The sequence below is a fragment of the Meriones unguiculatus genome, chromosome 8 (assembly GCF_030254825.1).
Source record: "Meriones unguiculatus strain TT.TT164.6M chromosome 8, Bangor_MerUng_6.1, whole genome shotgun sequence".
NCBI classification, from domain to species: domain Eukaryota; kingdom Metazoa; phylum Chordata; class Mammalia; order Rodentia; family Muridae; genus Meriones; species Meriones unguiculatus.
The window spans coordinates 70,337,616-70,462,907 of record NC_083356.1 but is presented as its reverse complement, the minus strand read 5'-3'; the positions used below and the strand labels follow the sequence as shown (position 1 = coordinate 70,462,907).

At 53.8% G+C, this 125,292-nt stretch overlaps 1 protein-coding gene and 1 long non-coding RNA gene across 4 annotated transcripts; one reads left to right on the top strand and one right to left on the bottom strand.

Annotated features, from left to right (window-relative positions):
* Positions 1-27,493: 27,493 nt before the first annotated feature.
* Positions 27,494-36,739, top strand: LOC132655858 (uncharacterized). Of its 2 annotated transcripts, none has more exons than XR_009593759.1 (3): positions 27,494-28,083; positions 31,423-35,576; positions 36,611-36,739. It is a non-coding gene; the product is annotated as an uncharacterized LOC132655858 (long non-coding RNA). The 2 variants fall into 2 exon arrangements; XR_009593758.1 differs by having other exon boundaries at positions 31,317-35,576.
* Positions 36,528-124,095, bottom strand: Rxra (retinoid X receptor alpha). 2 transcript variants are annotated; one of them, XM_021638115.2, is made up of 10 exons: positions 123,817-124,095; positions 61,830-62,095; positions 58,281-58,431; positions 57,537-57,716; positions 50,700-50,869; positions 47,189-47,318; positions 45,124-45,256; positions 43,300-43,391; positions 41,753-41,858; positions 36,528-40,005 (listed from the first exon to the last, which is right to left on the bottom strand). In XM_021638115.2, the coding sequence occupies exons 1-10, from the start codon at positions 123,842-123,844 to the stop codon at positions 39,858-39,860; spliced, it is 1,404 nt and encodes a 467-aa protein (XP_021493790.1). In that variant the 5' UTR covers positions 123,845-124,095; the 3' UTR covers positions 36,528-39,857. The 2 variants fall into 2 exon arrangements, with proteins under 2 accessions (XP_021493790.1, XP_060245739.1); XM_060389756.1 differs by lacking the exons at positions 61,830-62,095; positions 123,817-124,095 and adding an exon at positions 59,008-59,028.
* Between the last annotated feature and the right edge of the window lie 1,197 nt (positions 124,096-125,292).

Sequence of the window (125,292 nt, the reverse complement as noted above, 5' to 3'; positions counted from 1 at the left end):
TGACTGCCCTTCCCTGGAGGACAGCTGTTATGATTTTGCCCAACACTTCTATTTGTATTAAGAAGTTTCTGTCCTGGGAAGCCCCTCAGCCCAGGGCTGGGGAGGGCAGCGGTCACCCTCGCAAAGACAGTGCAGCTGCACAGAGGTTGCCAGACTGGGGGCTGCTGTGACCTGTGGCCTTTTTTCCACCCTCCCACTGCAGTCACACAGCACCTCCCCGAAGTGCTGCAGACAGCTGCGCCCTTCTGCTCTGAGCTCTGTAGTGATGAGTCAGCCAGCTGGGCCTCCCACAGGCGAGGCTGGCCAGTGAGAGTACACATGCCACGTCCTCATCTCCAGCCTGAGGCTGCCTGAGGACCACCCCATCATTCAAAGATGGCCTCCACAATGGGGCCCAGGACCCAGCCACAGCAAGGGGCAAATAAGCTCCTGAGAGGCCAAGTCAGGGCCTGAGAGGCAAGAAAGAGGCAGACTGGGTCCCAGAGCACTTAGTCCACCCTCGCTAGGGGCTCGCCACAGACAAGCCCCCATGGAAGAGCTGACCGTTGGCTATATGGGTGAGCCAGCCTTACTCCGAGGCAGCCCGTGAATAACCCCTGGCTGCAGCTGACCTACTCAAAGCCGCTCAGAGCAGCCTACTCACCACATGTTCATGGTGGGACACACAGCTTGCCCAGAGGGACGGCATTCACCAGACCCTTTGTCTGCCCCGACCCAAGGCTCAGCCCTCCACCGTCCCTGTGGATTCTGGCTACAGAGGACCATGGCTTCTCCTACTGAGCATGTCATACCAGAAGGAAGAAGAGGCCCAGCTGGTGTCCTGTGTAAGGAGGATGAAGGTCTACCCTGTGCTAAGGGCCATTGGTGTGTGCTAGCTCCGTGGTGGCTTTTACGTGTCCATTTTTAAATAAACAAATTCAACCCTTTTGCCCTGCCCTCTCCTTTCTTCCTCTCTTGTCCCTCCACCCACCACGGCCAGGTCTATTCTGCTGGCTGTGTTCCGTGTGGACTCTTCCAGAAGCCTCTGGCTGTGCTCTCCCTCACAGCCACAATAAAAACCAATAAAGAAAAAGGGATTGAATTTTTTACATTTTTTGTTTACTTTATTTAGTTGGAGGAAAAGGGCGTGTGTCACAGCACACATGTGGAAACCAGATAGCAACTAGCTGTAATCTGTTCTCCTTCCATCATGTGGGTCCTGGGTATTGAACTCACGTTGTCAGGCTTGCCAGTGAGAGCCTTTATGTACTAAATCACCTCTCCAGCACCTATAGCAACTTAAAAACCTTGCTCAGCCTGAGGCCTTGGCAGAAGCTTGAGTTCCCAAAGTCTTCCTGGGTAGTGCCTACAGGACCCTCTGGGGGGGGGGGGAGACACTGGATAAGACTATTAGAACTCGGGGTGTGGGACAGCCTTAACCTCAATACTGCCCCAGCTCAGTGAGATGAGAAGCAGGCATGCCTCCCTTCCAAGGAGCCCTGGGGTTCTCTCTCTAGATTCTTTCCTGCACACTTGGGAAAAGCAGAGGCAGGAGGGTTCAGGTACGAGACAACCTTCCTTCATCCGACTCTGGAATCTCTGGCACCAAATTCTCACCCTGCCCTGTCAGCCCTTGGTAGGGGAATGATTGCTCCAACGTATGGCTGAGGAGAAGGCTTATTGTGGCTGTGAGGGAGAGCACAGCCAGAGGCATCTGGAAGAGTCCATATGGAACACGGCCAGCAGAAGAATAGACCTGGCCATGGGGGATGGAGGGACAAGAGAGGAAGAAAGGAGAGCGTGGGACAAAATGATTGAATTATAGAGGAAAGAAAAGTTCGGGGGAAGGAAAGGAAGCTCAGGGGCTGGAGAGGTTTAGGGGTGGGAATGAGAAGTGCAGAGAGGAGCTAGAGCTGCTTTGATATGTGAATAGCTGCTCAGTTAGCCCTTTGTCCCATGTTTCTTTGAGACCTAACAGTAGGGAAAGTGGAGAGACAGGATGTTTAATTTCTATTAGATAAAACTCTTAAATGGCTTTTAGCAAGCCTTGTCTAATGCCCCCGAAGAATTCCCAGAATTCACAAGCCAAGTTGTCCCTCAGGACCCGGGGGCAGGATAAGCAGAGTGACGGAGGAAAGTGGGGGTCATGGGCTGTCTCTATATATCTGATTTGAATAGCTGTCTCCATTCTATTCTATTCAGTTTCTGACTGTAAGTGTACCTACATCACATACAATATCAAAGGAGGAGCTAGAGAGACTGCTCAGACATTGAAGTGCTTGCCACACAAGAATCAGGAACTGAGGCCAGGTCTCCACCACCCACACCGAGGGAAAGGCACAGTCACCTGGGCGCTGGGGAGGCAGAAATAGGCGGATCCCTGGATTTGATGGCCAGCCAGCCCAGCCAGAACAGCAAACCTCACATCCATTGAGAGAGAGCCTGTCTCAAAAAAAAAAATAATAATAATAAGGTGGTAGGCTGGAGAGATGCGCCAGCAGTTAAGGGCACATGCTTTCTTTGAAGAGGCCCAGAGTTCAGTTCCCGGAAGTCACATCAGGTAGCTCAGAACTGCTGCAACTCCAGATCTGGGACTCTGGTGCCCTCTTCTGGCGTCTACAGGCATCAGCATGCGTGTGCACACATACCCACGCAAATATACACATAAATAAAAATAAAATAAAATTTGACAGATAAGGTGGAGAGTGATAAAGATTGACTGATGACCTACACATGCATGCACACACACACACACACACACACACACACACACCATGCACATATAAGCGCATCTGTACACACATAGTGTGCACATATACATAGAACACATACAAAGAGAGTAAAAATTCCCCACTGCTATTAAGCATGAGATTTTCTGCTGCTTGCTACTTCCTTGGGCCCTCTGGGTTTGGTCAGTTCTCCAGGTCTGTTGTTTGTCATTACTGTCACACACCTGTTCCCTTTGATTCATGAGGTCTCACAGAGTTCCACGTTGACAACGGAAGTGCCCTGCACGATGCTGCCATGACCTAGGGGCCTGCATGACCCCGCTCTTCATCACCCAGAGCCTGCAGGCCAGGGGGATGATTTAAAGGCTCCTTAAGACTTTGGCCAAATTGTCAGGAATGGTGGCATACACCTGTGATCCCAGCACTCAGGGAGGCAGAGGCGGGCAGATTGTCATGAGTCTGATGCCAGCCTGGTCTACAAAGCCAGTCCATGACAGCCAAGGCTACACAGAGAAAACCCTGTCTCGAAAAGCAAAAAAAAAAGACTTTAGCCAAAACCTCAAAACGAGATCAAATATCCAGCATTTGAAACTGATTATACAAGCTAGGGTTCATGTAAACAATGGCATATTGCTAAACCAGGGTGAGAGTTCAGTTCTAACACCCACTCCTGTAGGGACATGCAAGCATGTGTGCGTGCGTGCCTGCATCTCTTCCTCCAGAAAGGCCTTCTTGATCCTAGGTATGGTCTGCTCTGTGACCTGGCCATACGGCCCAGAACCCCATGGTGAACATTCTTTACAATGGGCATGTGTGTGCTGAGTTCTGGGTCCCTGGGCATTGCACAACTCTCCCCTTTCTCTTGGGTTTTGCTTGCTTTTTTCTTTCCCTCACCCCTTGTGCTTGTAGCGCACATTTGCCCAGGAGGGAGTGAGAGTGGATCCCCGAAGGCCTGGGCCACAAATAAAGAGGCAGGAATAGAATCCAGCCTTTGCTGATCTGGTCCCTCTGATGACTTCCTTCCCAAGTATGGTGAGCAGCAACGCGGCTCTGCTGTGCGTGTGCCTCTGGAACACCACGTCAACACAGGAATTCTGCTCCGGATCCCAGGTGCCCTGCTTATCAGAAGAGACTGTACAGACCCCTGGAAAGTGCCTTTATCCTGACTCAGAGCCCATGCACCCTGGGGGTGCTGGGCGGCTGTGGTTGACTCTGCTCCAATAGCAAATGCCTGGCAGGGTGTCAGCCAACTTCAAGTTAAAGCAAAGGAAATTCTCCAGAAGAAGCTAGCTCACTGGCTGCTCGGGCTTCAGCGGGGGGCCTGCTCTCACTGAGCCGGGGTTCCCCCTTATCAACCAGCCCTCACAGGAAGGACAGCAGGAAGTGGTTCGGATTAGAGCCAGACCTTCTGTGACACCCATAGCCTTGGCCCTTTCTCACAACTCAGAACTCACAGAAGTTTATACAAGTTGACTCTCAACTGGAACCTTCCACAGGCTTTCTGTGCTCATTTTACCCAAGTGGGAGAGCCCAGAGGGCCAAGTTAGTGGAGGAATTGACTTTATTGTCACAGAGGAGGTGTTCCGGAGTGTCTGTGTGTCACTGTGACCAAAATACATAACAAAAAAAAAATTAAGGGAGGAAATATTTATTTTGGCTCCTTTTTTCAAAGAGTTTGGTTCCTGCTTGCTTGGCTCCACAGACTTGGGCAGAGAATCGTGGTGGTGGGATTGTGGGAAGACTGCACTTCTTGGCAGGAAACAAAAGGCAGCCAAAGAGGAAGAGAAAGTGGTAAGACAAAGCCAGGATGGGCAAAGCACTTTCTGCGCAAACTTAAGGACCTGGATTCAGAGTCTCAGAAACATACCACCCTGCACGTGCCCGATCACGTCAGAGCCCCAGAACCTCTGAAAAACCATCAGGCTTGGCAGCCCACCTGTCCTCTCAGGCTCAGGGAGCAGAGACAAGGAGAGTGGGCTAGCCAGGAGCTGAATGGATGAACGCCAATTTCACTGAGAAAGTCTGCCTACATAAACAAACTAAAGAGCAATCAAGGGAGATACCTGATATCAAACTATAGCCCCAAGGCACACCCTGCAGGCACCTACTGTTGGCTGTAATTCCTTCCTGAAGAGATGTAAGTAACATCTATCCAACTACTTAAGGTTGCAACAACCAACTGAGATAGAGCCCACCAAAGTTTACTCTGATAAACGAGTGAGTTTATTGAGCTGAGTCCCATAACATAGGTGAAGGGTTACTTACTGAATATGGGCGCTCTTCTCACAGAAAGCTGTATTGAAAAGCCTTTACTCAGAAGGGATGAGGGCTTTCCCACAGCCACAGAGATGGAGACTCCTTCTTCTACCCTCTCCAGCTTATATGCTCTAGCCCCTCCCAAAGACCATGCACAATTAGGGCAGGATTGCATACAACGGATGGTGTGGAGTGGCTGGCTGCTCAGGTGAGGATCCTGCGACCCTCTGGACCCTCTGAGGGGGGAGTATAAAGAAAGCCAACAAGCCCAGTCGGGATGATCTCTTTCAAGAGGGCACAGCTAAACACTCAAAGATGGCGGTTGCTTGGCTTGGTCCTCCAACACCTGTACAATACCTAAAGAGGGGGGTGGAACAGACACTCATATCATCAAGGGAAGAAGACGGGTCAATCTCCAAAGTTTCCCACACCCTCTCATCCTGCACTGGGATGAGAGAAAAGACGTGGGAGTCTCAGAATACAGATCACCTGACCATGAGGACAGCACGCGGCAAACGAGACAAGCAGCTCACATCTCCTGGAGAAGTGATGCCAGCCTGAGGTTCCAGGAGCCAAGCTTGTGGTGGTGGTAGTCAGTCTGTGCTGTGGCCACTGGAGGACATAGCTGACTGACAGGGAGAATTTTCAGACCCTGGGTCTGACCAAAGGACAGGAGACAGAAATGTGGATCATTTCCAGATCAAAGTATTTCTGTGAGGCATTAGTGCCTTGTATATTCTCTTCAGAAAGGACTTGGGGAAGCCCTGTGGGTGGAGTCTGAAGACAGAGAGAGCCAGGTTCAAAGCAATAGGTGGAAGGAAAAGGACCTATGAAGGGTCTCTTCCTGGGCGCTGTGTGAGGCTAGGGTCATAGAGAAGAGGGAACCGCAACTGAGAGAATGTCTCCACTAGGTTGTCCTAAAGGCAAGTCTGGAGGCATTTTCTTGATTAATGATTGATTTGGGAGGGCCCAGCCCACTGTGGGTGGTCCTATTCCTGGGCAAATAATCTTGGCTATATAAAAAACAAACTGAGCAAGCATCTCAGAGCAAGCAAACTGAGCAGCATCCTCCATAGCCTCTGCTTCATTCCTACCTCAATGGGCACCTGTGATGATGTGAAAGTGTAAGGCAAACAAACCCTTTCCTTGCTAAGTTGTTTGTGGTATTTATTACAACAACAGAGAGAAAACTAGTGGAAAAATAGCTACATCTAAGACTACTCCTGCTTCCCACCCCACTCACAAAGGGGAGGTCCCCAAGGGGGAAAAGAGCCTGTGAGGACCCGCGTGCCTGTTTCCGATCTGGCTTTGATTCTGCGTCAGATGAGACAGACCCACATCTCCCTGGAACACTGGGAGGATGGTAAACACTATTTAATAACACTACTCGAATCACTGCTCTTTTTAGTGTTGTGTTCTTTATATTCCTGTGAGCACTCTCTTCTCCTGAAATAAACAGCAGCGTTGGGGATATGGCCACTGGACTCCACAGTTGGCAACTCTTTGACACCTGTGCTTCCCTGGCTGACTGAACAAAAATTACCAGGTATCATGAGAAAATTCACAGCTTCAGCCCCTGTTCCTGGAGGGGAAACCTCAGCCAAGATAGATTACTCTCCCTTTGTGTGTATTTCTTTGTAGGACACTAAGATTATTCTTTTCCAACAGGTGGAAGACACTCTAATGTTAGCGCTCCATGTGTTGTAGCAATAGGTGCTATAAAAGGCTTCCCTCCAGTGCTCTTTTCCTGACCACCTGCAGTAGTTTGGGCTGAGCTGCTAACATGAAGAAAGCAGCAGGGAGCAGATCAGCAGTAGTGATGGAGCTGAGCAGTCAATCGGCCTACCCACGAAAGCAGCAAGGCAGCCAGCTACCTTAGAGCCAAAGAAGTAGCTGAACTGCTTGAGCAAGATCAGGGCAGGAAGAAGAAAAAAGCACAAGTTGAGACGTGCATTGTAAGATAGGGAAAGAAAGGTGAAGAGCCAGAGAAAAGAAATGTCATACCCTGGTGACTAGAAAATTGCCCAGTGTTCCAAAGATCCTCCAGAGACCAGTCAAGTCTTCAGAGCAGAGTACCCCAGACACCCAGACCAAGAACTACCACACTGCCTGCTGTTGAGGCTAAGGAATCCCTATTTCCTAGACCTGTATAAGAGCTGTTTGCTGGCCCAGTTTGGGTTCTGGCACTCTTTTTGGAAAATGAAGCTAAGAGTTTGGATGCCCAAGGCCTGCATGAGAGCTGCCCTAACACTAGAGGGCACCACCTGCCACTGCTCCCACCTGCCTCCTGCCACCTTCACAACTGTCAAACACAGAGATGCAAAGACTCCCAAAGACTAACACTTGAAGAGCTTCTCCCTGCCCACCCACAGTGTCTACCAGGGTGGAGGAAGAGGACCCCAGGTGGCTGACTAGTGACAACTTTATCCATCCAGTGGAGGAAGCAGCAGCATAGCAGAATGGAGCCACCATCTCAGGCTCCGAGCCTTGGAGATGCTCCACCATCCATAGACTCCTGGAATATGAGGCAGAGCCCTGATTGGCATGTTTGAACACAATGCAGAGAGGGGGCCGGGAGATGGCCACGTTCAAAAGAGACATCAGGTTCAGCTTGCAACACGCCCTCTGCAGAGCAGGAGAGGGGACCAGAGACATTGCCTACTAGTGCTTGTGACCCCAAAGCAGTGCTCACTACTACTGCAACCAATTGGAAAGGAGAGCTAGGAATGGGGTAGAACTCTCCCCACTTTAGAGATGGCAGTTGAACTCCAAGAGCTTGGGGACACCAATAGGCCATGATTTGGGGCCACATTTCATCCTTTGTAACCCTGTTCCAACTATATAGATTGTCTACAGTGAGCACACCTGCTTCTGTAGACAATCTGCTCTTCTGATGAGATGGCAGGTGGGTGACCATGATGGAGTCTCCCACAAGATGCTAGAGGCAACTTGGCCTCAGCAACCTGGTCTTACTCCAGAGAAGAGCCCTCTGAGGTGATCTTTACACTGACACTCAGACTCAGCACCTCCCTCCACACTTGTCCCGGGCCACCCAAGCTTGCAGATGCCACCAGCCCTCCCCTATCCACCCTGCCTCACGGAAAGGCCAGGCGTGGCATCTGACTTTGGTAGTGTCAGTTCCGCCTGAAAGGGGCTGGAAGATGCGGTGTCCGGTGGGCCATTCCCTCACTGTGGTGCTCTCCCTGTCTGTCCAGTAAGAGCGAGAGCTGTCTGAGGTCTTGCCCAGCCTCAGAAATCTTATGATTTCATGAGCTATGGTCATTATCCCTGGATAAACTCTATGGCTCCCACTGCTGTGGACCAAGAAGTGAGTTTCAAAACCAAGAAGCCCCATGGAGACGTGATGCACACACCCACAGCACCAGCCAGCCAGGCCTGGCACGATGCTGTGACTGCCTGGCCTTACATGGAAAATCCACGTCTGAAGGCCTCCTCTCATCATCTGGGATGCATTAGGCTCTGGCCCTGGGTCTGGGCAGGATATAATGAAGTCCAAGGCCAGGGAGTTTATTCTTGAAGTGATGATAAGTCTCCCAGCTTTGAGGAGCAAAGCCCTGGCCGCCATGGGAGATCTCTATCACTGAGACCAAACACGCCTGTGGCCACCCCACCCCAGGACCAGCAGTACTTCAGCAAGGCAACAGAGTGTGAGGGCTGAGCACCATGGATCTGCAGCTGAACAGAGCTGGAATCAGTGTCTGCCTCTCGCCTCTGTACCCCTGGCTCGCTCCTAACAGCCCAGAAGTAGCTCAGCTCATAGCTGTCTTTTCCCTTATTGCTCGCTGCCCCCAAAGCCTAGGATGGACTTTTTTCCTGGACTTGACTCAGCCCCTGCCACAGGAAGGCCAGAAGAGACAAGCAGCCAATACTTCAGAAGCATCTTTGGTCCATCAAGGAAACTTACAGAGGGTAAATATCCCAGCTTCCTCTGTCCTTGGGTGGGACCCCCAGGGAGCATTTGAATCACCATTATAATGTCCCTATGGCTGGGCCCTGGGTGTCTTCCATCCTCCTTCTATAGCCCCAAACTATGCACACTTGCCTTCACTCCCTCAGAGCCTGCTGGGTGGGAACTTAGTTTAAATTAGTCATACCACTGCCGCCGCTTTCTTCCTACTGAGCCAGAGAAGCATGGGGAACGGCATGCCCAGAGCTACCGGAAATACATTCCTTGGAAACCGTGAAAACCAGCTGTGTCTGGTGGCACAGCCTGTGACCCAGCTACTGGAGAGACTGAAGCAGGATGATCTCAAGTTCAAGACCTGTCAGGGCTACAGAGTGAGTTCAAGGCCAGCCTGGGCAACTTTACTCAAAGAGTAAAAGGAGGGCTAATGATGTTGCTTATTGGTGGTGTGCTTGTCTAGAAGGTGCAAGACCCTGGGTTTGACCCTTAACAGAGAGGGGAAAGGAGAAAGGAAAAGGGAGAGGGCAAAAAGAAAACAGGTGAGATAAAGAGATTAAGAGATAAAGAGAAAGGGATTCTAAGTTTATTTCACACATCACATAGAAACTGACCAGATATGGTCCTCATACAGTTTGCTGGCCCCTTCTGTCCTGTACAAACCCAAAGTCTGGGTGGCTTAAGAAGTCTACTTTGGGTCATGACAAAACCAGTGCACCCAGAGGTGTGGTACGGGACCCCGGGACAGGCTCAGGGCCTTACCAACCATCTCCTCTGTGGGTCTTCTAAAGGCACCCTAAGCATCTGCACCCACCCGGCTGTGGGGAAGTTGATAGTGGGCATTTAAGAGTGGAAGCACAGTGTCATGTGCACCTCTGCCCTGGTCCATGCAGTGGTCTCCATTTATACAAGGAGGTTTGGGGGAGGTTGTCAGTGCTGGTTCCCTGTGGTGACTTGATGGGCAGGCACTCCTGTCCTCTGTAAGGAGTCTGTTGCATTATTCTGGCAGCCCTGATAAGCCAGACTCACCCACCTATCTTTAATAAACCAATTAAAATGGTGAAAAGAAGAAAAGGGAGATTTATTCAATGTAGCCACATTGGGAAAGGCGGGAAATGTAATTAAGTGATACACACCAAGTCGGTCTTTGGGGCCCTGGCGTGTGGTTTAGGTTTAAATAGAGGACCAGAGTTGTACATAGCTAGACATTTCCAAAGTGTGGCCCTACTCATCACTGGCACACCATTGTCTCAGCTCCAGTCCCTCCAGCAAGGTGGTCTGACAAGATACAAATCTCTTTCCAGGAGACTTAGTCCTCTGACTTCTACCTTCTTTTTTTTTTTTTTCTCCCCAAGGATGTGTCAAAGTGTCAAAAATCTTCTTTCTTTCTTTCTTTCTTTCTTTCTTTCTTTATTTATTTATTTATTTATTTATTTATTTATTTCTCTTTCTTTCTTTCTTTTTTCTTTCTTTCTTTCTTTTTTCTTTCTTCTTCTTTTTTGGTTTTTCAAAACAGGGTTTCTCTGTGTAGTCCTGGCTGTCTAAGCTCACTTTGTAGACCAGGCTGGCCTTAAACTCATAGAGATCCATCTGTCTCTACCTCCCTGAGTGCTGGGCATGCACCACCTTGCCCGGCAAGTGTCAATTTCTTATTGACCATTATTTCCATAGTCTGATAGGAAAAGAGGGAGACGTGTCTCTTTAGACCATACTCATTCTTGCTAGGATGGCCGAAGTGGGGGACAGATTAGAGGGACTATTTCCTCATCAGAGATCAGCTCCTGTGGTTGTGCCCCATCGGCTTTCCCTGGCTTGAGAACCCAGGACTTATTGTGGTCAATCTGAAGATCATGAGACAAGCAGTGTCCCTTCTGGGTTCCTCCGTGATTCTGCACATTAGTTGGACTCATGTGTGTCTGTCCATATGTAAAGCTCTCCTCTTAATGCTGTTGGTATCTATGAACACATCCGCCTTCCTGTGAGTACACAGCTGGGTTCTAAGTGTGGGCTGTCTGGAATATCATTCTGCAGACACATTTGTGCACAGCCCATGGCATGAGTGGCTTTCCCTGGGAGAAGACTGCCTGACAGCAGCAGGTAGCACATTCAGTCCTAACAGCCGACCCTAGATGATGTATCTTGGCCATCTTACATCTCACATCCCGCTCAGAGTGCGCAACATACAAAGCTGGCTTGTACCACGGCATGAATGCTCCCCACATCCCAGGTTGTAGTGTCGTCCACCTCATGTTCATCACCCCTGGATCCCACTTGGATTAGTCACTGTTCTAGGTGCTGGGATGAAGTACCTGTCCTAGTTTGCTTTCTGTTGTAGTGATCAAAACCAACTCAGGGAGAAAAGCCAGAGTAGGAACTGAAGCAGAAAACATGGAGGGGTGCTGCTTTCTGGCTTGCTGCCTATGGCGTGCTCAGTTGGCTTTCTTATACCACCCAGGACCTCTTGCCCTGGCACCACCACAGTGCTGGGCTCTCCTACATATTTACCCAGAATTATTAATCAAGAAAATGGCTCATAGGTTTTGCCGAGAGGCAAACTAGCGGGGACAGATTTTTCCGTTGACGTTTCCTCTTCCCAGATGACTCTAGCTTGCGTCAAGTTAGGGTGGTGACAGGTGGCGAAAACACAGCAGCACAAAACCTAACAAAAGCAGCTTAAGGAAGGAAGGTGCTGTTGGCTCACGATTGGAGGGCACATGGTTCATCGCGATGGTGAAAACCTGACTGTATTATCCTGAAACAGCCAATTATATCACATCATAGTGTAAGAAATTAAAAAATAGGGGCTAGAAAGATGGCATGGTGTTTAAGACCACCTGTTGTTCTTCCTGAGGACCCATTTGGTCCCCAGAATCTACAAGGGCGGCTCACAACTGTCTACACGTTCAATTCCGAGAATTTGACATCCTTCCTCTTCTGACCTCCGTAGGCAACTGCACCCCTCTCTCTCACTCCCTCCCTCTCTCTCTCTCTTTCTTTCTCTCTCTCTCTCTCTCTCACACACACACACACACACAAATAAATCAATAAATCAATCAATAAATAAATAGTGGTGATTTTCAAAAGCTCTTTTGAAATCCAGCTACAAATAGACTAACCACAACCCAAGACAAACTACGCTGTCTACCCCACACACACACAAACTAAAAGTTCAGATGTGAAATTACTAACGCCAAGCTTGCTTAAAGACCTGCAGACATGACAATGTCACACACCTGACAAGCTTTAAAATAAAGAGAATGTAAGACATAGATGTAAGCTGAGCTGGGTGGCACATGCCTATAATCTCAGCACTCAGGGAGGTAGAGGCAGGCAGATCTCTGTGAGTTCGAGGACAGCCTGGTCTGCAAAGGGAGTCCAGGACAGCCAAAGAAGGCTACACAGAAAAATCCTGTCTCAAAAAAACAAAGAAGGAGGGGGAGGAGGAATGGGGACTAAAGGAGAAAGAGGAAGAGGAGGAAGAGGAACAGAAAGAAGAGAAAAAAATATAAAGGAACCCATGTATGGTCTTTGGCTTCTGTTTTGTTTAGGTTAGTGTTTCTATTTTATGTGTATGGGATTTTCCTGCATGTATTTCTGGGCCCTACTTGCATGCCTGGGGTCCAAAAGGCCAGAAGAAGGTGTTGGATCCCTTGGAGCTGAAGTTACATGTGCTTGTGAGCTGCCATGTAGGTTCTGGGAATTGAACTGCTGAACCACCTCTCCAGCACCTGCCTATGGTCTTCGTTAAGAAACAGGCAAACATGAGCGACATAGGAAAAGATAAAAGCAGGTGACATGTAAGATTGTGCTCTCCCGATCAGTCAGCTAGTGAGGATGAGGAGGAAGGACCTGCAGCCAGGGTTACAAAACTGTCAGTGCCTTCCATTAAAAGTCATAAAACAAGCTGCCGAGCTTCCACTGCCCTGAGTGGAAGCTCTAGAGCTCCTATGGTAGAAAGGGAGTCTTTGTTTCTCACAGTGAAGAGGCAGAAGGAGATGAATACTGCTGCCTAGCTCACCATCTCCATTTTTTGGAGTCCAGGACTCCAGCACTGAATGGTGCACTCCAGAGTGAGGATAGGGCTTCCCATCTCAACTCATGATCCCTCACAGACACACTCTTGGCGATTCTAGGTCTAGTCAGGTTAACAGTCAGTATTAACCCTCACACCACCTGGAGATGAAGCCCGGGAGAGCTCTGGCCGACCTGCTAGGAGTCAACCAAAGTGAAGTTCTGCCTGGACCAGACCAAGCTGGGCCAGCACAGTCCCATGCATCCCTGGGGAATGTAAGATTTCCCTACACCTCTCCAACACCCAGGCTCTAATGTTCCACTCAACCTCACACAAGGAAAAGCCCCCAGGGCAACAAGCAAGTGGGAGCGGCAGTTCTCCCTGCTTTCTGGCAGAGGTCACAGGGGCATGGTCTTCGTGCCTCTCTGCCAACGATGTCCAGCCTGAGGGCTACAGGCCAAGTGACCTTTACTCCCTCTACCCTCTCTCTGGGCCCCAGTATTTCCCCCATGAGAGGAAAACATGCACCTTTAGAATCCCAAAATGTCTCATTTGGTCCTCAGTGAGTCTCTTTAAGGTGTGGACATCAGAGAGCGTATAGGTAGAGGCTCCCAGGACCAAACCCAACACTTAGAGGTCACATTAGCTAGATCCAGGAACAGTCCAGGATCCAGAGCCAGATCTGGTCAGGAGCTCTTGGGCCCTCATAAGGAGGGGGTTTGTTCCCCAGAGCCCTCGGGGTGATGTGACTGCCCATCATAAGGCAGAAGTAGATTGCCAGCTCCCAGGACCCTGGAGAGTCCCTTTGCTAAGATTTACCTGCTGCCACCTCCTGCCCAAAACTAAGGCTAAGTCACACCATGGCTGGTGAAAAAGAGGTAGCTGAACTCCAAAGCAGTGGAGTTAACAACACAACAGGGATGATGGGCAATGGAGAGCCCACTTGGGGTGAAGCTGCAATGTGCTGGTCCTAAGACTGTTCAGGCTGATATGACATATGGCTTTCCTAGGCCACAGGATTTGTGCCTGTTCAGAAAAGCATCCAAGTCCCTTGGCAGAACAACCTGAGGCCTCCTGGCCTTGCAGGAGTGCCACCTGCAGCAATGGGTGCATGGCTGAGCAAAACCACTCTGCAGAATGAGAACTTGGCTAGGGGACGCCAGGCACCAGGGTCAGATACCTCTTGCCACAGTCCCTCACAGTGTGTAGTACCCCCTTGTTCCTGCATGGAGGCGGGGTGAACAGGTCAAGGGATAAAGTAGCTGCATGAGTGCATGCTCACCCCTCCGCCCTACTGAAGCCCACTCCCAGGTTAAGTGGGGGACCACTCTCTGACGGACACATTCCCTCCATGCTGGAGTACTGTGTGGCTGAGCTTGTCTTCAGGAAGAGTTGAAAGCAGGCAGCAAGCATTCTCTGGGTCCACCTAGGGGAGGCCTTGAGTGGCACTGCAGAAAAGTGGTCACTAACCCTGGTATGCTGAGCCTTATAGGAGGATCTGGGCCCCATCTGCTCCCCCAACTTCTTTCAGCAAAGCTCAGGGAAGAGCCCCAAGCTCCCCAGACCTTATCCCAGGGCCCCACCTTCAATTTCCCTTAAGTTCTGTCTCCAAGGACCATGTTTCACCTCCCTGGAAAGGAGCCTGCAGAACTGCATTCAAAGCATTTTTTAAATGCACGTAGCAACCGTCATAAAACCTACACACAGCTAATTTGGTCTGCCTGGTTTATGTATTTCCTAAATAAATCTTCACAGAGAGCTAGAATTTTTTCCCCATTCTTAAGTGAGCTCGAGAGCACATTTACCAGGGCGGAGTGAGTCAAACAGTGCCAGAGGGCGGAGGGGCTAGAGAGACACAGAGCGAGAACATGTGTCTGCCTCCAAAAGGAGGGACCGGCCCAAAGCTTGAGCTATTTCATCAGCTGCTCCTGCCCCAGATTCTGGGCTCTGGGACACCCAGACCACGCCAGGGCGCGGTGGTTCTTCAGGGCCCAGCCAAGAAAGCTGCCCGAGCCACCTTCCCCCAGCCGCATCAGAGACATCCAGGCCACAGCTAGCCCCTTGGTGGCCAGGCTGGCAAGGACAGCCTATCTCAGGGTGACACCCGAGAAGGGAGCATGGGTAGCAGTGAGATGTGGGGAGCTGTCCTTATTCATACCTCCCCCTTCAAGAAGGCCATGAGCATAGGTCCTCTGCCTGGCACCATGCTCTGCCTGTGGGCTGAGGTTTGGAATGTCATAAAGGGGACCAGGGTGGACAGGACAGTAGCCACCACCACTTGAACATCTAACACAAGAAAGGCATGAGATCCCCTCTACATGCAGGGAAAGTGGAGCACGAAGGGAAGAGGACTCATTCCCCCGAGGCTGGGAGCCAGGCCTTTGTGTGTCATCCACCAAGGTCTGTGCCCTGCCTTCACCCCAGTCAGTCATCTCCAGACCATGTTGCTCAGGGCAGACAACCAGGCGTTCAGAGAACCCCCCTGCCCAGCCCTGCTCTTGACAGGGTGGGCCAAGTACTCTGACCATGGATGTTCTCTCAAGTCACCTCAGCTTCAACCCACACACAGGCTGGTTTTGTGCGTAGCAGAGTAGGCAAACTGCCTGGTAAGGCTGGAGTCCTTGGAAGACCAAGGGAAAAGATGGGATGGGGTAGACCCTCTGCCGAGCCACCTCCCACCAGTGTTGGCTATTTACGGAGCCATGGCCTCTGCAGGAGCTGCCCAGAAAGAGGAAAATTCACCTGGGAGAAGGCTCCTTCCAGACATGTGGCAGCCCTTCACCTTCTGCCCACTGCAGGCCTAAGTGAATGGGGCAAGACCCCCTTTGTCTAACCTATCACTCGACTTTCCTTCCTGTCATTCTGGATGCCTGCCCCTGCTCCTGAAATGGAAGATGGGTGAGCTTGTGGGGACAAAGGGGCCCTTTGGGCCCCTGACTCATGAGAACATGCTGTCCTCAAAGAGGAGAGTTTCTTTCTGTGGCATCAGTGCAGTTGGGCTTGGCCACAATGGACAAGCCCATCAGGCACAAGATAAGGCCAGGAGGCCTCCTGGAACACGCTGGTCTGCCGCAGGATGTGGCACTAACCTTCATCCATGTCTTGTTTAAATCATAAGGAAAATACACCTAAACAGCTGTCCTCCTGGTAGCACTCCTTCCAAGCTCAATAAATGCTTATCCTCCCCGTCAGTGGTGGCCTGGCTTTCCTGAATCACTGTCTCCTTTAACCCTGCACCCCTTTTTCCTCCAGTTAAAACTAGCTAAGATTGGGCTTGCATCCCATTCAAAGGCTAAGCAAGGTAGGAGGAGCATGAATTGGAAGCTAGCCTGAGATACAAAGTGGGTTCCTGACTTCTGCCTGGGAGTTCACGCTTTTTATCTCTATAATCAGGGTGAGTGCCATCTCAACCCATACAATGTTTTTCAGGGGGAAGGTGGGGACCCGGTGGCATGAAAATGAAGGGTATTGGTGGGGTATCATCAGAGAAGAACTCACCCAAGGTGAACCTGTGGGCAAAGGTGGAAATATGGAGCCAATGGAGGGTCTATCTTCCTGAGGCCAGTACAAGGGTCCAGGCCAAAGTAATACAGCTCCACCAAGGACCCTGACACCTTGGATCTTCCTCCTGCCTCCGGGCCTGTGAGTGCCAAGACAGTAGCCTAGAAGCTCATGGCTGCCAAGTGTCAGGGTAGAGCATCCTTCTGGCTGTGCATCCTCTCAGCTCAGAAGGACTGATTCAGCAGGCTAAAGGTCTCAGTGGGGACAAATGAACCTGCCAAAGCTCCTCCAGGGAGATCCCAGCAGGGAGAGAGGGAGAGATCTCCAGACTTCCTTCTGGACAACCTCAAGGACAGACTCAGGGGCCCTTCCCAGTGAGGCCACTTCTTCAGCCTCCCAGTTCCGCTGCCAGGAATGCGGAAGTACTAAATGTAATGGCTGATCTTCATCATCAACCTAGCTGGATTTAGAATCACCCTGGAAATCCATTTCCAGGTGTGTCTAAGCGGTGTTCCCAGGTTAGCTGAAGACGCACACTAGGGGTGGCCAGCATTACCCCACAGGCTGGAGTCCTGGACTGAATTAAAAGGTGAACGTGGCTGAGCATGGTAGCGCACACCTGTAATCCCAGCACTCGTGGAGGCAGAGGCAGGCAGATCTCCGTGAGTTCAAGGCAACCTGGTCTACAATGCGAGTCCAGGACAGCCAAGGCTGCACAGAGAAACCCTGTCTCAAAAAAAAAAAAAAAAAAAAAAAACAAAAACAAAAAAAAAAAACAAAAAGGAGAAAGTGAGCTGAGCACCAGCATCCACCTCCCTCCGCTTCCTGACTGCTGATGCCATCTGACGAACCTGCCTCCTGCCACAGAGACTTCTCTGCTGCGCTAGACCATGTGCCTTCAAGCCGTCAATCAAAATAAGCCCTTCCTTCCTTGAATTTGCCTTTATCAAGTATTTTGTCTCATCAGTGAGACAACATGGCCTTCAATAAACAGCTCTGCATGGCACAGAACATGTCTCTGCCCTGTCTGGCTTCCCTGCAGCCGTTGGCAGCCTTGCACCTTACAGGGAGATACACTCTGGGGAGCAAATGACAGAGACCAGGAGGCCCTCAAGGGACAGTGCGACGTCTGCCTGGCATCTCCCACCCCACGGGATCTGCAGATGCCTACCTGGCTGGGAGTGCAAAAAGCTGTGGTTTGAATGTGAAATGCTTCTTATAGGTTCATGTGTTTGAACTCTTGGCCCTCAACTGTGGGCTCTGTTTGTAAGGCTGGGAAGCTTCTAGGAGGCAGAGCCTCCCTGGAGGAAACTGGAGGTGGGCCTTTGGAGTTCGTAGCCTGGGAGCACTTCCTGTCTGCTCCCTGCTTTCTGACAGCAGATGCAGTGTGACCTGCTGCCTCGTGTTCCTTCCACCATTTCTTCCCTACCTTGATGCACTGTGTCCTCTCAAATCATGAGCTGAAGCAGATCCTTCCTCCTGTTAACAGCTTTGGTCATGGGTTTGTTATCCTGACAAGGAAAGTAACTAAGACACCCGGCCAGTGGCAACCCATGGAGTCTAAGGAAGTGTCCTCTGCAGCCCTGAGGACAGTGAGGACCTCCAGTGGCCACCTTAGGACAGGCCATCTCTCCCACAGGCTCAATTGTCACCCTGGCCTGCTTGTTCATTGCCCAGAATAAATACAAGCATGATGGCTGCATTCGAGAGAATGGCGCAAGCACCCGGTATCCTACGGATGTGAATTCACACCTCCACCACCCTGCCTATCCCTCATGACTGACTCTCACCCAGAGTGAGAATATAGGCCCCTGTGGCTCTAGGAGAAAATGCACAGTGAGCCTGTCCTGGTGCTCCAGTCCACAGCCACCTGCTCCATACTCCATGGCTCCCACAGGACAGAGCGTGCAGGCCAGGGCATCAATGTGGACACTGTCGGGACAGGCTTATTGGAAAAGTTGTGCATGTGCCTCCAGCTGACATGAGAAGGAACATGGATTGCCCTGTGTCTTTGGCACATTGCCCTGTGTCTGTGCCTCACTGCTCAGCCTCCTGACTGCCCTGCCAGCTTACTTGTGCTGCCTACACAGTGGCTTCCCTGGCTGGAACAATGGAGAGAGAGGTCCATGGACCCACAGACCCCACCAGGCAGCACCAAGATGAAACAATTGTGCAACCAGAGCCCTTTGGACTCCGGGCACACAGCACTCCCAGATAAAAGTGTCACTCAGTTCTAGATATAACAGACATGAGGTTGGACCTCCTCACCAGGGAGACTGATCAGCAGCGGCAGCAGCCCGTGAGACTGCATCAGCCAATAGGAGGTCATTTGATGGGGGAAGGTAGGGGCACCTGGAAAGCCACAACTCTGAGGCCAAGGAGGGCATAGTGCTGCCTCCTCCGTGTCCATTTAGAACCTCCATGACCAGTTTCCCATCTGACTGGAAGGTTTCCCTGTTCCCCACACAGCCTCTGAAGAGAAACTTGAAAGCTAGAGTCCTTACCCAAGCACCCTCTTCCTATGCCACTGTTGATGCAGCCTGACTCCAGGGGCCATGGCATATCTCAGCCAAGAAGAAAGGGGAAGAAAGAACACAGAATAAGCATGAGACTCAGGGCCTATGCGTACATGGTGGGCATCAATCACTTTTGAAATGGGCCTGAAAACTCCCTACCATGACCCTGACACAGTTCACATACTTAACTAGGGAAGTCTAGACTTCAGGCCACTCTTGTTTATAAGACAAAGGGCAAACAGGAGCTGGGGAACAGAGGGCAGGACCGGGTCCCCACAGCTGAGACTCTGGCTGCAGCTGCTGGGTGTGCTGAGTCCCAGAGCCGCAGGTACATGATTCCCGAGGCTGCAGATGATGATCTGGGAGCAGCAGTTAGTGGATGGAGGCCCACAGGAAGCCATGTGGCTAACCCCAGACACCTCACCCCAAACAAGTTCCACGCAGAACCCCACGGCACACAGGGGACTCACAGGGGCTCAGATCTAGCCTAGCTCATTCCCCAGGGACAGCCAAGCAGAAGAGAACCCAGGAGACCACACACATCCCCCAGGCTGAGAGCTGGGCATAAGCATAACCCTGGGACACTGCCAGCCACACAGCTTCCCAGGCCATGCACAGGAGAATGGGCACAGAGTAGCAGGTAAATACAGGGGCAGCTGGAGCCCTGTCCTGTGAGCTTCTTTGGCCCCTAGGTGCTGTTTAGAACATCTGTGTGGAGAGGCCCAAGCATAGGAGGACCTGCCCAGTTTCCATGCTCGGGACCGCCTTCTCTGTGTTCTTGGTGATATTGCCTTGGATTCAGGGCCTGCATATTAACATTTTGCTGGGTTCCCCAAATTCTTCAGTGGATCCAGAACCAGCATCTCTCCTGCCTATCTGAGAAGTAGAGGAGGGCCCTGTTGCCAGGGGGTGGGGGTCAGGAAGAGACAAAACCAATGCTTCCAAGCCCTGGGAAGATGGTAGAGGCCTCATAAAGAGGGGCAGAAGACAGGACAGGCTTACAACGGACCCCAGACCCCTTTGGGGGCCTCTTCTTCTTTTTCCTCTCCCTCCCCATTCCCCTAGACCCTCACCTTCCCCCCACAAAAGCCAGTACTGGGCCTAAAGCCCATGGAAAATAGCCCCACACATTTTCTGAGATGTTTTAAACATTGTTTTGGCAACACTGCCTCTGTTCCATAGCCCAAGACATCCTGACATAAAAAAGCCTGACCGAGAGTCTTGGTCCCCAGCCTGTAGGCCGGCCAGTAGCCAGGCCCTCACCTCACCTCCTATCTAGCCAGTTCCCCCAACTGCCACCCACTCAGCACCTCCCAGACTCATTCTCTCCAAGATGCAGGACACAGGGGCAGACAAGCGAATGTATCACTCCTACCAGTGGCTTTAGGATCTTCCACAGCTGCTTGGCACTGTCACATCATGCCCAGTTTGATGACTTCACTCTCTGATGTCGTGAGTCAGGAGAAGGCCCAATCTAGTTGGTAGAGAGTATTCAGGGTGCTGAGCAGAATTAAGTCCAGAGAGAATTCAACAGGGTCAAGTAGTGGTCAGCTGGAGATGGCCTGACCCCACCCCCAGCAAGCAGGTCAGACTTGGTGGAAGCAGCACCAACCTGGCACCCAGAACCCATGTCACCTTTGCTCTTGTTCCTTTGTGTTAACCTATGCTGAGAAGGTATTGTCACCTCATTTCACAGATTAGAAGCTGAGACTTGGGAGGGGTCTAGATAGAGCTGAGATTCCATGTCATTGGTATTACATCAGGAGGGACCTTGTAGGCAATCTAAGCATCTAATAGATAGGCAAATAAAGGTGGGCACAGCCTCAGCCTGCGGGGGTTTGGGCCTGTAATAAGCATGGGCAGCCTGTCCTCAAATCCTGATGGGAAACTTGTTTTATTCCCTGTAGCCTCATCTGCCCCATACATAGTGAGAATATAAAACATTAGCTTCGCTTTCTGGTCCAGGACCCAAAATACAAACAGTAGCATGTTCTGAAAATGAGATAGTGACTATAAAGGATTTGGGTGAGCAGGAATATGTCAGACTGACTGGCTAGAGGTACATATATACAGCTAAGGAAGCCCCATCTGAGCAGGAAATGACACAGCCTGAGGACAGGCTATGGCCACTCTCATCCTCACTCTAAGCAGTGGTCTGTCCCTGCAGCCTGGCCTGGGGAGGAGAGTATAGTGACCAGAAGGGAAACAGGAACATTGCTGCCATCATTGCTACTTGCAGTTCTACTGACTTCCAGGAAGGTGAGCGATCTCAGGCGGCCAGCACATCCCACCTCCTCACTGGCAGAGGAGCTCCTGGAAGAGATCACAGGGTGTCTTGAAGTCCAAGCTGAGCCTTCTTGTCTTTCTTTAAGGTTTTTGTTTGTTTCTTTCTTTTTTTGTTTGTTTTGTTTTTATCTCAGTGTAAAGAAGCCTTAAGGAGCTGGTGTGTGCATCCCTGCCATGGAGAGGTCAGGAGCAGGGACTTGTAGCCTTCACTAACACAGATCCTTATGGAGGCTGTGGCCTGGGTGATCAGGCCCTGCCTTGTGTCACTGTGCCACCTCTGTGGCCTCCTGCCAATGGGCGCTCTGTTGACTTGTGTATTTGTGGTTAAGTTGCTATATACCTTGCTCCAGCAAAATTGATATCTCAGCTCTTTCAAACAATCATCTGCAGGCAGAAAAAAAAAAAAAGATGCAGCATAGAGTCATCTTGACTGTATGAGGGGACAGGAGTAACGAGACAGAAGTGGCAGTGGGGCCCATCAGCTCCTCAGAACCCACAGTCTCTGGTGGTAAGCTCTCAGGGAGGAGCCCTGCCCTGCTCCCTCCCCATGGCGATCTCCAAGGACACAGCCTGGCTGCTGGAATTATAAGGCCACACTGCCCATGTACTTGGCGGATATCTTTCTGATACCATATAGCTTCTGGCATCCATGGCAACTTCTGTCACCCTGCTCAGGAGGCTGAGGATACTCAGCCACATTTGGGACACACATCCCTCTGGTTGGGTATTTCTTCCAAGCCACAACATGTCCTGCAAAGGCCCTTCAGCCCCCACCTAGCTCTATTGCCCTGGATAGAAGGCACACAGGGAAGCCTGGGCTTTAAGCCAACTCAAACACACCTGGCTCTTCCTGCCTAAGAGGGGATTCGGGCATTCATTACATGGGCCATGGCCATAAAGGCCACCTTGGAGTATGCCACTGCTGTGGCCTTGCTGAGCTTAAGAAGACAATCTGAGGGGTCAGGTGACCAGAAGAACCCTTTGGGGTGACAGTGTAGGACTTTTGAGCCAGAAAGGTTAGTACTGCATTGTGTGCATGTCAACTGTTCCATGAAGCTGTGGGGAGCCCCAGCCACATGGTGGCCACTTTGGAAGTATCCTGGTTGACCTTGAGATGATGCAGCCTGGTGACATCTGCAGCCTCTAGAAAGTCAGAAGCCAGGCCCACCTGCCAACCACACCATTCTTGAAGCCTGGGGTATGGAGGAGACCACTGCAAAAGGGTAGAGTAAAGCAACAGAACCCTTTGGGACTCTGAGAGGGTACCATGTATAGGATGAGTACTGGAACATTCTGGAAGGATTGAATACAAAGCTGCAGAAAGGCTGGCTTTTAAGAACTCAGTTCTAGAAGGTCCTTACACACACACACACACACACACACACACACACTCAGGTACATACTCAAACATGGGACATCTGGCATCCTTGCTCTTAAGGACCAAGATTAGGCCCCAGCTCTAGGTCCAGACTTGATTCTGAACCATGCCTCACTTTCTGGAGTATGTCCTCAAAAATGAGGTCAGCAGTGAGCCCCAAACCACTGCCAGAGACCCGAAGTGATGGTCATGACTGTGAGGTCCACAGTGCACAGAGGGGCAGAACCACACTCAGTGTGTGGTGCCGCACACAGGGCTGAAGGGAGGATGTCCTGCCCGTCTTAGCAGGACACACGTCAGACCCTGTGGTCCACCTGCTGAATTCGGCAGAACCTTGCAAAGAAGGAAGCTGGGCCTGGCAGGAACATCGTGGGTGGGCTTCCCGGAGGAAGGCAGACCTACTCTTAAACTTTTCCTCTCTCTCTTGTAGTCATGGCTGCCATCGGTACCCGAAGCCTGGAGCAGCCTCTTAACCCATTATCCCCTGACAGCCTTAGGAGTCACAAGAGGGTGGGCATGTCTCTCAGCCCTCCTGCTGATTCCTGGTCCTTGCAGGCCCCTGCCTCAGGCTCAGTATCACCCAAAGGGCATCAGCAGGGCTAGGGAAACATGGTTGGCTCCCAGCACATGATGGAGGCTCTCACTGACCATTCGGAGCCCCAGCAGACAACTGGTGGGAACACAAGACAGATAGGTGCCTCCCACAACAACTGGGGAAAGGACTTCACTGGGAAATTTTTCAGACAGGCTGCTCCCCTTGTCCAGGAGTGGCATCAGGCAGTAGACTGATACCAGCCTCAGGAGAGCAAGTGCAACTGCCTAAGGCCTACGAGCCCTCCCTCTCCTTGAGCAGGTCACAAGAGACACCTTTAGTCAGGCTAATCCTTTTGTATGCCTGTCTAATACGGCCACTGTGCTGCCTGCTCCATCAGACAGGGACCAGAACAGAGGCTCCGAGGAGAAGCCCTTCTGAGGCAAGGGCCTAAGTCCAGCTGTCTGCCACCCAGCTGGTGCTCTGGCTTCAACTCAGGCTGACTGAAAGTCCAACAGAGGTGGTCAGCCCCACTAATGGTGACCAGCAGCGTAGCTCAACATCAGGGCCCCCAAAGGCCGTGGGAGGGGTCAAGAGCTCAGGAGCCCACAGCTATTTCCACAGGAAAAAAAAATTCCTTCAGGCCTCCCAAAGGCTCGCATCCCAGCTGTGACTCAGGGGCCTCTGCTGCCAGATGGCTTCTTGTCAGACTGCTTGGGCCCTGGCTCCTGTCACAGCCAGGGCTGCTCCAAGCAGGGCCCTAAGGTCAGCTCCATAGCCCCTAGGACTTAGGCCCCTCATCCTGGTAGAAGCAGCAGTCAGAGGGGACCAGACAGTTTAAGCCCAGTGACAAATGACATGACCACAGAAACTCCAGCTTCCCATGTATAAAAAGCACCATTGAGCTGTGGAGTGTCTCATAGGACCCTAAAAACTCAGTGCGGTTTGCTCAGTGCGGCTCTAGGGCCTGAGCCCTGCAGGGCTGGTCCCTGGGCGTGGCCCTCCTCCCACACTCTGTTGCTCTGTACAGTGGGCACCTCTATCAGATTTAATTTTAGGCCATGTTTTGGAGACCAAGGTGGGTAAGATACCAGATGAGGCTGTTGGTCAGACCTATGTCTGTACCATGCACTGACATGGCAGCATCTGTGTCTCACACATATTCACGAGAGGCAGGCCTTTCCACCCTGATGGAGCCTGGCTGCAGTGGTGGAAGTTGAGCAGGCCTGCAAGGGAGGCTGTGGACCGCTCCTGGAGGGCTGGCCCCTGTCGGGTGTGCCAGCGCACCTGGGAGCCCCTGGAATCTTAGTAATGTCTTCTCATACAATGAGGACCACATGGACAAGGCACCTAGCTCAGAACTGTTCTGGGTCAGGAGGGACAGAGGATGGTACACAGTCCTCCCCATACTACACAGGGGACAAGATCTGAGGACACCATGAGAGGTCCTATAAAACAGCAGAACAACCCTGAACTGTGCTGGAACTGGAGGACACCAAAAGAAGGACACCCTTGGCAGGCCCTGGGGATGGTGGAAGGATGACAGAGCTTGCTGGGGAAAAAAAAAAAAAAAAAGCCGGAATGCCTCTATCCCTGGAACTAGCAGTGCGAGCATGGGGTTGAACCAATGCGCTCAGCCTCCTGTCACACAGAAGGCGTGGATGAGAGAACCCAGTTAGGTCCCTAGAGAGAGACCCTGGAGTCTCCACTTCCGGGGAAACCCGTCAGCCATCCCACCCCAAGCAAGGCTAGGAGAGAGCTTGGGATGTATTTCATGTTGTGTGTCACCAAACCATGGCGAGCTTCATATTTTCCCACTGACGTCAGCGGCGCGGTCTAAAGCGGCTGCAAGAGCCTTAGCAGCATAATTGCAGCTGTCTCCGCAAAGCGGAGTCAGATGGTTTTTCCGACCCGCAGCCCCCGCTCCTCCCCCAGGCCTCCTCTCCTTTTTATTATGTTCCTTGGGCCCCGTCCAGATGTTCCCTGCAACAACAACCCTCCAAAAATTTACAAAAAGGGAGCGAGAGCGCGCCGCTTCCTGCCGGCTAGGGTGGAAGTGGCGACGTGGCAGGGTGGGGGCAGCCACGTCTGCAGGCCTAGCGGGGGAGCGGCCACGGTCTAAGAATCAGGCACATCTGACACCCTTTAAAGGCCGGGTCTTCTCCACTCTGTGTCTTGGTTCCAGAGGACGTGGCCTTGGGCCTCAGGATTCGCAGACAGCCTCTGACCCAGATGGGACAGCTCTGGCCAGGCTGTGGCTGAGCAGAGACTGGGGCACTGTGGTCAAGAGCAGGCCCCAGGTTTAGACTGAGCTGGCACCATGCTAGCAGCGTGTGTAGATGGGGTCTCTGTGCTAGAGCTTTGGAGGTGGTGGCTAGAGCTTTAACTAAGATCAATCTTTATTCCTGAGCTGGCAGCTGGGATCACCTCAGCTGGACTAGAGCACCTGGAGGCAGATGCAGCCGCTATCCAGGTGCAAGAGCAGAGCAGAGAAGGTGAACTCTACAGCTCTGGAGACAATCATCACCTGTTGCTTCAAGGCAGGCAAGGGCCACACGGGACCACACAGGGCCACACATGACCACACATGGCCACACGGGGCCACACGGGGCCACACAGGGGCTGGCATTCCATACAGAAGAGCTGGCTATCCCAAAGGCTCAGGGCTGGACTTAGAAATGCTAGACCACAGGCACTTTGGGAGAGCTGTTCACAGTGCCACATATTTTATTCCAACATTCCTGGATGCCAATGAGACCTTCCTTGGAGCCAGTCTCTACTGCCCCCCCAAAACAGTGAGCCCCAGTGCTGCCCTAGGAAACCCCAGACCTACCTAGTACAGACTGGAAAGATATAGCTGAGACCAGAGGAGGGATCAGCAAACTGTCAGAGGGTTGACACCTGTAACGCAGGGCCTATGAAACACAGGCTATGACAGAATGGCCCCGTGACACCTCCCTGTCTCTGGTCTTCCCAACCAGTTACTGAAATGCTCAGAGCCTGGGGTCTCTGAGATCACCTCAAACCCAAGGATATGCCGAGGGCCTTGGACGGTTCCCATAATGCTTGGGACTTGCTTAGGGACAGGACGCATGCTAGCTCAGGGCCCAGGAGAGCCCAGCCTGCACTCTCACAGGTTCCCCTCCAGAGAAGGCATGCTGACCGTACTGCCTCCTGAATGTGTGAGCAAGCCAGGTCAGCCTACACAGCCCCATGCCAGCGTTTTTATTGGGAATGGGCAGTGCTGACAAGTCTGACCACCATGCAGAGAACTGTAGTCTCAGCCCTTCTGAGATCGAGTGACAGCATGGCTTGAGGCCCCACCATAAATCACACTGTCAGCATGGACCACTGGGTGACCTGAGACCGCCAGGCAAACACAGACACTCTAGCTGGCCAGACTCTCCAAGTGGGTTGAGGTCAGAGGTCACCTACCAGGGGTTGGGTCAGAGCCATGCCTGTGGGGACTGTGCAGGGTGTGGCTAAACCAAGCCTGTCAAGTTAACCCTTGATTAGATAGTCTCCATGACCCCAGGGCAAGGTGGGCAGGGAGGCCATCAGCTCAGCTCCTATGAGCCCTGTGGGGTCAGCAGGAGAGGAAGATGTTGAAGCCTGGAGGAAAATTGAAGTGGTGTAGGAGGAAGGTGGGGTTGCCATGATCGAGGCCACGGCATGCCCAGGGCCCAGGACCACCTATGAAAGAACCTAGATCCAACTGATCTCCCCCCGCCCCCAAGCCTCTGGAGCAAGAGGTCTGGCCCCTCCTCAGAAGGAGCCTAATCTCTTCCCTTACTTACGGTGGACTCTGGACTAGAGTATTAGTGTTACCACCACTATTATTAGTGGGGTCTCACTTGTTCCCTCCCAGGACCCCCCAGGTGGATGAAGATGGACCATCTCAGCCCTGGAAGGGGACAGGCACTGTTTTTTCCAGCTGAGGGAGTCCTGTTATAGATGAGGGCTGTATTAGGGACAGACACCGCCTGCTTCCTGCTGCTGAGCCAGCCCCACAAGAAGAGTGCATTGAAGCAGCAGCAAGACTTCAGTTAGACCTGAGGAAGACTGCCTGAGCAGAAGCCAGTGGTCAAGCCTGCTTATAGACAGGTTCCAGGAATTCCCTCTGTGTATGAACCACATGGGAGAAGGTTCTGGAAGCTTCCCAAGTATAACACAACCTTGCCAACCTCAGAAAGTCCTTAGGAAACAGTAGTTGGACCAGGTGACTTAACCAGTGACCCAGTCAGAAGAGCCCACACCCCTTCCAACACACAGAAAGTAAAGGCTGGATCTGCCTCCCACCAGGTCGGGCAACTGGCTCTGCCTGGTATCTAGGGCGCCACCTGCAGGAGAAAGAATGAATTTCTGTTCCACCCAGATGGCAGCGGCATGGGCAGAGCCAGGCAGGCAGCAGCCAGGAGACATGCTTAAACAGGGACTCCGGGCTCCATGGTCCGCAGTGTGGGTGTGGAACTGTGGCAGAAGACTGCACTTCGTGATTCTTTCGCAGCACCTGGTGGGAAGGTCGATGAACACACCCGATTCCTTCAGGATGTCGGTGATCTTCTGGAGACCTAACCAGAAATGACATTGAAGGTCTCCTTTTCCCTGCTCTGTACTTGAAGAAGCCTATTCATCCTTCAGTGCCAAGCTCAAGTGCCACCTCATAGGAAGACTTACCCATCTCCTTGCCCTCTGGTAGGATCGTGTCACTATGATGGCCCACTCAGCCTGTAGCTACTGCAAGCACGCAGCGTGTGAGAGCCTCCAGACCCTCGTCACACAACAGAGAACTTGAGCTGCAGCAACGGAGATGTGCTTGCCTTGAGAACTTGAGCTGCAGCAACGGAGATGTGCTGCCGTGGCAAAGTATACGCCAGGTCTTGAGGACTTGGTACCAAAATGTGAGTTAAAATGCCCTGTTTATGACTTATATTGATTGCTCGTGGAAATGGAATCTGCTTCGCATATTGAGGTAAGTAAAAGATGAACTTCATTTCAACGGGTTTTAATGTGGCTAGCAGGAAGTTTTCAGTTTTCAATAGCATATTCGGTTCACGTGAGTTTCCTGCTGAACAAAAAACTGCATTCTCCTGGAATCACACGCATGTCCTGGCCAATGGCATTTGCTGAGTGAACGGATGGATGGGCGGGTGAGCAGATGGAGAATGGATGAGTGGATGGGTGATAGTGGTGGAGATGTGACTGGATGGGTTGGGTCACTGGAATGTGGATGGGTGGGAAGCTAGACAGATAGATGGATCGGTAGGTAAGTGGGCACATGGGTGGGTGGATAGATGGACAGGTGAGTAGGTGTATGCACCAGTGAGTAGGTGGGCAGATGGAGATATGGATGGTGGGTAAATGGATGACTATATGGGCAAGCAGTGCCTGGAGCCAAATGTCTCCCGTTGCTAACTGCAGGGCAACTACGCCCCGGCCAAGCCCATAGAACCATAGGCACTCTTCTCTGGGTCTGCACTCAACCCAGTCATCCGATCCCCCACTGACACCCTGGGGGCCCGGGACAGCAAGGGGCTGTCAAGGTTTGCAAGCACACTTCCAGTCTTGCTGAAGGACTGGTGCTCTAGGACACAGGGATAATGCCATCCTGCTCTGCACCCCTGCCTCTCCCACCCTCCAGCCCCCTGCGCACCACCAAGGGGCAAGTAAGGGCTCTGCTGTCCTCCAAGGCCATTCCCAGGCAGGGCTTTGGCCCCCTGCCTCTGGGGCAGCATAGGTGAACTCAGCTGGGCCTGAAAACGGGAGGGGATGGGAGTGGTTGCTAGGAGACATGGGGCTGTGATTGACCGGCACTTAGTGAAGTGATGCTGCCCTCTGGTGGTAGATATGGGTGCTGACAGCTGGTACACAGGCCTCAGGGACCTCCCTTGTTCCCAGGTGTACTGAAAACACAGCTCACAAGGGACTCTGTGGGACAGAAGTTGAATAAAATAGGGTTGTGGTGATTCTAGCCCCTAGTGACATCAAGTGAAAAAATCTGGTTGCAAGATATAAAGAGTTTGTGAAGTCCCTCTTCCATTCAAAATTATTTCATTCAGTGCAATAATCAAAGCCGGCTTCAGTCCAGCTTGAAGTAAAAGGCAGCATAGCCTGCTGTTGACTCCAAGAATTGCACCCCAGCTTGACAGGCAGTTAAAACTCTGGAGACAGAAGAGCCAGTCTCTGCCAGGGAGAAGGCAGAAGAGAAATGGTAGAGTTTCTAGAGGATCCTCAGGGGACTGATGTGACCACGGAGCCAGGGAGGTGGCAGAGTCAGATCTGACTCCTGGAATGCGTAGGCTATGCCGCTGGCAGCTAAGCTCATGTCCACATTCAGCCCTCCACAGTCCTGAAGCTGCAGCACGGGCAGTCCTCCGGCATTCACCTCCATGACCAGGCTGGTCCTTTCCCACTGACTTCCCCACCCAGGGCTTGGCAGATCACAGTCCTCCAATACAGAGTGACCCTCAAGCCTCCACCTGCTCAGCGCAAGCCCCTTTAGCCTCGGAGGGCCACCTTGACTCCCCTCCATCCTGTGCTGGAGTGTCCCGCGCCATGACACCTCTGGCCCCTTGCCACGGCACTGCTGTTCTCAACACCGTTGAGTTGTAAGAGGCTCTGTGTGTGCCAATCATGTACACAGAAAGGACGGAGTGGTCAGGTGATGGGATGGCCCTTGCGGCCACCGTAAGCCAGAAACCACTTTATAAAGCAGCTGGTGTCCTGAGCAAAAGTCATTTAGACCCTAACCTGAGAAGTGGGGAGCAGAGCAGAAGAGAAAGGAGAGGAGGTATGGGCTATCTCAGGAAACCTACTCTTCTCTCACCACACCACAGAATGCATGCTCTTTTCTCTCACCCGCCTCTTTCCCTCTTGGATAGGAACAAAGCCACGGGTGCTTTTAGAAAAGCCATGTCCTTATTTATAATAGCTAGGGTATAACACAGAAGGTCTTCAATCAGCAGGCTGTTCTTCATAAGGAAATATGCAGGCAGCAATTTCTCTAGAACTAACCATGTAGACCAGGCTAGCCTCAAGCCCACAGAGATCCATCTGCCTGCCTCTGTCTCCGAGTGCTGGGATTAAAAATGCGTGCCACCACACCTGGCCTGGCATGTGCCCTAGTTCCTGGTGGCTCCAACGGGGCATGCAGTAGGTGTTGTATAATGACCACACCCCATAATACATTTTTAAACTTTAGAATGGTTTTACGTTTGCTGAAGAGTTGCAGACAACAGAGACTCTGCCTGTGCATAGTGTCCATTTCCCTTCCCTTCCCCATCTCTCCATCCCCCCTTCCTTCTCTCTTTCTCCTCCCTTCATTCCTCCTATCCCTCTTCTCCCTGAGACTCCCTCAGTCTCTCCCTTCTCTTCCATCTTTATCACTCCTCTTAATTGAGATCAAGTCATTGTGTTACGTTTTGGCACCCTGTCTCCTTGGGCTTCTCAAGACCTCTCTGTTGATGACTTTAAGGTGACTGCAATGCCCCACTGGGATTCATCTGGGTCAATTTCTGCCGTGCCTCTGCATGCCGGAAGCATGTGTTTCCTTTCTGATGTACAGGTGCCTGTGCTGAGGGAGCCTTGGATTTTTTTTTTTTTTTTTGCTTATTTATTTGTTTGTTTTAAGAAAGGGTATTGGTATATATAGCTCAGACTAGTCTCAAAATGGTGATGCTCCTGCCTCAGCCTCCCGAGTGCTGGAATTACAGGAGTATTCTACCATGCCCAGCTTGTACTTGGCCTTTTGAGCAATGCTGGATCTCTTCAGACTTCCAGGACTCTTAGAGATAGACTTCCACGAGCCGTTGGATGGAACGTTTTGGCTTCTATATAAAGTAAAGCCCCCAAAGCCTCATGCATTGAAGGTGTGGTCTTCAGCTAGTGACAGTACCAAGCAGTGACTGGATCTTGAGGCCACTAACTGTGAATGATTAACCCACTAGATGGACAGTCAGGAGCTGCTGGATGGCTGGTGCAAGTAGTTCCCATGGGACCTGAGTTGAAGGATGTGGCTTATATGGACTCTCCCTCTCTCCATCTCTGATTCCCAGCTGCTGTGAGATATGCAGCTCTTTACACAGCATGTTCTGCCTCACCCACCCCCACCCCTGTGATGAGCCCAGAAACAGCACAACCAATGGACCATGATCCCAAGTGTCAAAAAGTGAATGAAAGTTAATCTTTTCTACTTGTTTCCCTCAGGTATTGATCAAGTGAGAAAGGCTACTATCCAGGCAATGGTGGATGTGACATTACAGAGAGTGTGGCCCTTGGTGACAATGTCACTTTTCTCCCCCCTGCCCACCAGGCTCCTCCAGGGAAGTCACCGTACTGGGCCCACACTCAGGCGTGAACGGAAGCTTCCACTCTGTATCTGCTGAGGGCGGCAAAGTTTGTTTGGAATTTCCCTTCCTCTTCCCCACTCTTTGTTTATTTATTCAGTCTTTTGTTTACTGAGCTCAGCCTTGTGGATTTCAAACTTTTAGCTGCAATCCAATCACTGCATCATCCCAGCATGGCCTTGTTGACTTTCACTGCTCAGCCTCCCTGCCTGCTTAGCCATCTCTCTTGCCCTTCAGAGAGGGGTTCTACTCCTACGACACAGGCTAACCATGCCATTCCCCACCCTCCACTCTCTGAGTTCCTGACCTCCTGAGTACAGCACCTCTCATGGTGCTAGAAAGCTCTGAGGTGCTGACAAGTGTCCCCTGACCCTGGATAGCCCAGAATAACTTCACTACCCTACAAAAGCCACCTGGTTTCACCAACTCTGACTTCCTCCCTGCAGAATACCAAGCACACGAATGCAGTTACCCAACGGAGGCTTCTTGTTGATCTTTCTGTGGTGTGACACATTTAGGCCACTTCCATGTGTGTCCAGGCTAGCAGCCCTACCCCCAACCCATTTCTTGTTAAGCAGCATGCTGTGGTGTAGAGGTGTCATCAAGGGACATCTTGGTCATTCTAGCTTGGAGTGATTAGGGGAAAGGTGTTATCAATGCTGAGAGTTTCTGGTGGGTGTAAGTTTTCATTCCTGTGAGGTGCCTGCCTTGGATAGTGACTGCTGGGCCTTCTTCAGTCTTTCACAACCTGCTTGCCAATGGCCGCCCTCAGGTGCGCAGCAAGTGGGACTATGGGAAGCCTCTAGCTGCAGCAGCCCCTTTTTTTTCTGAACCCTCAAGTGCATCTTGGGAATCTAGAGTGTGTAACACACACACACACACACACACACACACACACACACGCTGGCTCCCGCAACTATGCTCCTCACCCACCCTGAGGCTTCTGCCCTCTTTCTCTGTGTTTGGCTGTCTAAGCAGAGCCAGTCTTGGGCTTCAGGGCCTAACTGTGTAGCTCCTTCTCCACAGTTGTGAGGTCCTCCAAGACCTGCTCCCATCCATCCCATCCAGAGTGTTGGCCTGGAAGTGAAGGCCTACTCAGCTGGCCCAGAGTAGGGTCCTTTGCTCCTGGACAATTTCTATCCTGATCTCTGGGTTAACCACCCTTGGAAGGTCATTACCCTACTCTTTGGCAAGGCCTCATTCTGTGTAGCTCTCTTAAGTCTTCAGGACACATTAACCACGGCAGTCCTGACACCACGGTGTGGGAGGCTGAAGCCAAGGAAATAACACTGTCTTCCAGGAGATGGGCTTGAGCCCCAGGCCTGTCTCCCTGTCCCTCACACTAGGGACTAGGGTACCACTGCCCCCAAGACAAGCTGGGCCACACAGTGATAGCTGCTGACAGCAGGAAGATAGAAGATGATGCTCCAGCCGGCTGCCCCAAAGGACAAAGTTCCCTCGTCTTTCAGTACCTGGGACGTTGGAGCTGGCTCACAGCAGCGGTCACACCATTGAAGGGTGACAGGGCCAAGAGGAAAGAAACCCAGAGTCTCAGGGATTGAGGCCTACGGTGCCTGATCTGTCCTGGAGGGACAGAGTAAAGCCCCATCAGGACAGGACCTAGGCCTAAGCAATGACAGATGGGTAGATGGAAATATGGATGGACAGATGGAAGGATGAATGGTTGAGTAAACAGAGGAGAGTAGAAAAATAGATGGTGGGTGAATGGTTGGCTAAACAAAAAAATGATGTGCTGCAGGAAGAATGCAAAAAATGGATGAAAGAAGGATGAGAGGGAAGGAGAAGGGGAGGGAAAAGGAAGTGCAAGATAGAGTGAGGATAGAAGGAAGGGAAGAGGTTGGAGGAAAGGGAGAGGAAGTAGGGGGAGAGAGGGAAAGAGAGAGGGAAGGAGGAACAAAAGGGGAAGGCGGGAGGGACACAGTGATGGATAGACCAGCATGAAGGACCCCGGGAGCCGTCCTTTCTGCTGTTGCTTCCTTTGGCAGCTGTCACCTTGCTCTCTGCCCCTGACCTGAGCCTCTTTCAGGGTCCCTTGTCCTTCCTGAGGCTAGACTTCTGTGGAAGGATGAGGGCCAACAGAGGACTGCCCTAGCTTCTAATGCATCTTGAAGTTAGTACAGAGACCACACAGAAGCCGAGACAAGACCCTACTCCTCTCAGAGGTGACCCTCTCTCCAGACCAACAGCTCTCCAGAGGGGAGCTATCAAAGTCTCCACAGTTCCCAAGCTTTCCCTTACTTGCCCTCCTCAGGCAGGCCTGATCTATCCTTGGATCTCCACGACTCGCTGTCCACCTTTGAGGGTGTCACAGTGCCTCATCTTATTGACCCTTCTTCCAGTAAGCAAGGGAAATGGTGCCTTTTCCTGGGACCTGGACCCATAGACCCAATCTTCTTCAAAGTGGATCTCAAGGCTGGCATCTGAGTCCAAACTCCTGCTCCAGTGCCAGCGTCAGAGCCTCATTATACTAGCGGAAGGGCAAGTGGCACCTAAAGGCTACATTCCAAGTGACTAGGATCCTTGTTACCAGGGCCCGAGGCATGGGGACCCTGTCCTTATCAGAGATGAGGAAACAGACCCAACTTTGGCCCTGCTGCCAATCAGGCACTAGTGATATGATGAGCCTATCTTTGCACACAGCCCACTCCCCAGAGTGCTGGTGAACATTCCAGAGGCTACAATCCTGCCAAACCCTACCCTTGTCAGCATGGTGAACTGTCTGCCTTGGGACTGGCCAGCACTTGGAGTGTTCTAACATTGGGGAGGGCCAGGGAGGGGGGTAGAGTGTATTGCAGAGCTCAAGGCCTTAGGAGGGACCAGAAGGGCCTGGAGGGAATCAGCCTTGTCCAAATATGTCCAGCAGGGGGCAGTGCCACCTCACATTTGGAAATTGCCTATGACTGGGTCAATCCTGGGCCACCCAGCATATCCTCCACAGCCTCAGGCTTCTAATCCACATTGGCACAGCCCTCCAGGCAGCCTCTTACCCCCAGGGCTCTGCAAGGACTGGCAAGCTGGGCCTTCAGCTATGAAGCTTCCCCTGGCATTTCTCTGGGCCCCTGCATCAGATGACCAACTAGTTCTTCACTTCAGCCAGACAGCACTCCCCTCTGTGAATCCCCAGACTCCCTCACTGCTCTGACCTCTACCTACCCAACTTTCCTGACACACTTAAACACTGCATGGCACCACTGTCCTCAGGCCTGGAGACAGGGCTAGCCCCATTTGCTCCCAGATGTACCCGCAACCACCACCACCACACACACCCTTTTTACCATTGCTTGCTCATGGGAGGGTCTGTTCTTTCCTGTCCCTCAGCTCCTAGTACCAGCCATAGGACCCAAGGCGGGAGGGATTGGGGGCTTGGTGGTAGTCCAAGCAAACATCATGTGTCCCCAGACCTGAGGCCCTGCCCCCACCCTAGCCTCTCGGGTTACACAGGCCTAGAGGCTGGCTCAGCCTGCCACTGCCTGATTCTGCTGCTGATAAACTTATCAAGCCCGGCATCTCTGGTCCAGAGGGACTGCCCTGCGCAGGCATTGCCATGGCAACTAGAGGCAGCAAGGCAGCCTTCGACCAGGTTGCCAAGAGATGGCGGCAGGCAGCCTGGGTGTGCTCGCTTAGCGCAGCGTTCTGCAGCGCTGCCCTGGAGGGCTCGGTCCCACATACCACCCCGGGGAGCCCTGAGCCAGCCCGGCCCCACCTGGACTCACCTGCCGAAGTCCCCTCTCATCCCACGAGCCGTGGGTCACTAAAAACCAGCATGAAGGACCCCAGGAGCCGTCCTTTCTGCTGTTGCTTCCTTTGGCAGCTGTCACCTTGCTCTCTGCCCCTGACCTGAGCCTCTTTCAGGGTCCCTTGTCCTTCCTGAGGCTAGACTTCTGTGGAAGGATGAGGGCCAACAGAGGACTGCCCTAGCTTCTAATGCATCTTGAAGTTAGTACAGAGACCACACAGAAGCCGAGACAAGACCGTACTCCTCTCAGAGGTGACCCTCTCTCCAGACCAAGGAACCAACCAGCAGGATCCTTGAGCACAAGAATTTATCAGAGGACCAGCGTGGGCTAGCAGAGTTCCTGCAATCACCTAGAGGCATCAGGTAGGCAGCTCAGTTATCCAGGGACCCTCCAGGGGCCCCACCTCTGAACTGCCAAAAGTTCACTTTCTAACCTGGGAAAGACCTGGCTCAGGACAAAATCCCTCTTAGTGAAAAGAGGAAACTGCACCTTGCAAGGTCTCATGAACTAGGGACATGGGGAAGGCTATTTCAGACACCACCAGTTTGTTTTTTTGTTTGTTTGGGAGGGAGGCTGTTTTTGTTTGTTTGTTTGTTTGTTTTCTTTTTGTGTGTCTGAGGAAGTGGGAATGGTACTATGAAGGTCTTGAGCCCCAACACACTGGGCCCAGCTTCCCACTGCCCTCTGCAGCCAAGGGGGCGGTATATAGGGCTCTGCAGCTACACGCGCAGGAAAGCACATGGGATGGTGTGCCTCGAAGGGCGTGGCTCTGTGGGCTGCCAGCCAGCTGCTGCAGACAGGGGCCCGACATCACAAGGCCCTGCTCCCACCTATACACTGGTACCCAGTGCCTCTCAGGAGTGAACATATCTGGGTGGAGAGGCAGGAGATGACAGGGCAGTGTCACCAAACCTGGGGTCGGATGCAGCCCAACCTGTAGACAGCACGGAGACAAAGGGCATTTATCACGAGATGGCACAGATGGGGCACTGGTGACCTGTAATTAATCGGGCGGTTGGATGACACCACATATCTGGGCCCCTCTGTGTGAACCTCCTGCCCACTGCAGCCAGCACAGAAGTAGAAGCTGGGTGCAGGAAGGCCAGGGCTGGGGCAGGTAGCAACGCATGGATTGGAGAGTGGCTCTGACAGGCCCCAGGGGAGAGCATCACAGCAGAGCAGACTTGGAAGAGGGAAGCCCACCCAGAGGCGGAGGCAGGAAGCTGGGGCCTGGAGCTGACCACAGGGCCTCCCATTCCCATTGCCCCGCATGTCTGGAACTCCCAAGACAGGACTCCCCCACACAGGACAGATGAGAACCGAATGGAGATATATTTTCGAAACGTTCATATTTGTCTCTCCTCTCACGTTTTTGTTTCTTTTCTACAATCCTGAGACTGCTGTTCATCAACCCCCAGCGGCTGCGCCACAATGTCCCAGAGAGCAGTTACGCAGGGAAGTCATTTCACAGTCAGACGAGCTGCAGCGAGGCTGGCAGGCAGGCACCGAGGACAGAGCAAGGTTGTTCAAATCACCAAGAAGGGGAAGGAAACCCTGCTGGCGGCGGCCCTCCCTCCCACCAGAAGGAAGTGTCTGTCTGTGCTGTTCTCACGAGTCTTCAGCCTCCCCGGAAAGGCCTCCTCTGCTCAGCGGCATCAGGGTGTGCCAACGCTTCTTGACACTCAAAACAGAAACAAAACAGGTCCCCCCCCCGCCATGCCATCCAGTTTACATGAGGGATAAAATTACATTTGTACAAAAATAGATTCATTTACCCTTCCCGGTGCGTTAAACATTCCTCTATCTTTACTCCCTGCGGCCTCGGCATCCTCCCCACAGCGGCCGCGCATCCCAGCTAAGGCATGGCTAGAGATCAGGGCACTCCAGCCCTGCAGCATCTGAAAATAGATGCATCTCCTGCCTCCAGAGTCACCAGAGCCCGACTTCCCCACAGAAGGGATCTCAGGTCCTTGCTCACAAGAAGCAAATATACAGGAAAATGGGAAAGTCTTGATTAAAAAGAACACAGAACATCGGTAACTGTGCCGCATCTCCCGTCGCTGGTGTGCAGCCTCTGCGCAGCGTCTGTCCAGCACATGCATGTTCACACCACACACTCGTGTACGGGGACCAGATGGTACGCCCCCGATCTGTGACGGGGACGGCAGATGATTAGCCATGGTTGCCTGCTTTGGCCAGGTCCCCTGGGATCCCACACGAGGAAGCTTGGGTGTCCCTTGGCACTGTCACCAAGCTGCCCAGTATCCTTGGGGATGCTGTAATTTGGAAAACTTGGGGTGTGGGACCAAATTCCCCCAGTGACTGTTGTTTCAGGGTGACACGGGCCAGCAGCTGCCACGGGCCCTGTGGTCATCTTCACTTCTCAGCCACAGGAGAGCCCCAAATGAATCTCCAAGCAGGGAGGTGACAGAGATGAAGAATATGGCCCAGAAGCAGCAATTGTGGAAGTCATATGACCATTGGTGGCAGCTGTTATCCAACCAGGCTAAGGTGGGTGTGTGCGCAGGATGGCTAATGAGCTGGTGTTAGTGCTATCTTTAGAAAATTAAAGATTGTCCCACCAAAATAATAATAGCAATAATAATTACAATCACCTTAATTGAGCCAGATTGGTAACAGGACTGAAGGTCTGGTTAAACAACGCCCAATTCTCTCCTTAGTGACACCATGCCCACACTTCCATTGAGAACAATGGTGACAATGAGGCTAAAGGGACAGGAAGCTCACCAGGGAATCTACAGTGACAAGCAGTGGCAGGTAAGGCTATGTGTATGTGGGCCAGTGGGGCTAGGGGCCAAGGCCCCAGTGCCTGCCAGCCAGCCAAGCCCAGACATGGCAGCATTCCAGACGGTCAGCCCCAGGACTTTCTCTGCTGGAGCCGCCGATGGTCCTCAGCAGCTCAGAGGACCACAGAGCACAGCGTGAAACAGGGCCAGCATGAACAGTGGGAGCAGAGGTCTGCAGAAGGCACAGTGCTGGGTATGGACTGGGGAATCTGCTGCTCTGCCTGGCGCTACCAGCCCAAGGGATAGACAGATTTTCTAGGAAAGCCTGGGAGGAGCAGACAGACGGTCCTGGGAACTGTGGGGCTAACCAACCACATCTCCCATGCCACCACATGGAGAGAAGGAGCACAGGGAAGATGTTTCTGGAATCTTCTATAGGTGCCTCAGCTAGCTACGGTTTAGAACTTTGAAAAGGTGGAAAATAAATGTGCCCTTCCCCACAAAGCCCAGGAAACAGGCTCCTCCCATCCACTACCTCCAGGCCCAGTGCCCTAGGTGGTCCTTGAGGTCCATGAGGGCCTTTCTCCCCTACCGCTGTGCATCAGTGGGAGAAGTTGGGGAGGCAGTATGGCCATACCCACTAAGGCACCTGCTCCTGACAAACCTGGGCCCCTGGGTCTGAGACTAGATCATAGGACCCAGGAAGGCCCTACAGTGCAAACAAGATTGCTCAACTGGAGAGCCACACACACTCAGAGCTACACAAGACAGGGCTGAAGCCCAAGTCCATAGCCTGCCACCCGAGCGGGTGTGACAGAGCCCTTGGGGAAGATTCTGGACATACACTGTCCACAGACAACACCATACCAAGGGGAGTCCCAGAAAGGCCCGTCAGCATTCCTAACAGAAGCGACCAGTCCAAGAAGGGGCCCGTGCTAGAGTCCCACACAAAGCCTGGAGAGTTAGCCACACCAGGACACAGTCACCTGTCACATCTGCATGGTTCATCCCCAGGTCCCGCAGGACCCCTGTTCAGAATCCAGACAACAGCTCCCCTCCCTTCCCTGAGCCTCAGGATGTCCAGTGTCCTACAAGAGGCCAGCAAAAGGACAGCCCATGTGCTTCCCACAGGAAACCCCATTCTACATGAGCCAGGGGCAGCCCTCCAGGATGATCCTAGGTGCCATCTTGCAGACCACAAAATAAGATTTGGGATAGGGAAAAGCCAGGCCACTACCATCAGCTAACCCTGGGTTGGTGAGACATACAGTTGGGAACAATGACACAAAAAGGAACTGAGGGACATGACAGAGGACCTCTAGCCCACACAGCCTTGAGGTGGTCCCAGAATCCTGCACAGTGGCTGGGGTGATATCTCAGGGTATCTTTGGAAACAGGTTTTACAGGTTAGCTATGCCCCAGGAGGATAAGACCTGCCCCTACCTGTTCCCTCTTGACTCCGGGTGGATTCCCACCCTAGCTGGGTAACCAGGACTCTGAACAGGCAAAGATGGGGCGCTCCAAACAGAGGTGCCACACAGGCATGTCGAGAACCAGCGACAGCAAACAGCAACCAGAAAAGCCCTTCTCCTAGCTCTTGCAGCTTCAGGTGCTGAAGACCCCATGAAGTACCCCAAGCCCCTCAGGGTGACAGCAGTGTAGCCTAAGAGCTGATGTGGGGAAGGAGGCTGGCTGGGTCTCACACCAGCTCTTGCCGTGGCCCTGGGCCGGAGGCAAGCAGTAATAAAGATGACGAGGGTGGTAACGCATCTTTTGGGACCAAGGGTCACTGAACCCCAAAGATCCACATGGGCCATCAGAAAGGGCAGGGACAGGGCTGGAGCTGAGCAGCTGCGTCAAGGCAGGGCGCGGGACTGGCGCATGGGTGGCAGGGGCCTAGGTGGCTTGATGTGGGGCCTCCAGCATCTCCATGAGGAAGGTGTCGATGGGCGTGTCCCCGATGAGCTTGAAGAAGAACAGGTGCTCCAGGCACTTGAGCCCAATGGAACGCAGCGCAGGCAGGCGAAGCAGCAGCTTGGCGAACCTGCGGGATAGTAGAGAATAAGCACAGGCAAGGGGGCAGGCGGTGTTCTCCTCTGTACCTGTGACCTGCAACTTCCCTGGAGACCAGCTGAGTCCAGCAGCCTGGGGCCTGCATCTGGATTGCAGAGGAAGCTGCCTAAGCTGATCCTTCAAGGAGGAGGCATGAGAACTTAAAAGGAGAGACGAAAGAACACAGAGGTTGAGTGTGGGATAGGGAGAGGTACATCAAGATCCACGAGGCCCTGGTATGAAAGGAAGAACCAATGAAGACTCCTGTTGGCCAGGACAAGCCCAACAGGGTTTGGGAGAGAGGTTACAAGTGTGGGCTTGCTCCATGGGTGATGGGGAGGCACTACAAAAATCTGAGCAGGTAAGAGCATGAACGTGTTTTTGCATCAGAGAGGCCTCTGCAAGAGCAGCTGTCCCTCTAGCAGGAGTGGGGCATGTCCTGGGAAGAGGCAACAGAAAGCTCTGTGTGCAGCCTCATGGGTAGTAATAGGCACGGTACTCAGTGGGTGCCTGAAAAGCCACAGCAGGGTGGAGACCCCTCCCGGAGGTGGGGCCAGACTGAGCTGGGGAATTCTGAGCTCCAGCAGGAATGCCAGCCTCCCATAAGTAATCCCAGTATGCTATGCAGATCCCTCCCCAGAGCGGGCTCTGCTGGGTTACTAGGCACTGTGGAGGCTCTTGAGTTCCTCTACCTCTGGAGTGTTTCCTGGGTAAGACTGATAGGCATGGGAAAGGAGTCTAACAGCTCAAGAGATGGACATCCAGGCCAATTAGCTACGGCAGACAAGAGAGGACAGTGTGGTGTGGGGACAGGACCTGGGGTCCCACGTGTGACCTCTGTGTCTGCTTGGGGCCTCCCTATACACTGGAGGGGGCTCTGGGCCTCATTAATTATTAACAATGTCCTTCATTTCTAGGGAGGAAGCCGTGTGGCTGGCTGCCCTGCAGTCTTCAGTTTAAAGGCACAAGCGTAGCTTGGAGGCTGGAGAGGCGCCAGAGAACAGGCTGTTTTCTGCTGAGCTGGCGAGATGGGCTAAAGGCAGGAAGCCAGGAAAAACAAGCCTCTGCCACCCTCCTGTCCTCCTCCGGGAAGTTTCACTTTAAACCAAACCAGATGAGGGCTAAACAGCAGTGTGGACAGTTAACTATGTGTGTGCCAGGCAGCAAGATGGGTCGGTGTGCCTGTCTGCCCAGTCTCCCAGGCCCCCTTCACCCCAGGCTGCAGACTGGGAGACTGCAAGGGAAGAAGTAGAAATGAACTTCAGGAATTCCTAATGCGTGGTTTCTCCCGGACACCTACAGCGTGCCTAACACTACAAGCTATGCGCCCGGCACTGCGGACCTGCACACACAGTCCTCCCTAGGCCTGTACACAAAATGTGCTCTCCAGCTTCAGCCATCTACTCTGCACAGCTGTAAAGCACCTACACTGTGCTGGTATCTCCAGGCCACTTAACAGGTGACGAACAGAAGGATTCACACTCCTGAACAAAGGCAAGCACCTACTGTGCACCGGAAACTGGATCAATTCTCTCAGTTGGGTACAGAGGAAGGCAGGTTGTCTGTCCTCAGAGCCCATGAGCCTGAGAGCTGCCTCGTTCCTGTCAGAGCCTACAAAGCTTCCCAGGCTGGTCTTGAGGAGGACAGTGTGTCTTGTGGCACACAAAGGGCTTCAGAGAGGTGCTGCTGAGCCCAGCAGCCGAGGCAGGGGGCTGTCTGGGAATGGAGGTGCAGCTCACCTGCCGGGCTGCTCCGGATACTTGTGTTTGCAGTATGCCTCTAGCGATGCGTATACCTTCTCCCTCAGCGCCTCCACCTCAGCAGGGTTTGAGAGACCCTTGGAGTCTGTATAGAGAAGTAACCTCAGGTCAGAGCCCCCAGGCTGTATCCTAGCCACATGCACACACAGCAGAGAATGTATACGCTACACAGCTAGACATGGCTGCCCTGCTGACCCAAAGCTCTCAGACCAGGGGGATGGGTGCTCTAGAGTCATGCCTCCGCTCTACCTCTTGAAAGTCAAGAGACCCTGAATCAGTACCTTGACTTTGAGGGAGTTAGTTTCCCCATTTTTCTCCACCTGGCCATAAGAGATAACCAATGCTTTCACTGACCTTGAGCCCCATCCCCAATGACAGGAAGAGAGCTGCAAGCCCCTCCCTGAGGATCTTCTCACCATGAGCAGAGGCCCCAGAAGCCCTTCGTCAGAGACTAGACATTGGTTACAATCCAGTCTGCAGAAATGCTACAGCACCATCAGGGCACAGTATCCCAGTGTGAATACTGAGGGTGGCCTGGGTCTAGGGGATCCTTAGAATACATCAGACTCCTTTAACTGACCTGGTTCCTGACAGTGCCTCCTTCCCACACAGCCTCAGGCCCAGGCCTCCCTGGTCGCCATGCCTCCAGCCAGGCCACTCAGACCTAACCTGGGATCTATCAGCTTGGCTCAGGAATTCTGGTGAGCTATCAGGGTGGAGGATTGTGCTCCTGTCCCTCCTTATCTTCTACACACCATGGACAGGGCTGGTGAGCTCCACTGGCCAAGCCTCCAACCCACCCACATACAACCCCCTCCCCAGCAGCAAGGATGAACTTTCAAACACAAAAGCCCACACACACCTTGTGGTACCAAGAGTCCCAGGCTCAGCAGCATCCTAGGGCCTAGTCAGAGCTGCCCACAACCCGTGGGCCATTCACTGAATCCCCAAACCTCTTCCCAGCAAGGATCCCACAGTCTCAGCAGCACTATGCTTCCATCACCATATGGAGTGGACACCGGTGGCATCTGCCACTAACCCAGAGCTGTGAGTACAGGCCTGGTCCACTCCTCACACTACAGCCTCCCATGTATAGCACCACACAGAAGACACTGTCTCTGCCTTTGTGACAACAATGGCTTGGAGGCCCCAAACATTGCCTCTCCAGAGCCACAGAAGGGACATGGCTATCCTCAGGAGGCTGTTCCGCCCTAAGCCCATGCACCCTTGAAGTCACTGTCAGGACACCTAACAGGATGGACTGAGCACCAGGCCCACACTGGGAGCTCACTGTGAAAGATGTGGACAGTAGAGTCCATGAGGCTCAGCTGGAGTCCACTAATGCCAAGTGCATACTCTGGCTGAACAGAGTGCCACTTGAGCCTCTCCAGTAAGTCTTCAGACAAGGGAGGCACAAGATTAATGTCTTTGTGATGGGGACACTGGCCCTGAAGCTCAAAGCATGAGGCAGAGCAGCTGGGAAGATGCAAGTGCCCTCGACCACATGGGAGGCAAGAGGGCCATACCAGGGTTGAAGAGGACAATGGCACGCAGGCAGCCCAGCTCCGTCTTGTCCATCTGCATGTCACGCATCTTAGACACCAGCTCCGTTAGCACCCTGAAGGAAAAAGCAGGCGCCAGGGTCCATGTTAGACATGTCCTTACCAGGGCCCCACCAAGGAAGATACATTGGGCTCTTGTGACGCACAGAGTAAATGGAGAGTAGCCGGATGCACTGGGCCAGGCCAGGGCCATAGGAAGGAACGAGCCCACAGTCCTTTGAAGGATGGGGTCCTCCACACCCCCAAGGCTATCTGGGAACCAGGGCCCAGAGGAAGAACCCCAAGACTGCTGAGCCAAGGAGAGTTGAGTGGCCAGTCATGGTTGCCCTCCATTCCCTTAGCTCCAGGTTAGACTTTCCCTGGGACAAAGCCTCTTAGTGGGAGTCCTATTTCATCTCTAGGTATCACAGAGCCTCCTCAGCAAGATAGGGACCCCTCCCAGGGGCCCTCAAGTGTCCTTAGCCCACTCAACACATGTGGAGTCTGGAAGAATATAGGCCCCAGCTGAGCTCTGACCTCAGCAGCAAGGAGCCCTGGGTCAGACTTCATTGTCTACTCGCTTTGACGGTGAGGGTAAGCTTGGAGTCTCAAAACAAATAAGCATAAGCCCCCAGTACCATTATACTGTCACTTCATTACTAGCTGGGCATGTGTGCCTAGGACTGTATTTCCCCAAACCAGACCCCAGAGGGCTAAGACCCAATTCCTTCCCCCGTGGAGTGGCCCCACACATAAGCTTGTCAAAGGCTTGTAGTGCCTGGCAGCGAGTCCAGGTTAGCATTTGCCCCATACTCACATACCTTTCTGTACTGATACAACCTGTCTGTGTGTTCTAGCTGGCCTTCCCTGAGAAGAGCTCAGTCTGTGCACTGTCCTCACTGTCCCAGAGTGCTGGTGGGTGGCTCTGCTCACCTCCAACTTCAGGAGCTCGGGGACTCACCTGCCCCGCCCCTACCTCGCTTCCTCCTATGAGTCTGCCCATTCTTGCTCTGCCCTATGCCCTCTGCATTTTCCCCAGTCTCTCGGCTTGAGCTGGCAGCAACTGACATCTAGGTCCCCAGAACACTGAGGTCTGGCATGGGCCCTCAGCTTGTACACAGGGCTGGCTATCCAGACAGGCAGGAGCGTAACTGGGTGGGGCCAGGTGACCCTTGGATGTGGCTGCACTCCAGCCAGCCGGCTCCTTTGAGCATGTCTCTAAGATGTGTGCAGAGGCATGCATCCAGGTTCACCGGGGGTGTAGGAGCAGCACTTCAAAAACACCAGTCATACAGTGAGTGATAGGTCAGGTCACAGGTCACCCTGGGGCTGCAACACTGTTTATGGCTGAGATGTGCCAAATGTTGACACTTGGAAAACCACACCAGTGGCATAATCTGTTTATATGATACTCGGGGATACTCAGATCACAAAGAAGGAAGGCTGCCTGTGGCCTCAACTCCCCTGACACTGGGCTCCACAGGCAGCAGTCTCCACATGTCTGGCCTGCATTTTCCACATTAATGTCTTTCCTAAGCAGAGGCTGTGTCCAGTAGGGTAGGAGGAGACTAAGGGGCCTGTCCCACACCTGTCAAAGATAGGCCCCATTCTAATGTATTTATTAAAGATGGCCCAACTACTGATGATGGTGCCCACCCCCCCTGCTTGCTGAACATAATTTACAGTTAGCCTAACAGTCAAAGACAGTCCCCAATTCACCTACCCATCAAAGACGATGCCACACCACTCATGTGATAATGATGGCATCCATTCCACCTACCTATCAAAGATGGTCCCTACCCTACCCACCTGTCAAAGATGGCGCCCACCCCAGCACTGTGAGCACTGTTCCGGTGTACATGCAGGCCAGTGGCAAGAAGGATCCCGTCTTTCACAGCTATGGAGCGGTGGGAGAAGGAGGCAATGAGCAGCTCGTTCCAGCCTGGGGGAGGGGAGGGCATATGGTCACTCTGCTGTTTCTATATCCTCCACCACTGTCCCTTCCCCTCACCCTCAGCCAGACCTCCAGAAGGAGCATGTTCCAGACTCATCTCTTTCCACACTCAAGTCAGGGATCCCAAAGTGGAACCCCAGAAGTACCTCTTCCTTCTACCAAGTACACGGGCAATGTGCCGGCCCTGAGAAGTCCCTGTAACAAACGCAGAACATAAAAGCTTTCTGTACACAGAGAGGGCATCTGCCTCTGAGCAGCCAGGAGTGCTTCCGATGACTCTCCCTGGGATGGCTATGAGAGGACTGCCACAGTCTGGGCCATGTGGAATGCAACATGAGTTGAGTGTTGAGAAGAAAAGCCACCTTGGAGCCACAGGTCCAATGCCATGCATCCTGGGCCCCAGGACCACACCAACCAGAACTGTTGTGCAAGCATTAAAAACGGGCCTAGAAGCTGGGCAGAGTGGTACACACCTGTAATCCCAGCACTCAGGGAGACAGAGGCAGGTAGATCTCTGTGGGTTCAAGGCCAGCCTAGCTTATAAAATGAGTCCAGAACAGCCAAGGCTACACAGAGAAACCCTGTCTCAAAAACAAACAAACAAACAAATAAGGGCCTGGGAGAGGAAGATAAGAGAGGACTCTACACAGACAGCCAGGGGTCCCTTGACAGGGCGGCACATGAGCCTTGTAACCATTCCGGAAACTGGCTGTGTCCTGAGATGCCAGGCCCCGCGGTTTCTATACCATGACTGCAAGCCTACTAACACATTTTACAGGGGGAAAATGGAAGCAGTCAGCACTTGAGAGGCAGGGCCTCCTACCACAGGTTCAACTAACTTGGATCCTAAAGATCATTCCCAGAAACGTGACCTCAGGGACCCCACATGGGTATGTGGAGCCAAGCCTGCCTCACCTCATATCTGAGCCCCACACTGACCAGGTCACCAACTAGAGCTGTCCCTTCTGCATGGGTTGTCATGCCTGTGGCAAGGGCTTATTGGAACACCTGCACTGAACAGTTGGTCCAAGGCTAGAAGGTCAGGTGGCTTTGCTCTTTCCACAGCCATTGCAGTAAAGACCTGGACAGCTGTGTCCCTGCTGGACAGAGTGCTTCCCAGAGCCTCAGAGAAGCCTGGGTTCACACAGTGGGCCGCATGCCTCATTCCAACAAGGCACAAGCCCACCTAGCCAGGGGCAGCATACACGGCAGGATCCATCTTGCTCATCTCAGCAATCCAAGCCCACCAAGAGGTCTTTTCAAAGGGAAAGCAGGAAGGTTGTGGCTTGTGTGAGCCTCACCCCAACCAAGTATCTTCCAAAACATTCCATGATATACAGGGATCCACCTCTGCTCATTTTATCTAGGGAGGTGGGCTGAGGCTGAGGAGAGCCATTGTGCAAACAGAAAACTGAAGCAGTAAGGGTGCTCAGCCCCTCAAAACCGTGTGGTCCCCAGGGCCCTTCGCAGGTGCGAGAGACTGTCAATGGTCACCACAGCTCTGCAGTGAGCAAGAGCCTTAGATGTCACACCCAACATATTTGCCCCACAGGTAGGAGCCTGAGCTAAGGCTCCCAATCTTAGCACCCCTACTGGTGACCTGGTGGAATCTGAGCACCAATTAGCACTGCCCAGTTAACAAACAAGGACTAGAGCAGCCTGCAGCGCTAGCCCCATCCCCAGTTTCAAGGCTACACTCCTACCCCGTAGTTCCCTTCACTGAGTATGAGGGGACTTATGCTCTTATGGTCCAGGAACTTCTAAGATGACAAGGCTACAGAGGTTACACAGAGCTGGTGTGATGAGACCCTTAACAGACACTTTCTTAGCTGGAAGGGAAAGCAGCCCTAGACAGTAGGGATGATGCCCACCCCACCACTCGCAGCTCCCACCCCAGCTGCACTTGGCCTGGCTACTCACCCGCCCGAAGCAGGATGACCTGGTCATCCAGGGGCAGCTCAGAGAAGTGCGGGATCCTCTTGGCCCACTCCACAAGAGTGAAGAGCTGCTTGTCTGCTGCCTGACAGATGTTGGTGACGGGGTCATTTGGCTAGAGTGAAGGAAGGACACTGATCAAGCCTCACAGTTCTTGTATCCCAACAGAACCACCTCACCCCACACAGAACACCTAGGGGACAGAGTACATCCCATCCCCTGGCATCTGAGACCTGGCACAGTGAAAGGACTCTGAGATCTATAATAGTGCCAGGGATGGGGATGGCCCCAGCTTATTGGAGATGGTCTAATGCCAGGAGCCACCAGAGGAAGCAGAAGCCTCAGAGTCAGAAGGGCTATATCAAGAAAAGCAGATTAGGGGACATGGCTGACCTAAAGCTGGCAGGAGTCCCAAGCCAGGGGTCTCGGGACACCTCCAAATGCAGGAAAGGCAGGAAGAATCAGAGCTGCCAATGACCTGAGTGGGCCCACCAACAGTACAGTGTCACATAGCACAAAAGCTGAAGAAAACAGAATCTGTACCGTAGAAACCACTGGCAATTTGTTGGAGCAGCCCATCAGGTCTTCCCCACCCCTGAGAGACATGTGCTGAAGAGGAACAGGTCTGGAAAGAGGGTTGTGTAATAGACAGGTGAGGGAGCTGAGGTAGGGCCAGACCCCTTCTCTAAAAGGTAACAGTAGCTCACCGAGGAGAGAAGTCCTATCAAACATACAAGCTTGAGGCTGGTCCATGCTTGGTCCAGAGTCCAAGGTGCAGGTAGAGGTGACATGGATTAGAAGCCTTCCAGAAAGTTCTGCTCAGAAGAAGAGCACCCAGTCCTTCTTATAGGTGAGGGGGCTCAGGTTCACCTTACAGTAGGCAGGGAAGCCCATTCTAGTGCCTGGCAGGTGGGTCAGGGTCATGGCACTCTGATCTCAGAGTGTGATGGTTAACAGTACCTAAGAATAGGATACAGGACTCCTGGCTTTGAAAGCAGAAGAGACTGAGCTTCGGGTAAAGCGAGAATTGCTGGCTTTGAAGGGCTTCAGCTGACAGAAGCCATCTGCTCAGTGGTGACATCCAGTCTAAACACCCAGCCCCATGTGAAGGGCCTGTGAAGGGCTCAGTGAAAGGCAGTGACAAATCAGCTTCACACCACTGGCCTGGCAGACTGGCTGCAGGGGCAGCCTAGAGCTACAAGGGCAGGTGATGTCAGCAGAACATCCCCAGGACAGAATCAAAAGGGATGGGTGACCTCTCCCAGTCACATGACCCTCAGCAAACCTCAGGAGCCACTAGAGCCCCAGCACGATAGATACTAGAGGCTGCTTAGCACTCAGGCTGTCTGCAACCCAGCTCTGCCTCTCAGCCACAGGGGGCTAGTCCATGGGTGCTGTCCTTGCCTGCCATCTGCCAGGGAGCAGCCCCAAGTAAAAGGCAGTGATTGTAGGGCCCTAAGTCAGCTGTAAGAATACTCAGACCAGTAGATATGAGGCCCACACTTGGGCTCTGTGACCTATGCCTTGCCCCAGGAAACAGCTTTCCCTCTGGCCACCTTCTTGAATCCTAGACTGCCAGGATGCCACTATGGTTGGGAAAAATTGCTCACAAAGTTATTCCTGGGCTGACTGTGGCACACACACCATCTGTCAGGACTGGACACGAGGCTGGAGCAGAGAACCGGAGAAGGAAGGAGGCAGAGGCCACACAGTGTGAGGACCCATCCTAGCAGGCACTAATTGGAGGGCTGTCTGGAAGGGAGGGGCTGGCCAGGCTCTTGCTCTATCCTGTTTCATCCTACACTGTGTAGCTTCACTCCTCTGAGTTGCTCCGAAGTAGACATTTAATGAGCTGCCAGGGATGTGTGATCACAAGACCACCCAGGCAGGGCCAGAGGAGCCAGCAGCGCATCCGGGAGGCTAGGTGCTACCTGTCCAGCCTCCTTAGCTTGCTTCTGAGGGAAAACCCAGCAGGTCCATGTGTGGATTGGATCAAGGCTGGTCACAGGAGGCTGGAAGGACACTGACCTTTCACTGTGTAGCTCTGAAGACCTAAATCCTCACGGAAGGACAGCAAAGGCAAGAAAACCCTAGTCACACTTTGCAGCCCAGGCAACCACCTCTCAAATCCACAAGGGCAGAGTCCTGATGCTGCTCTCCCCTCCCTTCTAGGACTGTTGAGAGAGCTTGGGGGACAGGACCCCACGTGGAGCACTGGGCAGGTTTGAGTGAGCAAGGTTTTTTGGGAGGTATCATAACACAGCCAGGATTGGGTCTCCCAAAGACTACCTATAAGACCCTATGCCTTGTCTCCAGTAAGGCAGCTCTGGCCCTTAGACACAGGAGAGCTGGGTAATGGGGGTGGGGATAGGATAGTGACTGTGCCATGGGTCCTCACAAATAGGCAGGAGGGCATCTCCACTCACAGACTACAGAGGGAAAGAGACACCTGAGCCCCTGGAACAGAAGGAAAAGAACCTGTACTCTGTGTCCATCACAGCCACAGGCTGTCACTAGGGCCCTAAGAAGCAAGAGAAGACTAGTATAAGCCTGACTCAAAGAGAGAAACTGATTTGGCCTTCTTTGAAGTCTACCTGGACTGGGTCCAGTCCTGAGGCCCACACAGAGGTCTAGATGGCGTCTGGACATCATGAAAAAACATACATGAGGCAGACATTTCTGGGCCATGAGCTTGAGACAGCATAAGGTCTGTGGGTTTGTGCAAGGTCCTGTTCTTGGATTTTTCACAAGAAAATGTCCCAATCTGGGACATGCCTGCAGCCACCTCCTCTTTGGGGCCTTGGGCAAATGGAGTCTCCCACCCAAACAAGCCCACCTTGGCCAATGGCACCTGAAGCGATGGTGTGGGCAGAGCAGGGAGGGCCAGGGGGAAGAGTTCATATGAGAGTCCAGAAACAGAAAGATCCAAAACCAAGACCCCGCAGGCAGCCAGAAAGAGAGCTAGCGGTAGGAACTGTGGCCAGCTGTCTAGGCCATTCCGACAGGTGGCCATCTCAAAGGGGACCACTCACAAGCACCTTCCCTGTCAGCTCCTCCACCTTCTCCTAGCTGTGGATGGGACAGGGCGGCTCTAGAAAGTCACCCTGTAGCCACACACTGGCGAGAGCACCAGCCTGGAGCCTAGTAGCTGCTGCATGGCGTTCTACCCAGGCTCAGCTCCTCACAGCTTCTTTGAAGGATTCCCTTACTCTGAGATTAAGCCTCACCATGCACATGAGCCAAGACCCCACGGTGACAGCTAGGCCTGGCCTTGACCCTGCTGAGTATTTGGAAGGGGCAGACAAAGCAAGACCAGCAGGAGGGTCAGCATATCCCAGGCAGAGTAAGGCATTCACAGGGCCACCCAACTGCACAGAGGTCCCATTGTCGGAACAAGAGGCCACAGCGGCCAGAAGGCTCTGGTACATTGGTTCAAGCAGGAGGGGAAATGAGTAACCAGGGGAAAACTGAGGCAGGTCAACATCTCGAGACTCACTGAGCTGGGGTTCAGCCCCATGTTTGCCTCCACATATGTCTCAGTCTTGGGCTCAACAGCAAGCTCGGCTTCCAGAATCTTCTCTACAGGCATGTCCTCATTGGCACTGCTGGTGGACTCCACCTCGTTCTCATTCCGGTCCTTGCCTCGCTGCCGCTCTTCCTGCACAGCTATAAACAGGAGACAGTCACCTGGGCTAGCCAGGCCCACAGTTTCTAGAACTTCCCGCACATGTTCAGGGCCAGGCTAGCTCCTAGCCAGTGCACCCATGACCCCGGAGTCCCCTCCAAGGCCAGCTGAGGGAGGCACACTCAGAGACCAGCCTCATACCAGCCTACACCCGACCACTGGGTGGCTGTACACCCCAAGCAAACTCCGCTAGTATTTACCCCAGAGCCTATCTGAGGTCAAGGCAGGTGACCCTTCCTGGAGCGGAAGGGTCACAGAAATACTGATGTGGCTTTTCAAGGCTTTGGTGCTCTGAGGATGTGGGGAAACCCAAGAAGGCTTCCTGGAAGAATATGAATGGCCCTGAAGGAGGAAGCAAAATGAGGAAACTAACTCAGCAGAAGAAACAATGTGTAAAAATGCCCACAGGAATGCAGGGCACAGTCCTGACTGGGAACAGGGAGTGATGACAGTGATAAACAGGGGACTGCTGAAGTGATAGGCCAGAGCAAGGGACAATCAGACAGAGACGTGCTGTGCGCGCGTGAGGGCACACGTCCACTGTTCCCAAGCTCCCCACGCTCGGCTCTGCCGACGGGAGAAGCACCCCAGCCTCACACAGCCCACACAGCTCTGCCCCTTTCCCCATGACGCCGCAGGCCTTGGGACTGTCCACCAGGCTTCACACTGACCACACACCAGACAACAGCTTCCAGACAGCGGTGGGCAGCCCGGCTCACGGGGATGGTTGGCGGCGGCGTGGAAGGAAAAAACTACAGTGGCATGGGTGGACAGACTCCAACAGCTGCCCGGCCTGCAACAGCTCTGGAGAGCAGGTCCAGTGAAGGGCCTCCAGCAGGAGCAACAGAACATGCCTTTCCTCCTGCCCACCTCTGAGAGCGCCTGTGAACCTCCACGCTGCTCCCACCACTGTGCAGGCACCAATGGAGTCCTAACCCTTCCTCCATTCAGTGCTCCTGCAGTAGGCTTGGAGGAAGAGGCCTGGGCTGTATCTCCAGAACAGGGCACTAGCACAGGGCCTTTCTGAGGGCCCAAGGTGTGGCCCATGAGACCTTTCTGGGGCTGCCATCTCAGGACCTTGGTCAGAGCTCATTCAACCCTAGTTTCTGGGTTCCCGGGTTCCCTGGGTTCCCGGATGGCAGAGCACAGCCAGCAGCATCCGCAGCAGGAGCAGGCTCTCAGCAGTGGTTTTTTGTTTTTGTTTTTGTTTTTTTTTTAATCCCTTGGCTACTGCTCCCTGCTGGGCCCACCAACCCCATTCAGGTGTTCAGGTGAGGTTCAGAGTGAACACAGCTCTCCCGTGTTGGGGCTATGCTCCCCAAGACTCGACGGCCTGGCTGTAGCAGACTTTCTACCTGTGAACGAGCCAAGGATGGGAGGCTGCTCTGACGCCTGCAGAGCATACCAGCTGGGCTGAGGAGCTGGGCAGAGGCTGGTGTTTTGCAAGCTTGGCTCTTTTGGAAAATCTGACAGCAGGTCAGAGCTGGTGTAGGGTTGAATGCTATGGGCAGATGGCACCCAGCCTACAGGGGCTGCAGGAAGGCTGCCAGGCTCCATCCCTCCCCAGCTGGGCTTCTACGGGCCTTCCACGTGGCTGCCAGCGCATCTGGGTTAGGGTCACTCCACAAGTCACAGAGGACCCTGGCACAGGGCCTGGAGAAATCACCCCACCAATACCAAACAGCCCCAATGGCAGGCATCTGAACAGACCAATCGCAGCCAGAGCCAGGCAGTCCATATCCCAAAGCCAGATGACAGAACTCTTCAGCCCCAGGCTAGGACAATGTCAACTCAACAAGCTCACCTTCCCAGGTGGGAAAAACAGACTGAGAGAGCAAGTGCCACAGCAAACTATGGGCTCTGGAATGATCTACCTTGGGCAGCTGAGGTGCTTTGGGCAACCCCTTTAGCATCTCTGTACCCCCACTTCCTGTAAAATGTCAATGCAGAGCCTGCCTTCCAGAGGACCCTGAAGGAAGCACCTGAGCAGGCCAGCCCCACCCTGCTGGCCCAGTTTCACTCCCCATAAGGGACTTCCTTGCTCTCAGAGACAGCCCTGGGATGTGGGAAGCCCAGAGGAAGGCAACCCAGAGAGCAGGCTCTCACAGCAGCCAGTTATCCCTGAGAGCTTGGCCCCGGGTGGGTGAGGGGCTCCTCACACCTGCCTCCCATGCGGGGGCAGCTGAGAATTAATTAGCAAATGTTTTGTGAAGCACTTTGAAGCCTCCAAGGGCCCCAGCAGCTCAGGGCAGCATCGTTATAAATATTATCGTTTTATTTATAGACAGCGGAGGGGGCAGAGGGAGCGGGGGATTTATGTTTTGCCAGCTCAATCACCTTTTAGACGCACTCATGTTTGACTTATGCTCCACTGGCGCCGGGAAGCCTCGGGCGGGAGGCGTCTGTAAATACAGAGCCTCGTTATCCTTCCAAGCCCGCGCAGGCCTTGCGGGGGAGGTGGCTGCCTCAGAGACTGAGGTTCCCTCTGCCTGCCGGTGGTGCCTGCAGCTTGCGGTTAGTCCTCAGAGATGCAGCTGCAGGCTGAGCAGATGACCCTCCTCCAGAACACCTGGATCCCCATTTAGGACACAGTCAAACCAGAGTGTCTGCGGATTGCTCAGCCACCGGGCCCAAGCAGACCTGAGGGGCCTTAAGCGGATAGGGTGTTGGGGTACAAGGGTATCCCAGAGCTTAATTCCTCCCCTGTTTGGGGCTCTGTCTGCTAGAAACTGGCAGACAAACTCTGCTCCTCATAATCCCAGATCTGAGCACTGAGATAGGCAGGCCCAGATTCTACCAACTGGCCTTCCTCATACCCAGGCAGTGACAGTCCAGAGTGGTAGCTTCTTCTCTGAGGCCACACAGTACATCAAGGTCCTTGCAGCTCAAAGGGATGCCCTTCCCCCCCTCCCCCGACTCAAGGAAAAGTCTGGGACAATTTACAAGAAGAGTGAAGACATGGACATGCAAACATGCACAAACACAGATTCAGCACAAAAATACACCGTGGACGCAATGCTCCAAGCCCACGACCAGATGGGCTTGAGCTATGTTCTCTGTTCCACCAACAGGGGCCTTTGCTGAAGCCCCACAGTTCAGATGGGGACACTAGGCCCAGAGAGGCAAAGTCATAAACCTAGAGAAGCAACTAAGCCAGGGCCATTTCCCTACAGCGGAAATGGTGGGCTCATCCTTGTCTGCGCACATGCGTGTGCACACTCACAGAAGAAACTGCCGTTTCCGCACCCTCGTGCTCCAGAGCCAGAGGACAGGGTGCAGGAAGCTGAGAGAGTCAGGAAGGAAATGCAAAGAGGCCTCAGGGGAAGGGAGCTGAGGCCGGGGTGTGCGGTGTGCAGCCTCCTCAGCCTGCAGAGCGTCGCACCTGCAGGCCCCCAGCCCTCCCACCACCTGCCCTAGCCAACAGGCCCAGGCTCAGCCTGCGAAGGGCACTGCCCACCCCCAGCTGGAGAATGCTGCCAAACAAGTCCCTGTGGCTGCTTGCACATGCAGGCCCCTGCTATTGCCCAACACAGATGCTATCAGCCTGCAGCATCCTTCATCAGCCTGAAGCCAGCGTGCCTCTTCCAGGGCAGGGCTTCTCCACAGAAAGACATAGCCTTCTTGTGGTCAGCTCCTTCCTCACAGCACCTCCACACTACCCTCAGTTCCCAGGGCTATGTGAGATCAAGCCTGGAAGACAGATCATGAGATCCAGGCTCCAAGACTCCTGACTGCTACCCGCCAGGGCTGGTTACTTCAGGGCCTAAACTAGAGCAGGAGCCAATGGTACACGTCCTGAATTCTCTGAGCCAAAGGCCCTAGGTTGGAGCCTGGCCTCACAGCTTCTCTAAAGGCTGTCAGAATATCCAACTCATGTAGCCAAAAGCCCCACCCACTACCCACAGAACTCTCCTTCTAGTGGTTCGCCCAGGGAAGCAGCAGGAATCAAATATGAATTCATTCTGGGGACTGGTCCAGACCCCAGGGTGGGGTGGGAGCCATGTCCAATACCTAAGTGCAGGCAGAAGTGGGGACCGGCCCTTGGGAATCCTCCCAGAGATACTGAAGGGCAAGCTCCCAGGCTGCTCAAGAGTGAAGCTGTGGACTAGGGGCCACAGGCACTGAAAAATGTGGCAGGTCTCAGGTGGGCAAGCGAAAGTCCCCTCCCCCAGCCAAGGCCCAGCCCTCGGGTGGCAGTGCCTACCAGGCCTGAGGGCCCCACAACCATCTTACGGCTGCCACACACATACCCTGTACAGCCCAGGGAGCCAAGCTGCATGGCTGCTGTGTCTGGGGTAAGAGAGGGCTTCACAGGGCTCATACTGAACACTTCTGGCTCAGAAATCCAGCTGGGACAAAGGCATGGGGCGGGGGTGGGGTGCATCTCTCCACAGGAATGGGTAAAGCCTTTCTCAGAGGCCAAAACGCTATCACAGCGTGGCCCAAGGAACAGAGCAGGCAAATGGACAGTCTGGAGTTCTCTTCTCTGCACCACACTTCCTCTTCTGTACAGGGTGGGTAGCATTAGGCACATGCATGGGGAGGGTGAGCATTTTATGTGAAAGGACTGGACATGGGGTGCTCAGTGCTCCACCCACAGGAAGTGTATGGTAAGACCTAGACTGATGACTGCAGCACCTCCACCTCAAGACTGTACCATTCCATTGGGACTAGAGGGAGGACATCATCTACAATGCCCATACCTCTCAAAGTCCAGGTAGCACCCATGGGGCACGGGAAGAAAGGGTCACATGAGCTAGAGGGTCCCTCTCTGGGGTCAGAACTGTAGTGACCACCACATGCCTGTTGGTAGCCATGGCTTTCAGACACTACTCTTCAGCTGGCACACAGTGCCAGGTGTTCAGTTTCCAGGTGTTAGCTGGGACATAGCCCTGCACAGAGTTATGCTCACCACCCAAGTCTGGCTCAGGTACGAGCTACCATGCTCTTCCTGACCAAAGCCAGGACCTACCTGTTTATCTGATGGTCACTTTCAGGGTACAGGAGCTCATGCCTAGAGCCCATTAACAGTACCCATCACCAGGAACAATAGCACAGAGAAGACGTGGGCTCAGGGCTGAGCTCTGCTCCTGAGAGGTTCACACAGCCCCCATTCCACCTCCTGGCGAGAGCCCACCCAGGTGTACCCACTCAAGCACCTGTTTTCTAGAGGATGTGCCCCGTTGAGCACTTATTCCCAATAAGTGCTCCCTGGGGGCATATGGTAGCCCAAAGACAGGCTACCTTGGCAGCGCACTCCCAGCAGGATGTGCCAACTGGGTACACACATGCACATTCCAGCCCCACAGCACACAGTTCTGTGTCTGCTGCCCCACCACCAGCACTGGGAATGAGGACCAGGCTGCTGGAATCCCTACACCCCAGCTGACCTCACAACATGAAAGAATCCCATAGGAGCACAGGACTTCTCATGAACAGGACCAGAATGTACCAAAAGAGGTCAACGTGAAGAGAAAAGCAAACCCCAAAACTGGCCCTACTCAGGCTGGTCCTGGACAGCGGCAATTGAAGAGCTAGCTGGTGGGAATGTGGAAGGATACACAATAGTCATTGTACAACCCAGACAGAGAGAGCTAGGGGGACAGTGCTGGAGACAAAGCAGTAGTCCCTGCCTCTGAGAGTGCCCAGCCCTGTGAGGCCTGGGCCCAGACTGATGGAAGAACCTCAACCAGGCACCCATACAGACAAACACACACACCTAACTAGAGAGCTGCTGTTCCACACGCAAGGCCAGGAGGAAACAACGTAGCTGGGGATCCTAAGGGTCTAGCCACAAAATGTACATCTAGGACCCCTGGGGAGTCGCCTGGACTGTAACATTGCCTCCCTACCCCCCCCACACACACACGTTGCTGATAAACCAGGCTCAGAGGACCTGTGGGTCAATAGTGAGCCTGCCAGGGATGAAACCAGAAGTAGCCTCAAGAAGAAGGGGGCCCAAGAGAAATCTCACATCAACAGGCTCTGGGGATATTTTGGTGGTCTCTAGAGGTCCCTCCCTCAAATGTGCGTGTGCTTCACATCATGGGCCCCCCCTTACCATCTCCTCACTGGGAAGCCAGAGACCATGTGGGCACCACCCCCTCTCCTGCCCACCTTCCTCACTCCCATTTCTACCCTGGCCTCCTTTGCTGTGCTCTGGGCCTGATGCTAGGTCTCTAAGAACAATCTCTCCCAGCCTTGTGCTGGCTCCACCCTGCCATACCTCAATAGGGGACAGATTCCTCAGCTCTTGTCTTTGGGGTCAAGCTGCCTGTGGGACAGACCTAGCCTGTCTTATCTATCCTAAAATCCCACGAGCTAGCCACACAGGAAGCCCCTCTGTAAAAATCTGGTTGGGGAAAGGGCTGGTATGATGCAGTCCTTCAACAGGCAAGCTGTACAGACAGCAGTCTTAATTAGCAGAGGCCAGGGGCTCCGTGGAGCACTGAAGGGAGGGAGCACCCTGTCACTGGATGTGTACAAAGGAACCTACCAGGCCATACCACATTCTGGCATAGTGCAAAAGTCAGGCCTGAACTCTGTGCTCAAATCCCTCCATACTACGAATGCGGAGGAAGGCGACAATGGAGGCCTCCTGGGTCTGATGAGAAGAGTATGCTGGGCAGGAGGGTGTTCGAAGCCTACCTTCCCGCTTCATGCCCATGGCCAGGCACTTCTGGTATCGGCAGTACTGACACCGGTTCCGCTGCCTCTTGTCGATCAGGCAGTCCTTGTTGTCACGGCAGGTGTAGGTCAGGTCTTTGCGTACTGTCCTCTTGAAAAAGCCCTTGCAGCCCTCACAACTGTATACCCCATAGTGTTTGCCTGCAAGGGTGGAGATAGAGGGATGGGTGAACTGTATTGATAAGACCCTCACCCGTGTCTGTGTCATGCTACAGGCCAGGGCTCTGCCTTCCGGTTTCCGAACCCGTCTGGGTTCAGGCTGAACCCTGCCTGGCCCTCCCTTGCTCATCAGTGAACAGGTCCACCTCTCTCTATATGCTGGGGCTGTGGGTCACCACCGCTGAGGACCAGCATCACCAACAGTGGTGCTGTTTTACTCTCTGTGCCCGAGCTATTATTGTGCCCTGGAAAAGCATGTGTACTGTTCAGGGTTCTCAGGCTCCTGGGGCTCAGCAGCACAATACAGGGTCCCTTCGACAGGCTTGGCCCAGAGAGGAGGACAGTTGTCACTGCACCTCAGCATCCATCCTGCACCTTCTCCTGGCATGCCTCTAGGCCACCCTTCCCATCCTCGTGACTGCCTTACCTGAGGATAAAGCGAGGCCCCTGGTTTATTCTACAGGGCCCAGGAGGTAACCCCAGCTTCCCGCATCCCTGCATCCAACCCAGTGGAAAAAACAAGGGAGACCCACCAGGCAGTCCTACCTGAGGAGCGGTCCCCACAGATAGCACAGATGTGCTTGGTGAAGGACGCCATATTTCCTGAGGGATGGGCAGGAACTTTGAGGACGCCATTGAGGCCCAGCGGGGGTTTGATATCCTCACTGCTACTCACGGGGTTCATGGGTGAGTTGAGCTGCAAGGGGATGAGTAGGGGTGGGTTAGCCAGGGCAGACTGGTAATGGGCACCAATGAGTGCTGGGCTTCCTGCAAGGAAAAACTCCACTCTCCAGAGCCTTACTGGAGCCACATAGCTAAGGCTAGCAGGACCACAGTCTTTAGAGATGGCTCCAGCTCTATGTCCAGCCCTCAGAGTACCCATCCCAACAGTCTGAGGCCACTGCAAAGTACCAAAGACCTCACAAAGCCAGGAATCTCATGCCCCTCAGTACACACAGGAGGCCCACTCACATTCCACCACCCACCTAGGAGCTACCACTGTCACTAACACTTGCCATGTGCCCTAAACACATGAGAACACAGGTACTCTGAACTCCCCACGGAGGCCCAGGCTCAGGGAGGCAGGGGCCACGCTCCTCCGGAGTCACACATCTCCCCACCCCCCTACATGACAGTGGTATCTGGAACAGGACAAGAGGGCAGAGCAAGTAGACTGCCCAGACATCAAGCAGTAGGGCCAATATGGCCATCTTGGCACAACCCTTGCCTCTCCCCGCCCGCTGGCCGCCAGGGGCAAGCGTGGGAAACTCACCCTGTCACCCAGGCAACAGCTGCAGCGTCGCAATGACACAGCAGTTTTGGTTCCGCAGCAGCCTCCAGCCCAGCTCTGCAGTAAGCACAGGGCCTAGAAGCGCTTCCCTCTGCCTGCCTATCTGCCAGGGCGCCGGAGCCCAGCTGGGTAGTTCCCCCACTTCTGAAAATCCCTGACAAAGGCAGAAAACCAGCTGCACAGCTGCACTGCCCTTCCATAGCCTCTGCTGCCCCCTGCAAGGGGAACCTCACCTCCTTCCTCAGGGCCTCCTGCTCCTTCCCCCACCTCTCTCACGGGACAGGAAAAGCACAGAGGCACCAGAAGCCTTTTGTTAGGGGACCTAGAATTCAGAATGGTTCTGCAGCCAGGGTTGTGAGCTAGGCAGTAAAGAATTGCAAGGATGCCTCATTCTGGCTGGTTTAGGTGGGCTGCTGGGAAGCCTGGAGGCCCATGTAGAGCCCTGAGGGTGTGTCAGGTGTGGGGGGTTGCCAGGGTATGGAAGGTCTTGGTAGCAGGCAGGACAGCTCACTGCAGAAGAAAGCAGTCCATATGCTTGCAAACTGGTCAGAAGGCCTATGTGGGAATCCGGGGGCAGCAGGGAGACACTGATGGCTTTTGCTGGCAAGACTGCACAGACCTCCACTCTACTCACTCTATGGCAAGCCTAACCTTAAAGGTTCCTGGAGGTCTTAGCGCTGGACAGCATAAACAGCTCGGGGCGGGGGAGGGGGTAGCAGTGAAACCCTGATGTCAGGACAGAGCAAAGGCAGGGCTGGAGCACCCAGAGACACCCATAAGGTTCCTCGGGGCTCTACTAGTGGGAAATCTTGGATTCCCAAGGCTTGGAGGATACTTTTTTTGAACTTCCCAGATCTGAGCTGATGGACCAGGGCAGTCTCTGTCTTCCCCTTCATCAACATCCTCCATGGGCCATAGGCCCCAACCTCCTGAGATTCTGTGCTCCCTAGCCATCTCTCATGAGACTCAGGGCTGGACAGCCCTCTGCTGGAGCCTGAAGCCTCCCTGGGTGGGAGCCATCCCATTTCCCCTTTCATATCCTTGGCATTTATTTCAGTTCCGCCTCATTAGTGCCCCACCTGGGCCACCGCCTACCTCTCAGGCATCCCCTCTTCCCACCCCCTACCTCATCCTGTCCTCCCAGGCCAGGCCAGCCCTCAACTAGCCCTACTTGAATGGGATATCCAGAGCAGATCTTGGGCCTCCATCTCAGGCTCTGCATGCTCCCCATAGCTTCATTCCCCATCTGTCTGGGGTCAGAGGCCTCAATGCCTCCCTCACTAGCTCCACATTTGGGCACTCAGAAAGTGCCCAATTGTAAATTACCCAGGGAAGCCAGCATGGCCAGATAGGCAGGTTTGTGAAGTTATAGGGAACATCCCCTTGGGCCCTGTCCTAGTAGAGCCCCAAGATCAAATGAGACACAAATGAAGCTAAAGCACCAGGTGACTATGGCCAGATATAGCTATATCCAGACCCAGCAAGGAACCTCATAGAGCTGAGAGCCAAGAGGTATCAACACTAAAGCCAGGGAACTGCAGAGATCAGGTCTTCATCTATCCTCTCTGAATACCACGGCATTCATAGTAAGAACAGCTATGAGAAAAACAACAGGGCAAAGCTAAAGGAGGCGACCAGGTGATCAGGCCTGCTTCATGGCAGCAGCACCTCTGCTTCTGGAAAGCAAAGTGAGGAGTGGGGACAAAGGAACAGACTGTTCGTGAGCAGGAACCCCAGCTCTTCTATGCACACAGGTGCTTATGCTAGCGTGCATGCTTACACACACACACACTAGGGCAAAGAGGTTTAGATGGGATCAGTGTAGACAAAGCAGCCAGATTGTCTGGAAGAAAGGCTTAACAGGCTTCCTGGTGAGGCAGTGAGTGGTCTCTACACACCCCCGCACCAGGAAGGGCCACAGGAGATGGCGTGGTGCAGGGCACAAGGCCTTGGGAATCTAAGGGGCAAATAGATACTGTTAGCCCTGCGGTTCCAGGTGTGCCAAGTGGCACAGCAAAGCTATTAGGGGTGGAAGGATGGACAGAACCCGAACGGAGAAACTCAGAGCAGAGAGAGAATCCCTGACCTGTTTCAGGAAAGACAGAAGGCACCCCTAGAGTGGCTCTCCTGATGCAGAGCTTCACACACACAAGGACAAAAACCCAAGTAGAAACTCACCAAGACCTTCAGGAAGATAGGAGCAGAGCACAGCTCCAGGAGGTATCCTACAGGTATTCAGGGCCTTGAGAGGACGAGGAGGCTGAGCAAAGACTCCAGAGTGCCCACAGCAGCACAAGGGCCCTGACTGGCCCACAAAGAAGGAAGTCAAGCCTTGCAGATGGCCAATATCCACAGGGCCACAGAGAGCCAGAGCCCAGGCATGGGCTGCTACCAGGGGCCTCTGAACAACCCAGGGACATGCATCCCTGGGCCAGGACGTGCTTTCCCGGAAGGCCTAGGGACTGAGCCCAGTGGCCTGGCAAGAGGGACCTATGAGGCCTAAGGAATCCCTGGAAGATGGGTTCAAGCCTGAGGAAGCAGATACGTCAGAGTTCCATAGTCACAGTCACAGGCTTCACACTGAGTTGGAAACCAGCTGCAAGAAATTTCAGCTGACAGAGCTATAGAGGCCAGTCTGGGTCAGCCAGAGCGAGGCCCAGCCATTTCACTACCAGTATGGCTCTCTGAGGCTAGCTTTTACTCTGTAGCTGTAGAAATGACAGCTCTGACCCATGGGTTCACAGCCTACAGGTGAAGCTCCCAGTTTCTGCCCCACTTCCCCCAAGGTTTAGCCCAGCACTCACCTGGGGACTACCGGTCCCGAAGCCCAGTGTGGGGGTGGTGGGTACCGACATGGAGTGTGGGCCCATGGGGGAGCTGATGACAGAGAAGGGCGGGCCCATGCCATTGATGGGAGAGCTCAGGGTGCTGATAGGCGAGTGCAGCTGCCCAGGGGATCCCAGTGGAGAGCCGATTCCTGGACCCAGGGATGGGTGTAGCGACGGGGCAGCCATGGAGCCTCGACCTGTTGGAGAGTTGAGGGATGAAGAGTTCACCTGGGTGGAGAAGTCTGCAAGATAAGAATTAACAGGAGGGAGGGTCAGCACAGCCTCTCGGACCTGGCCACTGCCCACTCCCACTCTTTCAAGCCATAGGCAAACCCAGAGTGCCAGGACTCCTCTGCTACACTCCAAGGGCTATAGCATCTCTGGAGGGCACCAGCATGTGCCACTGCTATCCATCTTACACTCTTGGGGAATTTCTAACAGCATAGCCAGGGTGAGCACTGCAAGCTGAAGGCTCAAAAGTCCTAGACCTTGCCCTCTGGACCACATGACCTGGACTTTTGGGTACCACAGCAGAGCAGCCCAGACTCTGGCTCTCAAGCTCTTCTCACTCCATGCACAGGGGCCCATGTGATTCTTGTGGGGCCTGGAAGAATGAAGGGACCAGCAGGAAAGAAGGCACTGGCACTTCCATGTGGGAGGGGAGCTTCCAGGTGGCTTTGTGGAGGGGCTGGGAGCATGCCACGCCTGAGACCGGCAACCCACAGAGCAGGGTTGGGCCTGGGACCTCCCACATGCCAACCTTTTATGCAGGGTTTCAAACATGTGAAAAGTCTTAATCAGGCCTCCCCAACTGCAGAGGCTGGGGAGGTTCCCAGGTGTCCAATCTACTGCCCACAGGCCATGGAGAAGACCACAAGGAGCCTGCACAGCGCAGAGATTCATGCCATGCTGGGAGCTACAGGCCCCTCTGAGGCTGGTGCTCTGAGAAAGTCACCCCTTACTCCCTCTGCTCCATTCCCCTTCACCTCTCCCCTCCTTTTTCTCTTCACCCCGCCTCCTTTCCTTCTTCCCCCTCCCTCCTTCTTCCCCTTCCCTTCCTCCTTTCTTCTTTCCCTCTCATCTCTCACTGTCTTGGCCTTTTCTGGCACCTCGCTTCTGCTAAGTGGAGAAGAGCATCAGGCACATGAAGTGAGCGGCTAACCCATCCCAGGCAGGGGACACAGGCTGGATGCACTACTTGATACCCTGGGAAGACCTCCCCACCCTGGGCCCAACTCATCCTCGCTGTGTCCTGGCAGGCAAGCTGAGCAGGAAGACGCCCAAAGGAGATGCTGGAGGACTTCACAGCAGTCCTAAGACAACACAGGCACTGTGGATATTACTCTCAGAACCAGACTTGACTCTGGCCAAAGCCCATGTGCCCATTCTAAAACTGGTGCCCAGCACAGTACAAGGTGATCCCAGCAGCTGTACCAATGCCAGCCCCAAGCCAGGAATGCTACAGAGGTCCTACCACCAGGACCAGCTCAGAGAAAAGCCTAAACTATTTCCATTCCAAAAATCCTATGACTTCCTCCCTGCTTCCTCTCAAGAGGAAGAAGCAGTAAGGAGGTCCCACCCTGACCAGGTCCACTATGACTAAGCCAACCAACTTGGCTACCATGCCTGCCCTAACTGACAGAAGGGACTAATTTCATCAGCAAATGAGCCTCATTTACCTGCCAGAAACCCTTGCCATTTACAAAACTGGGAACAAACCAGCTTGTTAAACAAAACAAACAAAACAACAAAAGCCAATTTAAGAAATCCAGAATGAGCTGAGTAGGATGGTGCACACACTTAAACCCAGAAGTATGGTGGCAGAAGCAGGAGGACCTGTGAGTTCAAGACCATCCTGATCTGCAAAGTGAGAGACCCTTTCTCAAAACAAGGGCTGGAAAGAGATGGCTCAGTGGTTAAGGGCACTGTCTGCTCCTCCAGAGGACCAGGGTTTGTTTCCCAGCACCCACATGGTGGCTCACAACTGTCTATAATGCTGGTTCCAGGAGATCTGATGCCTCCTTCTGCCTCCATATATGACTATAGAACACTTAGACACTTGCAGGTAAAACATCCAATACATAAGAAAAAAACTTAATCCCAGAAGCCTGCTGGCCAAGACAGGAACTACAGACCAGCTATATAGACCATTAAACTCTATAAGGATGGGGAAGATCCACAGGGAAGGCAGGTGGGGCAGCCAGGCAGGAGAATGTGTCTAAAAGGAACAAATACAAAATCGAATTGCTTACAAGAGCCTGGAATGTCTTTGTTCCTTTGACGTCAACTGAATTCTTATGAGCCTGTCAGAAAAGCCACCACCTCCTTCCACCTATGACAGAAGAATGATCTGAGAAGGTTGGTGCCTAAGAAGTACCCAAAGGCTAACTTACTACAATTTGCAGCTGCCCCTAGGCCAAGCAGCCACAACCATTTCCACACCGCGGGGATACCTGCAGGCCACTGGGCTGACTCATCATAGCCTAGCCTTCCCCACCCCTTCCCCTGGATGAGGAGACCTAGGCCAGCTCTCCCCTTCCCGTGCCTGTTTCAACATTTTCAGTGTGTGCTACTGAGACCCTACATACCACCAGGCTAAGCCCTCATTGTATCCCCCTTTAGCCCTTTTGAGAGATACATTTTTGCTGACTTTGAGCACATCTGCCTTCTGTAGGCATCCCAGAAGGAGACGGGGTAATGTTGTGGGTATGAAGGAAGGAGCTGGGTTGGGCCCAGAGAAGGCCCACTCTTCCTGGTCTTTGAAAACAAGATGAGGGATGACCAGAAGGGAAATCCCTGATTCCTCAGGCTCTTTGCAACTCCACATTCATGGGAAGACTTGGACAACAGGAATGACAAGAGGTCTAAGGAAGCTTGTCACACTAAGGGTGGCTCCCATTAGCCAGTTGTCCTCAAACACCAGGGAAACCTGGCCATGTTCACCTCATGACACTGTTTCCAAGGATCCAAGGAGGAATCCTTGCAGCCACAGGAATACCTTGTGTGGGGTGCTCAGGCTACAACTGGGTCTGTGTAAAACGCCATAAGCCTGAGCTGCTCCTCTGGCTGTGGGCTTTGCTATGGTAGCAGCAGGAGAAAGCTTCAGCAGGAGAGAAAGAAGGAAGGAGAGAGAGAGGTAAACTGTAAGTCTGCCAGCTACCAGCTGTACCCCAAAGCTCCTCTGGCCTTTCAAGGTACCACCCATACCTGGCTCAAGTTGGAAACTGCTAAGGAGGGGAGCCAAACCAATGGAGGAGGGAGCAGGCCAAGTGGTGCAGGGATAGACTTCAGGAAGAAAGGGAGACAGCAGGAGCAAGAGCCAAGCCTCCAGTTTGGGAATGTGGCTGTCCCAGTGTGATGGTTCCCTTAGGCACCCCTCCCCCAGCCCTCCACCCTGCCTGCAGCCTGGTGGTACACAGCCAAGTGTCCTACAGTTGTTCCAAGCAGACTGTAAGTCCCTAGAGCTCCAGTGTGAAGGGGACTGCCACCAGAGCGATACCTACCTTGGCAGGTCCCCACTGCCCCAGGCCTCCACCCCAGGCTTTCCTGTTTACAAAGAATGTCCACTGCAGACACCTTCCCGGGGCCTGGGTGACAATGGGCTGGGGTGTGTTCTCTAGATCCTTTTGGAGGGAGAAACTTTCTTACCAGGAAGGGAATGAGCAAGAAATGCCTTTATATCCTTGCAAGGAAAAGCCTCCTGGCTCATCCTTGTATGCATGGAAGCCAATGTGCACGCATACCATGCATGTGCGGATTTGTGCATGTGTGATGTGTGCTTTCTCTGCCTTGTCTGGCATTTAGCTGCCACCACCCTGATAAGCCATGGCTCCCATAAGGCACAATTCAGACAGCCACACTTTGGACTTGCAGGGCTGTTAACACCAGCCGTCTCCACCAATTAAGGAAAACCTCCACACCCCTCTGGCATCGGGGCTTGTAGAATGGGGCTGAGGACTGAAATGTGCCAGCTTCAGACCTGGGAATTACAGGACACACATATTTCCTGCCCAAGAAATGGCAGAAAAGCCTTAGGAACATGACTGAGAAGAAACCAAATCACAGAACTTCATATTATGAGGCACAGGGATCACATACATAACCCCACATCCCAAGATAGCTCTGCAGAACTACCACCAACATAGCCAGGGATGCTGGGGAAAGAGTACAGTCAGGGAGCTTACGAGTACCTCAAGGAAAGAGCAGAAAGCCTGTCTTCACAGGGAAGATGCCCATCATCCCACACAGATAACAGGCAGCTGGCATTGCAGTCCAAGAAGGGTGTGTGGAAGAGAGGGTAGAGAGTATTCCCTTGGTACAAAACTGACCATAGTATGAATGTGTGGAGATTTAAACAGCAAACCAACACAGAGCAGAGATGGACTCATACACACACACACACCCACACACACCCTGCCCAGCACCCAGGGCAGTTCCCTAGACCTCAGAGGGTGGGCTGAGTGACACTAGTAAAACTGAAATGCTGAATGCCTGACAACAGCTCTGGTGACTCCAGGATGCCAAGCCCCCCTGAGGTCATAGGCAAGTGAGGAGCACCACCCCCACCAGTTCCTATGCCATATGGTATCTGTAGAATGCCTGCCAGCAGCAGGACCCACAGCAGGAGGCCCAGGGAACCCCCACCAACTCCTTTCCAGCCTCTGCTTGGCAGGCAGGGTGCAGGAAATGACATCCCACGCAGCTGGGGTGGAGTGAGGCCCACAGCCCCTCCAAGGGAGCCAGGGAACCCCAGCTTCTGGAGAGGGGACTCAGTCATCCACAGTCCTCTGGCACAGCAGGAGCTAAGCAGGGTGTGTGTCTGGGTGAACAGAAGTGGACCATGTGGCTGCTCAGTCTAGAGCCTGGCAAGGAGGGCAGATGAGTCCAAAGGAGAGCACATGGAGGTGGATAATCTGGGGCCACCACAGAGGGACCTGAAGAGGGTACCCAGCATGCAGCCAAAGCCCACTGGTGAGCCAGCACCAGGATGGCTGTCATGTTCTAAGTACAGGGCCCTTATCCCTGCCTGGGAACACCGCCCCCCCCCCCCGGAACTGAAACTTTGTAGTGGGTGGCTCATGGGTCCTCAGAGCTTCCTGAGCTGCCCACCTTCAGCCTCCACCTTCCGGAAGTACTGCTTTCCCTGAAGCTCTGGGAGGGATAAGTGGAGGCCCTGGAGGAGAGCAAGGGGAATATGGTAGGGACCATGGCGCCAGGGCTTTGAGGGAGCCTAAGGGTGGTCAGAGCAGGAGGGAAGAGGAAGGCAGGCCACAGGCCCCAAAGGGTGGGAGGGGACGGCTTCAGGTACTGCTAGGGCAGGAAGATAAACATCCCACCAGCCAATGCTAACCATGGTGAAAAGGGGTTGCTTGCCCACACTTGAGGCCACTGGGACCCCTCAATATTGCTGAGTCTCTGCAAAATGGAATGAGGCTTCTGTGCCAGCCCAGAGAACAGCCCCCAGGAGCCCTATTTGCCCAGCCCTAATACAGGCCTGATTCCACTCCCAAAGAAGGGACCCCTCAGATGTGCTCCAGCTAGGCTCATTCACTGTCTCCTCTCACAGCTTACCACCTTAGGGGTCTGTTCTCAGGTCACCCTGTCCTTCCCTCAAAGCCCCAGCCAGTATCTCAGCCTCCTATCAGAAAGCCCCAGGCCAGCTACACCCTCCTGGGTGGTCAGAAAAAAAAAGTGAGACTGACTCCAACCCAACTAGTACAGGCAGGCCACCACAGAGGCCCCTCAAGTAGAGAAGTCAACTGGTCAGGAGTAAGCCAGTAATCTCATAGGCCCAGTCCCTGAAAGTCTGTCAGTCCACAGGGGCCAGAACACAGCAGAAGCCTGTTCTGAGCCTTCAATGGCCACAGCCCGTAAAGCCCTGAAAGAAGCAGCAGGGATAGGAAGACAAAGGTACAGTGAGCACACATGTATCTCATTCACATGTATCTCTTCCATCCATGGGGAACCACAGAAAGTGAACAGAAAGCCACAATCCCAGGTACCCATCTGGGCTTTGTTCCTGCATGCCCCACAGAGAAGGGTTGACCAGGCCAAAGCTAACTTCCTGGCCCTGCCCCATTCAACCTTCCTTAGCACAGCAGAGATGTCCCAGAGGCCCCGTAGGAGGGTCAGCCATGATCATCCCAAGAGATCAACAGTTGTTCCTGCAACTAAGCACAGGTCATGATCAGAAGGGTAAGGATGGAGCGGGTAGCAGGGACACAGGAGGCTGAGCTCAGAAAGAGGTGGATGATTCCCTGAGAGCCTGAGATATGCAGGCTGTACAGTAAGCTCAGGGGAGTTGGGCCAGCTTTTGGTATCGGCTACACTGCTCCTATGAACTCCATTTCAATCCCTAAGTTCATGTGACCCAGAGGGCCACAGAGACTGAATGTCAAACTCACCTCTAGAATTGCTTGCCATATGGCACCTTGTCTTAGGAAAGATCACATATGGAGCTTCCCTCCTTGACTTTATCTTCTACGACTTCCCACCCACTTAGGCTAGGAGGTCCTGATGGTGAAGACTGCAGTTTCCCCAATGAACTAACTCAGAGTGGGAGACAGGGACACACAGGAGTGTGAGGAGGTATGGAGGGAAGGTGAGGGACTCAGAGGTATTATCAAGGCCTCTGAACCCTAAGGGAGGATTACAGCATGTGGAGAGGATTCGTTATGTAGCCTATCATCAGGAACAGACACGAAGGCAAATACAGAGTCTACAATCCAGATCTGCAGGGGACCCAGCAAGAGCCTCCACAAGGACTTCAAGAATGGGTTATTCCATCCTTTGACCTTCTCTGAACCTCAATAAGGGTATACCAACCCAAGGCCATGGTGTTTTGACCAAATTCTTAAATCCTAGTGTATAGTGTACCACTGAAATGGTCTTCACAGAGACAGGATTACCAAGGCCTAAAAGGTGTGAGCACAGAAAACAATATCCACTATAAAGCTCAAGGTAAGAGGATGGCTGTGAGGGCCACAAGAAGAACCAATGATTGTTGTCTCAGTATCATCACCATCATCAATTTTACCATCACTATCATTTCATCACCATTAATATAATCAACACAACCAACATCAATATCATAGTCATCATAATCAATGTTGGCATCATCATCTTCAACATCAATCTTATCATCACCATCATCACAATTAACACCACCACCAACAGCATCATCACCATCAATATCACAATCACCACCATGATTAACAGTATCACTATCACCACCATCATCACATCATTACCATCACCATTATCAATACTGCCATCACCTTTAACGTCAGCATCAACATCTCCATTACCATCGTCATCATTACCATTGTCACCTTTAACATCACCACCATCATCAACATTACAATTACCAGCATAACCACCATCATCACTATCAACACCACCACCATGTCATCACCAGTGTCATCATCATCACCATTACCACCACGAGCAATATCGTCATTGCTACACCATCACCACTCACTCTCTCCATCACCATCAGCATCATTATCATCATCACCATCACCTGAAAAACACCTTAATCTAGCCTATTGTGCAGATGGGAGGCTGGAGCCCAGGGAGACGAATAAGTTCTACAAGTGGCAAAGAGATGGTACTTTGTGTTCTCTTGATCAGACTCAGTGAGTTTGGGGCTGGCCAAGGAGGGGCACAAAGAGGAACTGGAAATAGTGTCTACTCTAGCAGCTACCTCCCTTACAGCCCGGGGTGGTACTATAGCTGGACCTGGTGGCACAGGTGTGGCTAGAGCCAAACCACAGTAAGAGAAGTGGGAAGCATAGCCAAAGGTGGTAAGGAGGGTGGGGCCCATGCCCAGCCTGTGACTGTGCCAGGCAGCATTCAGTTAAGAGCTGAGAAGTGAAGACACCAGTACACTCAGACATGAGGGCCAAGGTGTTGACAGGAGGCTACCCTCCATGCCAACTCTTCCTGAAGCCCACAGTCCACAGAGGCTGTTGCACAAGGCCTCCCACCTCATCCCTGGTTCTTGCCAGTTGGTATCCTCACCCTCTGTGCCAATCATGGTAGTCACTCTCTGGGATATCTAGTTGTTGAGATGCTTATGACCCAGGGCAGCCCTGCCCCAACCACCAGAGCTGTCTCCATCCCAGACTCTTCATTGCTTAGAGATGTGCTCATATAGCCTCCATGGATACATATCTGTATGGTGGGGAGGTGGGCACACTCTGGCCAGGTAGATGGATGAGTCTGGCTGGACTCCCCCAGCCCCTGGCTGCATGGCACTTTTCCTTTGCCTGGGCACAACTAGAGGGCAGCAGAGAGAAGACTCCCAGCTGCTCACAGCCTCAGGCATATCAGGTACCAGCGCCTGCTGCAGACACCTCCTGCCTAGTTCTAACCTGAGCACAGCATACAGTCAGGCCCAATTTCTGGCTCCTTTGGTCTCACCTGCTTTTGTGAGATGAAGGTGTCTCTCCTGAGGGTAAGGCAGTTTCTTTGGAAAAGCTAAATGACACCTGCAGAGGTGGTCCCTAGTGAGGGCCTTCAGGCTGGCTTGTCCTTGGAGGCCTGGGATGGGCTACTACAGAGCCCTGGCACCAGCCATGGGGAAAGAGTATTCTCCCAGAGTGCTTTGTCTGGCACCTGGCTCCTGCCCTCGATATCGTCCTCTCACCTACCCAGGGGGAAGAAACCCTTAACGGATGTGTGTCCCCAGTCTGCAGGACACATAGCTATCACACAGGGGATCTCTAGAATGCTCTGAATTCATCAGCCAGGACCAGGACCCCAGATTAAAACTTTGGTCCTTTTGGATAGCTCTAAGGCACTCTTTCTCTACTGTAGAGATGGCTGGGGGGCAACAGTCAGGTGGCCTCATTGCCCCACACAGTGTTAAAAGTCAGGAAAGCACTCAGCTCCAGAACCCAGAAAATCCTGTGAATTGGCTTCCAATCCCAGGCAAGGTACCCATACCTGGCCAGCCCTTCCCAGAGCACAGCTCTACAGCACTGCCTGGGATAGCAGGCAGTCTATCCTAGCGTGCTGCCTAACAGCCAGGCCAAGCCTCCTGCCCTGTGGGCTGAGAGGTCCTGCCAGGGACAGGAGCAGGGCAGGGGCAGGGAAAGGTAGGAGTCACATCCACTCATCCCCAGGGTGCCTGAATGGGAGAGAAGTCACAGAAGGATGGGATGAGAGGGACAGGGCCACTGAGGTGCTAGGAGCAGAGACTGAGCAGCTCTGTGATGTCCTCCCCACCCTGTACATTTGAAAAAACTGATAACAGGAGTCACCTCACACTCACACAAGGTAGGCGACTGCCAGCACCTCAGACAGACTACAGAGTGATAGAGACATATTTGGCGACAGTCACTGCAGCTTAAGTCCCCATCCTGCACCCTCTCTAAACTGGCAGGGTACCATGTGGACTAGTGAAAACATCACACCAGGAAGGACCTGTTGTTCTGTCTTGCAGCAAGGCCCCAGCTCTGGGAGGACAGGGGCTTCCCAAGCTGGGAGAAGGAGCGCCAGCCAGCCTATGTTCAGCTTTCTGACAAGTGGGCCCACAAAAACTTCCCTCAGCTTGAGCCCTGAAAATCCCAGTCGTGCTGTACTGGGCTGGGGTTGGGAGGTGACAACATCCCAGCCTGGGAGTCTGGAAGGGTACTTACCTCTCTAAGGCCAGGCAGGGGCTTCTTCTGGACACTAAAGCCTCCCCTCCAGGCTGTCCCCTTGAACTGTCTGTCCCCAACACTCTGTGGTGCCTGCCCAGACTTTAGAGGAGAGTAGGTGGGAGAGGAGGAGGGGGACTTCAAGAAAAACCCCAATTGTGGCGGGGCAATGGGGCCCTGAGGCTACAGACTCTCGAAGGCAGTTTCTATTTAACAGGAAGAGAAATGATTGTTTCAATTTGAGCCAACGTCGCTCCTGGTGGCTCAGAGGTCCCATCACCCACCTGCCCGCAGCTCTGTCGTGGAACCCACGGAACCCTGGCTGGGCTTCCTGTCCTCCCCCAGAGTCCTCGTCTCACACTTGGAGGGGACCTAGGCCACAGCCACCCAGGTCTCACCCACCTACCATGAAGTGAAGTGGCTCCTGGGACAGGGGCACTGGGAACTCTGGCATGGTCCGGGGAGAAAGGATACTCCCAGGCAGGGTGTGCCCCAATGGGGACATCCCCAAGTCCTCCCACGCCCACTGAGCATCACTATTTTCCAGACAGAAGCATGATGTAGTGTACTGGGGTAGCTGTCCAGGGCCACGTGACAGATAAGCAACAGGGCTAAGCCTGGAGGGTGGAGCATCTGTTGGGCTCAGGGTCGGAAGTCAAGCACCCCCAAGCCTCCCCGAAAGCCCCAGCCCCAGCGTATGCACCCTCCACTTGGCAAGGCCCATCCATGCCCTTGTGACTCCTCAGCATACCACACCAACACATTCATCTTCCCCTTGGAGGGGGTTGCCCACACCGTTGTGCCTGGCCAGAATATACAATGCAAGTACCCAACAAATATAGGGGCCTGGCTGCCAGAGCCTCTGCCAGTGGGACAGGATTTCATATGTGAGACAGAGTGGGAACAGAACTTCCCAATCACCATCCACAGCCCAGGTGCCTTCACTGTCCCTAACACCACATGGACAGATTCTGTGCTGCGCCCATGGAAACCAACATCCACAGGGTGACAGGGCTGTCTTATCAGCCTTACAGCCTTCCCACCTGCCCATGTCAGGTGTGTAAACACTCTTATATGCTACCCACAGCCTGGGACCTCAGGCTAAGCCCCACAAACCTCCCTAGCCTCTGAGATCTCCATGTCTGGCTTGACTGAGGCCTATAAAGCCTGTAAGGCTGAACCCCTGTCAAGAATGTCACCCCATTGGATCTCTGCATACAGGCTGTATGATCAGGCTGTCTATACTTCCTCCTCATCCCCCAGCAAATGGGAGAGATTGCTGTCTTGGTGACAATAGCAAGTGTGGGAACAGGACCTCCCTCCCACCCAGTCATCACTCACAACCTCCCTAAAGCTGACAAAAGAGATCCTCACTGGCCTCCTACCCCAACCTTGCCAACTGGTACCTATCAGGGCTGCAAATGGCACAAAATGAATGGGAGATAGGCTGCAATATGTGCTACAGCCCACGCCCAGAACCTGAGAGGGGTGTTCAGTCAGCCACCGGCATAGAAGGTCCTTAGGGATAGCGGATAGAATAAATGGCAGGCCACAAGACAGCCTCTCAGCAGGCTCTGGGGACCAAAGCCTCCATCCATATGGTACCAAGAATAGCTTTCTATCCCTTCTATACAGGTGAGAGCTAGCAAGGGCTAAACACAGATCTATCCCTAGCCAGGCTAAGCCCAGCACAGCGTACCTTCTCCACTGCACCTCCTCCACTGGTTACTAGGCAGGAGTTGATGGTCTACTCTGAGCGACCAATGATGCTCCACAGAGCTCCAGCACCAAAGCCTCTGAGAAAAGATGCCTGAGTCTGCTGCATCTTCTCTTCTGGCCCTGCCTAATCTCAGGGCAACTAAGGCCAGAGCCAGTGTCAGGAGAGGGGCACCAGAAGAAAAGGCATTTTCACCATGAAGTATGGATACCATGTAGTAAGAGTACCCAGAGGGAAGGGGTAGGGGGTCAGGCTGGACCATCCAAAATAGGACCAGCCAGGTGCTGGCATGGCACTTTCAATGGGGCCATGTTAAGACACCCAGATGACCAAGTGTCTCTGAGGCTGAGCTCAATGGGGGAAAACCTGGTTTGTGAGATGTGGAGGGAAGTCACAGGCACTGCCCACGAGCCAGATGGCCAGGGAGGAGGCACTACCAGGCCCTATCTTGGGCAGAATAGGGAATACCACTTTGGCACCTGACAGGAAGGAAAAGGGTCCTGGAAACTGCTTTCCAAGCTTCAAGTCCATTTATCACCCAAACTCACACATGGTCCAGAGCTCCACTCTATCTGGGAAGATCATAGCCCACCCACCCCTAGGAAGCCCTCAGCATCACCTGTGAACCAAAGGACTGTGAGGTATAACCTCACTAGGGTGACAAGCTGGACCCTCTCACCTACCCAGAAGCAGGAGAACAACACAAACGAGTCAGGAATGCCAGGCTCTGGGGGACTGTGCACACTAGGCCTGATTAACGGACCCTGGCTCAGAGCCTACTGCCCTCTCTGCGCGTACTATGTTAACATGCCACACTGGTACCTCCTAGAGAACAAACAACTGGGAAGAGGTGAGAACATACAGGGCTGGAGACAGCTCAGCAGGTAAAGTGCTTACTGCTCTACAGAGGCCCAGGGGTCAGTTCCCAGCATCCACAGCGGGTGGCTCACAACTGCCTCTAACTCAAGCTCCAGGGGATCCCATGCCTTCTTCTGGCCTCTGTGTGCACCTGCATGCATGTGGTAACCCAGGTTTGGTTCCCAGCACCCACACGGTGACATAACCATCTACAAATCCAGTTCCAGAGACTCGCATGCCCTTTTCTGGCCTCTGTAGGCACTCGACATGCACATGGTACACTCGCATACATTCAGGAAGAACATAAATTCAACATACATAAACATGCATAAATTTAAAAAGAAATCTTTGAAAAAGAAAGGCAGCAGGAAGTGGAGAAAAGACTGACCCTCAAATGTCTAGCAGGCATTAAATGTCTAGCAGTTAACACAGGAATCCAAGGGTTCTGGTCCATCTCACCCTGCACAGAGCCCATACCATGTTCCTGAGCTGTCTTAACTACAAACCACAAAGGAGACTCTGCAAAGGACCAGAAAGATGGTGTGGCCCAGTGTGAGCACTGGTGCCCACATCTGGGCCTCCCATTGGCATCGGAAAGGTGACTTCACCCACAAAGGTGCCTCCAACATGACAGAAGAGTATGTCTCGGCATGTCTACTGAAACATGTGAACACTACAAATGGCCCACGGCATACTGCATAAAAGATAAGTCATTGCCTCTCCAAAGAGAAAAGAGCCAGTCAGCCCACCACCAAGACAGTAGCTGTGGAGACGTATGGCAGGCAGCCCTACTGGCCCTCAGATCACCAAAAGGCCCCGACTCCCATCACCTCACAAGCAGCCAGGCTAGCCAGGGCTGAGACTAATCATGTCTCACACTTCAGGCCAGCCAGAGTGCCAATGCCCCCTAAAAGGTATCTCAATGGCAGGCCCAGGAAGAGAGGACCGGTCCTCCACATCCCTCCAGCCAGACAAGCCCCCACTGTTCCCCTATGCTCCATTTCCTTACCTGTAAAAATGGGAATAAGCCATTCCAGGAGAGAAAGGTCCTGCTTAGAGCCTCAAGATAAGGAAAGCAACTCTCCCCCCTACCCCGGCCCTGACTAGCAAGAGCCTAAAGCCTGAGCCTTTCTCCTAAAACCTTCCTGGTCCCAATACCAGGTGAGCCCAGATATGTGGGGCGTAGCACTCTTGGGGCAAGCCTCAGTTTGTTCACCGTGGGCTGGGTTGGGCAGCCTAGATGGGCCCAGCAATGATAGGGTGCAGGTATATGCAACAAAAAGGTCTGCACCCAAGCCCCTGAACACAGACAAGACTCCCTTCCCCTGAGGCCCCCAGGCTCTCTCTCTTGCCACAATTCCTACACCCTGCAGCAATATACGCTCTAACACACCAAACCCTACCCTCACCTGCCAGCCACCTGTGGTCCCCTGCCCTCCAGGCCAGGCCTCCTCCTGAGAGAGAGGCAAGAAGACGCAGTCTCATGGCGAGGGGAGGTGAGAGGTCCCACCATGATGGGGGGCCCATCAGTCCCTGGCCCGCTGGCTCAGGGTCCCACAGCCTCAGGCGATGCAGTTTGGTCAGTGAGCAGGAGCCTACAGGGAAAGGTAGCGAGCTGGGCAAGCCCTTGGAGGCAGCTGAGCTCGCAGGAACAAGTGGTGCTGGCACTGGCCCTGTAGCCCAGTTCCCCTTTCCCAGGGCCCGCCTGGCCCTCCACCCTCAGCCAGACACCTGTGACCACAGGCAGCTCCCTATGGCCGAAACCAAGGGCTTCTTGGAAGAAGACTGGAAACCAGCCTTATTTCCTCAATCTAAAACAGACAGTACTTAGTACAAATAGACCTCCATTTGACCAGGGCCCAGATGCGCTGACCGGAGTTCAAATCCACCTCCATCTCCAGCCAGATGCCTGACTAGAGGTAGATCAGGTTACCTGGCTGGGCCTGCTCCCCATCTGCATGCTGGTGGGACAACTGAACCCAGTGCCAGCTGGCACTCAGGTATGTTCTGTGATCTGACAGCATGCCTATCCTCATCCTGGCCTGGGCCCTGGGGGAGACCTGCTACTTGCTTATACCCTCATATTGCACTATGCCTCCACTCCCCAGCAAGCAGCACATTCAACAGCAAGCCAGGCATTCAAGTCCTAGGAAAGTCCTGCAGAGTAGATGCAAGGTGAGGCCCAGAGGCCAGGAAATGCCACTGCTGGGAACTGGTGTTAGAAAGCAGCAGGGAAGACCAGGCCTGAACAGCCCTGTCTGTGGAAGTGCCAAGCCCTATCTCTGCTTGGGGTAGGGGTGCTTCAAGAAACAGCAGGAAAGACGCTTTTGCACTCTCAGCCACCTTCTATCTATACAAGGTCTCATCTTCAGGGTACAGGGCATCTTCTGTGGCCTTCCAATCAAGGACCAAATCCAGGCCCAGTGATGGGAGCTGAGCATGGGGACAGAGCACACAATCTTCCACCTGACCATCAAAGGAGTCTAAGACTCAATAGACTGTCACGCTGGGCTTGTCCTGTTCAGGCAAGGGTCTTCAGTACAGAGTCCAGCTGTCAGGGGCTGCTCTGAGTGGCAAACACTTGCTGTTGGCACATACGCTATACCCACCACAGCAGCACTGAGAACACAGACTACCAAGACATCATCAAGTTTGGAGGGGCACCAGGAGTCTTTCATGGCACATTCACGAACACACACCCATCTGAAAACTCTTGCACTGAGATTTAGAGCTAGCAGAGAAGCTGGCCAGGGATAGAAGATGCAAACTGGCCTGGCCTGAGCATGTGGAAACCCCACTGGCCACAGCTACCTGGGATACTGGGATGCAAGAGGGTTCCCTTTTTCCTGGCCTAATGGCCAGCAGCAGTCCTGGCCTCTCCTGACCACTAAACTAACTACTATCTGGGAACCTCACCTGCTCCACAGTCACAGTAGCTCTCCCCTCCTGGCCTCACCACAGAAGGGCACATACTCTGGAATGCACGAGACTACTTGCACCACATCCCTGCCCCATCCTGTACTGCAAGGGACTCCCATCACTTACCTCTGTCCCCAGACCCAGCAACCTAGATCAGGCGCCCATGCACATCAACTCAGTATGAAGTGGGAGACCATAAGACATGTCTCCAGGGGTTGCGCTTTGCAAGAGGGTTCCTGGGATCTTTTCTCTGAGCCAGAGAAAGCACAGCATAGTTTTGTGCTTGGGTTTTATGTTATTTTCATAACAACACAATACTCCAGGCTTCTGTATGGTGGCCAGGACCCCTTCTTCTATCTGCTTTGGATGCCCAAGACCCTATAAGTTTGGTTCAACCCAGGATTATACCCAGATTATTCCCCGGCCAACAGACCAGGTAGTTCTAACTAGAGGGACTACTAGAGCCAGCCTATCTGACTCTTATCCTGTCTCAACCAAGGCTTTATCACAAGAGGTGAACCTGGCATTTGGCTGGGCCAGGTGGACAGTTATGTGCACCAAATCCTTCTGTCTTAAACAAGACCTGTACTCCCAGGACTAGGTAGGGATAAGGTGGGTAGGCCCTTCACAGGATCATCCTGGCCATCTGTGTCCACCAAACCACAGAAAGCTGACTCTTGCCATCTTAGCAGCCATGGATGGCAATACTCAGTGTTACCCTTTCCACCAGTCCAGGGCCCCATAGCAGGTGGAGTCCAGAACTAGAGGGCCACCTCTCAAAGCTAACAGACTTGCCTCCAGCCTCAGTATGGTTCCACGCCAAGCTCTGAAGACATCCCACCCACACTCCACACAACAACCCCACCCCATTGTCTTCTGCACTGACAGAACTCACTGAGAATGCAGAGACCTGTGCCATGAACACACAGAGAGAGTCCAGATGACTATCATAGGCCCTTCACTAAACTGAGGGTCCTCGTGTGAGGCACAGGCCTTTCCAGGGCCCACTTGAGTGTGTCAACTGCTGGAGAAGTCTCTAACAGGAATAGCTACAAGGTTGTGCTCCCACCTCTATGATGCACACAGTCTGTATAGATCATGCAGCCTGAGATCTAACCAGTGGCTACACCCACAGCATAGCCAGGGGAGCTGAGCACTACCAGGCTTCTAAGCTGGGGCCGTATCTCTCAGGTGCTACTTGGGCCAAGCCCAGCCACAGGTCCTTCTGACACTTGGCAGTGTAGTACTGGAGTTGACGCTACTATGGGTACTACTGGCCACTCTGTGCAGGCAGAAGAGCAGGACCATTTCTTCTGTGGTCAGTTCTTTCTAACACGTCAACATCACATAGGTGGCGTGGGGCCAGCCATGGTGGTGTTCACATCAAAAGAACTAAAAGAGGCTGAGATTGGCACACATTACCACCCAAGTGGGCTGCTCCACTTGACTAGCACAACACAGCTCAAGCACAGCCACTGTTTCAGTGAACATGGGGGTCCACATGATCTTACTCTTGCCTCTCATCCTCCCTTCAGGCCAACAAATCCAAGATGGCAACCTGAGGTTCGTGCCACTGACCTCCCCAGGCTCCATTCCTCTTAGTCTAGACACAAGCAGCAAGAGCCAAGACCCAGACAGGAGCCCCTGAGCCCAGTCAGGGCAAACACCCCCACCCAGACCTCAACTTCCTTCCTACCAAAGGCAGCCAGGCTAAGCATAAGTGGGCAGAGTTGGTAGGAGGGATAGGAGACAGACCTAACTCCTGTATGCTAAATTTGGCCCTGACAACGACGAGGTCAGTAAGCTGTCCCTTTTCCTCCACCTGACATACTGACAGGTCCTCAGCGCAGAGACCAAAGGCTATTATCAAGCCTAGCTGGCCAACTAGCCTGGGTGTCAGGGAAGAAAGGAAAGAGAAGGACCCTGGGAAGACCCACTAAGTATCACATCTGACATCAGACACTTTCCCTGGCTCCCCTGGTAGGTCCACCTCTCCCCTGAGTAATGCCTACCTAAGGGAATATCCCTGTGGGTCCCACATACAGAAGGCCCCATGACTATCAACAGTCATCCCATTCAGGTCCTGCCTGGTTGATCTTGCGTGGTCATTCTCTCTGGGTCTTCCCACCAAAGGTACCTCCTCCAAAAAGCCCTCCCTGCTCCTCTCGGAAGACCAAGCTAGCCTCCAGACTGAAGACCACTTGGCAAACTGGGCCCACTCAGTCATCAGTGGCTATGAAGGTCTGGCCTTATGGTCACTGCTCCGAAGGAGATGCCTTACTTCCTATGACCACTCTAGTTCTGTCCAACCACACACTCCTGCCTAGGCCCAAGCAGGCCTCCACCCAGCTCCATCAAGTAGCTACAGGCAAGCCTTAGCCTGTCAGCTGCAGCCAGCCCTGCCACCCCCACTCCGGGATCCAAGTGACTCACAGGGCCAGCACACCACCTCCAGCCCATACCGCAGGCGTCTATGGAACATTCACCTGCCCAGGCTTGCTGCCGGCAGGCAGCAGCAGTGCCAAAGCCAAGCTTGGTCTACTGGGAAGCAATATAGGTGCTGGGAACCAGGGTATCCTGACTTCCACCAGGACAGCCAGTCACACAGTCAGGAAAGGGCTTCAGAAAATGGTTCCTGAAGGTTACGCTCAGTAGTGGGAGGGGTAGTACGGCACAACAACGACTACACACAACACGACACAACACAGCCATGGACATGTCCACCAACAGAGCTGCAGTCCTGCCCTGGGAGCTGAACAGCCACGAAAGCCCCACGCCTTCTTGTCCCCAGCAGACACAGCCCTGAGGTCAGATGGCGTCTGCTCTGCATGCCTGTTGGCCTAGGGAAACCGCCAATCTAGACCAAGGGAGATGCTGACCCTCCTTCTATAAGGGTCCAGCAAGTTTTGAGCCTGAGGAAACTCCTATTGATGGCTACACTAAGGGCAAGGCTGGCCTGCAGTCTAGCATAGGCCATAGGCAGGGAGAGCCCGGCAACAGGTCCACTTGTGACCAGCCTGAGCCTGGTGTCTTTCCATTGAAAACCCAAGGTATCCTGTACATCTCCCAGGAGTGAGGACGGCTAGAAACACAAGATAAGGCCCCGGAGCTGCCAGAAAGCTGGGTAAGTAGAATCTGTAACCTAGAACAACAGACACTGACTCAGACCATCTCACTACCCTGTGGGGGCTGCTCCCAAGCCAGGACTCAGACACAGACCCCATAGATGGCAATGTGGAACAGGCTCTCCCACAGTACCCCAAAGTACTTCGGCCCTGGCCTGAGTTACCCATTGAGCCGCCTATTTCCTCTCACATAGGTCACTGCTCACAGCCCCATTTTACCCTCCAATACCATGCATAAGGCAACTGTACTTTTGCCCAGAGCCATGGTCAGGTACAGATAAGGGGGCAGTCTCAGGTTTCTGCTCTCCGGGAGTCCCCAGGACATGAAACAGACTCCTGAGATGTGGCAGCAACTCTCATCCAGTGCCTATGAGGGTGGGGTGCAATTTGAAGGAGAAATAAAAGGGAAGGAGTCGGATGGGACACAACCAGGCAAAGACAAGCAGGCCCAACAAGGCACACATGACGTCAGTCCTGCTATGGAGAAGTGTGCTAGGGTGGAAGGGCCGTCTGGCTGGGCTGAGGAATCTGGGTGGGAGCCACAGAATGCAGCAGGCAGGTGACCGGGCTGAGCTGCATCTGCTATCCAGTGGACAGATGCAAAAAAGACAAACGAGGGACTGTGTCCTTACCTAGAGACAAAGCAGAACATCCCTATGGTCAGAACAGAGCAGGACAATCTGACTTGAGGAAATGAAACAAAGTCAGAGCCAGGATCCCTCTAGGCAGCGGGCCACAGGCAGGTTGGAAGGACTCTGGAAGCTGGGTGTAAGAGGGCAGTTTGGAGCCTGTGGCTTGTGGAAGCCAACTTATCAAATGCTGCCTGGAGTAAACACCCCCCTCTCTGCCCCCAGCCGTGTACTGGAGTTGGTGGCCTACCAACTAAAGACCAACTAGAATGCTAAGGGTTGCTCCCTTGGCTCTTGTTCCAAGACGGCTCCATAAAGACAGCACCTCGGGTCCTTGGAAATGGGGCCCAGGGCCTGTGCTCTGGGCCCACTGAAGTTTGGCTCTTAGTGAGCTGGCAAGCATTCATGCCCCCTAAAAGCCACAGGGCCACAGGGCCAGGCCACTTCTCCCTGTTCCACTTCTAAACACAGGAAGTGTGGGAGGAGGATCCTGGAGCAGGGTCCTGCACATGTCACACCACAACACCACAGCCGTCTGAGCTTCCAGATGCTGGTCTCACTCTTCCTGAGACAACAGCACTCATCCTCAAACAAGTCCCCAGTATTCACCGGGATGGCCAGATACCCCACAAGCTCAGGGCCTCATAAGCTCCCCTCCCTGGCCTGGCCCTGAACCAGGCAGTCGGCTTCCTGCTGGGCATGCCTCTAATCCCATCAAAGTCATTGAAAGCCTGCTCACCACCCTCAGCCCCGCCCTCAACCCCGCCCTGCCCCGTGCAGCCACCACTCAGGAGGATAGCAGCTTACACAGGCCTCGCCTGCACCAGTGCCAAGCTGCACAACAGGACTTCAGCCTACCTGGGTGGCCGGTGTCACCTCCAGCTCAACCCGACCCAGCAGCAGATCCTTCTCCCATACAGAAAGGCTCTCAGCTGGAGACTCTGACAAAGTGGGGCACATCTGTGAGGCAGCCTCACACTTTACTGGATAGCCTCTCCCTGTTCCACCGGGGAGGGCAGGCAGGCTTCTGGGTAGAAAAAAGGTCTGACAAAGGTGGAGAATTGGACATGGCTAGAGTTTCTGGGTTCCCCCTCAATCTCTAAAATCCAACAGTGAGTTCCAGGCCACAAAGACTTGGTGTTCAGTTTTCAACACCCTAAGATCTGGGTCCTAGTACTAGAATTGGTGGCACCCACTTCATAAATGGACACGGTAACGGTCTGCTCAAGGTGTATGACCTGTCACCTCCAGGGAACACTGTTAGCACTAAACACATTCCAGCAACCATAACCCAGAATCATGAATTCAGAGAGCGGTCATCATGGCATTGGTCCTGACAGCTCCTTGCCAACAGCAGCTGAAAGGACAATTAACTGGGTGCATTCATACAAGAAACATAAAATAAGAATGAAGTCCAACCAGACAGATACATCTGGGAAGACAGCAGCGGCTTCCAGTCCAGTCACACTGCAGGAAGGATTCTGATGGTCGTGTGGGGAAGTGGCTACTGTGGGGGTAGGTGGAAGACTGAGAGAAGCCTCTGGCAGCCTCACTGGGGAAAACATCAAGTTGCGTGGGAAAGGTGTGTGCATCTCACGGTAACCCACTGATTCGTCCCATCAGGCTCCTTGTGAGCATACATCAGCCCCAGGCTTGCTCAACACTCACTTCACGGTGCAGCACACATCAAGGATGCAAACTCCTGACAGGACCCACCCTCTTGCCACAATTCACCCATGTACCAGACACATGCTGCCCTAGGACCATCTACTCTGGTAAGTACCACTCATCAGGAGGGATGTCAAGACCATCGTCACCCTCCACCCAGTGGACAGTGCAGTGGGGGGAGGGGGGGAAGTACCCAGCTTAGCCGGTTCAACACAGCCACCCTCAGTACTGCCCAGCTGCCCTGAAGCAGAGGGTAAGGACTCAGGGAAGTCAAGGCTCACCCTGGTTACCTATCTCTGAAGCAGAGAAGCTGGAGCGCTGTCCCCCTGAAGGGCCTAATACCCAAGAAACTATCTGGAGTCTCTGTGCTCCTATGGCAGTCCTAGGTCAGCCTGGGTAGGAGTCAGTCATAGCAGCAGAGAGCATGCCTTCAAAGAGGGCACGGGCCAGGACAAAAGAGGGCTGGATGACATACTGCCCAGCCCTCCTCCTGGCCTGCCCACTTGGCCAGCTGCCCAGCAAAGTAAATGCTTCTGCCTCACTGGATGGATTCTCCCCAGATCCTGTGTTCACCTGGGCTACACCAAATTAGGTTTGCAGAGCCTGGACTCCTCACTAGACTTAGCTACAGGGACCAAGAGGAACCCCAACTCCTGGCCTCCATAAGTGGGCATGCCCAGCACCCACCTTCTAATTTTAGAAGGTGGGTGCTTATATAATATGTTCTGTGCAGCTGACAACTGGGACCTCTCCAGCTCTCTCAAACACCCAGCAATCATGTCTTCTTTTTGCAGGAAGGATAAAGAGGCTCAGAAGTAAAGCACAACCTGTCCAAGGTCATGCTGCTGGCCAGAGGCTAGTGGGTCAGAAACCTAAGGCCCACCTGAGCACAAAGGGCAAGGGGAGCAGAGGGAGGAAGGGAGGGAAGGAGGGAGAATGGACAGAGATGCAGGAGGGAGGGAGAAAGGGAATAGAAGTATACAGGAAAAGGAAGAGGAACTATTGGCGGGTGGAAGGGAGACAAAGAGAAGGACAGGCAGCCATGGTAGTGGAGCAGACAGAGGATGGATACCCACCTCTGGACAGCAGAGACAATGCACAGCTAAGGCAGGGGCACTGGCAGGCCCTGCCCCCAGGGAGGTAAGAAGATACAAAACACACTGGCTTCCTAGGGATCCAGAGCTTCAGAAGCCAAATGAGGCAGGGTCACTGGGTGGGTAGCTATGTAGGTATAGGAACTTCCCCCCCTAAATCAGAGGACACCCATTTGGGGCCTAGGACCCTTCTTCCTCTGCTCCCAGCACTGGTGGGCTGCCTGCACTGAAGCTCCCAGCACCGCCACACTGAGCTCTGAACACTGTGAACACACCAGGCAAGCCACTGTCCACAGGCAGAGCCAAAGCGACCGAGTAGTTCTGCCCTGGAGGTGGGGGAAGAGGCACATGCTGGTTTTCTCTCTGGCTTCTATGACAGTCTCAGGGTGGCTGGAGCTTGTTTTACTTTGCTGAACATACACATATGACACACACCCTTCCTATGCCACAGGGGCCCTGGCTGCCCCTAACCACTCTGAAGCTCCCTAGACCCACAGACCCGGGCTGGTGTCCTAACCCTAGAGTCCACCCTGGACCTCCCAGCACCACCTGCCCCCAGTCTGGTTCTGCTCTAACTCCAAGCTGAGCCCATCACTGACACAGCCCTGGGACAAACTAGCTGTCCTCTGGGTGAAGATGTGCCTAGAGGTAGTCTTCTTAGTCCACTTTGCAGGGGCAACCAAGCTCCAAGAAAGGGCACAGCTAGTACGTAGTGCCCTCTCCAAGGCTCATGGTCTTCCCCTGAGGGTCTGGAGCAAGGTTTCCCTAGGGGCAACTCAACAGTGCCCACCACAGGAGGACAGGTCCACCCCTATACACATACACATTCAAGTACACACACACACACACACACACACACACACCTCAGCCCAGGGTCTAATGCCCCTGGACTCTAGCCTTGAACATTCTATTCCTTGGGCCTGAAACTGGCCCTGGATGGTTCCCACACAGCGCCCCCTGCAGGAATCCCACCCCTTAAAAGCAGTTGGTGGAGCAGCAGTGTCCAGCCAGCTCACCAGCTCAGCCAGCTCTGATCACGTCATCAGGCCTGGCCCAGAGAGGCTGCTAAAGAATGGGCCAGACACATTGGTCAGCGCCAACTGCAGATCCACCAGAAGCTCAGGAACCAGACAAGCATATTCTAAGTTCCAACTAAGGTCCAGACTGTAAACCAAGGCTGTGTGACCCCACACAGACTGACCAAATAAACCCCCTGGGACTTATTTCCTCTTCTGCAAAGACCTGCAGCCTAAGGAAGTGGCCTGACTGTAATGTCTCCCTCCTATGCCCCCATTTGCAGAGCTTCTTGGGCAGCTGCTCCTCTGGCGCCGTCCCTTCTGGACCTGCTCCTAAGGCTAAATGTGTGAAGCAGAAGGGAACAAGGCACACCCCACCACTGTTGCCAAGACTTCCCTCAGGCTCATCCTTAGGAGGACAGGGCCTTGGGCCTGCCCACCCACAGGAGGGCAGCCTGCAAGTCACTTGCTCTCTGGTCAGCTGGGGGGGCAGAATCACTCTTCTGCAGACAGCCTGGAGCCACACTGGGGAAGTGGACTTGTGGCCACTGGAAAGCTGGCTTTGCTGAATCTACTACACAAGTGCTGAAAACCAACTGGTGGCTCATTTCTATCAAGGAATCTACCATCAGCAAGTCTGCCTGTACTTCACACAGCTAACTAGAGCTGTGGGCATCTGACCCAACTTCCTGTGTCCACGAGTCCTGATCCTCAGGAACAGTGCCACCAGGAACGTACGCCCCATACACAGCTTCATCCCCAACTGCCCGTGCCAGGCAGAGACTGAACGGCAAGGCTGGCCCTGTCAGTGACCTCCATCCAGTTACACAGACAACCTTGTCTGGAGCCCTAACCCATCTAGCAGGGCTGCAGCCAGAAGCAGACATCAGAGAGGGCTTCCTGACAGAAGTGTTGCTCATCTCCCTCCAGCTACAGTACAGCAGGCTCCCACACCCCTAAGCCTGCCCTAGGCCATCTGCACAGCTGGCGGGACAGACAGGACAAACCTGCATGCGCGTCACCATGAGAAACCACCCAAGCACAGTCCTAGGGCCAGCAGACAGATGTTGGGGGTCCCAGCAACAGGACACAGATGGCCTCAGTCCAAGGCCAGAAAGTGATGTCACCTCTCTGGGATGTCCTATTCTCAGTAGAAGGCTGGCCAGAAAAGCCTGGGACTCAAGGCTATAGAACATGAGGCGTGCAGAGCTGATATACCATAGCACAAGGTCCAGATCCCCATACACAACAGGTCTATAATCCTGTAACTGGGGAGACCTCTGTGGTCACTGCTCTGCCCAGCTGCCAAATCTGCCAATAGAACTGCACATATCCCCTCCCAGTCCCGAGCACCAAAATTCCACTTTCCAGAGAGCAATCTTCCAATTCCCCTCTCCTATAGCTTTGTACTATAGCTGCCATGCTGTGTGGCCAGGCCCAGGCCCCTTGCCCTCTCAAGAGTGCCTGCTTCCTCATATGTAGGGCCCCTCCCTACTGGAGAGCTCAGGGCAGGCACCACAACCTGGGAAGGTTCCACCGTGAGATTCCTAGAACCAAGGTTACACACATATACAAAACACCTGATGGTGTCACTGGATCACCCCGTACCAGCTGGGAGGATGGTCTCAAAGCCTTCCTGCACCCCTACCCACACAGCCAGAGTGCAGTCAGTCCTCAACCCTGGCCAGATCAAATAAAAAGTGATAAGCCCAGGGCCACTGAGCCCACCAGGATAGAGCTAGCATATGCCCTAAGAGTGTGTGGGCCACCCCCAAATTAATAACTAGGTCTTCATGCCCTGGACATCTGGTCATCTGCTCACAGGCTGTGCACCAGGACGACCACAGGCCCTCCCTCAGCCCATTTGCTCTCTAAACATAAGCACGGGGACTCCTGTGAGGCAGGAAGACCTTCCAGGTCAAGCACCCGCAACAGTGATGACCAACAGTTTTCAGCCTGCCTAGCCACAGCTGTTACACAGCGGAGTCCTGGACAGAGGGACAGCATTGGGTGCTACCAAAGGTTCCTACATCCCGTAACCACCAGGATCCATTAACACGGAAGAGAGTCCACGTGGCCAATCCAGGCTTCTCTCAGGAGGGCACACACTGTTCTTGGCCCCTTGCCCTCCTCTCTCCAGCCAGCACACATGAGCATCATGCTACTTAGGTACTCTGCCTCATTCTGTCATCCACTCACACGGGCTCTGCTCAGGCGTAGGCTCAAAGGCGTCACATCAAATCCCATCGCTCTGCTTTTCCTCAATTTCCCCTTCCATAAAACTGAGGCACAATTAGGACTTCTTGAGTCTGGAGTATTGTCACTCTGCCCTGACGTCACAACCTCAGCTGGTGTCCTTTGTAGCAGTGGGGGAGTGTGGCCTCTCCTCTCAGGAAGAAAATGAGGCCTGGGCACCCCATGAGGGAGCTGCAGGCCAGGCTGGCACCAGGCACCTGACACCCAGTCCTGTGACGGGCTGGCAGGATATTGGGAAACTCACAAGAACTTATTTCAACATCTTGGCCACGTCAGAGATGGGTTTCAACATGCAGAGCACCCAGGAAGGACGGTGGCCATCTCGGCCTGTTCGCCGGTCCAACACACAGGAAAGACTGTGCTCCTATAACTCTTTGCTACCCCCAACACAGGGACAGGCAGAGACATGAGAGGGCCATCCCCAAGGAGCAAAGCTGTGCTCTCCACACGGTCCACTCCCCAGCACCTAGCTACAGGCCCAGCCAGGCACTCTGTCCTAACCTAAGCCTCAGATGCGCTGTCCAGAAATGGCAAAGAGACCCTGCAATCTGCCAAGGTGAGGCTTCAGAAGTCCACAATCTAGAAAGAGCAACCCTGCTGCCACCAGCTCGAACACTCAGAGCACCCAGGACCAAAGGCCACTTCCCTGTGCATGCAGTGGCCCTGGCCAGCCCCAGCTCACAGCCAGAGCCGCTGCAGGCTCTGGGAAGCCCGGAGGCCTTAGCTGAATTTTAAACAAAGTCACAGCACCCTGGAGGCAGCAGGAGCCACTCAAGGTCACCACCTGAGTCCACATGATTACCCCAGCAGACAACAAGGGAAACTGAGGCATGGTAAATTAGAGGAACTTTTCCCAAAACACAAACCTAGGAGGAGCTAAGTCTGACACCAAGAGGGAAGTCTTTTGATGGAATGGGAGTTAGATGATTGACTTTGTACCCAAGTCTCTTGCTGGAGAACTCTACAGTGTTGAGGCCCCAAGAGCAGGGAAGGGCAGGGCCCTGCCAACAACTGACACCCTGTGGCAGCCAACCTCACCCATGTTTCATTTTCAGCTCCAGAACTGACATCTCAGCCTAAGGATCTGACAGGTTTCCAGCCCAGCCACATTTTGATGGCCTGAGTTAGAGGTGGTGTCTCTCCTGTCAAACCTCCAACCCAGAGGGCAACAGCACTCCGTAATGGGGCAGCCAGAGCCACTGTGTCCATACAGCCACCCACCCAGTCTCTGAGGCCCAAATGTAACTATGTCTATGGCCCAGTGACAGCATGCTACAGTCCCAGCTTGCCCCATGCCCTGCACCACAACAGGCTCAACATGCAAGCACTTCCATTCAGGTGTACCCCCATTCCAGCATCCAACGAACACAGGGATAATTCTTAGAAGGTACTGAGGTGATCACCTCCTATCAGCTTCCTGAGGGCCCCTGCACAGCCAGGCAATATGCTAAGAGGTACAGAATCTCATACAAAGACATGACCAACCCACCATCACATGTGAATTTGGAGGCATGGTGGAGAGCTGGGAAGGTTCAGATCTTGTTCTGTGGAGGTGAAGTGCCACGAGAGTTGGGGGATAGTGGGGAGGAGACCAGCATGTAATAAATGAGATATGGAGACACTGAGGATCAGAAAAGGAGGTTTAATCTGGATCCTGAGGCCAGGAAAGACCTGGTTGAGACCAGGAGAGTAAGGAATGCTAATTTTCTCCTAGCTCCATGGAGACAAGAAATCACCTATAGGTAGGGAGCCTGTCCCATTCTCATGAAGCTCCCCTCACCTGATGCTGCCCCAAGTCACACAGCCAGTTGGAGGTGGAGTAGAATTCATCTTAGGAGAACATCAAAGCCTGAGCTCCCCCGGGGGACTGTGGCTGCCATCCTATATGGCCCTCTGGGTTCCTCTAGAAGCTCTTTCCATGGAGACCATACCCCGCTGTGTCCCATGTCCTGGCCCTTGCTCATGCACCCCAAAGACACCCCACAATGAAGAAAAATACAGCCTCATGTCTGCCAGAGTCCTGGCAGCTCACTGCTCAGTACTGGGACCTGGTTAAGTCCATACATGTGAGTACATGTCCACACGTCATGACGGGTAAAGGATGTCCCTAAAGCTTTCGGCAGAACTATGTCCCCACCCACCTCTTCCTCTTATACCTCCAAAACATGGCATGGAAAGCAGAGGAACCAGAAAGTTTTGGGGTAGATGTCCTGAGAAGAGAAGGGACTACCTGCCTTCTGGTCACGTGGCTGGAAAAGAACTAGCCACCCCAGTACTGGCCTGGAACCCAGAGACACCATAAGATCTTGGTCCATCATGATGGAAAAGACAGAAGGTTCAGGGTCCTGGGAAACTGAACAGGATGCTGGGCACAAAAGGCCCTCATGAGCATAGGGACCAACATGCACACGTAGTCACATGCTCCCTTTCAATTTATACATACTGTACATATACACATATACACATGCATATATTCACTCTCAGATGCTCACACATAGGCACATACATAACCTTGTATACATGCTCACATAAAACCACATGCCTGGTTTTCCACAAAGAGCACGACAGTAAGCTCTCCAGAAACTCCCTAGTTCACAGGCTCATCACCTTCACCTGGTTGGCTGGTCCAGGCGAGAAACCTCATGCAGTGCAGAAGTCTGGTACCACCAGACCAATCAGAGAGCCAGAACAACAGCAGCCACACTTGCACCTAGAAGTGGACTGCGGGTCCAGATAGCTGGCACTTCTTATAGGGACCACTTTGATATCCACCAAGGAACCATTCACAGGGGAACAGGCAGACCTAACTTTCCTCACTTCATGGGGACAGGAGGGAGGACATGATACCCCCAACACTAGAAAGAATGTGTGGCTAATGGGTGCCCTCATCACCCACTGGGGAAACCTTATCCCATCAGAATTTACCCTGGGGTTAGCTAAGGAGAGCCCACAGCTCCACTCACAGAGAGCGGGATCTATGGGTCCGGAATCTAGCTGCCCTTTGCAGGCAAGGCCAGCAGGCTCAGCTGTGCAGGCGGACCCCTCCGGACAGGAGCCTGTGCTTGTCAGCTCTGTCTCCAGCAGTCACCACAGGCATGGCCCTGGAACTCTGGGAGCTAGCTTGGTGAACAATATCTACAAGGTCCTACAAGGTCAGGAGATACTGAAAGCTGAGCCAGGTTTGAGACCTAGAGGACTCCCTGAGGCACTGCCAACAGCTCCCTCCAAGGGAAAGGTGCCCCTGCGCCTCTTGCTGGGCTGGTACCTCTGAATTACCATTCATACAACCTATCCCCCACTGCCTGTACCACGTGGGACTTTGGAGGTTCCTCTCAACCACCTCAGCAGATGGGAAAGGAAAGGATTCTGTGGACAGTCTATGGGGCCCTTCCTACCCCATACTGCCTTTGCAGGACTAGCTCTGGGAGCAGGAAGCCAACCAAGGGGACAGCTTCTGCAGCCCCACCCAGAGGAGCCCCAGAGCTTCCTCTACCCCACCCCTCCATGTTCTGCCATGCTGGCCCTGCTAGCTGCTCACAGGGAAACATAGCCCAGAGGGAGTGGCTTCTAGTGGTGCTGAGCAAGGGCGGGGAAAGAGAAGGGGGTCTGCTCGTACCATGACAGAACCACTCTACGGAGATCATATGTAATGCATTCTAGACTGGGGGGCAGGTGCAACAGGCATCCAGCTGAGGAAGCTGGGAAGAGTAAATCATATGCCATTCTGGGCCCATGCCAAGGCCTGACAGACCTGGAGCGGGGGTGGGGACAGGGTAAGGTAGGCAGCAGCAGCAGAGAAAAAGGTGCTCCTTCCCCCTCTTCGCCTTAGCAATGCTGTGCCCAGACACTATCTTTGGGCCATGACAAACAAGTCTAGAGAGACCCTGAAGCCTGTCCCCAGGAACTGTGACTCCCACAGGTCTATGAAGGCACTGGCTGGCCTCAGAGATGCTAATCAAATGCTGACCCTGACCCCAAGAAGGGAAGGGTACAAGTGGTTGGCAGATTAACACCCACCCTGCACAGTTCTGAAAGACAACCCCCACCCCGGTCATGCCCTCTGATCTCTGACCCCTGACAAAACACCCTGTGGACTGCCCTGCTTCTTGAGTTCACACTTCAGCCTGCTCCTGTGGGCCTGCTCCTTTTTCACCAGTCCATCTCAGATAGTGTTTAATCTTCTCTGCCTCAGTATCCTCATGTGAAAGAGGAAGGGAATAGAAATCATGTGTTGAGATCACAAAGCCAAGGCCACAACTAGGGTAGAGGCCAGGCAGGGCTCACCTCCAGCACCACCAAGACTTGAGGGCCTGTGCTGCCTGTTCCAATCTAGAGCTGTCAAAGATTGGCTCTGCCCCAGGTAAGTGTGAGTGGTTAGGGCTGGTCCACCTCCACCCATACCTCCAACAGGAAGGGATCCAGAGAGGCTGCAGGAAGTAGGGCCAAGCAGGTGAAGCAGAGCCCCAGTGAGGCCTCAGCCTGCAGAGTCTGGGCCTCAGTTTCTGTAGCTGCAAAGGCTCTGAGGCTGAGCTTTGAGGAAATGCTCCTACATGCAGTCAACTAAGAAGAGGCTACTGAAATTACTTCACCAAAGACACTGGCTACGCCATGGAGTCTCCCTTCAGACGCCAGCATCCACGTTCCACAGAGCCCGATGCACATGTGCCTGCCCCTCAGCAGCAGACACCAGCCATACTCTTAGCCTTTGTCCTTATGGCCCATACTTAAAAGAGTCAAACAGTGAGGCTCAACTACCTGGCTGAACAGTGGGCCACTTTATTTGCCCTAGATATACACAAGAAAAATCAGCATCACCGCCACTTCGGAAAAATCTAGAAAAACAGGCAGAACAGAAACCCCCACAAGGTAAGTTCCTAGCTCCCATGCCCTCGACAGGCTCCTTTACTTTCTTTTCTCCTTTGCCAGTTGTGGCTGTCATAGGTGAGGAATCCCCGTAGAATCCTAAAAGCAAGAGTTGATTGAAAAAAAACAAACAAAAACAAAAACAAAAAACAGGAGGAGCCCCAGGCTTTCATGAGGAGACCTACTGGGCACTCACCACTGGGTCTTCAGGGCCCCAGTGCAGGAGGCCTTCTGATCAATGCTGCCTGAGGATGCTGAACATCCCTGGATGCTTAGGGCACAGGCAGTGAGGCAGATGGCTGCTGAAACTGGACCGGTCACAGCGAGACCTGCACTTGATCCCTAGCACAGCACAGGGAAGAGGGTTCACAGTCAGCCTTACCAGCACCACCATCCCAGACCTCAGCCACAGGCACCAGTGGGGACCCACTGAAGGACAGTACTAGACAGGCACCCCAGTCACAGGAGGAGCTCAGGGTTCTACGAGAACAAGGAGGGCTGGTACTCAGACAAGAATCAGGCAGAGGTGAAAGATGACACCTCCTCCTCAGAGGGGAATGAACGGGTAGGTAGCTCCTTCAGGGGGGAGGTACATCTCTGAAGCCCCAAGCAGGCCTGTGGCCTAGCAGGCTGGGAGGGAACAGAGAGTGACCTTTCCTGCCACTCACTGGCCTGCAACCATAACTCAGGTTACACCCATTTCTAGGTCACAGAAGGGGTCCCCATCCTGCAGGGAAAACAGTGAAGGACAGAGCGCTCACCTCCCTACCCCCAACACCTAGGCTGAGCCTACAGCTCTAGACCTGCCCCTAAGCTTGCCTAGAAGAAAGAATGAGAAGAAAGAAGCCAGCTTTGCAGACCTCCCTGTCCTCTAATAGACAGAAACAAGGATATGCATACAACAGACTGGAGCTGAGGTGGACCCAGGATGACTGCTCTGAGAGGGCACCTTTGGAGGGAGGGAAGGAGGCTGCCACAGGCTCAGATAGGAGGCCTCTGCCTTAGAACTCGCCCTGTGTTCACAGCAGCTAGAAGGCAGCTAGGAGCGAGTAGGAGTGGGAGGTGGGTAAACAAAAAGGAGCTCTGCTACAGCAAGCAGCCCAGACCAAGCCAGGTGGCAGGGCCAAGCCAGAGGATGGATTCAGAAAAACAGAGAACCAAACTTGCAGGATAGGAGCAAAGAGCCCAGGCTCTGAAGGGGACAAAGTATCCCTGTCCTGGTTCTACAGACAGGACGCTGAGGACAGGTGGGAGGGATCCCTTACCAAGGAAGAACAGAAAGCCAAAGCACTCACTCTAGAGTGCTATTCTGGAAACTTCCACCTGTGCCTGGTCACTTGGGCAGGCAGTAAGCAGCACTGGAATCCAAATCCTGCTCCCAAATAAGGAATCCTTCTGATTTTAATCAGAACCATTAGGCACTTGTTTGGTAATTAGGAGACACAAATTACAGTGTAAAAAAGCTCATTACCAACAAATGATGGGCGACAGCCACACGGGGGAGGGCGTTACAGGCCCTGACGAATCCCTAAGACTGGAAGCATCTGGTCTCCAGAACTGCACTTGGGTGACTGCCCACTCCTGTGTCACCTGTATCTCCCTGTCACTGTTCTTGCTGTCCTGTCCCTGCTAGTCAGGACACTAGCCAGTTTGGATTCCTGGAAGGAATGAGTTACCACCTCAGTGGGAGATGGGGGGGTCCCCTAAGCAAACCTCACAAGCAAGATGTTTCTCAGTATGTGTGGATGGGGAATGGCAGGTCAGCTGACTACAGAGGTGATGGGGATGGGAGGCAGGGGAATGGGAGGCTCAGCCACATGGGAGGCCTCAGTTCATCTGCCTGTGACATGAGAAGATTGAACATCTCCAGGGTCCAGAGAGATGACTCAGTTAACAACACTGGCTGCTCTTCCAGACAATCCAGGTTCAATTCCCAGCATCTACGTGACAGCTCACAACCATCTTAACTCCACTCCCAGGGAATCCAACACCCTATTCTGGCCCCCATGAGCACTATATGTACATGTTACACATACATACATAAAAATTTGAAACATAAAAGTAAAAAAAAAAAGTTTTTAAAATTTCCAATTCAGGCAAGGGGGTACACACTTATAACCCCAGTATTCCAGGGGCTGAGGCAGGAGAATTACTTTGAGTTCAAGACCAATGATAGCTAAAATGAGACCCTGTCTGAGAAAACAAAGCAACAATAAAATATCTCCATGGGGTGGGAGTGTGGCCCAGAGGTAGACCATTTGCTTAGAGTGTGTCAGGTCCTGTATTCTATCCTCCTAACTGGTGGTAGAGCAGGCTTTGCAAATTTCCTCCAGGGTCTCTGGCCCAGCATGGGGCCTGGAGAAAGTTCTAAAACTAATTAGTTGATGAATAAATTAGCCACATAGCCACCAGTTTAACTGTGAGTCCAATGGCAGGGCAGGGCTGGTAAGACAGCCTGACAAGCACAGGGGTTGACCTTTGTGGGCCTCCTGACTACCCAAGGACCCCAGACCCAAGCTACAAGGGTAATGGGAGCTCACACAGGGACTGGGGCTCATCAGGACTCCCACCTTCATTAGGCCTCCCAAGCATCAAAGGCTCTGCCTGCTCCAAAGCCCAGTACCTGCAAGCCCAGCCTGACTACAGCCTATGGTCCACAGGGATCTCCACACTTGGAGTGAGCTGTACCATCCTCAACGTCCAGCTAGGACTCCTTTCTCAGGTGTCCTCAGAGCCTAGATTCATGTCTGAGCCAGTGTGCCCCATGGCAGGCTTACATCAAACTCCTGAACGTCTTGACAAAAACAACCTGAGCTATGGACTGCCAGAGCACAGCAGGAACCATGATGCGACTGTGTCATAGGAAAAGCCTACATTAGAGCCTACTATTCTCCCAACACCAGAAAGCTGGGACTCCGGAATGGAGCAGGCTTTAAAGAGACAGAATTTGAACCTAGGACTCCATAATCTGTAAGGCTCTGGCAGCCCGAGCCAGTGCTTTGAAGGGCTGGGATGCAGGAGTTTTTTAGGGAGCAGACAAGGGAGATGGATAAGCAGCCTCTGTGCCCCAGGCCCCCAGCAAGCATTAGTTTGCATCCTGCCACCTGCTCACACCAGTGCCCTACAACCCACACCCAGAACACCAAAACAACAGACAGCTCTAATGCTCCTCCCCAGGACTCTGGGTCATCCTGGGCAAGACAGCACGAAAGCAGAGCCTCAGATTAGGGCTTGGAATATGCCCATGCCAAGGCTACCAATCAGCTCCAGAACCTCCCAATGGCTCCCAGTGAAGTCCTAGTGGCCAGGCCTCACCATACCCACCATGGCTGCACAGGACAAGGGAGCAAGAGCCTAGTCCACAGGGAGGTGGATGGGGCATGAGCTTTCAGGACCAGCCCTTCCTAGACAGGGAGCTGAAGATCTGACACACCCACACTAGCCCTGGCCAGAGTGCACACATGCCAGAGTGCACACATGTGGTTTCACTCTGGTCTCCAGGGTCACACATCCTTGTTCTCAACTGCAAAGCTTCCGTGATGCCAGGGCTTGTTTTATCTATTGAGTAGGGTGAAAGTACTCCAGACCCACGAATGGAGGCAGACAGCCATCTTCTCGGGCTCTCTTAGTCCAGCATCTACAGCCAGCCTGGAGAGACGATGCCACAGTCACCATCCCTTGAGAGGCCAGGAGCCTGAAGAACAGCTACGTGGATAATTTTTGGGATCTATGTCCCACTGGGGTTTATCGACACAGGACTGCTTGGACCTGCTAGGGGATGAAGACTGAAAAACCAGGCATGATGGTACATTTCACTAATCCCACACTTGGGAGATGGAGGCAGAGGGATCAGGAGTTTAAAGCCATCCTGTACTGTATAACATGTCTGACAGCAGTCTGGGCTACATGAGACCTTGACAAAGGAAGGGAGGGGGGAAGGGAGGGAAGAGGAAAGGAGAGGAGGGAGGAAAGGCTTAGGACCTCACACCTACAATTAATTAGCTACTTATTAACAGATAATTACGAAGGAGTGATCTCTAAGGTATCGCACATACATGCATTTGCACACATGTGTACATATGCACAAACTTAACATAGCTAATCACACATCAAGCTATCCTAACATAGTCTCCAAGGCCAATGCCACCCTTTGAAAACCCAGCAGAACCCAAGTCTGCAATAGTCACTGCTTGTCTTGAGCAAAATACTGCCCAGGCTGCAGACATCTCAAGTAGAAGGTTAAGTACTACCCTGTTGGAATAGCATCCAAATAGCAGTCTGGGAAGCAGGACACCCAAATGTCTAGAGACCCCAGAACTGGACCCTGTCACCCTGTGTCTAGCATTCCCACAGCTCCCGAGTTCCACAAAGTCAAGGTCAGACCTCCATAATACCTCTGGCAACTTCCCAGCCTCTGTTACACTTTTCCATTGCTTCTCTTACAACCCTGGGCCTAGCCACAAGCTGTTCCCATCTGTTCCCTCGTCTGGACCTGCATGTTACCATTTCCTCAAGAAGGCTTCCTCCAGCCCCATTCCATCCCAGCCTAAGAGAGGCTCTGCCCTGGAAGGCAGCTACCCATAGCTTTATTGTCAGGTCCCCATCCACCTACTGTTTTAAGGGCTGGTGACAGCCCAAACAGCCCAGTACCCAGCTCACACCCATCAGCTAGGACATTCCCTGTACAGGTGAGGAAGCTGTGACCCAAGCAGGCAGTTGCTCCTGGCCCTTCCCCAGCTGGTTACATGCCCTCTCACTCTGAAGAAACTGGTATCAAGCAGGAAAGCCATTAGGGCTGTCTGTGACCTGGCCTGCCACACCCCAAAAGAACTGGCTCCACTCAGAACTCAATCCCAGCCACTTCCCTGTGTTCTGAGGGACACTATAGGTAGCTAGCTGTATGTCCTCAGTCTTGCACCCCAGACCTCAGGCAAAACTCTATATGTCCTTCACCATGACTTCTCCCTCTGCCGGGGTCAGCCACAAACTGTACCTTCATTCTGCTTCAAGGACAAGACAGGCTAGGTTGCTATGGGTAAAGGAATAAACAGGCCCTTGAGGAAGCCATGATGCACACAATTTTCTAAGAACACAGGCTCTGCCCTAAGGGGCCCTTTCTGCCCTAAAGGCCCACTTCTGGTGTACATTATTGTTCCGGAAGATTCTAGCTAACAGAATCTGACTTCTGGTTAGGGAGGACATGCATTCCCTACCTCAGAACTGACCTTCCTGGTCAGAAACAGCACAAGCAGTCTACAACCTAGGACTCCACCCTAACACAGCCCCACAGGTCACTTCCTTGGGGACACCACATTAGTGACAGTCCTTGTGAACACACAAAGCTCTGTCAACACAATGAACATTTCTGATGTCCACGTGAGGCAGATGAGAAAACTGAGGCCCAGGAAGGACCTGACTGACCCAGCCTGATACACACAGCCCTAGAACCCAAAGCTCCCTTTCCCAGGAACCAGGACCTGGACAGTAGATAGAGGCTGTGGACGCCTGAGGCTGCAGCCGCCTGCGCACTGCACAGTGAACTCTGGCCAGGTTTCTCCCCGGCTCTGGAATGGCTCTCACCACAGGCAGGTACCAAACCTGTCCAACCGCCCTGACACCCAGCGGCTATCTGCTCATCGCATTTCTCAACCACACAGAGCAGGCGATTGCCACAGGCCTGCAGACAGCAGATAAGGCGCGGCAGGGGCTGGTGTGGGCTGGGGGTGGGGGGAGTGCTCGGGTGTGGCTGGCTCAGCTTTGCTTTGTTTCTACTCCGGCTGTGCCTTCATACCTCTCTGCCCACTTGGGGCCTCAGGCTTCCTGGGGGTACTGTGCTCAGGGCAGAGAGGGAGGCAGGGTGAGAAGGCCCAGAGGAGATAGCCCTATCACAGCCATCAAGGGTGGTGGCTAAATAGGACCCCAGGCAGGGTGAGACTGCGCAGGACTGCCCCTACCTGGGAAAACCACCCTTTCCCAACCTCAAGGCCCACAAGGGCCACCAAATAGGCCAGTTAGATTCCTACCCTCCCCTGTATGACATGGCTAGCACACTATCAGAGCCCACTAAGCAGGGCCATCACTGGGGAAGGCACAGCTCTGGCAATTCATAGGTTCTCCCATCATCCCGTGTCGATGGCAGTGGAGGCTTGGAACATGTTGGCCAAGAGGCCCACACAAATGAACCCCAACTCCAGAACCTAGCTAAGAGGCTGACTGACAGTCTGAGCCACAGCCACAAAACCCAACTGGGTGGGAATTCTCCATTTACCATCTCACTATTGGGAGATGGCTCAAGTGATGAAAACATTCTTCAAGACCCCTGAGCCACCTCCACCACCTAAAAGTCTGACATTGTCCCCTCCCATGCAGGCATCAAAGCTAGGATGCCAAGGAGGTAGGGCTGGAGGAAGCAGGCTCAGGCTTTCTGCTTTTCCAGGTCACCAGGGCAAGGAGGCTGGACTGACCCAGGTTCCTGTAAGGACAGCCCTACAGCACAGCCTTGGATTCTACGAAAAGGGGTTGAGGCCCTGCCACAATCTGAAAGCAAGAGCTACCCCACCCTTGCCTGGGAGCAGCCCCCAGCCTCCTCTAAGCCTCTGCTCCACTGGAAGGTAGTGCCAGGATGGTTTCCAAAGAACGCAGACTCCAGGGCAGGGTGAGCCTAGCCTGGGAGGAGCTCCCCTGCCCAGGTGCAGGTTGTGCAATGAGGGGGTGGGCTACCTGCCTCTCCAGCCTTGCTAGGCTGGGGAATACGTTGGGAGAGGACCTCACCCCACTCTCGGGAGGGTCCCACAGTTCCACGGCTCCACACCCTCTTAAAAACCTTTAGGCAACCACCACGTGTGCCGATCATTTGGCCCCTGCTACACCTGTATTTTGATCCTACGTAAGCCTTTCCCTTCCCACCTCGACTCTGCAAAGTGGAGCCCAAAGGAGAAAAACACGAACAAAAATAACACCAGCAAGGCCAGGCCGGGCAGTCTCCACATGAGCACTGAGTGGCTTTAACTCATTCATCTCCAGCTCTCCAGAGGGCACAGGAGACAAGGAACCTGGGGCTGGGAGGGGTCAGGGCCCCATACCTCCCTGGCCTGCTCTGAGTGATCAAGAGACAGTTGGAACTCTGGGCTCCCTCAAGAACAGTTCTACTTTGGGAGGCCAGCCAGTGAGTGAGTTCAAATACACAAAGGATGCTTGAACCTGCCTCTGGCCTACAGGGCAGTACTGGTGGACCCAAGATCCATAACACAGATTCTATACACTTGGGCCTGCATCTCCCCAGGTGGCTGGGGACCTGTGGGAGAAAGATGGAGACTGAGACAAATCTCTCGGAACACAGGTCCTCTCTCCTCCTGTCTTCCAGCACCCCCTGCTCTGTCCACCCAGATGGTGCCCACGAGATGCAGAGGGACGTTGGGCTCCTGCCTGCAGGGATACAGTGGCTCACCTTTGCTCTAAATCTCAAAGTCTGTCTATAATCTCAGCCCTGGGAACTAGCTCTTTTAATTCCAGCATTTTAAGGCAGGACCCTTGACTCCAATGGAGGTTTCTGGAGCCTCTCAGTGCCTCTGTCCTCCACGTCCACCTTTAGCTGGAAACCGATGGGTTCTCACTCCAGAAAAAAGGCTCTGCACATAGGCCTGTGGAATGGCAACAGCTGTGGTCTGAGGAGTGTGAGGGAAAAAGTGACCCAGACTTGGGCCGGTGAACAGCAATGGAGCAAAGTGAGCTCATGACTGAGCTCAGCCCAGGGGTGCCTCTGACTACACAGCAAGAGCACCAACAGGGAGAAAGGCTTGGTGCCAGGCCCCACCCCAAGACTACTGCCTACACAGGCTGGACAGCGGCTTGGGTACCAGAAGCCCAAAGCACCTTAAATTCTAAAGTCAGAGAGGGCAGCTACCTAGCCAGACAGGCCAAGCCACGGCCCTTGGGGCAGTCTTCATGTACTCCACACTGCTTAACTGCTCAGGAGCATGATGGCCCATGAAGAGGCATCAGCAAGAGCTGCAAACATGGTGAAGAAAGAAAGCTGCCATCCCTAAAGTGGAAGGTGCCAGGAGATCCGCTGAATCCACTGAAGCCTGTGTCCCTGCCTGTGCAGCTCTTCCACAGCAAATATCACCAATGCAACCTTCCACAATCACTGCAGAGCCCAATGAACAGGCTCCAGCACCCTGGCTCACAGCTCTCCACAGCAGCACCTCTCACGTGCCCCAACCCCAATCCATAGTACCTCGGGTCACTTTCCATACTTGTTCCCAGGGAGGCGCCTATAGGTGTCTGAGCTGTCTTGAGTCTCTTGGCTTACAAAAGTGTAGCTTCAGACCCAAGAATGAATCGCATCTCAAAGGCATCACTGGGTCCCCCCACCCTCCCCAACCCCCAGATACCCAGTCATCCTGCACTGAATCCGCCTGTCCTGGGGAAACATAAAAGGAGCAAACAAGTCTCAATACCATCGTCCCTGCACTGAAAAAGGGGGTTAGGCACAGGCTACCACACTCAGAATGTTCTAGGCGGTCCTGTTGGGTACATGGACACATGAGTACCAAGCACCTCTGAGAAGCAACGAAGGCTTTGGAGTGAGGCTTACCTGTGACCAGGCCACACAGGGCAGAGCTTATGTACACTGTGCTGTAGCACACGCATGCACACATCACCCAAGCCACCTGGGTCTCCTCTCTCCACCTCATTTGCCCAAGGGGCTCCCACCATCAAGAGCCATCAGAAATTCAAATTCTACTTTGGGAAGATTTCGGAGCAGGACCCAGCAGCCCTTCACATCTAGTTAAGAGAATAAACATATACCCTCTCCAGCCATGCTCTTCAATGCTGTGTCTCTTCTCATAAAACTTAAATGTCTTTTTCTTCAGGCCAGAAACCCCAGCGGCCACCCCTCCCAGTCACATGAGTACACTGTGCCCCAACTCTCCAGACACACAGAAGATCTAAGCTTCCTGTCCTCCACCTGTACCCCAGAAGCCAGCCCAACAGAGAACCTAAACAGGAGGCAATGGTCCTCCATTCTAAGCAGGCATCAGGAAAACAGCTAAGTATCCCTGAGGGGAAAGTCTGACTTGAGGATTCACCTCCTCTTGCCAAGCAAGGTGGGAGGAAGAGCCAAGGTCTGCAAAACTCTGCAGGCTGATCCAGCCCATCTGATCAGAGAAAGGATCCAGCCCAGAGAGGGTGAGAGTCCTTCACGTCCCTGAAGGGAGCCAGGCTTTTGAGTTCCCAGCTGACCACACAGGAGTATGGGTACAAAAAGGGCCGGCAGCCACAAGGCCAAAGCCACACACCCTCCTCTCAGTCAGTCCTGGCAACCGCCTACTGTATCACCAGGGAAGCTGACTCCAGACTCAAGCCCAAGTCCTGGGAGCTGCAGGATGCAGCCAGGGTGAGCCTGGCCCCGCCAAAGCAAAACAAGCAGCAGCCAGCGCGCTGAGCACAGAGCAGCGGGAGGCCGGGAGGCCCAGACACTTCCCCTCAGAGGGCCTGCTGCCTTGGCAAGTGGCCACTCTGCCTGCTGCTGGACAGGGGCTAGGCAAGGAAGACAAGGCCATCCAGCAGGTCCTGTGCCGCCATCTGGGGGCCTGCTCACAAGAGTTAGAATGTGTGACCTTCCCCCTCACTGTGCCTTACAGGCACCCAGGGGTCCCAATGCAACCCTTTCCCATGTTTATCCTTCAGATTCTGAAAAGCCACCTGAAAGCCAACATCTCTGCCTTCTGACACCTCCTACAGCCTTCTGCCAGGGTTTTCCAGGCACCTATGCAAACTGAAGCTCCTAAGAGCCACAGCCAGCTTGCCTTCGCCACTGGACTCAGCACTCAACAGAACTCTTTCCTTACAACCGCATGCACCTCCAAAAGCCATACTGTCCTGTCCACAGACTCAGTTCCAGAGCACCTTCCCCTTGCTGTGCCCCAGGCCTGCTCATCCTCTGAGGCCCTCTAGCCTTGGCAGCATTGTTCCTTCCCAAGGGACTGCAGCATCAGGACTATGCACCCCACAGGCTGCAAACTAACATGGTCCCAACACACACACACACACACACACACACACACACACATGCACGCACGCACACGCACACACCCATGTAGTCTGCACTAGGCCACAGCCTCATCTATCACCCAGGGCTCTGCACCCACTCTGTGACAAAGCCCGCTCCACGTCATCACCTCTCATTCTGATGTTTAAAATTTCATTCACGGCAACAGATTGGTTATCCCATCTCGGCCTTAATTAAAGAGGGCCCCAGAACGACATTTTAAACAGCAATGTCATTTTCTAATTGACACGGCTCCATTACCAAGAAAAATACGCAAACCTGCCTGAGACAAAGTGCAAGCCCCTCCCCCGCCCTCCCAGAGGAGAGAGGGACGGTATAGCTTCAATTTTTAATCTGCTGATGAAATATTCAGGGGCCACAAAGGGATTGCATTTCCCTGAGGCATGGGATCACTGCCTTCTCCAGGCTCCCCATGTCAGTAAGATACCGAGTTAGGGTGATGGGGTTAGGGCAGCCTGGAAGATGGGGAGCCCACATGGGTAGCAGCTGAAAATTGGCCTGTTCAGCTACTACTACACACTTGCCCCCCCCCCCCCAACCTTATGCTACTGTCCCCATGCTACTGTTAGCTCAGGTCTTCCTGTGTTCCCCAACAATATCTGCTTTTTGTAAGCAGAATACTTCAGCCCAGAGGGACTAGGTGTTGGCCCAAGGCCCCAAGTGATAGCTACCACGTCTCCTGGCCCATCTTAGTACCTGTCTGAGCTACATATGTTAAGTCCCACCCACAACAATCAGGACCCTAAACATGCTAATTTCCAAAGCAAAGTGCTGAGAGCTCAGGGCCTGCCCCACTATGCCAACACCTCTCTACAACTGGTCATTTACCCCTCAAGGCTACACATGCCTGCACAAAGCCCAGCAAGGTGAGTGTCCCAGTTTATAGGCAATGACCCTGAGGTAGTGAAGAGAAAGCTCTGCCTATCTTGCTAGGCTCAGGGGCCAGGTCAAATACGTAATAGACCGCATGCAGCCCCTGGCAGTGCCAGCCAAGCCAAGTCCATCCAAGCCCACTGCCAGCCTGGCTGAACACCGGCTCAGATAAGTCACCAGAGACAATGTGCAGAGAGGGCAAGGCACTCACCAGGACTTGCCCAGCTCAACCCCTCAGCCTTTCCACTGCATCTCTTCATGCAGGCCTGGCATGGCTAGAAAAGCAGAGGCTACCTCCCACCTGCTCCTACTTCTGCCTCTCCTCTCCTGAGGCGACGGCTCTAGGCCACACAGTCAGACTGCTCCCAGAGAAGGTGGTTCTCTAGCCAGGGAGCCCCACTCAGCAGGTGCCTTCACCCCCATCCTGTTCCCTAGTGAGCACAGGTGGAACACACAGGCTACAGCCCAGCCTCCATGTGGCACTGGCTGAACCACAAAGGTCCACTCAGGGGAATACACTACCAGAAACCACAGGAAGAACCCTGGCAGTTCCCACAGGACCTACACATCAAGACACCATCAGGGCTGCTGTTGTCTGAGGTGTCAGACTCTAGGCTACCATCTACAAATAAAGACTCATTCTCCCCTTACAGAAGGGGAAACTGAGGCTCAAGGTGGTCAAGGGGTCACCGCAAGACACCACTGATGACAGGGGACAGGGGAGTGAAGGCAGTACTATGCTAGCTGCATCGTTCTGTAGCACCAGTCCAAGGGCTCCCTGAGGCCGGATCTTCCCTCCTCTGTGGTTTCCGCACGTAGTTTAGAGTGGGGGCTGATGTTGCCCAGCTGCCCAGCCAGCTCCAGACAGGCTGGTTAATCAAACACTCTCTAAATGATGCAGCCTAATGCTGCTGGCCCAATGTGCCTGCCCAGCCATCTGGTAGACCAGTTATCCCTGACCCTGGAGCTGATCAAGCTCTGAACAGAAGCAATGAGTCAGGGGTCCAAGGAAGGGAGAACAGGACCCAGATGGGATCAGGAGCCAGCAGGCCAAAAGGGGGAGGGAGGTATTGAAGGCACAATGAGTAGCACTCACCGTCCACACCACTTCTACCCCCAGAGTGGCCTGCATGCAGCCAGCTAGGCTGTCCCTCCTCTGTGCAGCCTCCCAGAGGGACACCACACTGCGGACTCAGCACTAGGGGAGTAAGACACAGAGCTGCACTTCTGAGGGAAGGGAGCACGCACATACGACTCAAGACCCCAAATCTCATGAGATGAGCTGGCGGGCCCCAGAGGACCCAGACCAAAGCTGGATGTCACCTGTACAGGAAAATCACCTGAGGAAAGTCACAACACCAAGGCAGCACTGCCCCTTAACCCCAAGATGATGGGACCATATCCACACACAATCCTGTACCAGCACTAGCAAGCATCTGGAACCACCAACCTTTCCCGTCACCACTGCAGCCACTGAGGTATGCAAGCCAGAGTACAGGCCACTCTATCCCACTGAAAGGGACTATCAGCCTCACCAAGATGCTGACCAGGATCACCAGCTACGTACTCTTCCTTCCCAACACCCAGGATCTCCCTATCTCCTGCCTCCAGGTCCCTTTGGGTGCCAGCTTCCCTTCTACCAATCCCAAGCAAGCCTTCCACCCAGATCAAAGCGTCCCTTCCCAGAGCTATCCAAGGCTGGACCACTGCCACTATCCAGGCAAAGGCAATGGCAACTGGGGCCATGGGAGGCAGTGGTTCTAGGTCAGCTGGGAACTGGTGTCTTCGTGGCAAGCCAGATATTCTCCAGGGAGGGACTCCAGGGGGTTGAGTGAAATGGTGGCCTTGGTCCCTTCCCGAGAAATTATAAGTAGCCAATATCCGCAGCAAGAACCTGCCTTCTCTACTGAGGGACACAACTAAGTGGCATCTGACCCTTCCAGAGTTTCACACAGAACTACAACCTCCACTCACACAATGTACAACTAGGATCCATGAAAGCCTGCTGACTACAGGCAGGGCAGGGTTTCAGGGCTGAGGATGGGAGGTTTGAGCTGTGCACTGAAACTCAGCTCTCCTTCAGACTACGACTCCAGCCCAACAGCCCCGTCTCAACAGGCAGCATCTTAACCTCTGACCTTATGGGGCATAGGGGCACCCAGTGGCATCTGATGCCTCCGATGAAAACATGAGCAAATGTAGGCAAATAAATCAGGCAGGAGCTAGAGAACCACCTCATTGGACAGCACGGTGGCCACTTGGGATCAGTTGAACACAGCTAAAACCTCTCCTGTGTGTCGGCCACCCATGCTCTCAGAGATCAGACTGACCTAGGAATGGCGGTCCTCAAATGTGCAGTGGATACAGTGGCCAATGTCAGTCCCCAGAGACCTTTCTAGGCAACTGCCCCGAGTTTACTGAGAATCAGCACCTAGCGTTCACAGCCACATACCCAAGATTCATCCTTCTACAACACCAGTACCCACTTTAGTCTCCCAGTCAGGTCATTCAAATGTCCTACCTGACCACAGACATTCATGTTCCACCTCCTAGGAGGCCTTTAAGTCTCCCTAAAACCTGTCAAAATGCATTGCTCTCCCCCCCCCAAAGCAGCTATGCTCCAGCCCACACCCTTGACAACCTACCATCCATGTTCCCACAAATGCACCACCAGCAGGCCCCAGCTGTGTGGCCACTCCAAGTCTCCACTCGAAGCCAAAGACCCTACAATCACTGCAATCCACCAGCCCCCAAACACTCTGTGCCACACCCCCACAGCCTCTGAATCCACTCCTGCCACCAGGCCCTTTCTCATCGGGACCCACCAGACTCTACAAACAGAGCCCATTTGGCACCCTGCAACACCCGACCTAGCTCTGCGGCCTACAAGCCCCTCATTATCTGTTCTTTCCCCAGGACCAGTGAGCCTCCATCTCAGGGCCTTTGCACACACTACTTCTCATCCTGGAAGACAGTTCCTCTCCATCCCCACAGGCCTCATTCTATGTATATCCTCTGCTCAAATGTCACCTCGAGGAAGGCCTTCCCTGGCCCCAGTGACTAGTAACCCCTCTACATACCAGGACTCGACCATGCTCAGTGCAGGCTCCAAGCCATACTGGATTAATCACCACTCCTCCAGAAGGTGAGGGACAGGTGATACAAAGGGTGATCTGTCCAGCCAGGCCACCCAGATCTCCTCTGCAGCCCTCCTCAACAGATGCCCAGGTGTTCCGGCTGCCCATCTGGCATGGGAGCCGGAGGGAGGCACGTGTCTATCCCTCAGTGTCCAGCCTCCCGGGCAGCAGGAGGCACCAGTCTGCTGGGAATGCAGAGACAAAGGCAGGTTGACCACTGAGCGCCCGCAATCCATCTCGGTCAACGCTGTGGCGGTTCGGCCGTCCACCCAGCAATTTACATTTTTATTAAATCACACAGGGAAATTAGAGACATTATTACTTGCCTGGGCCCCTTAACCCTTCCTCTGCCCATTCCCTACACTACTGCTACATGCTGTCGAGGGTGCTGCTAAAGATCCCCAGCGTCTACCTAGCAGCTCCACAATGGGGAAGTGGAGCCCCCTTGAAGATGTGAGCACAGCCTATGTCACATGCCTCTTCCAGCTGGCCCTCTGTCCACCAGGCAAATCAGTCAAACAGGAAGGGTCAGGCAGAAGGGTCTTAGCCAGGCCCAGCTGCCCCTTCCTCTGCCCTGTCCTGACTCAGCCTTCCCCGGTCCCTCAGGCCTCATGAGAACCCTCCTCAGGCAGGTTCCCCGAGTACCTGAGGATGAACACTGCCTACTACTAAGCCAAAAACAAGGAGAGGCCAGGCATCTACCAGGAACCCCAGGGCCTTGTCCAGGTCCAGGCAGGCCTAGAGCTGGGCCCAAAGTGCAGGCAGCCAGTCAGACACATCACTGCCAGCCACCAAGGGGACATAAACACTACACCACCAGGCTTTCGGTTACTCAGCTTATCCCAGCAGTGCTCAGGACCACTGTTAGGCTCTGCTGCTCCCTTTGGTACCTCCCAAGCCCCTGTAACATCATTGGAGACCTGTCCCGTGTAGATGTCAGACCGTGACAGCATCTGCTAGCTAAGGACACTAAGGCACCACTAAGGTTACAGCCACTCGGTACACCCACTTGACTCTGTCTTCTCAACCACCACTGGTCTAGAGTTCACCAGGAAGCAGTTCCAGAACAAGCCATCTAGGCAGCTAGCTATGAAGGCCAGGCCTCAGGACTCCAAACCCAACTCTCTCTAGGCACCTCTGTCCTGCTGAGATGTGGTCACATGGCCAACTCCCAGGTAGCAAAGACCACAGTGGAAGTGTCATTTCCTCTGCCTCCAACTCCACGTTCACTGACACTTGCAAATCAGGGCCCACATCAGGCCTTGGCCTAGCACTGAAACACAGGAGTCATGGGGAGGGCGGGAGGAACCTAACCCAGCAGGGCTGCCTGGTGGAGGTGGTATACAAGTAGGCACTTGTCAGAGACAAAGAGGCTGGAGGGCACGACAGGGAGCAGCAGAGCCTAGCAGGCATCCACGGGACCCAGGAGGAGTCTAAAATCTGGGATTTGGCCCTACCCTGTTCTTCTAGGAACTGAGGACTCCACACCCACCTTCATAAGAGGAATCTCAGCTGTGGGAGGGTGTTGGGGTTAGACAAGAAACCTCCGGTTTCCCCCACCCTGTGGCTGCTGAGTCAGGCACATGGGGCGGACCCCAATCACAGCCCCTTCCGGGAGTGGCGGGTATTGAGGCAGGAAACTGAGCACCAAGAAAGAAGATGAGGCCTAGCTGGTGCCAGTCCACAAAGGCTGTAGAAGCTAGCCCCTCTTCCCCTATAAACCCAGTATAGATAACCTTCACACAGAAGGAGAGAGGAAGACGAAGGCCTGGAGACAGGTAAGGGAATGTAGATTTGTCCATATTTATGCTGCAGACTCCAGACAGGCCAGGTCCCCATAAACCCACAGCTGATGAACTTGTGAGGTCAGAGATGGAGCTCAGGCCAGGGTAACTCCCAAAGATACTGGCTCTAAGACCCCAAGGATGAGAGCACAAAGCACAGGGACAGGGAGGCCACCAACCAGGCAGAGAACATGAGCAAACACCCAGAGGTGGGAGCGCACAGGGCAGGCTTTCCCTTGGGCTCAGCAGCCAGGCCCAACACAGAGGCGGGCCTATGTCTGGCACGTCCCACATTGGTGGGCAACAGAGGCTGGAGAGCCCGAGGGACCAGATCCTTCTCATCTGCTGAACACGCTCCTGCCTGCTGTCTGAAGGAGGAAGTGCTATTCCCCAGTTACAAAAACCTTGTGCAGAGGAGGAAGAAGCCCCGCGTGGAACACCCTGGCTCAAGGCTGTGCTCAGCGCACTGCTAGTGAGGATGGGTCCCAAGGCATAGAGACCCTGCTGGGTTAAGTGTCTCCTCTGGTCACCAGAAAGAGCAGTGGGGCTTTGCTCCCACGTCCCTGTTAGGGCTGCAACCAGTACCAGTCTCCCTTCCTAGCCCTGGGAACTACTCCAGGGTGGTTTTAGAAGCAGCCATCCCAGACACCCCCTCCAGAGAAATTCTCCTCCAGAGGTAGATCTGCATACCTCCTCGTCACCTTCCCCAGTCCCATCGTGAATGCTCCCATCCCAGGCTACTGACTCATGAGCAACTCCTCTCCTTGCCCCTGGGACTAGGACTCAGCAGTTCTGACAGGCCCTCAGTCATCACTCCTACTTCAGGGCCAGAACCAAGAGATAAGCCCTACTTCTTATGACAACTCTAGAAGTGAGAGCCATGGCCTCACACACAGAGGGCTGAAAAAGCAAAGACTCAGAGAAGGAGATATGCTAGCTGGGTGTGCATGCTGCCCAAGACACATATGCTGCCCAGGGTTTCCATCTGCTGATGGCTCCCATGATTCCCAGGGACCACCTAGGATACACACGCTGCCTAGGGATAAACACTGCCCAGCCCTGCGGCCCACTGACAGCTTACACAGCTATGAGGCAGGATTGTCCTCATCTCCATAGGCCAAATGCCTAAGCACTTCCCATAGGCAGCCACATGGAAATCTGTAAGCTGATGGACCTCTCCAAGAAAAACCTACACACACAAACACACACACACACACACACACACATACACGCACACACAATGAGGTTCTGTTTCCTGGCCTCTAATCAAAGGATTACCTGAAAACCCCAGCACCTACACACGGAGGCTCCGCCAACACCACCACGGGCCACATGCCCCATGTGGCTCACACTGAAGGGAAGCCACTACTGCGACCTGTGCCAGGACAGGAGGACGAAGAGGTAAGCTAGAGGACTCTACTCCCACTGGCCAAACGCCCCAAACCTGATGGGTGGCTTAGTGCAGAGACAGTCAATTCCAGCCACCAAGTTTGAGGCCACTACCCTGGCCACAAGCTAAGCACCTTCGGAGATCAGTGACACCTCTCTGAGCCTGGTCCTCTCTGTGAATGGGGCAAACCCCCCATTCTCCCCCGGACTCTCAAGACGTGGAAAGGCTTAGCGGGCTGACACCGAGGGAACTCGGTGAACCGAGGTGTCCGTGAAAACATATCCCTGCCCAGGCCTGGGAGTCACAGTGGCCTGTCTTCCCTAGTCTGCCATGGTGTAGGCTCTCATATCTGCCAGTCACCAGCCTAAGTTCTGGCTGTGCCGTAATGGCAACTGACAGGAGAGAGTCCCCACCCCAGGATGAGCTCTGCAGACCTGTAACACAGCATACAGCAATATGGGCTGGGTCTGGACCAGTGCCAGGGAATCAAAATCCACGCAAGCCTTGGAGCAGCGGGATAGCACCCTCCCTGCACCCTGCCTGCCCCAGCTGGGCACACTGCCGATACATTTCCCCAAGTCTGTGCCCCACCCTGCCAAGTGCATACCCCTCCAGCAAGAGCCAGAGAAGGGAGCAGAGAAACTGAGTCAGGCACTAAGGCCGATACCTGCCACCACCCACAGCCCAGGGCTGCTCCCAAGGTATGAGAAGGCCAAGAGTCACCCCCCACCTCCAGCACCAACACCAGGCGTGCTGTCCCCAGGCCACATAAACATGCATGTGAGCTCCTGTCCAGAGTTTGAGGCTTGGGCCAGGAAGCCGGGTGGAGACTGGAGGGTGGGGCCTATCTAACCCAGAGTTGCTGAAAAGAGCCCACGAGGAAGTAAAAATAGGAAATAAAAATAAAATTGCTCTGACCAGCCCCAGTTGTTTGTGAAGGAAACAGGGTATCTCCTTGCCTAGCAAGGCAGCCTGGCTCCAGTACCTCCCAGACACAAGGCGTCCCCACCCCTGCTGACACCATAAGGCTAACTAGGCGCCTGGGACCCAGCAGGAAGTGTTGAAAGGGGGAGTCCTGGGGTCCTGGATTCGAATTCTAGCTCATCAGCTAACTGGCCACATGACTTCCCTGTACCTCACTGTGGCTTCAGGCATGGGGAGGGCAGTTAGACAGCACTGCACCCACTGTGCTGCAGCCCCCACAGCAGCCCCGCTCCGTTCCCTAGCTGCAAATACACCACTTTGCCCACAGTGGACAGCTGAGAGGAAGGCACCAGACAGCAGTCTCCCACAGGCAGCCCGGCTGCCCCGCCCGCTCAGCCTGCCTGCAGCCCTCAGACCTGATTTCCTCATCACACAATGAGAGGAAGCCTTCCTTCCTACCCTTCCCTGCCGAGCCTTGCCAGCATTCACGCCAGCTCCTTTACACTAAAGTGTGCACAACTGACGCTGGCTTCAGGTCCTACTAACTCCTTCCCTTGGGCAAAGACCTCCCTTGGAGATGGAATTAGAAGGCAGGGAAGGGCCACTGGATCTTAGCCGGCACGTTTCCCTCTCCCCAACAGCACCACGCACCTTCTGGGTCAATACAGACTGGCAGGGAGTGCCTAGAGTGCCTCAGAAGGGTGCTGTGGATGACAAGTGCTGGCTGTGGTGGTCTGGGCCTGGGGACAGTGCAATATAACACATGACAAGTCCCTTGTGCATATGGATACACAAGGACAATACATGGACCTCATACATGAACATAGGTACACACACATGGCCACGCACGCTCATATGTGGGCAGGACACAGATTCTCACACATGGACATGGGTATGCATGTCCATGTCACGCAGGGCCCTATACACAGGCACTACATGAATCTCATGTATGAACACAGGTGTGCACATAGACACAAGCTTACATATGGCCATGTCCACTCCGCATACAGACAATATATAGAAGCTCCCACATGAACATGAGTGCACATTCTCACAGGTGTATAATAAACAGACGCTCATGCACAGACACATGTATGCAGACATATGCACACATGCCATGCACACGCACAGGTAAATAAACACAGAACCTCATGCCTGGACACACATATGCAGACATATACAGTTGGCTATGCATGCTTACATGAGGATAATACACAGAACCTCATACTTGAACACAAATATATATACAGACACACATACATAGCCATACACACTCACAAATAGGTAATACACAGAACTTCACATATGGACACATCATGTACATTCACATATAGATAATACACAGAACCCCATTAATAGACACAAGTGGAAACATAGACACAGATGCTCAGCCATATGTACTTAATGTAGCTAAACACAGAGCCTATGAGCAAACACAAGCATACACACACACGGCCATACAACCTCATATGTGGATGAATATATGGACACACGTGTACACTAAGACACACACACATGACCACGCATGCTCACATGTGGATCATACATAGAACCTCACATACAGACAAGATGCACACAGAGACACTCACACTGGGACTCAGATGCACACACAGAAGGTCAGACATGGACACAAGTGCCATCCACAGGCACACACAGAGTCCTTACTCACACTTTGCCTAGCACCCAGATGCACAGACAAGCAAGAGGACCCTGTGCTTATAGTGGTGTGGGCTCTAAAAGCCCAGGGGAAAGTCTGAGGTGGCCAGCATGGCCTAGATACAGGCGGGAAGGCTAGAAACCGGGTCCAGGCTTTCTGCCAAGCGAGCTGCAGGCTGTAGACCCTCCACAGGGGGCAGGAGGTCCCCATGAATGATAACAAGTGGGGGCTGAAGACGAAAGGACAAAAGGACCTTCATCCCTCTAGTCCTCCAGGTCTCAAGGGCTGACTCCAGTGACCACCAGCCCTGCTCGGATGCCCACCAGCTAACAACCTAGATCCTCGGTCCCCAGGTTCCCACACCAAGTGAGGAGGCCACAGCAGGAGGCGGATGGTGACGGTGACAACAATCACAGTGTTGTTCTCAGAAAGGCAGCCAGGGAAACCTGAGGGAGGGAGGAGATGGCCAGCAGGCCAGCAGCCAGGAGGACTAGAGAGGTCCAGGGAGGGAGGGGGCCCCCCAAAAGCCAGCTCCCACACCACTTCACCCACAAGTCCCAGCAGGTGCAGCCCCCCCCCAGGGTCTCCCACCATGTAAGGCAGGAATCATGGCCAAGGTAAGGACTGCACAGCCCCCTCCGATAATGACTTACTTCACAGCTTATCAGGCATGTCCAGGGCCATGTGGGCCCAGCAGCCATCTTCTGGGTACTGAGTGACCATGTGCCCAGCCACTCTTCACAGGAGACACAATAACTATCCACAAGCAGGTAAGTTCCCCAGCCACTGCAGGCAGGGAGACTCTGATACCAGCAAGCCAAAACCAGCTTGCTAGCCAGTTTCAAGAGCCAGACACCCAAAGGGTACATACCACCCACCAGTGAGCTTCCAAGGGTGGCACAGTGACCTGTCCCATGACCCTATGACCTGGAAGGTATCAGCCTGGGTCATAGGAACCAAAGGTGTCAGCTGGGCCGGAGTGTGATCCAGGAGCCAGAAGCGGTCTTCATGTCCTGCAGCCAAGTGGACAGAGATTATATCTGACACAAGAAGGTCCCACAACACTACAAAACTCTCCCTTATAAACCACAACCTATCAGTCATGGAGAGTCAGAATGAGCCAACCAGGTCAGATGCCTGACTGTAACTACACCCCCAAACATCTGTACAGAGAGGCCTTACAGATAACACTGGCCAGGCCAGCCAGGGGAGGTACCAGTGCCTGCTGCTCTGCTTTCCAAACCAGACTGGCATCGTGGATACTCATGAGGCATGGAGCAGGCCAGCCCCCCTCACAGGGGCCATCACAGGCAGGAAGAACACGCAGTTGAAGAGGACATCCTGAGTCACAAAGCTATCTGCAGGCCCCAGGTGCATGCCCCATCCAAGTCAGTCAAACTTCTCCAGCAGTCCTCAACTGTCCAAGACAAAGCCAGGACCACCTCCCCTCTTACTCATGCCAGACCTGGGGAAGGGAGGGCACCATGCTGGTAGTGGCTTAGTCTTGTGCTATACAGAGCCATCAAGACAGAGTCCATGATGTCTAGAAGGAAGTATAGGCCTAGACTACAGATGGGATAGAGTCCACCCAAAATCTGACTCACCACAGCATCCTCTAGGCAGCTGGGAGGGACCCCAACCGTCCTCAGCCTTCCCAGGACCTTCCTTACTTCTTGCTTAGTAACCAACCCCACCTGTTACTACCTGCCTTGGCGGTTGTCCCTTGTATAAGAACAGAGCCTTCACCTCAAGTCACTGCCACAGGCTCTATCTCCCAAGAGATGGAGAGCACTCGGACTTCAGTGTCCTCTTACCTATCTCCGGCCCTCTGTACTCACTCACTTAGACCTGATCCCATGCTCTCCGTGCCCCATGCCCCTAAACATGTCTCTGACTAAGCTGCATCTCTACATCCTGCTGAAATCCCAGACTTTCCCAGGCCGTCCTGTGTCTTGTACCTGCGTGTCTCCCCGAAGCCTGGCAGCTAGAGGGAGGCCTTGCTTGTGCACCCCAGGGAGATCCTCTGTGGCTGGGTACTAATGGCCCTACCTCAGCTTCTCAGCCCCTTGCAAGACTGGCACTCAGTAGACCAGGCTATAAGAAACCAGCCCATCTGATTTCTCTTTGAGATTGAAGTTCTGAAACTGCACCCACTCATGCTGTGGTCAGAAACACAACTGCTGGAGGCTAGAGCCAGGGGACACCCAGAAGTTTTAAAGCTTGATCATCACAGGGAGAAGCACACGGCTGTCAGACTCAGGAATGGCAACATCAAAGAAGCCTGCCCCAGAAGCCAGAAAAGACACCTTGCTAATTCTGGGTTAGGGGCTCGGCAGAGGGCGTTAACTCATTCTATGAACATACTGCAGTGTTTATGGCACACAGCACTAGGGATTCTGCAGCACACAGCCCAGGAGCCATCTCCCCTGAAAGGCAGGGCATGCAGATCCAGCCTGTCCAGAAAGACTCAGGTCCTGGACCCTGGGAAAAGGGCTGAGCCCAATTCTGCTATAAACAGTCAAGGGTCCCGAAGGGCAGCACAAATGTGTACTTCTCACCTCCGCCAAAACAGGGTGTCCATCCTTCCTGCTTGCCACCAAGGAAACCAGCTGAGGAATAGAGTTACGCACCCTGAATCAGATCGCACACGCAGCAGAGGGTGAGGGCCAGCAGCCCTACGAAGCTCCAGGGCCTGGAGACCACCATTTCCCAGCCTTTCTAGGACAGGTCCCACCCACCCACCCCCGGTCCCATCATCAAGTGGTGGCAGGTGTCCTGACATCATGCCCAGGGAGCCCAAGAAGAAGAGAAGCTCTGCTCCTCTTGGCCCTGGTACCCAGTGACTAAGGTCCCCACCTCTCAACCTCTTCAACCTTGATCCTAGGAAGAAAGTCCAGAGCAGGGTAGGTGGTGGCGGCTCTGCCACCTCCCCTGGACTCTGGTCCCAATCAGAGCTGTTCTCCAGCCAGCAAGGAGGGACAGGGACAGGACTTCCTATAGTCTCCTGGGCAGATGACACCAAATAGGTCCATGGTAACAGACATGAGGATGGACCACAGGTGTGGAGATTGACTGACTGTAGGGAGAACCCTGTTGTTCCTTCCAGAATGGGCCTGACAAGGGCCACTTATGCCAAAGCTAGCACCCTCCAGTGGGCAATGGCCTGTAATGGGTCAGTAGGGTCATATTCCTTACCCAGGAAGTCTTAAGGACCAGGAGAGAGATGGGACACCAGGTTATCAAGGGAACAGCTGAGGGGCTTCCTACCAGGCCTGGGCTCAGCCTCAGCTCTGCACAGAGTTAATCACTCCCACATGAGCCAGCCACACATACACACCCACACACACACTCACTGTTCCCACGGCACACGCCTGTGACCCAGCTAGCAAGAGGCAGGCTAGAGAAGCCTGGCTGGGCAGCTGGACCATTCAGGGGAAGACCTACACTCATGCTCACCTGGGCATCTCATCCTAGGTCCTCAGCTGGGGGACCATATCTCCCAAGGAAAGGCCTATTTTAATCCACAGCCTAGCTCGCAAACTTGTGACTTATGACTCAAAATCTCCATTGAAGCACCCCGATTTCCCAGACATCTTACAGGTGAAACAACTAAAGAACGCCAAGGACATGACTCTGGCTGTGGTGGCCCAAGAAGCACTAGTCCAAGATGTAGTGCTCTCACCACACAGGCCAGTCTAGTTACCAGTAAGTATTAAATATGAAGAAGCTGGATGGGAAAGAGGGATGAGAGCTAGCTGGCAGGTCTGTAGTCAGAGCCGCCTGCCCTCAGATGTAGGTCATGCTGGGGTAAACTTGGGGCAATGGCAAGCCATGAAAAGTTCTAGGTAGGGGAGGTCAGAGCCCAAGGAGAGATAGCTCGTCCAAACTTAAGACCAACAAGGGGCTTACCCACCCATCTGTAGGCCTCACACCCCTGTCCTCCCACCACTTTCTTACGAACCACAGTATGTGCGATGCTTGTTCCTTACCTTCAGTGTCTTCTCTAATGTTTCCAGTTCAGATCCAAAGCCATGTCCAGCCCCACCACCACCATGGCTGGCTGGGAGCCCATGGCTTCCTGGGTCTCAGAGATACCCCAATCTGATTCGTAGCCACCTCAGCTAGTCATTCCTGAGGAGCAGGTCCCCAGCTGTGTCACATGACTGACTGGCCACCTACCCAGAAGAACAAAGCAAGGTACCAGGAGGGAAAGACAGAGGCCTCTAGCTGCCAGGGGTCCAGAGATGGAAAAAGAGAGCTGCTTAGAGACACAGCTATGCAGAGAGCACCTGGGCAGGGCAGAATGAGGGGCTCAGGAGACTCCCCCATTCCAAACCAAGAGCATTTGCAACATCTCTAAAAGGCCATTCTGTATAGCTAGGTGACAAAAGGGCATGCAACAGACGCTGTGTGAATCTGAAGAAAGAACACTCTACCAGGGGCCCTGAAGGAGGCCTGCAGTGCAGAGAGCCCCATCTCTTTGTCTCAACTCATGGCCCACCCATGGGGACACTGAGCTGAAGGAATGTCTTAGGATGTCACTGACACGTGCTGCATGGTACCCATGCCCACTATCTGGGGAGTACCTGTCTGGTGAAAAGTCTGGACACCGGTTACATGGCCCTGCCAGCCCCTTTCCAGAGCACTGGGCATCTTCCAACCACAGCAAAGCCAGAGGTGGACTCCATCAGTTCAAGCTGGGCAACACATGTTTGGCTCTACCCTCAGGAACTCGCAGAAAGATAACGGATCGGAGCTGGCCACTCAGGAGCCACCCGGGCTAAGCATGCACTCCACCAGCCTGTAATCCCATCCCATAGGCCCTGCAGGGAAGCAGAGTGACAGCAGGCAGAGAAGCAACTGGTTTGAAGACAAAAACCAAAATCAAGACAGTCTAATGCCACCCTCTGCAATGATCCAAGGCAGAAACACAGAGGGCAGTGGGTAGCCTGTGTGGGAAGCCAGCTAGCCTGCAGACAGTGGGGAGGAGAGGCCCAGGTAGGCAGCCTAGGGCGCCACTGCAGAGGGCCTGGACAAACAGGCCACATTCTGAGGTTGCAAGCAGCTACTCCAGCCACCTGGACTGTCACCGCCTGACCTCTGCCCGGGGCCAGCACGGACACTTAAGCTAAATTGGTCAATTATGGGATACTTAGATCCCTCACGGGGCTTCCCAGCCTCCCTACACTCTGGGCTGCAGCACCAGGAAGCCAGTTGAATCAGTAACCTCATTACAGCCTGTGTACACCCAGTGGCTTTGAACTCCGCAGGGCTTATCCACAGGCGCTGCAGGATTTACACACGCACACACACACTGAAAGAGAGAGAGAGATAGACACACACACATAGAGAGACAGATACACACAGAGAGAAAGAGAGAGACAGATACACACACACACACACACACACACACCCTGGGGTCGGGGGAGCGAGCCTAGACCCAGCCCAGCATGCTCCCCTTCCTTCCCGTTCAGGATGCTACACCTTCTACGGACAGCCATCGGCCCCAGTCCTGGGCTCCAGAATGCTGCCTGGGGAACTTGGGTCTAGCCACAGAGGTCCAGGAGAGACTAGGACAGAGTCTGTTCTCTGTGGAAGATAGACATTGGGCCTCTAGTTCCCCTGAGTCCACAGCCCATCTGACAGAACTTGCCTCTGGAACAGGGCTGGTCATCATGAAGGACAGGTTTGAACTCAGACAAGGAAGAGCCTTAGCTACACACATCTAGACAGAGCCTCAACACTGACCTCTCCCCGAAAGAGATCCTGGTGTCCCTGTGCCAAGCCCAGAAAGGTTTTCTTCACCATGGCCCTCGTGGCCCCTATTCTAATCTCACATTGCAGGCTCCTCCAAGGCCAACATAGTCCCTAGCACCATCCAATACACTGGCCTGCCTGTCCTCCCAGACCAGGGCATAAATTTATGACCACTAAACTGTTCCCTCACCATTCTGTGAGACCCTGACATCACAGGCCCCAGGTATTGAGATATATCAGCCAACGGGTTAAGGGACTTCCCCTAAGAACAGGCCAAAGGCATAAGTACAGGAAGATGGTAAACTACAAGGAATGAGCAAGAAGGGAATCCTCTCCTCAATCCTCAAAAGCTGGGCCACTAGCCAAGAAAGGAGGAGACTCCAAAGGCCAGTCCAGGGGTCAGCCTAAGCCCCCAGGGAATCCAATGGGAGCCCCCTCCCCAGCATAGATACTGTGAGAAGGACCTAACCAGAGGCTCCACAACCAGATAGGAGACACTTCTTCCTTAGCCCCACCCCACTGACTCCAACCCACCACTGCATATCCAGGGGGCCTATGTTCGCACCACCCATCACCATGACTCCTGCATCCAGGCCTGACTTTTGGCCTTTGGTCTAGCTATTCTTGCCATGCACCCCCTCCTCTGCCAGCCTTTCCACGGGCTGAGAGATGAGGAGGCTGTGCCCAGTAGGTGCACCCTGATTACATGGGGATGGAGGCCACCCACAGACCTGGGGCCTCCTTAGGAAGAATTCAACCCAATGCTTCTGGGTTCCTAAAGGCCATGCACACATGTGTGCATGCATACATGTGTACATGCATGTTCTGGACAGGGACTCCAGATATAACCAAGTCCGTGCCCTGCCGTGGGGACCACATAGGGCTGCCCTCCTCTGGTCCCCTGCCACAGGTCCCTGTGGATCTGGCAGGGTGAGGCAGAGTAAGTCACTGGGTCTTCAGGTAGAAGGTGCCACTGGCTGCCCCCACTCAATAGCCCAGTGGAGCCTGGTAATTTCTCCCAGCACCCAGAGATGCCCTCAGCCTGACAATCAAGGAGGCGTCACTCTCTATTGAGTCTTGAGGAAGGAGGAAAGGCTTTCAAGGGTCAAGGGTCCAGAGCCATCACAGTGAGACCTCAGATCAGATCTACCAGTCAAAAGGCAAAACAGTGAGCTGAAAGTGGTGGCACACACCTTTTATCCCAGCACTCAGGGAGGAAGAGGCAGACAGATCTCTTTGAATTTGAGGCCAGCCTGGTCTACAAAGTGAGTTCAGGACAGCCAAAGACACACAGAGAAACCCTGTCTCAAAAACCCAAAACAAACAAACATAAACAGCCAAACACCTACTCAGCCTAGGGATGGAAGCAGAGGTAGGAGCAGGGTTCCTGGGGAACCAGCCTGGGCATGGACCCCACTCTTGTAGGCAACTTCTTGAGGTGCTGACAGAACAGGACCTGAGCTAGTTCAAGAACAAGTTTTGGCCCAGATGAAGATCAGGGCTGGGCCTGTCTGGGAAATCAATTTGCAGAGCAGAGAACCACACAGAGCCATGACACTGAAGTGCCAAGGCAAACAGATCCAACCATGGGAGTTCCATCACTAAGCAAGGCTGCCCTGTGTTGCCCATGAGGTCCTAAATTAAGTGCCAGTACACAGCAGGCACCCCATGGATGCGTATCAGCACCCTCTCCAGGTGGGCAGGTCCTGAACAGGTCAGGGGAGATTTAAAATAACAGTGGTTCTGAGAAGCAGCCCAGACCCACAGATCCTCGTGAAGTTCAGGAGGCCCTGGGAGGCCCGCAGCACTGGCCTGCTGCCTCACAGTGGGGTAGAAGGCAGCACCAGGTAAGTGGGGGTGGGGAGTATGTGTCTGTGCACACCCAGGCCGCTCCACACACATCCTGGGCCAATTTTATTTAGCTGCTTTCTGCTCCGTTTCACGCTCATTCAGCTGCTGAGCTAGACAATTGCTTTGTAACTCTAGGGTGCAATTTCCCTGTCTGTGAGGCGCTGGGGCACGACTGCTCAGAACATCTCGCACCAGGCTCGGGTGGGTGTGCTCACGCACAATCCTTCGCTCCACCAGACTCGCTGGGCCTTGGGGAGAGTCAGGCAGCAGCTGGGGTCTATCCTGGGAGCCTAGAAGGGGAAAGGAAACCTAGCATCCGACACCCAGCCAAGGGTTGCAGCTGTGTTCCTTTGATGCCCACTTTTCACCTCTGCTACCATACCCAGTGGCACCGGGGATTCTCAAGATGGTTTGGGCTCAACACTGGTAACCCAGTCCTATCCTGACTGAAGGCAGAAGCCCAAAGAACACCTGGATACAGGCTTCACCTTGAGAAACAGAGAGTCACAGCACACAGAAAGAACTCTGGGAACACACAACCAGCCTAGGACAAAACAGGCTACATGCCCAACAGTCTTTTAAAAACAAGGAATGTGTCCATTTCACAGATGCAGATGGCTGGTATCAATTGTCCAGCTGCGGCTGTCCTTCAAGGACCTCTGTGAGGCTGTGAGGGAGAACATGGCCATGGAGGAGAGTCTGAAGGGAAAGAAGGAACCGGAAAGGAACAAGTATACCTTCTACCGAAAGCATGCTGCAAGCCCGCGGGCAGGCATACAGTCTACCTCCCCCAGCCCCTCCTCAGCATTGAAACCAGCCTGTTTAAAAGCCCTGGAAGTTGGTGAAGGAGCTTGCTACCACGGACTGAGTTCCATCCCAGAAACCTACATGGTGGTGAAAGGAGAAAAGCAACTCCCATAAGTTGTGCTCTGACCTCCATACAAATGCTGTGGCACATCAGCCTGCATGTACACACACACACACACACACACACACACACACACACAGTACACATGTCCATATACACACATAGATAAATGTTTAAATATCTTCTAAAAACAGCATTGGGACAAAGACGGAAGGTGATTCCCCCAAACAGACACACTCTCGGCCACATTCCAGATACCTACACTTGAGAGCCAGGCCTCCTGCCCCCATCCAGGGCCCGGCTGATGGCCAGTTCCCATGAAAATCCAGCAGCCAATCTGATAGCTCTAGGTCCTGCCCAGCTCACAGGCTTCAGGCCTAAGGATCAGGGAAGGAAGGCAGGTCTTGGCTTGTCCTGGCCCTAGGCCATCCACAAGGTTCTAGGCCCACGTCTTCAGATAGCTGCGCCAGGACCACCAGCCCAATTCTCTGTAGAGCCAGGCCTCACTCACCGTGGAGACCCTGGCCCAAACATGCTCTAACATGTTCCAACATAGCAAGACCCCATAATACCACTATAAATAAGAAGCTCACTGATTGGTGGGCCCAAGATTCTCTCAGACCACCTTCTATACAGCTTGATTCTGTTCACACATGTGCATACTAGAGCCCCTTTAGTATGCATGGTCAGCCTTTGGGTAGGGAGACACAGGCCTGAGCACCCCTACAGTGACCAGAGTGACAACCCCTCTATACCTCATCCCTTCCTAGAGGACGGCATGAGGGTAGGGTAGAGGTCCCCGCTCCTAAGTTCATCCTCCAGAACAGCCACAGCATGAATGGTACAGGGCAGGAGCAGGGAAATCAGAGGGGCCTCCTGGAGGAGGTGTACCTAGCCCCAGCCCTGAAGGACATGCACAGCTGGAAGAGCCGCCTGGGTCTTGGCAGACCTGGGAGCCAGCCCACGGCAGCTGCCCCATGTGATCAAGCTGCAGGCTCAACTATGCACCCCACACTCCCCACAGACTCTGAGCAGTGCTGACCTGGGCTGTGTGCAAAGCTCCCCACACTCAGTGAGTCCTTCCTGTAGGCCCAGCTCTCTGAGCCCACATCTGAGACAAATGCTTGTGCCCAGCACAATAGTCAGTGCCAGCCCAGCCCAAAGAATATAGGCAGGAAAGGCCACCACCAGCCAGACCACCATGCAGAGATAACTTTTCTCACCCTAACACTTCCTCAGTCAAACACAGGGTCCCCTCCAGAGTTTCCCAAAACAAATGCCCAAATCAGTAGGCAGCTGGGGGCCTAACCATGAACTGCCTCATCAGGCCCAAGCAGGACTCCAAGCCCAGCCTCCTGAGAGTCATGTGACCCTGTTATTTCGGGACGCCCGGAATGTGCTCTATTTTGGGTCACAAGGGCTCCGATGTTACTAAAAGCCCCCTCAAACAGGCCCCAAGCTCACCAGATCCCCAAGTACCACAAAAGAGGGTGTTTGGAGGCCTAGAGCCCTGCCTCTGGAAACCCGTTACCCTCCCAAACAAATGGGCCGCTGACAGCTGACAGGGTCAGTGCAGGCTTGAGACCTTTGGACTCTGCAGGCTCAGCCTTCCAGTCCCACCATCCAGGCTGAGGCCAGCCCTTACCCCAATCCCTGACCGGCATGGAAGAAGGCCAGCCCTGGGCAGCAAAGCCAGGAAACGGCGGCTGCCTGAGGCTAATTCTCCAGCCTTCCTTTCTTCCCAGATCTGTCTCATTCTGATCAACTCAATGGACCAAGGCTTAGAAGCTACCTGGACCACCAAACCCTACACAATGCATGCTGGGAAGAGCCCTCAGTCCCAGACCCCAAAAGTGGCAGGGTAGTGGGAAAAAAAAGATGGCAAAACTTTCCTAGCCACTTCAAGTGAGACCCAGGCAGTTAGTGAGGACCCTGGATGAGCCAGCGCCTCTGACACTCAGCCCCCAGGAGGGATTAGGCTGTGTTGACAAAAGAGCTTAGACAAGTAACCGCTTAAATGGACCTTCAACTGCACTGGACTTCAGAGCTGGTCACAAGCTTAGTAAAAAATAAAATGTAATCAGAGCCCAGGACTCACCACTCAGCCCTGGGGCACGGGCTGCCTGGGAGGCCACAAGCTGGTCCTGAGAGCCACCACTCTGTGAACCCAAGACTCTGGGTCTCTTTGCAGGGGGGACAGTAGCTCCAAGACAACTCCTTTTCATGAGACTCCAGCCCATCCATCCTGCAACCTCATTCCCAGTCCTGTATTTGTCAACTTCTAGAATGGGCTCTGTCTCTTCTGGGGTGTTGTTCCCGTCTCAAGACCTAGCCAAAGTATTGCCAGGACCTAGCCATGTCCCAGGCTAGAGACTGAGGAAAGCATTCCTATCCTGAAGGACCCAACTCTGTGTGCACATGAAGGCTTGGCTGGAGGAGAAAGAGGTGTCTCGGGAGTCCCACCAACCCCACTTCAGGCCTCACAGCAACAAGCCACAGTAACAAAGCTTTCTTGTCAGCCGACTTTGGCAGGGGGTTCCAATGCCAAGCCTACCATTTGTAGCCTCTAAGTGTGGCCTCTCCCAGCCACTTCTCAACTGCAACACAGATAGGAGTTGACAGCCTGGGAGTGAGACCCCCAAGCTCAGGTGATTCCCTCATGGTCTCTACCACTACTATAAGGATGGAGTGGCTGAAGCTTCGACAAACTTGGAACACTTTTCCCCAGTCACTCTGCAACAGACCTGTCTCTAGGCTGCAAAGAGGCTGGGATTAAAGCTGCGCCACCTTCCCAGATCACCAAAGGTCCCAGCAGCTATGCTGAGTTCTGATCCCTCCTCAGGGTAGCCAAACTGCACCCCAGGCTCCATATGGGGTTGGCAAGCAAAGAGGCAGTGATCATCGTGGAGCTTCGTCCATAATCAGCTGTCCTGATTTCCATTCAGCACAAATTCTTCACCAGCCTGACAGCCTGGCTGCTGTCCTCACCACCAAATTAATATCCTTCCCGGAGCTCATTTATAAAGTCTCCCTACACTGCTTCCCTCTGGCTCCTAAAACCCCAGGGAGAGCAATGGGTGGAGGGTTCCGACTCTGCTTGGTTCTAGTCCTGGAGTTGGCAGGCTGTCTGGCTGAGAACTGCTGGCGGGAGGAGAGCAGGACAAGAAAACGACTCTTTTGCCTACGGACTGTCCTCCCCCTAAATACCAGGGAGAACAACTATGGGTGGCAGAGCGTGGGCCCCCAGTTCTGGGTTTGATGCTTCTGATCAGAGGCCCCTGAGTGACCATGCCCACCTAGCGTCTGCTGTCGGGGACGGCAAGATCGCAGACTCAGTCCTGGGCGAGCAGACACCCAGGGGCCAGCGGCCTTCTCCAAACCGCAGCCGGAGAAGCCGGGAAGAGCAGGGGCCTCCCGGAGCCAGCGCGTCGTTCCCATCCCAGTGCCAGGGAGGCCCGGAACCCTCCAGCGAGCGCAGAAGTTGCTCTTCTGGCGTGGCCGGGTTCTTGGGTGGCTGGGGCTAGGCGCCCCGGGGGTCCGCAGACGCGCAGGGCGCACCGTGAGGGACCCTCTCCACGTCCCGAACGAACCTGCCGCTCGAGCCAGCCCCGCCGCCCACTCCCGCTCCCCAGCAAGTCAGAGGCCCGGCACCTTCGCCCTCTCCCGCCGCGCTCACGGGCCCGGGAAAAGTTGCCCCGTGCCCACTCGCCTCCCCGGGCCGGGCGCGCTAACTCTCGGTACCGCCACTACGCGGGGCCCAGCGGGCCCGGTCGGACCCCCCGCGCGCGCTGCGCACGCGCCCCCGCCCCGCTGGCCCCGGCCCCCTCCCTCGCCCGCGCCGCCGCGGCCGGCACTCACCGAGCGGCAGGAAATGTTTGGTGTCCATGTCTGCGACTAACTCATGCCCGGCCGGCGGCGGAGCAGCGGGGCGGCAGCGCAGCGGCCCCCGGCGCGGCCGGCCCGGGCCCGGGCGGCGGGGAGCCGGCGGCGGCAGCGGCGGCGGCGGCGCGCGGAGGCCGCGGCGCGGCGAGTTGTTGCAAAAGTCGCCCAACAATGTAAACTACTTGTGCCTGCGCGCGACCCGCGCGCGCCTCCGCCGCGCGCCCGCGACCCGCTCCGGCCCGGCCTGCAGCGGGGGGAGCGGCGGGGGGCCCGCGACGGGCGCGGACTCCGCGCAGCGCCGCCGCCGCCGCCACTCGCCCCGCCCGCAACCGGTGCGCGCCCCGCCCGCCGCCGCCGCCGCCGCCACCGCCTCCGTCGCCGCCGCCCCGCGCTCGCCGCCCGGCCCGAGTTGTGAGCGCCCTGCAAACTTGCAAGTTTGCGTCTGCCAGGGGTTCCCAGGAGCCGTGGGGCGGCGGCGTGGGAGGAGGGCGGGGCGGCGGGCTAAAGCAGCCTTCCCTCCCCGGCTGCCCAAAAACCCCGCGGCCCGTGGTGGAGGAGGAGGAGGAGAGCCGGCCTGGGAGAAGAGCTCAGCGGCCGGGCCATTGTCTGCGCGGACACACAAAGAGGCCGGCCGTGGCCGCGCGAGGACCCTGGTCCGGCAAGGCTCCCTTCAAGAGAGCCGAGGGCCTGCGCACCCGGGTGGCAACGTGGGGAAACTGAGGCCGGGGAGGGGCGGTGAGCTAGAGGCAGGCAGCTGGGCAGGGGGGTGCTGATCTTCGGACGCTCCAGTCCCTTCCCACTTAACACGCGGGAGGCCAAAAGAGGACCATGGTGTCTGACCACAGGCCGGACTGGAGCGGGTGCCCCTCTCCCCCGCTCCGTGTACCCACGTTAACCCGACGCCCCCCTCCCCCCAAGGCTCAGGGTTCGAGAGACTCTGCTGCTGGCTTCGGACATTGGCCGGTGGCCCCAAGGCTAATTTTATATCTTGGGCAGCTCTCTGCCCTGACTTTTAAATTCATGATTTGTTTGTTTAAAAATGAAAGGAAGCACTCCTACCCAGGGAGAGCCTGGGCCTCCTCCGCAACCCGCCTGCCGTCTTGGGCAGCTAGAATTCGGATTTGGGTGTGAGCTACCTGAGTGGAGCCAAGCCAGCCTTCCTAAGCGCACTGTGCCCCTGCGCCAAGCCAGGCAACCGACAGTCCCGCCTTCCTCCACTCCCAGCTGGTGCCTGCCAGACCAACATCCAACGTGGAGGCCCTGGCAGAGGGGCTTACCAAAGTCCACAGGCTGCACAGAGTGGGTGCTACCTACAGAGAGCACCTCCCCTCAAGACAAAAAGGAAAGTCCTGCTTGGGCGCACTCCAGGACTGTACTTTTTCTCCTCTGTAAAGAGGAACAGTTATGGGGTCCTCTGAAAGATGCTTCTTAGCAGCATCCCAGGAAGGCCAC

Bases quoted from the DNA above. Each gene is read 5' to 3' on its own strand.
- Rxra (XM_021638115.2), bottom strand. From the start codon at position 123,844: ATGGACACCAAACATTTCCTGCCGCTCG. The intron at 58,432-61,829 runs GTGAGTGCTGGG...ATCCCCTTGCAG, and splicing joins TCGGGACCGGTAGTCCCCAG to CTCAACTCACCCATGAACCC. The intron at 41,859-43,299 runs GTATGGCCCTCT...TTCTCTATACAG, and splicing joins CATTGTCCTCTTCAACCCTG to ACTCCAAGGGTCTCTCAAAC.